This window comes from Phyllobates terribilis, unplaced genomic scaffold, assembly GCF_046119375.1.
Source record: "Phyllobates terribilis strain yellow unplaced genomic scaffold, ASM4611937v1 Scaffold_85__1_contigs__length_6476398, whole genome shotgun sequence".
Lineage (NCBI taxonomy): Eukaryota > Metazoa > Chordata > Amphibia > Anura > Dendrobatidae > Phyllobates > Phyllobates terribilis.
Genome location: NW_027362845.1, coordinates 4,654,157 through 4,782,307, shown reverse-complemented (window position 1 = coordinate 4,782,307; position 128,151 = coordinate 4,654,157). Strand labels below are relative to the sequence as shown.

General features: G+C 45.6%; 3 protein-coding genes across 3 annotated transcripts; 2 read left to right on the top strand and 1 right to left on the bottom strand.

Moving 5' to 3' along the window:
* Positions 1-13,810: 13,810 nt before the first annotated feature.
* Positions 13,811-74,332, bottom strand: LOC141197633 (uncharacterized). Its single transcript, XM_073662716.1, has 9 exons — positions 74,248-74,332; positions 74,070-74,160; positions 28,175-28,310; positions 19,282-19,431; positions 18,973-19,152; positions 18,766-18,889; positions 18,585-18,682; positions 18,297-18,387; positions 13,811-15,316 (listed from the first exon to the last, which is right to left on the bottom strand). The coding sequence occupies exons 1-9, from the start codon at positions 74,330-74,332 to the stop codon at positions 14,322-14,324; spliced, it is 1,950 nt and encodes a 649-aa protein (XP_073518817.1). The 3' UTR covers positions 13,811-14,321.
* Positions 74,333-79,233: 4,901 nt separating this feature from the next.
* LOC141197632 (gastrula zinc finger protein XlCGF66.1-like) lies at positions 79,234-95,676 on the top strand. Its single transcript, XM_073662715.1, has 5 exons — positions 79,234-79,357; positions 79,740-79,889; positions 80,019-80,198; positions 80,282-80,405; positions 95,597-95,676. The coding sequence occupies exons 2-5, from the start codon at positions 79,812-79,814 to the stop codon at positions 95,674-95,676; spliced, it is 462 nt and encodes a 153-aa protein (XP_073518816.1). The 5' UTR covers positions 79,234-79,357; positions 79,740-79,811.
* A 5,973-nt stretch (positions 95,677-101,649) lies between these two features.
* LOC141197668 (uncharacterized) lies at positions 101,650-111,868 on the top strand. The gene is made up of 8 exons (XM_073662753.1): positions 101,650-101,712; positions 102,482-102,561; positions 104,762-104,911; positions 105,041-105,220; positions 105,295-105,418; positions 105,501-105,598; positions 105,797-105,887; positions 110,676-111,868. The coding sequence occupies exons 3-8, from the start codon at positions 104,771-104,773 to the stop codon at positions 111,674-111,676; spliced, it is 1,635 nt and encodes a 544-aa protein (XP_073518854.1). The 5' UTR covers positions 101,650-101,712; positions 102,482-102,561; positions 104,762-104,770; the 3' UTR covers positions 111,677-111,868.
* Positions 111,869-128,151: the final 16,283 nt, after the last annotated feature.

Below are 128,151 nucleotides of genomic sequence, written 5' to 3'. Positions count from 1 at the left end.
GCGTGTCACAGCAGTGACATCCATGTCATCAGTGTGCATGTGTGGTAAGTTTTGTGGCCTATGTTGCGTGCAAAAAAAACATGTCTGCGTGTTTTGGCCACCGGCACACGGTCCGTGGAAACACACTGACATGTGCGCAGACCCATTCATTTGAATATGTCTGTGTGTAAGTTTACTTAGTTGGACACGGAGAAGCACAATCCTCAGCGCAAAACGTCCGTCGTCCACCTTCACTCACCTCCGCATCCCTCGTGCCAACCGCTCACATGAATTTGTAATCCAGATTAAAGAACTTCATGACCTTGTGGTGAGTGCTATCTTTTCTTGAATTTTCTGAGCAACGTTTCAGTAGAGTTATTCCCTTATACAACCCATGATTTGAAGCCCTTAAGATTCTGAATCTCCGCCAATCCTGGATTATGCCAAAAAGGGTAATATTCCGTATATCCTGATATACCCAGTAGTTTTTTACCCCGGTCCCATACCTTGAATATTGAAGCAAGCATAGTGTGTCTTACTTTATTGATTTGCAGATCTCCTATCTCCAGAAATCCTACAGGGTTTTTCCAGCTTGTGCTGGAAAAAATGGTTTATTAAAAAATGGTTTATGTATCCAGACCGGAGCATTATTTAAAAAGGTACAGAAGTTGTGGCATCAACACCATTTTAACTCCTTTACCCCCGAAGGTGGTTTGCATGTTAATGACCGGGCCAATTTTTACAATTCTGACCACTGTCACTTTATGAGGCAATGACTCTGGAATGCTTCAACGGATCCCCCTGATTCTAAGATTATTTTTTTGTGACATATTGTACTTCATGATAGTGGCAAAATTTCTTCGATATCACTTGCGTTTATTTGTGAAAAAATCTGAAATTTGGTGAAAATTTAGCAATTTTCAAAACTTGAATTTTCATGCCCTTAAATCAGAGAGATATGTCACACAAAATAGTTAATAAATAACATTTCTCACATGTCTACTTTACATCAGCACAATTTTTTTAAGTTTTAAAAGTTGACCAGCGATTTCTCATTTTTTTCAACAAAATTCACAAAACCATTTTTTTAGGAATCACATTTGAAGTGACTTTGAGGGGTCTTTATAACAGAAAATACCCAAAAGTGACACCATTCTAAAAACTGCACCCCTCAAGGTGCTCAAAACCACATGCAAGAAGTTTATTAACTTTTCACAGGAATTTTTGGAATGTGGAAGAAAAAAATTAACATTTATTTTTTTTCACAAAAATGTTACTTTAGACCCTAATGTTTTTATTTTCATAACGGCAACAGGAAAAAATGGAAAAATTTGTTGTGCAATTTCTCCTGAGCATGCCGATACCCTATATGAGGGGGAAAAAACACTGTTTGGGCACACGGAAGGGTTCGGAAGAGAAGGAGCGCCATTTGACTTTTTGAATGGAAAATTTGTTTGAATAATTAGCGGACGCCATGTTGCGTTTGGGGAGCCCCTGATGTGCCTAAGCAGTGGAAACCCCCCACAAGTGACTCCATTTTGGAAACTAGACCCCTCAGGGACCTTATTTAGATGTGTGGTGAACACCTTGAACCCCCAGATGCTTCCCAGAAGTTTATAACGTAGAGCCGTGAAAATAAAAAAATCAAACTTTTTCTACAAAAATGATCTTTTAGCCCCAAATTTTTTATTTTCGCAAGGGTAAGAGGAGAAAATGGACCCCAGAAACTGTTGTGAAGTTTCTCCTGAGTACGCCGATAATCCATATGTGGGGAAAATGCACAGAAGGTTCAGAAGGAAAGGAGCACTATCTGACCTTTTTGAACGCTGGAATCGAGAGCGGACGCCATGTCGTGTTTGAAGAGCCCCTGATGCGCCTAAACAGTGGAAACCCCCACAAGTGACCCAATTTTGGAAACTAGACTCCTCAAGGCTGTTATCAAGGGGTATAGTGAACATTTTGAATCCAGAGGTACGACACAGAATTTAATAACTTTAAGTCATCATATTGAATAAATTGTCATTAGTCTTGAGCGCCAGTGTTCTCTACTTGAGCTTGCATCAGGTACTCGGGTATGCACCATGTATTGTGGATGCTCGATGTAAAGATGTGTGGTTGTGGATTTTAATAATCACCTAGGCAGGTTATCGATGCAATTAGTTTTATTCCTTCCGACATCGGTGAACAGCAATTCCAGGTAAATGTCCAACAGGCAATTCTCTTAGTCCTCGATTTTCCAACCTGGGATCAGTAGTTCCACTGCCCCGTACCAGGTGATGCCCACTGTCCCCCAACTTTTGGTTGGCCCACAGCTTTTTGTATCTCCCGCCGGTATATTGGCAGTCATAGCATATGCTCCTTTGGATGATGGATATCACGACCGCAGCCCGTGATTCCACCCAGCTCTCAGTCCGACTAGCAATGAATCTTCTCTTTCTCCTCCACAGGGTTCAGCCCCCTGAATCGGCAGAAGAGCTCACCCCTCCCTCCCCCAGCTAATTGTGCCTTAGTGGAGATATTTTCTCAGGTGGAACCCATACCCTGGGTTTGCATGTGAGACTACCTGTGGTGACGGAGAGAACAATGGCCCAAGGTCTCGGAGATATGGTCAGTGAATGGAATAGATACCTGAGGTTGAACTGTAGAGCAAACAAATCACTAACAAAACACAGCAAGCAAATTTCTAACAAAACACAAAATTAAGATTGACGAAAAGGGGTGCTCAGTGCTGGAAAAGTATTTAGAAAGTGGCCAGGTCCTCACACTCGAGTCCCCGCCCCGCATGTTTCACAATTATTAGACACCCAAAAAAAGAAATGCGGGGATCGCTCGTGCATGGCAGGCAATCCCCGCAAGGTTTTTTTGGCTGTATAACAGCCTCAAAACATATGTGGCAGAGACTCGAGCATGTCACTCGAGCACCCATGATACTCAGTGCATACCCGAGCACCCAATTCAAACTCAAGTAGCGAGCACTTGCGCTCAACACTAGTCGCCATATCGTCATTTTTTTTCTTTACTTTTGAAAAAATGACAACCCCAACACAACCCTAACTCCAAGCACAAACCCAACCCTAGCACAACCCTAACCCTAGTGCAACCGTAACCCTAGCACAACCCTAACCCTTGCACAGAGTTTATTTTTTCCGCATTTCCTCATGCAGTATAAGTGATTAGACTACCTTATTCTTCGGGTCGGTGCGATTACCGGGATACCAGATTCATATCAGGTTTTTATGATTGACAGCTGTCACACACTAAAAAACCCTTTTTTTGCAAAGACTAGTTTTTGCATCACCATATTTTGAGAGCTATAATTTTTCCAGATTTCGGCCAACAGTCATGTGATGGCTTGTTCTTTGCGGGACAAGTTGACGTTTTTATTGGTACCATTTTCAGGCACCTGATATTTTTTAATCGCTTTCTATTCCGATTTTTGGGAGGCAGAATAAACAATAACCAACAAATCAGGAATTGTTTTTTGTTATGCCGTTCTGCCTGTGGTAAAATTGATAAGGTAGCTTTATTCTTCGGGTCAGTATGTTTACAGCGGTACCACATTTATATCTTTTTTTTTATGTTTTGGCGCTTAAACAATAGGTATTTTACAGAAAAAAAATTGTTTTGCATCGCTTTATTCTGAGAGCTATAACTTTTTTATTTTTCAGCTGATGGAACTGTATGGCGGCTTGTTTTTTGTGGGACAAGATGACGTTTTCAGCGGTACCATTTTTATTTACATTTGTCTTTTTGATCACGCTTTATCCCATTTTTTGTTTGGCAGTATGATGATAAAGCACCGTTTTTTGCTTAGTTTTTTATTTTATTTTTTTTACCGTGTTCACTAAAGGGGTTAACTAGTGGGACAGTTTTATAGGTCAGGTCGTTCCGGACGCGGCGATACCAAATATGTGTACTTTTATTGTTTTTTTTCATAATGATATTTATTTATGGGTACAGTATATTTTTATTTTTTGGGATTATTTTTTTTTATATTTTTTCAATTTTTGTTTCGTTTTTTTTTTCACTTTCTGGTACTTTTTTTTTTACTTTTACACTTTGTCCCACTATGTGACTTTCACTTTTTGCAGGCTAATCACTTGCATAGCATAGAGATGCAGGGTGTCAGCGCTGCACAGGCAAAAGTTACTTTGATCAAAGTAACTTCCTGCTGCCTGGTGACCCAGATGTCGTCATGACGACATCGGGTCACCATGGCAACTACTGGGACCCGAAACAGACAGTGCAGGACGCCGGAGAGGAGGTAAGTAAGCCAGGCTTATCTCCCCTTGCTCCCAGAATGCTCCGATGGACTTCGATCACAGCATTTCGGAGGATAATGTGCTGACAGCAGTGCTTGACCGCTCCTGGCACATTGTCACAGCTGACACCCAGTGCTATGTGCCAGAAGCTGTCAAGCACCGCTGTCGGCACATTGTCACAGCTGACACCCAGTGCTATCAGTTGAAAGTTGGCGCTTGTGTGCAGGCGCGATCGCAGCACGCATAACATTACGTACCTGGTCCAATAGGCCTGGGCCAGTGCGACGTACTATTACTAACCACGTCAGAAAGGGGTTAATCAGATTGGCACTACCAATGATGGACAGTAGAAGGCGGCACCAAGTATTAACCTTAGTTCTAAACTGGGTTAATAAAGGGCCTAGGTTAAGAGATTGGTATTCCATTGGTCTCCCCCGGAGCCACGGGAATCTGCAATTGTAGGGTTATGAACTCCAGTGGAAGAGGGTCAACTGGCATCAGAGCGGACTTTGACCAATTTATTAAAAGCCAAGACCATTTCCCGTACTCCTCCATTATATTTATGGCCAGTGTTATAGAGACCTGAAGTTTTCCTATATATAGAAGTACCGTAGGTTGTCTGCATATAGGGATACTCTCTGCTCTATGTGACCACATTAAAAGCCAGAGATTTCCCCGGAAGATCTAAGTAAGGCCGCCAGTGGCTCTATGGCTATTGCAAATAGTAACAGGGAGAGAGGACACCCCTGCTGAGTGCGTCTTCTCAGATTGAAAGGTTCAGAAATGCAGCTGTTAACTCTAATTCTTGCCCTTGGGAGAGCGTACAGCAGCTTAACCCAACCTATAAATCTAGCTCCAAGTCCCATTTTGGTCAGAACAGCCCACAGAAAGTGTCATTCCACGTCAAAGGCTTTAGTGGCATCCAGTGACAGGATTGCTCCCCCCCCAAATCCTTCAAGCTACACTGAAGACCCAAAAACAGACGTCTAATATTTATGGAAGTTGATTTATGCGGGATAAATCCCGTTTGATCTTCATGCACTACAGATCTTATCACCCGAGAGAGCCTATTTGCCAATACTTTTGCAAACAATTTGACATCAAATGGGAGGAGAGAAACAGGGCCATAGGACTCCAGGAGAGAAGGGTCTTTCCCCGGTTTTAGAATTAATACAATTATGGCTTCTCTCATGGACATAGGCAGTAATCCTTGTCTCTCTGCATCTTCAATTGCACTTAACAAATGGGGTATCAGAAGTGAGGCATACATCTTAAAAAACTCTCCTGGCAATCCATCCACTCCAGGGGCATTTTCATTTTGCATTTGACTTAACGCCTCCTCCAGTTCCTCTAATAATATATCACCATCTAAGATCTTTCAATCTTCATCATTCAGTCTAGAGAGAGGTATACTCACAAGAAACTCTGCTATCTCCTCTATCCTGTGGTTAGATTTCGGAGTGTATAGTTTAGTATAGTAATTACATTGAGCCCCATTATTTTGCTTAACCATCTCCCCACTGTCCAAAATCAGACTGGCGATTTGTGAGGTGCCCCCCTGAGCCGTAATGATTGTAGCTAAAATGTGCCCCGCACTTTCCCCCTCCACAACGAATCTCTGTTTAATAAAGAACCGTTTATTAGAGGCTATGGACATCAGATACTCTTTTAGTACTGTTTGTGCCCCCTCGAGGTCGACCTTTGCTTCTTCAGTAAGATATCAACAATTTACTCTCTGTGTCCGCAAGACTCTGCACCAAAGTGTCAGTAAGCTCCCTGGTTTTCATTTTCCTAGTACAGATTTCTCTAATATATAATCCGCAAACAAACGCCTTCATGGCATCCCAGACTACATGGTTAGGAGATGTATCATCATTTATATTAAAATATTCAAGAATATTCGCATGCAGGGAGCCTCATATCAGCTGGATCCAGAAGGGGTTCAGACGCCAGGAAGTTCTAGCAAGATGATCCAAACTGCCCAACGAAAGGAGAGGTGAATGGTCCGACACATTGCGTCATAAATAGCTAGTCGAATGTATATATTGTAACATTAATGAATTCCCAATAGCTAAATCAATCCTAGATAAGGACTGATGAAAGCTAGAGTAACATGAAAATTGACTTACTCCGGGGTTTTTATACTCCACACCACTACATAACTCATCTCTTCCATCAGTCAAGCAAGGGATGTGGGTAGGGCATTCTCGGGACTTGCGCCGGAGTGAAATTTATCCCAATAGGGGTGTAAGCAATTATTAAAATCTCCTATTATGAAAGTTGGGACTTCAGGGACAGAGCTAATAAAAGAAAATATTTTCTTAAGCGATGCACCTGAGTAGGATGGTGGAATATATATTGCAACCATATGATATAAATATTTCAAAGTATGCAAACATATTTACCATCTGGATCTATAATGGACTTAATGCATGAAAAAGGGACCATTCTGTGGACCAGAACACTCCTCTAGAATGGGTTGAGTACACCAGTACACCAAATTATATTCATAAGCAATGTGCATTTATGTGCATTAAATGAATTCTGTCCCTTACCATGTGAGTTTCAGAAATACAAAGTATAGCTGGGGGAAACCTTTTTAAATATATAAAAACCGCACATCTCGTAGTGGCGTATCCCATCCCTCGAGCATTCCATGCCACCACATCTAGCATTTGTGCCGTATTAGTATACTTGCATATACGGTATAAGGTCGTATCCTCAGTACACAGATATGTGCAAATATATTTCCATCTCTGACTGTGAGTTTAGGCAGTGGAGTAGTCAGGAAAAAAGAAGAGAAGGAACAATCGAAAGAACATTTAACAACCAACATAGCAGTCTAGCTATGCTAATAGCTAGCTAATGGCCACAACCCACATGAGGCAGAGACCAACCTGTCTCATATTTTGTATAACAAAGGTGCTTAGAAATATATTCCGCTTCATGTCCACTTTTGGGACATCCAACCAGGATAATGCAGAGGTAGGAGAGTCAAATAGATGTACATTTCCGTTAGCAACCACTCGTAATTTAGCGGAAAACATCATATAGCATGGTATTTGTAGACTCCTCAGGCGTTTTTAAATATCTTGAAATTGTGCTCTTTTTTCTGTACTTTTATAGAGAAGTCTGGAAAGATGGAGATCCTATTACCATCTATAGTGATGTCCTTAAGGTCTCTAGCCCTTGCAGGATAAAGTCTCTATCTTTAAAATGCAGCAAACGGATAATCATAGGGAATGGGGGTGCTCCAGTTGGGGGGGTCGAGTAGGGACCCTATGTGCCCTTTCAATTGTCAAGAACCAGGAGAGCACATCTTTTCCCAGGATCTTTGGCAGCCATGTTTCAAAATAAGTCACAGGATTTTTTCCCTCTGACTTCTCATGGATCGCCACCAAGCGAAGGTTGTTTCCATATGACCTATTTTCTAGGTCATCAACTTTATTTATCAGCAGAGAAATATTATGCACCGCCTTTCCAAGATCTCGAGTCAATGGCAGTTTATCCTCTGTATGGCTTACTCTTTCCTCCAGTTCCCCCACTCTCTCATTAACTTCATGCAGATCTTGCTTAATACAGGATATGCCCGTTTTCAAGTCCCCATTTGTGTGCTTAACATGGTCAGAGTGGAGTTACCTGCCTTTTACAGCAGTTAGTATGTTCCCAATTGTGGGCTTCACCATCAATGAGTTGACACCTGCAGCACTTGCCTCCACAATTCCCTCCGTAGTAACCGCAAGGAACATCCAGACTGCATGAGGTAAGCGGCAGCCATCTTACTTGTGGCGTTTTCGAGTCCTAGGCCCCGTCTCGCCCTCCAAGCCCAGACCAAAACATTCCCCATCTTCAGTATCCAGGGAGATGGGAATCGCAAGAAGGCAATTGGGAGCAGCCTCATAAATGAGACCTTAAATGAAGCCCCTATAGCCATCAACATGTCAAGGTCAAAGAGAAGTCTAATTTTTATCCAACCCACCATAAAGGGACACATCTAGAAACTTTTCAACAGATTATATTGAAAGATATCCATGTTTTTCCCCACGTAAAAAAGAAAGATAATATGATGGTTCCAGAAAGACAAGCAATTTATAGTCTTAGGAACAATAAAGAAATTATTATTAAAGGAGCCGATAAAGGTGGAAACCGTGGGTGTTACATTAAGGAAGGTATCCATCTACTTAGTGATGTTGATTACTATGAAACAGGACAATTCTGTTAACATCTTCATAGAATATAAAAAATTTATAAAGGTAGAAATTGATGAAGGGATTTTGGATAAGAAGGAAAATAAGTTTTTGAATATCCATTACTATCGGACTCCATACTGCTATTTCCCATCCAAGATCCATAAATGCACTAAAAAAAAAAACAGGTCGTCCTATTATATCGGGGATAATAACAGCGAACCTATTGCACTATGTAGATTTGTTCCTACAAATTAATGTGATCACTTTAGAATCCCATCTAAGGGACTCCACCTCCACCCATTTGATTTTTATCTTGAAAGAAATAGATCCCCAGAAGGAATTTATATTCTTTACTCTTTATGTTAGTTCCCTCTATTCAAATATAACACACAAGTTGGGAATGGAGGCAACTGAATATTACTTATCAAAGGATGAACTTGTACCAGAGAAACAAAAAAAGTTTACTCTAGATAGCATTTACTTCATACTGTGTAACAATGTATTCGCATTTGAGGGGACTACATACAGGCAGACGAGGGGTTGCGCAATGGGGACGAGATTCACCCCAAGTTATGCCAATCTTTTCATGGGTACATTTGAAGCAGCAATTTTTATTTCGGAATTAAATAACAATCCCTGGGGTTTAACATTCTCGTCCACCATTTCAAGCACTAACATTCAGTTCCTAGATGTAATAATATATAGGAATGTGGAGGGAAAAATAGTTACATCAGCGCATTTCAAGGCGGTCGATTTAAATAGCTACCTTGCATTTGACAGCAACCACCTTCCAGGTTGGTTACGCAACATCCCGTACGGCCAATACTGGAGAATTAGAAAGAACTGTAATGAGGACACAGAATTTATTAAAGAATCAAGAATCTTGAAAAAGAGATTCAAAGAGAAAGGTTATCCTGAAAAATTACTAAATGATGCGTTTAAAAAGGCTAAAATGTTATCACAGGATGGAATGAGCAAAAAAGCGGAGACCTGGCATAAAACTGTTGATAATGGTAATGGTGCTACTAATAAGAGAATAGATGGAGACTATAGCCTCATCACGACATATAGTCATTCACGAGGGGCTCTAAATAAAATGTTAAACAAATATTGGTTTATCCTGTCCAGTGACCCAGTCCTTGGTTAGTGTTTACCTGCTAAACCAAGAATTATATACAGGAGAAACCAAAATTTGAAGAATTTAGTGGCACCAAGTTCTACAGCATTAGTAAAAAATATCAAGAGAAAGGATCATATATTGGTTGGCTTTTACAGATGCGAGGCATCAAAATGCTTTTGCTGTAGCACCATAAAAAATGAAACTAAAACATTCATTTCTCATATCACAGGCGAGACCTTCCAGATAAAATGCAGATCCGACTGTCACTCTTCTTACGTTATATATCTGATAGGGAGCACATGCGGCCTACAACATGTAGGCCGTACTATACAAACCACGCATGCAAGATTAAACTAGCATCGCCAGAATATCAAAAATGGATTTTTATTGCATAGTTTGTCAAAGCACTTTCACGTAGAGCACCAAAGAGATCCGAAGCAGCTTCAGCTAACAATTATTGACTATATAGAGGATACGGTGCAGGATAGGTTAAAAAGTCTAATAGATAGAGAGAACTATTGGATTTTCAAATTGGGTACCTTATCGCCTGAAGGCCTCAATCTAAGTTTGGAGAATATTATAAACTAGCCGTATGACAAATAGATATCATGATAGGTAAATTAATATTGGCACATGTATTGAACTATTTGAATATTTAATTTATTTCATTATTTATTTATTTTGTGTTCCTTATAAGGGGTTGCAAAAATATAAAATTAAAAACTACATATTGTAAAGCTTTTTAGACTTTTAGAGTAATTTTAAGGTAGTATACTGAGTTTTTTTATGTTATAGATACATCCAATTATTAATAGGTAAATTATACCTCTTTTTAACCAAATTATACAAATGTTTAATTGTGCTATTGTCTCTGTTATCAGCCAAGTGGTATAGCGTCCATTATAAGGAATGTATGTTCAGGCATTTTCTCATAGACAATTGATAGTTAATTTGTCACCTGTTATTTAATGGTTACTAATTGTATCAATTGCTTTTTAATGGTATAAGCCTTATAAGAAATGTCTACACCATATTGTGGCTATCACCTGAGGAAGGCGGTGACCCGCCGAAACATGTTGTGAGTGCCACATTTGTCAGATAAAGAAGCATCACTAAAAGGATAACTGTGCCTGGTTGCTGGATTCATGCGCCACACTTAGGAGCCACGTTCATCCATTGTATCCCTCTGGGAGCAGCGAGAGCTGCAGCTCACAGCGCCAGAGCACAGAGAGTGAAGGACCTGCGGAGCCGTCACCCCCACAGGACCCGTCAGGCCTGAACGCCGCAGCATCGTCTGGGGTTTGACTATACACTGAAGGCCCACACTGTGGTTGTGCAACCACGAAAGGTGTTTTCACTACCTCCCTCCCCCCTCCCCCCAGAAAAAATCCCCATTAGACCACTAGGTACACACAAGGGCGCCTCTCTGTATGTTTTTATTTTAAAATTATTATTTGCTGACACCTTAGGTATAAGGATATAAATTCCTGGTTTACTGCAGAGATATGTACAAATGGTCCAGTAGAGTATTTCTGAAGCAATACTTGGGGTAATTAACCATTGTTCCCACAGGTGTATGGATTTCTTGAGAGCGTTCCATTAATATAAGCTCCACTTTCCAAGCATAGAGTGTTATTCATCCTGGATCTTAGTTCTGTTATCGTTGGGGGAGAATTGTCTATCCAATGTAGTGCCAACAACTTTCTGGCTTGGAATAATATTCTTGAGCGACCTATTGCCATATGGGAGTCTGGGTCTACGTGTTCTCCCAGGAGTCCTAGGATACAGATTTTAGGTTCCAACTGAAGTTGTATCCCAAATACAGATTGTACAAGAGCGATCACCACGTTCCATTAGTCGCCAATATTTACACATTCCCACATCATATGCATCAGGTTGGCATCAATTTGACCACATCTAGGACATGTGTATTTCAATTTTAAATAAAATACTTGGGGATCTATATACCCTATGAATGAGAAGAATTTGGGACAATCTTTGTGACTCTGACAATGAACGTTTCGGTGTCAAATCCAGTATTTCCCCTATTGAGGGCCAGTAACTGCCTATAAATAAGGGATATTAGACCGTTTGTATCCAACGATGTAGTAATGGTATCTATTGGGTGATGTCTATCAATCAGTATGGCGTTTATTCTAGTTATGTACAATACGCATGTCGTATTTGCAGATATTGACTAAACACCCTATGCAGAAGGTTAAAACCTGCCTTTATTTGTTCAAAGCTCTTGAATAATCCATCCCTCAAGAGTTGTAATACCAAACATATACCCCTATCCTCCCACTCACTAACATTTTTTAGTTTATGTAGCTCTGGTAAGTTATAGTTGTGCCATAAATGGGTATAGTTTGTGTACATTCCAATCCCCAGAATATTTTACCCCTATCCCACACTTTATATATTAATTTTAGTGTACGACATTTTAAGTCATTTTCTCGAGGAGGCCCCATATCTAGTACCGAGAATGGAAGCTTCCACTTAGTTCCTTCCATAAGTAGGTGCCCTGAAATTACACAATATTTGCAAGTACCCTTCTAGCGTTAAGCAGGTCTCCGTATACCTGGAGGGAAGCAGATCGCTTATGCTGTTTGTCAAGGAGATCAATCCACTCAAGCAAATGGGAGACTTTAGCTGTTCTCTCCTTTTTTTTAGCATTTATCTATGTTTTATTATCCCTCTGAGGACGCATGCGAGTGCTTCCAATTTAAATGGTAAGGCAGTTTCATCATGCTCATATATTTGAAGGAGTCTATAGTCTCAAGAAGGTCTGAGACACAGAGTGAGTCTTTCAGCAGATTATCATTTAGGTTCCAACATCTGAATCCTTGGTGGAGTCAGGTATAGTCAGATTACAATATACAGGAGCATGATCTGACCATACAGCAGTTCCTACCTGAGATGTAGGTTGCCATGTAGGCAACTGATGACTAATTGAGAAAAGGACTATATGGCTATGCATATTGTGTAAAGGAGAATAATAGGTATAATCCTTTACGTCTGAATGTAGTATCCTCCATACATCGACTGTTTGAGACCAAAGCACAATTAGCAAAGCTTTTGTTTGTGTTTTAGATTGGTGACTCCAGCCCCGGGACGAGTCTAAAGAAGGATCCAAGACAAGATTAAAGTCACCTCCAATGATGATAAGGTCCTCCGCAAAATATTTTAGTTTAAGTAATGACGGCATGTCTTAATTTGGTCACAATTTGGTCACAAAGTCAAAATTTTGGAGTAGATGGAGATCTTAACAAACACATCCCTCCTCTCCTGGGACGCCAAGATGAATAATATCTATTAGTAAACTGAGGTACAGTATATGATCGCCTCTAAAGTGTGACTCCTGAAGAAAGAGAAAATGTACGTGCTGTTTATGCCTATGATAAAACACTTGAGCTCCTTTCTCTGGAACATTAAGTCCTCTGACATTTAATGAGCAAGTTTTGAGTTGTGCCATATTATATGAAAAAAAGGGGGAATGGAAGAGAGAAAGGTTAAGGGAAAAGATGAAGTGTAGACGGTAGATAGTAACGTCTACCGCTCAGTGTCTAAGAAGTATAGATTATAAATATATCAAAACAGTAGGAAATTGCGAAACAAGCAGATCCCAATGCAAGTCCCTAACTGGGGGTTGTCTTTACAGGCGTAAGTCAAACGTTCAGTTCTAGGATTCCTATTAGGTGGAACCATGGAATATATAGCGAGTAAAGTAATACAGCCTGATATTACAGTAGTATCACGTGAACTCAACTTATATGCCAGTCTAAGATCTTATATGAACTTAGACATTCTATATAGTGGAAGAGTGGCACCTAATGCTCTATTTAGATATATCTAATTACATGCTTAAAGAAATAAGTAAGCATCTGCAAACTGTCTCTCATCAGGGAAGACCAGATTAATTTCAGGAGCTCATATGATTGGCAGGTTCCTTTCCCATCTGGCTGCATCACCATCAAGTTCCTGATCCATTGAACGCCTTCTGTGACGTGCTGGAACTCTCTGTGGCAATGGTGGAGCAGGTGGGCAGTCAGGTATATGGAATGTCCAGGGCATCACAAATAGTTCTCATGTTGCTTGGATCTTTGAAAATATACAGCCAGAATGGGTACCCCCAGGAGTACATCAGGCCATTTTCCCGGATGGCATCAAGTAGTGGTTTCAATACCCTTCTTTTAGCAAGTGTCATTCAGGATAGATATGTGAGCAATTATATGCGTTTCCATTTAAATCACCAGGACCCAACTCCTCTGCTTTCCTCACAATGGCCTCTTTTACATTGAAAAAATGTACAGTACAGACCAAACATTTGGACACACCTTCTCACTTAAAGATTTTTCTGTATTTTCATGACTATGAAAATTGTACATTCACACTGAAGGCATCAAAACTATGAATTAACACATGTGGAATTATATACTTAACAAAAAAGTGTGAAACAACTGAAATATGTCTTACATTCTAGGTTCTTCAAAGTAGCCAGCTTTTGCTTTGATGACTGCATTGCACAATCTTGGCATTCTCTTGATGAGCTTCAAGAGGTAGTAACGTAGTAACTCTTACACTCCTGAAAAGCAAGATGGCAGCCCCCAGTAGCTGCAAAACAAATTAATAAAAAATAAACTATAAATACTGGGCACTTGAAAATATGTTATAACATTAAGGAATTTAACATTTTAATTTATTTTACATAATGTAAAAATGCGGCACCTTCCCTTTAAGAGTTGATTTCCGTGTAAACCATTTCCCACATTAAGAACATGAAAATGGCTTCTCGTCTGTGTGAATACTTTGGTGACTAAGAAGTGATGATTTCTTCACAAAACATTTCCCACATTCTGAACAGGAAAAAGGCTTCTCCCCTGTGTGAGTTCTTTGGTGCTTAATAAAATCTGATTTATCGCTAAAACATTTCCCACATTCTAAACAGGTAAAAGGCTTCTCCCCTGTGTGAGTTCTCTTGTGCTTAACCATATCTGATTTCTGGATGAAACATTTCCCACATTCTGAACAGGAAAAAGGCTTCTCCCCTGTGTGAGTTTTCTGGTGATTAACCAAATTTGATTTCTGGTTAAAACATTTCCCACATTCTAAACAGCAAAAAGGCTTTTCCCCTGTGTGAGTTCTCTGGTGATTAACCAAATATGATTTCTGGTTAAAATATTTCCCACATTCTGAACAAGAAAAAGGCTTCTCCCCTGTGTGAATTCTCTTGTGCTTAAGCAAACCTGAGTTTCGGCTAAAATATTTCCCACATTCTGAACAGGAAAAAGGCTTCTCCCCTGTGTGAGTTCTCTGATGTCTGATTAAAATTGATTTCTCTGCAAAACATTTTCCACATTCTGAACAAGAAAAAGGCTTCTCCCCTGTGTGACTTCTCTGGTGATTAACAAGATCCGATTTCTGGTTAAAAAATTTCCCACACTTGAAACAAAAAAATCTATTCTCCGCTGTGTGAATGCTTTGATGTTTAAAAAAAGACTTTTCGAGGGAAAAACTATTTCCATATTCTGAACATGAAAATGGCTTCTTTGCTTTAGGAACAATTTGTTTTTTAATGCTTATTTTGTGACTTTGACTTTCCTTAGTAGTCTGTAATGAATCAGATGACAGATCTTTGCTGTGAAGGGATGATGGTATATTTGGAGTAATGTCATTCACTTCAATTGTATCTTGTGTGATCTCAAGATCATCTGATTTAAAAATTGAAGGTGTCAGCTGTCCCTCTGATCTCCTGGTACAGTCATCTGCCAAGAATAAAACCAATTATTAGTTATGAATAACAAAATTTATATTGTTGAACATTTTTACTTAAACTCTCCGTAAAAATGCACTTTATGTAAAGTATCATTATTTACCAAGAAAACATCACAGAAAAATCAGCCTTACCAACACCAAATCAGATAACAAATGCATTAGCATTTTAGTGTTGGTTGGGTGTACAGGGGTGTCTGTCCATGTGGGGTGCACTTATATAGTGCTAGGCAGCCCTCCTGATCTAATAGTATGGGCATCATTAGGCTAAGCCAGACACTGGGCATCACACCTACCTGTGTGACTGGCGTCCTATGCAAGCTTCATCTGTGTGCATCTTTAATACTAGGCAACCACCCCCTCCATGAATTGGTACGATTATGAGTGGTTGCTCCATCAGTATTTTGCACCTGCGCTGCCCCCCCCTTTATCGTGGGGGTCTGCGGCATCCTGCTAGTGCATTTGTTATATGATTTGATGTTAGTAAGGCTGTATCTTTTTCTGTGATTTTTTTTAAAGTTTGCCCTATGTTAGCCGTCATTATTCACCAAGACAATAACAGTTCACAGTCTACTAGAAAACCTCATAGGATGAACCAGTGGATCGTAGTGTTCAACTGTTTATTCATTCTGCCTCCCAAATATGGAATAAAAAGCCACCAAACAATGTTATGTAGGCAAAAATAATATCAATAAAAACTTCTACTCATCTCACAAAAAACAAGTCCCCACTCAGGTCCATCATCTGTCAATGGAAAACCAGAGGTTTCCACATTATTAGTGGCTCAAAGGCTCTTGAGAATCAACATGGCTTCCATAAACCAATCCAGCAATATCCGCTCTCCCAAAGTCAGATCTCCCCCTCGCTTCTGCGCCCAAACCACATTTAGCCTCCATGTATTCGGCATTACTATAGTGAGAAGAACCCACTTAATTTATGGTGTGTGTCTCCTGGAACACAATCTGGGCACTATGTGTTGGGTAATGTGTGTGCTAATTTCCGGAAAGTGCCTGTGGAGTCAAAATAGTCACTACTCCTATAGATTATTTCACTGAGGGTTATAATTTCCAAAATGGTGTCACTTTATGGGGATTTCTACTGCTCTGGCTTTCTGCAATTTGGTCACATTAGGGTTTGTGCAAATGGTGTGTCCCATCTCCTCTGGGATCTGCTCCTGCAACGTCTGCTTCTGTCACCAGGAGCCGCCTTATTCATTCTGCAGGAGGAGCTGGTGATGGAGGAGACGTCAGAACCAGAAGCTCTGGGTGGCACAGGCTCTGTCCAGCCACTAAGATTAGGGTGCCTGGGACCAGTAGTACTATCCAGTCTGGCAGTATGGGTGTGTGTGCTGTCCAGCTGGAGTAATCTGCTCTCTGCTTCAGCCAACTGGAAAGCACCGCACCCTACTAAAGCTGGAAGCATATTGCCGGAAGCTGCCAGATCCAGCCTTGTTCTCCTCTGGGTCAGTCCTCTGTGCTCAGCTCCCGGCTTGTGTATTTGTTTCCTGTTGTGACCTCGGCCCGTTTACTGACTACTCGTGTGATTTTGTATTTTCTCTGACCTCCATGTTCTGATCTGGCTACCCCACTATTCTTCTTGCCATCTCACATCACAGAATAGCAGGTAACACTGTGGCCCAAGATAAGTCCAAATCCATGTAGAGGGGTTAAAGTGTGATGAGCAAGGCAAACCCTGGGATCTGGAAAATGGAGTAGATAGCGCCAAGCCTGTTCGTGTTGGCCATCTTTTGAGCTGCCAGGTGACCACGAACAGCGCCCCCAATACATTGTGTCTGCAATCTATTAGCTAAGTGTCGCTCCTCCCCTTCTCAACCTGCCATGTGCCCAGACAGTAGTGTACAACCGTATATAGGGTATCGTCGGATTCAAGAGAAGTTGGAATATAATTTGTAAGGTCCATTTGTTTCCTATTATCCTTTGGAATTCTTCACAAAGTTATTACCGCATAAAGTGGCACATGTCAGATTTGAAAAATGGGCCCTGATAGGAACACAAAACTGGCTGCAGGAAGGGGTTAAATCAGAGTATTTTGGGAACCAACTAATGTAGTCAAAACTGTGAGTATAGACAATAACACATCAAACTCAACATTCTCCATCAGTAAGTAGTGAGTAACTAGTGGTGAAACCTCCCTGTGGTAATTAGAGTATGGGGCTCGGTGGCTCTTGGCATCTAAACTATCTTAAGGGACAATATTTTCTGTCAGATGAGTTTCAAGAAGAAATATTAGACATTCAAAGAGAACTTATTATAATAGTGCAGAGCTGAGGTGTCTTAAATTTAGCTTAGAGATATATCATGGCACAGGTGTAATGTTTTTTTTTTTGTTTAGTTTATCACAATCCTGTTTGAAGTTAATCGGTTTTAAAAGAAATTGAAAAGTCAGAATAAAGGGAAACTCTGTTGTTATTGTACAGAAATTCACACTTGGCCTCACTGCACATTTAATGTTGTAGATCATAAAAATAAAGTTTGGCCAGAAAGACTGGACCTGGTCTTGTAGGGACCATATGAGGACATTCAGCAGCACAGAAGGGAGAGAAGGTAGATTCATCCAATAAGATATCAGGGTTCTAGGAAGCCGACAGCATCATTACCCTCCGCTTTCTCTTACAGACCCATCATTATATTTTTCTTCAAGTGATTTTCTAACTTGTCAGCACATTCTACGTACGCTGTCATTAGGCTTTGTAGTTTACAGACCTGGGCAGGTCACGGTCAGCGTCTCCCAATTCCAGGGGGCAGGTGGATCCTCCAGGTTGTAAGTTATGTAGAAAAGGGCTTTCAAGGCCCAAAATCATTTGAACAGTTTTGGATGGAGAATGTTTTGGTCTAGTTGCAAAATGGTGATCACACGATTGTGATACGGCCGGACTACACCACTGATAAAGCAGCCACAGCCGGTGACTGAGAAGAATCTGTGACTTCTCTGCATTTAGTGGTCACTACTCACCTGGGTAGTCATATGCAGAAATCTCCTCTTTACACCGCTCATCACCCCTCACATATGTCTCTGTAGTATTAATATGGGTCAGATCTTCACCCTGAAACAAATATTGTAAAAGTCACAAACAGATGAGACGTTATATCTAAGATCAGATTTAATCCTGCCATCTCCACCGTTCTCATTACACAAGTATAAAACATATAATACTGGTGGATAAATCACCACCGAACACAAGACCATCACAGCAGTCTACACATCATAGGTGAGATCTCATGACATCTTCTCTCCATCTACCTGATGATCCTGAGGAACATTGGGATCTTCTTCTTTACAGTCATGTGGAAGAAGAGGACGGGGACATCTCTCTGGTGTTGTCCTCTTACTGGATATATCTGGAGGAAACACATACAGGAACAGAATTCATTCTTTACATACAGATAATTATGGGCCGTGTGTATTTAGTCCTGTCTATTACCTGGTGATGTGAGGGGTTGGGGAACCTCCAACATGACGTCCCTGTACAGATCTTTGTGTCCTTCTAAATACTCCCACTCCTCCATGGAGAAATAGACAGCGACATCCTGACACCTTATAGGAACCTGACACATACAATGATACAGTCATCCCCCCGATCCTTTCATAGTGTTACTGTATAATGTCCCAGTATTCCCAGCAGTGTCACCTCTCCAGTCAGCAGCTCGATCATCTTGTAGGCGAGTTCTAGAATCTTCTGGTCATTGATGTCCTCATGTATCAAGGGGTGAGATGGAGGCCCTGTGATTGGGCTCAGGGGTCTTTCCCATCCCTCAGACACAGGGTCCTGACAGCGCTCACTAGAGGTCTTCTTTACTAATGTGTAATCCTGGTTATGGAGAGACACATTAATAAATCTCACTACAGACATTTCCAGAGTCCTCACCTCTCCAGTTCTGGCCATCTGTTATTCCCATAGATAAGAATGATGTAATGTGACGTCATCAGAATCTCTCACCTCTCCAGTAAGCCGGAAGAGGATCTCTAGGGTGAGGTGTAATATCCTCTCCGCCATCTTGTCTCTGTCCATATCCATCTTTGATGGGTCCATAAGGAAAATTCTCTTAAATAGAAGATCTTCACTGAGAGGATCTGATATTGTAAAGACCTGAATGAGAAGATGATGAGCCAATGTAACATCATAAAAATCCTGTGTAATAATACAATTACTGGAGATAATAAGGGGAAACATATGAGGAGATTTATTATTTTACAGTATTTAGTTTTCTTCTTTACATATACTAATAAAACCTATATATTTTAAGCCACAGACAGCAAGCGGTTTCTTTCTTGGAGTCTGTAGCTGAACACATTTCTCAAAGACTCATCTTCCATAAAGCTAATTCTCGCCTCATTTACCAACATTGCAATCGGCATTAGCAATACTGCAGGAGATATTCAGTACAAGTAATATGAGAAATAACTATTTCATGATGAGGACGACATCTTCATCTTCTACTACAGCACTAGAAACATATTTAGCCAGAGTGTTTCACTGACCACATCTCCGCCTGTCGTCTATATGAATGTTTCCCGTCTTTCCCGGACTGTAATTTTCTATCACGTTAGATCTCATGTCTGATTCACACACAGAAGTTTGAGGCAGACACATGGTAAGGTTTTTATTATACATAGCAGGCCTATCCCAAATGGGTTCACCTTGCCATGGTGGGATAGCTTTCATGTTATTTTTGATCAAAAACAGTGTTGCTAAGGACCCCATTTTATTTAAATGCACTTTTGCTTTTAATTTATTTATTTACAGCAGGGTTTATGACCATTTTTCTTCTTATAGGTTTTTTTTCTGATTAATGGCCCTAGTAAACATGCATTTATGTGCTGCATGGATACCAACTAAAACCAAGCTCAAATTCTGTGTTTTTTCATGGACACCATAGTGGCCGTGTGAGCTGCTACTATGAATGGTACGCCTCTATCTATCCAACTATCATGTGTTAAAAATCTCATAGGTCCTGGATTCATTAGTATCTGCACGAAGAATGGGGCTTAGTGAGTATTTATTAAAGGGAATCCACTCTACCGACTACCCCATGGCTGATTAAAGGGAACCTGTCACCCGCTGGGACTTATCTAACCTCTAATATGGGGATACAGGTGATAGAAATGTGAATCTATACTTACCAGTATGCCTCATATTAGAGGTCTGTTTGCTGTGAAATGGCTTTTTATTCAGTGAAGATTCCGATGTTTGCGGGCCGGTGGATGGGAAGAAGTGCCCTGTGACGTGCAGTTAGCATGTCCAGGTCCCGCGCACTTCACTTTTTACGGAAGGTGCAGCTGTACTGTGTACTATGCAGTCATAGTACTGCAGGGATCTTGTGCGCAGGTGCCGGTGAGTCACGGTGAATTCCCGGCGCCTTGGCTTAAGATCTCTGCAGTACTATGGCTGCATAGTACACAGTACAAGTGGGTCACTACCGCAAAAAGCGCGCAGGCGCGGGATCTGGACATGGCGACTGAACGTCACAGGGCACTGTGACATGCAGGAAAGTGGGGAAATATTTTAATCAACACAGTAGGCGGGGATTTCTTCCCATCCCCTGGCCAGCAAGCATTGGAATCTTCACTGAATAAAAAGCCATTTTACAACAAACAGACCTCTAATATGAGGCATAGATGTATAGATTCACATTTCTATCACCTGTATGTCCATATTAGAGGTCAGATAAGTCCCAGAGGGTCCCTTTTATCAGCCGTGGGGGAAGTCATAAAACCAGATATGTATCAAGGTATTGTAAAGTGGCTAATGGTCGCGTAGTCGATGGGAGGTATGTGTCACAGAGATGTCTGGTCTCTGTGATGTAACCTGGAGTGTTTCTCTAGGACACATAAGCACTAAGATGATCGTTTGGTGCACCTGGGAGCCGGGTTACGGGTAGCTAGGATTGAATGGGTGGGTACAGCTACCCATATACCTCACCTCTGGGTGTGGTTAACAGCGTATAAAATGGAAGCTGCTGTTTGGCACATGGTCTGTGTGTTTGGAGGCAGAAGACCTCCTGTGTATGTTTGTCTTCCGACCAAACCAGGACACTGGACGCTACTCCAGCTTGTGTGCCACACAGGCCTGACTGAGCAGAGACCTGCTAAGGACATTTACTTTGTTTGCCTGATCTAAAGGCTATTTGCTTTTCTGTTTGGCTTCTGGGTTTATGAAGCAATAAACCAACATGAACTTTTATAGGAACTTGCCTCACGGTTTCCTCCTGTCACACCCAAGTGAGTAAAACCTCTACAATTGGTGTTAGACGTGCGGGCAGCATTCCCAGCAGAAATGTGTGATTGCTACAGGAAAGATTGCATGTCCTGGGTGAAGTCTGTTGCAAGCCAGCAAGCATCGCCAGATGTAGCAACAGCAGGAGACCAACAGGCTGTTGTTACAGCAGATCCAGCAGCACCAGCGGGAACAACGGCAGCAGATGCAGCTTCTGGCAACCGCCATCCAGGGCAGGAAGAATGCCCCAACCCCAGGTCCGGCTGATGACTCCCACGTCCCGAAGGCAGTAAGACGGGCTTTGCAGAAAATGACCCCTGGGGATGACATTGAAGGTCGTTGAGAGGGAGAAACTTCCGCCAGAGCAGTGGGCAGAGGTACTGGCGCCATACTTGACGGGAGAGCCCCAGAAGGTGTACTATGATTTAGCTTTGCAGGACGCCAAAGAGTATGGCAAGCTAAAAACTGAGATTCTCTTGCACTTGGGGGTGACAATGACTATCAGGGCACAGCGGGTTCAGTGCTGGGAGTATCACCGGGACAAACCACCTCGCTCCCAAATATTTGAACTGTTGCACCTGGTCCATAAGTGGCTGCAGCTGGAGTCCTCTATGCCTGAGCAGATGGTAGAGACGGGTGGTGATGGACCGGTTTGTGCACTCCCTTCCGAGGCCCATACAGACTTTGGTTGCCCAGGGTGATTCCCAGAATGCGGATGAACTGGTCAGACAGGTCGAGAGATACCAGGGAGTTGAAGATTCCTTGGGAAGGCAGCCCACTCCATACTGTGGGTCCAAAGTCCCTACGGGTGACGTTGTTTGCTGGAGGTGCCGCGGCCCAGGCCATATAGCCGCCCGTTGTCCCCTGATCCCTGAGCCGATGAATTGCAGCATAGGATGCAGTTGTTCATATTATGCTTATCTGACCTGCAGTGTAAACTGTTCACCCAGTGAGGGGCCACAAGCATATCACGTGAAGGTGAACGGACGGGAGTTAATGGCACTGCTAGATTCCGAGATTCTGGTGACCCTTAGGAGGACAACCCTTCCTCACCAAATTATCCCGGGGAAAAAAGTTGGCATACAGTGCATTCATGGTGAGGCTAAGGACTACCCCATGGCCAGAGTGGACATTGAAACAGCCCACAGTACTGAGTCCCACGAGGTCGGTGTCATTCAGAACTTATTGCACCCTATTATTATAGGCTGGGAATTTTGTTTGTTTTGGGATCTGTGGGGGAAGGGTTCCGGGCTTTCTGGCTCAGATAAGAAACCAGTTAACCTTGATGAGGTATCACCACATCCAGAGTCTGACAGGTTTCCCTTTTGTGTCCTTGTGGAGGATAAGGAGGTAGCGCCCACAGAGTCTGCCATTCTGGAGTTAGGAGTGACCAGCAGGAATTTTGGCTCTGCCCAGCATAGGGACCTAACTCTGAAGAAAGCCTTTAATAATGTCACTGTTATAAATGGGGTTGCACAGGAGCCGGGGGCTGACACAAGATTTCCCCATTTTATGATGAGTGGGGAGTTGTTGTACCGGGTCACGGAAGTGAGGGAGGAGCGTGTAGAGCAATTAATAGTGCCGGGCCCCTTTAGACGGAAGCTGTTGGACATGGCCCATTCACATGTCTTGGGGGGGGGGGGGGGACATCTGGAAGTGTAAAAAAACACAGGAATGAATCATGCAGAGGTTCTATTGTCCCGGATGTCCCCGTGAAATATTTAAGTATTGCAGGTCTAGCCCTATGTGCCAGTTAACCACCACCACCTCTCACTTTCGAAGTCACCTCGTGCCATTTGCCCATTATTGAAGTGCCATTCGAGAGAATTGATATAGACTTGGTCGGTCCCCTGGTTGAATCTGCTCGTGGGCATAAATATATATTGGTTATCCTGGACTATGCCACACGCTATCCTAAAAAGATTCCACTGAGAAACTCCTCCGCAAAGAGTATAGCCTGCAAGTTGGTCCACGTGTTGTCCCAAACAGGCTTACCAAAGGGAGATACTCACCGACCAGGTAACTCCCTTTATGAGTAAGGTGATGAGGGAGTTATGCAAAGTCCTGCAAATCTCCCAACTGAGGATTTCAGTATACCATCCTCAGATGGCCTTGTCGAACAGTTTAACAAGACTCTGAAAAGTATACTGAGGAAGGTCATAGAAAGGGATGGTAGAAACTGGGACTGTCTCCTACCATACCTGTTCTCCATCCGAGAGGTTCCACAGGCCCCTACGGGGTTCTCGCCATTCGAACTCCTGCATGGCCGACATCCGCGGGGTCTCCTGGATGTCACAAAGGAAACCTGGGACGCAGAGGTCACGCCCCACAAGAGCGTTATCGAGTACGTCGCTCTGATGTAGGAGATGATTGCGAAGGTGATGCCCATCATAAAAAAACATCTCCTCCAGGCACAAGAAGTTCATGCCAGAGTCTACAACTGGTCAGCCAAAGTGAGGCAACTCAATCCGGGAGACCAAGTCCTCGTGCTAATTCCTACGGTGGAAAGTAAGTTCTTGGCTAAGTGGCAAGGGCCATATGAGGTGTTGGAAAAAGTGGGTGAAGTGAACTACAAGGTTCATCAACAGGGATGACGTAAGCCATACCAGATATACCACATCAACCTCATCAAGCCATGGCAAGACAGAGAAGCTGTGGAAGCTCCATGCTTGCTGGGCAAGCCAGAAGGTGACGCTGGCGCAATAGTGGAAACGCTAATGAAGGCTGAGAAACAGCAGTGTCGGGAGTTGCTGCAGAAGAACCAGGATCTGTTCTCGGAATTATCGGGCTGCACAAGGTTCATAGAACACGAGATTCTGACGGAGCCACATGTGCGGGTGAACTTGAAGCCCTATTGGATACCGGAGGCGCAACGAGAGTTGATCTCCAAAAGAGGTGGCTCGTATACTGAAGCTCGGTATCATTGAAGAATCCAAGAGCGGTTGGTCGAGCCCTATCGTCTTGGTCCCAAAGCCCGATGGCGAGTGGAGATTCTGCAACGACTATCGGAAGTTGAAAGAGGGCTCCAAATTTGACGCATATCCCATGCCATGCGTCAATGAGCTGATCGAGAGGCTTGGGCCAGCAAGGTAAATAACCACCTTGGATCTGACGAAGGGATATTGGCAGATCCCCATGGCAAAGGGAGCCAAAGAGAAGACTGCGTTTTCTATGCCGGACGGATGCTTCCAGTATATCCAGATGCAGTTAGGACTGCAGGGGGTCACTGCAACCTTCCAGAGACCGATGTATCGCATCCTTGCATCCCATAAGAAATATGCCGCAGCATACCTGGACGATATTATTATCTTTAGACCAGACCTGGAGAGTCATCTGGAAGAAGTCCAGGCTGTGTTTGATGCTCTGAGGAAGGCAGGGTTTTCAATAAACCTGAAGAAATGTGCCATGGGGAAATAAGAAGCCAAGTACCTCGGATATGTAGTGGGTAGAGGCAAGATAAAACCCCAAATTACTAAAGTGGACCGCTGTAGAAAAAGCAAGTCAGACCCTTCCTGGGAATCGTGGGATACTACAGAAAATTCATCCAAAACTTCGCCATGATGGCCGCACCCCTGACTGACCTCCTTTAAAGGGACAAAATCAGCCATGGCCAAGTGGACTGCAGAGGCGGAGACGGCCTTTCAAGAAATGAAACTGGCTCTGTGTAGTCAACCGGTCCTGGTTGCCCCAGACTTCAAGAAGGAGTTTATACTCCAACAGATGCCTCAGATGTCGGTTTAGGAGCAGTCCTTTCCCAGGAGATACACAGGGAGGAGCACCCTGTCCTCTACCTGAGTAGAAAGCTGTCCTCCTGCGAGAAAAATTATTCAGTCATAGAGTAGGAGTGCTTGGCCATAAAGTGGGCAGTGGACACCTTACGGTACTATCTGTTAGGTCGAAAATTTAAATTAGTATCCAACTATGCCCCACTCAGATGGATAAGGGAAACAAAGGGAAAAATGCCAGGGTCACCCGCTGGTTTATAGCCCTACAGGACTTCCACTTCCATGTAGAACATAGAGCAGGGAAGCTACATGGTAAAGCCGATGCCCTCTCCAGAATCCCTTGTCTGGTAGTAGAAGGTCCCTAGCCCCACAGCTTAAGGCAGAGGGAGGATGTATGTAAGGTGGCTAATGGTCACCTAGTCGATGGGAGTTATCACAGAGATGGCTGGTGTCTGTGATGTAACCCGGAGTGTTTCTCTAGGGCACATAAGCACTAAGAGGATCGTTTGGTGCACCTGGGAGCGGGTTACGGGTAGCTAAAAGAGAATGGGCGGTTCCAGTTACCCACTTACCTCACCTCTGGGTGTGGTTAACAGCCTATAAAATGGAGGCTGTTGTTTGGCACATGGTCTGTGTGTTTGGAGGGAGAAGGCCTCGCGTGTATGTTTGTCTTCAGACCAAGCCAGGACACTGGACGCTACCCCAGCTTGTGTGCCACACAGGCCTGGCTGAGCAGAGACATGCTAAGGACATTTACTTTGTTTGCCTGATCTAAAGGCTATTTGCTTTTCTGTTTGGCTTCTGGGTTTATGAAGCAATAAACCCACATGAACTTTTAAAGGAACATACCTCATGTTTTCCTCCTGTCTCACCCAAGTGAGTAAAACCCCTACAATATGTATAAAGGAAAGGGTATGGGGTACTCAGAGAATGTTTCAATAATCCGCCTCAACGCGTTTCCCCAATAGGTTCATCAGGAGGCTTGATACAGTGATAATTCATGATGTTCAGCATAGTGTGCCTAATAGCCAGGTGTCCATGTTTAAATATCCCACTTCATCCAAAACCCCTCCCAGACTAGGAGGCCCATTCCCATTCCTAGAGGTGAATTGTCACAGGATATACAGAATGGAGTCTGTCTACAATAATGTACTGCACCTACGCTACTTCTCATGAACTAGAGTTCCGATAATGTCCATCACCTAGTGTGCATGTCTGGAAGTGACGTGCTTTACACTGAAATGCCAGATAAACTGATTGCCGCCGCGCCACTCATACCTGTGACTGCGAATGCCCGTAGTTATCATTCCACGACAGAGCACATCTAGGATCATTGTCCACAAATGCACATGCCTACGTTCCATGCCAGAGCGCACATGGTATTGGATTGCATTCCACCAACAGAAAAATCCTCTCTCTGAGATCAGTGTCATGGGAGACTAAAAACAAGTATTGCACATCCTCCCATCATGCAACAGGCATGTAGATCTACTTTATCACTACAAAAAATATGGGATGGTGGCCCACAGTATATTCCTAAATGGTCATATTTGACCCCTATTGCATAATTAGAGATTAACAAGTGTAGTGATCCTTGTGTATTACTAAATAGTATGTGGGATATAACTGATAAGAAATAATTCTGATATAGAAGCTCAGATATCTTGATGAAGTAAAATATGTGAACCTCATTCACAGGGAACTGAGTAGCAATGGGTAGAGTATAAAACCAAAAATGTAATCCAGAATGGGGCTGTATTCACACAAAACAGGCACAGGAAATCTGCTCATTCAGTCCCTTAGGGGTTCCTGAATCCAGTTTGGAAATCCACTCAATTTCCTTTTTGAGGATACATCTATTGAGATCACCTCCTTTCACATTGGGATTAACCACCTGAATGACACAAAAGGAGAGGTCTCCGGTTTCACCTCAGTGTACACTGTTCACGTTTCTCACTAATGGGGTGTCCTGACCATGGCGTATTTCGCCCAAATGCTCCTCCACCCGCCATATAGATTCCCTCTTGGTCGTGCATATATAATCTAGGGGGCAGGTGCATGTGGCCACATATACAAGTCCTGAAGTTTTACAATTGGAATAATCCCTCTGGAAAAAGGTTTTACCGGTGGAGGAACTCGACAAAGATTTACATGGTGTCAACCAATAACATGTACAACTTTCACACATCTAAAGAAACAAAAGACTCTTCTATCCAGCCAAGTCCCCTTGAGTGCAGGTTTTTGTAGAAACTATGCACTAAACGGTCCCTAATTGACCAACCCTTTCTGAAAGTTATTGTGGGAGTAGATCCCACAGCACCCTCAGGTCCGGGTCGGCCACAAGTACATACTAGTGTTTTCTGAGGATATTAAAGATAAGGTCACTGATTGTCACAAGTTCCTATTACTCGTGTTATTCAATCTTTTTCTTGGTGTTTTGGTTAGGTATGGAGGAGTGTCTGTCGCTCCTGTTTTTCTGCAAACAATCGTGTGGAATCCAAAATGTACTGTGGGTACCTTTTTCCTTGAATCTGGTGTTCATGTTTATTGCCTGTATATTAATATCTTTGACATTAGAGCAGTTTCTTCTCAACTGTAAACATTGGCACTTGGATATTGCTTTTTTTTTTTTTTTTAGGAAGATGGGGTGGTAACTATCCTACTTCAATAGTTTATTAGTGCTTGTAGGTTTATGGTATTGGAGTGTCCCCAGGGTCCCATCTCGTTCTTTCTTGATTGGTACATCCAGGAAAGGCAACTGGTAATAATTAAACTCCAATGTAAATCTCAGGCCCACTCTATGGATATTGAGTTCCCTAACAAATTCAAGAAATTCTTCACTCGTCTCTGACCTGATGATAAAAAAAAGTGTCAATATATCTGTACCATACCCCAATATATGGATGCCACCACTTATGATCATCCCTGAATATTGTGGTTTCCTCCCACCAGCCCAGGAATAGGTTAGCATACAAGGAGGTACAGGGGCTCTCCATCGCAGTACCCCTGAGCTGGTGGAAGAACTTCCTGTCAAAAGAAACAAGTTATGAGTAAGAATGAATTTTAGAAGATCCTCCGTGAAGTCATTATGTCTGCTACACTCTACTGATCTCGATTTCAAGAAATGTCTTACTCCTCTGATACCATCCTCATGTGGTATATTACTGTACAAAGCCTCGATGTCTAGTAAGGCCTGCTCCCCTACATGCCTGTATACATGCTCGAGGGTCTACATGTAGGGGAGCAGGCAAAGGGAAAACCACTGTCCGGAGGGATTATTCCAACTGCAGGACCTCAGTCAATACTATGGGAACATTATACTGTGTGGGGGCATCATACATCCTGCATAAGGGGCATAATGGGGGCATTGCACTGTGTGTGGGCATCATACATACTGCTTAAGGGGCATAATGGGGGCATTTCACTGTGTGGGGGCATCATACATACTGCATAAGGGGCATAACGGGGGTATTACACTGTGTGGGGGCATCATACATACTGCATAAGGGGCATAATGGGGGCATTACACTGTGTGGGGGCATCATAAATCCTGCATTAGGGGCATAATGGGGGCATTACACTGTGTAGGGGCATCATACATCCTGCATAAGGGACATAATGGGGGTATTACACTGTGTGGGGCATCATACATCCTGCATAACGGACATAATGGGGGTATTACAATGTGTGGGGGCATCATACATCCTGCATAAGGGGCATAATGGGGGCATCATACATACTGCATAAGGGGCATAATGGGGGTATTACACTGTGTGGGGGCATCATACATCCTGCATAAGGGGCATAATGGGGGCATTACACTGTGTGGGGGCATCATACATCCTGCATTAGGGGCATAATGGGGGCATTACACTGTGTGGGGGCATCATACATCCGGCATAAGGGGCATAATAGGGGCATTAAACTGTGGGGGGCATCATACATCCTGTATAAGGGGCATAATGGGGGCATTACACTGTGTGGGGCATCATACATACTGTATAAGGGGCATAATGGGGGCATTACACTGTGTGGGGGCATCATACATCCTGCATAAGGGGCATAATGGGGGCATTACACTGTGTGGGGGCATCATACATACTGTATAAGGGGCATAATGGGGGCATTACACTGTGTGGGGGCATCATACATCCTGCATAAGGGGCATAATGGGGGCATTACACTGTGTGGGGGCATCATACATACTGGATAAGGGGCATAATGGGGGCATTACACCGTCGGGGCATCATACATCCTACATAAGGGGCATAATGGGGGCATTACACTATGTGGGGGCATCATACATACTGGATAAGGGGCATAATGGGGGCATCACACATCCTGCATAAGGGACATAATGGGGGCATTACACTGTGTGGGGGCATCATACATCCTGCATAAGGGGCATAATGGGGGCATTACACTGTGTGGGGGCATCATACATACTGGATAAGGGGCATACTGGGGGCATTACACCGTCGGGGCATCATACATCCTACATAAGGGGCATAATGGGGGCATTACACTGTGTGGGGGCATCATACATACTGGATAAGGGGTATAATGGGGGCATTACACTGTGTTGGGGCATCATACATACTACATAAGGGGCATAATGGGGTATTACACTGTGTGGGGGCATAATACATCCTGCATAAGGGGCATAATGGGGGCATTACACTGTGTGGGGGCATCATATATACTGTATAAGGGGCATAATGGGGGCATTATACATCCTGCATAAGAGGCATAATGGGGGCATTACACTGTGTGGGGGCATCATACATACTGCATAAGGGGCATAATGGGGGCATTACACTGTGTGGGGGCATCATACATACTGCATAAGGGGCATAATGGGGGCATTACACTGTGTGGGGGCATCATACATCCTACATAAGGGGCATAATGGGGGCATTACACTGTGTGGGGGCATCATACATACTGGATAAGGGGTATAATGGGGGCATTACACTGTGTTGGGGCATCATACATACTACATAAGGGGCATAATGGGGTATTACACTGTGTGGGGGCATCATACATCCTGCATAAGGGGCATAATGGGGGCATTACACTGTATGGGGGCATCATACATCTTACATAAGGGGCATAATGGGGTATTACACTGTGTGGGGGCATCATACATCCTGCATAAGGGGCATAATGGGGGCATTACACTGTATGGGGGCATCATACATCTTACATAAGGGGCATAATGGGGGCATTACACTGTGTGCGGGCATCATACATACTGTATAAGGGGCATAATGGGGGCATTATACTGTATGGGGGCATCATACATCCTGCATAAGGGGCATAATGGGGGCATTACACTGTGTGGGGGCATCATACATCCTGCATAAGGGGCATAATGGGGGCATTACACTGTGGGGGGCATCATACATCCTGCATAAGGGGCATAATGGGGGCATTACACTGTGTGGGGGCATCATACATACTGCATAAGGGGCATAATGGGGGCATTACACTGTGTGGGGCCATCATACATCCTGTATAAGGGGCATAATGGGGGCATTACACTGTGTGGGGGCATCATACATCCTGCATAAGGGGCATAATGGGGGCATTACACTGTGTGGGGGCATCATACATCCTGCATAAGGGGCATAATGGGGGCATTACACTGTGTGGGGGCATCATACATACTGCATAAGGGGCATAATGGGGGCATTACACTGTGGGGGGATCATACATACTGCATAAGGGGCATAAGGGGCATAATGGGGGCATTACACTGTGGGGGCATCATACATACTGCATAAGGGGCATAATGGGGGCATTACACTGTGGGGGGGGCATCATACATCATGCATAAGGGGCATAATGGGGGCATTACACTGTGGGGGCATCATACATCCTGCATAAGGGGCATAATGGGGGCATTACACTGTGTGGGGGCATCATACATCCTGCATAAGGGGCATAATGGGGGCATTACACTGTGGGGTCAGTAAAGGGGTCCTGTACTATGAGAACAATACGTTTCCTCCCTTCCTGTCTCCATAGTTGGGTCGTATGTATCTATTACAGGAAACTGAACTAAAACCTTATGATTCTTATAAAGGGGCAACACAAGACCCCAAAAGAGCCTCCGTGCTGAAGGGGTTAATGCCCCCTGCGCCCAGTAATGAGGTCTCCACATACCTCCACCTGCAGAGCCGCCACCACATATATGGCTGCTCTGTGCGCACAGGAGCTGTGATGAGGTCACAGGAGGGGAGGAGTCAGGGGTCACATGATCAGGGGCCTCAGTGGATGCAGGACTCTGCTGTGCTGGTTGTCATGGTGCTGGATGAGCTGAAGTTTATGTGTGGGGTCAGGAGGGGTTTACAGTGTGGATGTAGCAGAGCCGCGTGTGTACGAGGTGTACGGAGCAGAGCCGCGTGTGTACGAGGTGTACGGAGCAGAGCCGCGTGTGTACGAGGTGTACGGAGCAGAGCCGCGTGTGTACGAGGTGTACGGAGCAGAGCCGCGTGTGTACGAGGTGTATGGAGCAGAGCCGTGTGTGTACGAGGTGTACGGAGCAGAGCCGCGTGTGTACGAGGTGTACGGAGCAGAGCCGCGTGTGTACGAGGTGTACGGAGCAGAGCCGCGTGTGTACGAGGCGTACGGAGCGGAGCCGCGTGTGTACGAGGTGTACGGAGCAGAGCCGGGTGTGTACGAGGTGTACGGAGCAGAGCCGCGTGTGTACGAGGTGTACGGAGCAGAGCCGCGCGTGTACGAGGTGTACGGAGCAGAGCCGCGCGTGTACGAGGTGTACGGAGCGGAGCCGCGTGTGTACGAGGCGTACGGAGCGGAGCCGCGCGTGTACGAGGCGTTCGGAGCGGAGCCGCGCATGTACGAGCCGTGCGGAGCGGAGCCGCGCGTGTACGAGGCGTGCGGAGCGGAGCCGCGCGTGTACGAGGCGTGCGGAGCGGAGCCGCGCGTGTACGAGGCGTACGGAGCGGAGCCGCGCGTGTACGAGGCGTACGGAGCGGAGCCGCGCGTGTACGAGGCGTACGGAGCGGAGCCGCGCGTGTACGAGGCGTACGGAGCGGAGCCGCGCGTGTACGAGGCGTACGGAGCGGAGTCGCGCGTGTACGAGGCGTACGGAGCGGAGTCGCGCGTGTACGAGGTGTACGGAGCAGAGCCGCGCGTGTACGAGGCGTACGGAGCTGTGTGTGTACAGAGTCGTGTGTGTACGAGGCGTACGGATCGGTGTATATATGGAGTCGTGTGTGTACGGAGCCGCGTGTGTTCGCTGTATACAGCTATATACTCCCAGGTTCGGTGGGAGACACCGCGGCTCTTTATCAGACTGTAAAAGAACTGACACTGGACACTCGGTAAAACTGCGCTCGGACGTCTCTCGTTTCTCGCACAGATATTGATGACATAAGATGGAGTCAGACGAACCCTCCTACAAAACCTGATAACAAAGTCATTACTACAGGACTGGATGAGAAAGGGATTTATTCTACAAGAAACGCTGGGGCCACAGATGAGAGAATCCGGGCCCCGTGGCTGGATACTCCGGGCCCCCGGCGTGTTAGGAGCAGACGGGGTCTTTGTCCCTGGAGCTTCTCTGCTCGGTATAATGAGACTCTGATCTTGTTCTTATAAAGAGGGTTGGAGTAGAATAGAAGCTGCCTGAATATGAGGACTTTGTCTGGTCTCTATGTCCTTGTGTACAGAGCTATGGAGATAGCGCTATGCTCTGTATAATAGATGTGATGTCGCTGGAGCCCTAATATTCCTGTACAGGGATCTCTGTAGAGATAATCTTAGCGCAGGATTATGGATTGGGAGAAGGGAAAAGGGATTGGGGGCATTTAGCTGTAATTTCCCTGTAATAAAAACTGTAATAAGATATAACGGATTAATAAAAAGTGTTTTGTTTTCCCACCATTTCGTCTGTAGGAGGTAAAGAGCCGAGGCTGAAGATGCTTTGTCTACAAAAGGCCACGGCCCCACTATCAGTATTTGATCAGTATTCGGTCAGTATCTTTTCTCAGGAGTGGGAGCCAAAACCAGGAGTGGGTGATAAATGTAGAATTGGTGACTTGTTTCTATTATACCTTTTCTCTGATTGTTCCTCACCTGGTTTTGGCTCCCACTCCTGAGAAAAATACTGACCGATTACTGACCAAACACTGATAGTGGGGCCGAGGCCAAAGAGGGAGGATTGGAAACTCCGAATGTCCTTGTCTATTTGGGGATTGGGAGTTAGGAAAAGGGGCAGGAGAACATTTTGGGTTTTGTTTTGGGGGCAAGAGATGCAATATTTGTCCATATAGTGTAAATATATGAATACAGTTCGGTCCAGAAATATTTGGACAGTGAATCTTCGTGGTGATTTCAGCTCTGCAGGCCACTAATCTGGATTTAAAATGAAACAACTGAGATGTAATTGAAGTGGAGACTTTCAGGTTTAATTAAAAGGATTAAACAAAAATCCCCTGTGAAACGTTTAGGAATTACAACCATTTTTCTACAAAGCCTCCTCATTCCAGGGGTGCAAAAGTAATTGGAGAAATTTACTTTACCATAAATAAAATTCTCATTAATACTTTGTAGAGAATCCTTTGCAGCAATGACGGCCTGAAGTCTGGAAGCCATGGACGTCACCAAACGCCGGGTTTCCTCCTTTGTGAGGCTTTGCCGCCTTTACTGCAGTGACTTCAGTTGTTGCTTGTTTGTGGGTCTTTCTGCCTTATGTTTTGTCTTCAGCCTATGAAATGCAGCTCGCTGGGGTTGAGATCTGATGACTGACGTGACCATTGCGCCATTACAGAATATTTCACTTCTTTACAGTAAAAAACTCCAGGGTTGCTTCCGCACTATGTTTTGGGTCATTGTTCATCTGTATTGTGAAGAACTTATCATGTGACTGCTGTCCATGTGATCTTCTCTGCCCAGCCACATGACCGTGACTATAATGATGTGATCGTACATCACTTCCCATTCTGCCACCACATTATTCATTATCATGTGATTTTTTTTATGTGCCGAATCCGTCAGCACCTCCAGTATTGGCGCGTCACCGGTGAGATGACTGCTTCCTCTCACGTGTTGGTCGCATCACATGAAAACAGCACCATCAATCATGCGCACAGGCACCTTGTTTTCAGAGGGTGAGCCATCTGAAGATAGCGTCTGAAGTCACTACTGCTTCTTGGATGATGTTCCATTGATTTTGTATGTGCAAGAATCCACATGCGTTACAACTTTTTTGATTGGGTCCTACATGTAAATACCCTGGTTGTTCAGTCCACCATCTCCCCATGACGAAGCCAGATGCAAAACGTGCGTCGGGTGTGTTTTTCCCTTTTGACTGGTGAGGTTACTTTATGCCACTGTGCATTTCTTACACTTTAATATTAATATAATATAATGATGGTCTGTTTCACTTCCATGAGAGCTCTTTTCCGTGTTATGGGTTAACAGCAACAGTTTCCAAATACAAATGCCACACCTGGAATCAGCTCCAGACCTTTTACCTGCTTAATTGATGATGGATTAATGAGGGAAGAGCCCATGCAGTCAATGAAAGAGCTTTTGAGATAATTGTCCAATTACTTTGGTCCCATGAAAAAGATACTGCTCCATATTAAAGAGCTGTAATTCCTAAACCCTTCAATTAGGATGTGAATACCCTCACATTAAGGCTATGGCCCCACTATCAGTTTTTGGTCAGTATTCGGTCAGTATTTTTTCTCAGGAATGGGAGCCAAAACCAGGTCACATGACCATGAATCGCCAATGGGTTGGCATGACAACCTGGGGTCTGGAGGAGACCCCTGCGGTTGTCATTGCCAGGATGCTATGAACGCCGCCTAGCGGTCGGCGCTCATAGCCAGTGAGCATTTCTGCTACACACAGTTGATCTGATGATCGCAGCTTCTACTCTCCCATAGAGACTATTGAAGGAAGTGAAAAGTAAAAAAAAATGTTTTTAAAAATATTAAAAAAATATAAAATTTTAAATCGCCCCCTTTCGCCACATTCAAAATAAAACAACAAAAAAAAGTAAATATACACATATTTGGTGTCGCTGCATTTAGAATCATCCAATCTATCAATATATGGGCAGCTGACCAGCGCTCAACGGCCAGTGGCGGCTGCCCCATAGTTAGCCCGGCTCCCGAAGTAACAAAGAGGGGTGGAAAGGTAGGGCAGCACAGTGGCTCAGTGGTTAGCACTGCAGCCTTGCAGCGCTGGGGTCCTGGGTTCAAATCCCACCAAGGATAACATCTGCAAGGAGTTTGTATGTTCTCCCCGTGTTTGTGTGGGTTTCCTCCGGGTTCTCCAGTTTCCTCCCACACTCCAAAGACATACTATAAAATAAGTAGAGGGGAGAGAACGCAGATTGTAAGTGCAGTATCAAGATTCAAATCTATATTAAATAAGTGCTGGTTGCACTCACCTTTATGATGTCATAATAAACTTGTCAATAATTCCAAAATAACCATAAGATAGAAAAATGAGCTGCACTCACCAGTCCTTAACCGCTTCTCGACCACCCACTGTACATAAACGTCCGCGCTGCCTGGGCTTTGTGCAGCGCGGAACTTTAAAAACGGTGGGTGGTCCCGCAGCGCTCAGGACCCCCAGGGTCCTGCAAGCGCTGTGGGAGCGGTGCAGAGCGATAGCTCTGACAGGGAACATCATCGGGACCTGATTGGATCAGGTCCCAGTGATGTTAACCCTTTGCTGTCTTCTATATGCCGTGATCTACATTGCTCGGGCACCTCCATTTTGGAGGAGGTGCCTTATATATGGTGAAGTCCTCCGGCCATTGGCCGGGGACTCCTTAGGACGGCGCGCGCGGCCCCTTTAAGAGGGAGGGAGAGCGCCCTAAGCACAGTGGCCGGGAAGGAGCGCGCGCTGCCAGCAGAGCGGGAGGAGGACGCCGGGCACGGAGCAGGGAGGTGAGGGGAACAGCGTCCCTGCCTAGCAGAGGGCAGGGATGCCGGCACTACAGTACCCCCCCCCTTTAGGCCCCCCCTTTTTTAGGCTAGACAGAAATTTAGCTAGGATAAGAGGGGCATGGATGTTCTCCCGGGGCTCCCACGTTCTCTCCTCAGGACCAAACCCCCTCCAATCTACTAGAAAAAAGGTCTTTCCTCTTACCCTTTTGGTGGCAAGAATGTTCTCTACCTCAAACTCGTCCTCAGCAGAAACCGGAGCAGGAGGCGTACCTGTAGACTTGGAAAAAGAGTTAAGTACCACAGGTTTGAGGAGAGATACATGGAAGGAGTTAGGGATCCGTAAGTTGGCCGGGAGTTTTAATTTACAGGCCACCGGGTTGATCTGACTGATGACCTCCAGAGGACCGATGAACCGAGGCCCTAACTTGTAAGAAGGTATCTTGAGTCGGACATATTTAGACGAGAGCCAGACTTTATCTCCAGGACGAAATTGTGGAGGATCCAGGCGTTTTTTGTCAGCGTGTCTTTTCATCCGTTCGGACGACTGAAGGAGTGCGGATCGGGTACTCTCCCAAATGGAGGAAAATTTGCTAACGAGAGATTCCGCAGCCGGGTTGTCCACAGAGGTGGAGACAGGAAAAGGAATCCGAGGATGCTGACCGAAGACTACAAAAAACGGGGATTTGGAGGAGGATTCGCTCTCGTGATTGTTATAGGAGAACTCTGCCCATGGTAGGAGATCCACCCAGTCAGAATGATGGGCATTAACGAAGTGCCGGAGGTAACTGGTCAGGTTCTGATTGATCCGCTCCATTTGACCATTGGACTGTGGGTGGTAAGCGGAAGAGAAGTCCAGGGTGACGTCTAGCAGTTTACAAGTGGCTCTCCAGAAACGTGAGGTGAACTGTACCCCACGATCCGACACGATGTGGAGGGGCAGGCCATGAAGACGGAAGATGTGGCGGATAAAGTCTTTAGCCAGCTCGGGTGCAGACGGGAGGCCAGGCAGGGGAATAAAGTGAGCCATCTTGGAAAAGCGGTCAGCGACCACCCAAATGACCGTACAACCGGCAGAGACGGGGAGATCAGTTATGAAGTCCATAGCAATATGCTGCCAGGGGGCAGCAGGCACAGGAAGCGGAAGAAGGCGACTGGCTGGCAGGTGTCTCGGGACTTTGTTGCGGGCGCAGGACACACAGGCAGAAACAAAGTCTATTACGTCCTTGTGCAGGGTAGGCCACCAGTAGTGCCGGGCAATAAGCTGGAGGGTCTTTTTCTGACCGGCGTGGCCAGCTAGTTTAGACGAGTGACCCCAGTGTAGGATCTTCTCCCGATCAGGTACTGATACGAACGTCTTACCGGGAGGGAGACGATTTAGGCTCACGGGAGCCACCTGCATTACTCTGGCGGGATCGATGATATGTTTAGGTTCTTCCTCGAGATCGGACACCAGAAAGGATCGGGACAAGGCATCTGCTTTGACGTTTTTGTCAGCCGGGCGAAAATGAAGAACAAAATCAAAGCGAGCAAAAAACAAGGACCACCGGGCTTGGCGCGGGTTAAGTCTCTGGGCATGCTGGAGGTAAGCCAAGTTCTTGTGGTCAGTGTAAATTATTACCGGGTGAAGAGCCCCCTCGAGTAGGTAACGCCACTCCTCCAATGCCAGTTTGATGGCCAATAACTCTCGGTCTCCTATGGAATAGTTGCGCTCAGAAGAGGAGAAGAGTTTGGAGAAGAAGCCACAAGTTACCATTCTCCCGGAAGATGATTTTTGAGTAAGTACCGCTCCGGCTCCAGAGGAGGAGGCGTCAACTTCCAGGAAGAACTGCTTGTTGCCGTCCGGGCGATGCAGCACCGGGGCGGAAGAGAAGGCCTGTTTTAGGGAAAGAAAGGCCTCCTCTGCTTCGGGCGGCCACTCTTTGGGATTAGTACCCTTACGGGTGAGCGCGGAAATTGGGGCAGTCCGGGAAGAGAAGTGTGGTATGAAGAGGCGGTAGTAGTTGGCGAAGCCCAGGAATCGCTGAATGGCCTTCAACCCCTCCGGTCGAGGCCAATTCTCGATGGCAGACAGTTTCTCTGGATCCATTCGTAGGCCGGTCTGAGAAATAATGTAGCCCAAAAACGGAAGCGAGGTCTGCTCAAAGAGGCACTTCTCGTATTTAGCGAAGAGGTGATTCTGCCTGAGCCTGAGCAGGACCTGACGAACGTCCCTCCGGTGAGTCTGGAGATCCGGAGAGAAGACCAAGATGTCGTCCAGGTACACCACTACGCAGGAGTAGAGAAGGTCCCGGAAGATGTCATTGACCAACTCTTGAAAGACGGCAGGAGCGTTACAGAGACCAAAGGGCATTACCAGATATTCATAGTGGCCGTCCCGGGTGTTGAATGCCGTCTTCCATTCATCCCCCTGACGGATACGAACCAGGTTGTACGCCCCACGGAGGTCCAGTTTGGTGAAGATTCTAGCCCCCCTCAGACGATCAAATAACTCTGGAATGAGCGGAAGGGGGTACTTATTCTTCACCGTGATCTGGTTAAGGCCTCTATAGTCTATACAGGGACGGAGAGAGCCGTCCTTCTTTTTGACGAAAAAGAAGCCTGCTCCCGCCGGGGAGGTAGATTTCCGGATGAATCCCCTGGCCAGATTCTCCTCAATATATTCGGACATCGACCGGGTCTCAGCAGCGGATAAAGGATAAATACGCCCACGGGGAGGAGTAGTACCAGGTAACAGGTCGATAGGGCAGTCGTATGGTCTATGAGGAGGTAGTGTCTCTGCTTCCTTTTTATTAAAGACATCAGCATAAGACCAATAAGGAATCGGAAGTCCAGGTAGATTAGCTGGGGTAGGAGAAGGACGGACGGGATGGACGGGAACCAGACAGGTCTTATGGCAGTCCTGTCCCCAGCGAAGGACTTCTCCGGTCTGCCAGTCAAGCACGGGTGCATGTCTCTGGAGCCAAGGTAGGCCTAGCAAGAGGGCGTGAGAGAGTCCAGGCAGAACATGAAAGGAGATACTCTCAGAATGCAGCATTCCCACCTGCAGAGTAATGGATTCGGTGATGAATTGGATGGGGCGTGGTAAGAGGCCCCCATCCACGGCAGCAACAGACAAGGGGTACAGCCAGAGGTTTGGTGGGGATGCGGTATTTCTCTACCAGGGACTGTGAAATAAGATTCCCGGCTGCTCCAGAGTCAAGTTGGGCTAGTTCGAAATAACGGTTCTCCCCGCAGACGATTGAGACTGACAGCAGCAGAGATGGAGAGGATTTATTCTTGTCTAGGTTGACCTCTCTGAGCGAACCTAGACACAGGCGTTTCCCGACCTCTCCGGGCAGGCACGGATCCGGTGCTCCTTACTGCCACAGTAGAAGCAGCTCCCTTCGGCACGGCGTAAGTCCTGACGGGTTTTGACCATCTTGGTCTGGTCAACCTGCATAGACTCAGGAGAGTGTACCTGGGTAGAGACGGAGGGAGTGACGGGTTTCTGAAAAGTAGGAGCTAGACATGGTAACCTCCTCTCACGGGTGACCTCTTTGGCACGCTCCTGGAACCGTAGGTCAATCCGGGTGGCAAGAGTTATTAGGTCATCGAGAGTGGTAGGAATGTCCCGACCGGCAAGTTCATCTTTAATACGGCCGGAAAGACCCTCCCAGAAGACGGATACCAGAGCGTCGTTATCCCAGGCCAGCTCCGAGGCAAGGGTACGGAACCGTATGGCATATTGGCCGACGGTGAGACTTCCCTGACGGAGGCGTAGCAGTGATGATGCGGATGAGGTCTTCCGTCCGGGTTCGTCGAAGACTTTCCGGAAAGCCGTGAGAAAAGCAGGCAAGTTGGACACCAGGGGGTCTCCTCTCTCCCATAGAGGATTTAGCCAGGCCAGGGCCTCCCCGGTGAGATGGGACATGATGAACGCAATTTTGGCCCGGTCGGAGTTAAACTGGTGGGACAATAGTTCAAAGTGCAGGGTGCACTGATTTATGAAGCCCCGAGCCTGGGCGGAGTCGCCTCCGAAGCGAGGAGGTGCAGAAAGCCGGGGTCCGGGGTAGGATACCATGGTATTAGTGGGCAGCGGAGCAGCCGGATTGCGAGACATGGCACTGGCGGAGGTTGCTGGTGGAGCAGTCAGAGTGTCCAGGCGAGTATTGACATTCCGCAGGTGACCCAGGATGGACTCCTGTTGGGACCTTTGACGGGACAGTTCATGACACAGGTCCGAGAGCGAGGGAGCTTGGGTGCCACCGGGTTCCATGGCCCGAGCAAACTGTAACGGGTCTGGGAGGCGGAACCTCTGAGCTACTATACAAGGGGGCAGTCCTTGTAAGGGAGCGGGTGGCGACCAGGGAAGACGGGCAGGAGGTCACAGCAGGTGACCGGGACAGTCTCTGAGTGAACGGGCTGGAGGTCACGGCAAGTGACCGGGGCAGTCTCTGGATGAACGGGCTGATGGTCACGGCAAGTGACCGGGGCAGTCTCTGAATGAACGGGCAGATGGTCACGGCAAGTGACCGGGGCAGTCTCTGAATGAACGGGCAGATGGTCACGGCCAGTGACCGGGGCAGTCTCTGAATGAACGGGCAGATGGTCACGGCCAGTGACCGGGGCAGTCTCTAGGTAAAGGGTTGGTACGACCTGTGGCGGCTGATGATAGACGTGAGCTCCCAGGTGAGCAGGCGAGAGTCTCTGGATGAACGTGTGGTCACAGCGTGTGACGGCGGAGCCTCCAGGAAGACCAACAGACAGGCGGCAGATGAGCGCTCCCAGGTGAGCGGGCAGAAGTCTCTGGACAGGCGGGTGGTCACAGCACGTGACGGCAGAGCCTCCAGGTAGGCTAGCAGACAGGCAGCAGATGAGCGCTCCCAGGTGAGCGAGCAGGAGTCACTGGACAGGCAGGTGGTCACAGCACGTGACGGCGGAGCCTCCAGGTAGACTAGCAGGCAGGTAGCAGGTGTGTGCTCCCAGGTGAGCGGGCAAGCTGGTCCATAGACAGACTGACAGGAGTTGGAAGGCAGACCGTCGGACCTCGGGCAAGCAGGCAGGTGGCTGATGTGCGCTCCCAGGTGAGCGGGCAGACTGGTCCTTAGACAGACTGACAGGAGTAGTAAGGCAGACCGTCGGACCTCAGACTAGCAGGCAGGTAGCAGGTAATCTGGCAGGAATCTGGCAGGTAACTGGCAGGTAACTGGCAACAGGACCTGAGGGCTGAAGCAGAGTAGTAAACAGTGCAACAACATTGCTCGGGCACCTCCATTTTGGAGGCGGTGCCTTATATATGGTGAAGTCCTCCGGCCATTGGCCGGGGACTCCTTAGGACGGCGCGCGCGGCCCCTTTAAGAGGGAGGGAGAGCGCGCGCGCCCTAAGCACAGTGGCCGGGAAGGAGCGCGCGCTGCCAGCAGAGCGGGAGGAGGACGCCGGGCACGGAGCAGGGAGGTGAGGGGAACAGCGTCCCTGCCTAGCAGAGGGCAGGGACGCCGGCGCTACATAATGTAATATATGTCTATTACATTACATGAGATCAGTGATCAGAAAAATAAAAAATATTGTCCCATACAGGGACTAAGTAAAAAAAAATGTTTTGAAACTTTAAAAAAAAAATACAAAATAAATTAAAATAAATAAATAAAATATTAAACCGATAAATCCGTATATTTATGCAAAAATAAAAAAAGTACACATATTTGGTATCGCCGTGTCCGAAACAACCCGAGCTATAAAACTATCACACTAATTAACTCCTTCTGTGCACACCGTAATAAAAATAAATAAAAAACGGAGCAAAAAACTATGCTTTTTCCTCATATCGCCAAACAAAAAGTAGAAAAAAAATGCGATCAAAAAGCAAAATGGAAATAAAAATGGTACCGCTGAAAACGTCATCTTGTTCCGCAAAAAAAAAGCCGCCATACAGCTCCATCAGCCGAAAAATAAAAAAGTTATAGCGCTCAGAATAAAGCAATGCAAAAAAAATATTTTTTCTATAAAATTGTTTTATTGTGTAAAAGCGCCAAAACATAAAAAAAATATACAGTAAGTGTAGTATCGCTGTAAACGTACCGACCCGAAGAATAACGCTGCCTGATCACTTTTACCACACGCAGAACAGCATAAAAAAACCCTCAAAAAAAAATTCCTGAATTATTGTTTTTTGTTAATTTTACCTCCCAAAAAAACGGAATAGAAAGCGATCAAAAAATGTCACGTACCCAAAAATGGTACCAATAAAAATGTCAACTCGTCCCGCAAAAAACAAGCCGTCACTCTGACTCTGTCGGCCGAAATATGGAAAAATTATAGCTCTCAAAATATGGCGATGCAAAAACTAGATTTTGCAAAAAAAAAGCGTCTCTTAGCGTGTGACAGTTGTCAGTCATAAAAACCCGATATAAATCTGGTATCTCTGTAATCGCACTGACCCGAAGAATAAAGTAATCTAATCAGTTATATCACACTAGGAACGGCGTAAAAAATAAATAAAACCAATTCTTCACCTGCTACTGATTTGTTTATTATGTCTCCCAAAGATGGCAGTAAGGCTCTGCTCACATTTATCCTGCGCTCTGCGCTGAGCGCTTACACCAGAGTTTCCGTGTGAATCTCTTAAATACGTGATTCAGACAGAACCCATGACGGAAGATTCCCTGTAATGAGGCAGATATAGGCCACTGTAGATGCCGTCTGACCTGTGATCCCACAGTCTCATTTGTTTTAGGCGTGCATAAAAGTGCGGTTGGCCACAGTTTTGTGCACTTCTGAAAAAAAGGACACCGCTAAACAGAGGCCAGACGGAGTCCAGAGTAACTCTGCTGCCTCATCACAGTGAATGGATCCCGCAGGGGTTTCATCTGAATTACATCACTTGGAAATTTAGATGGAAACCCCGATGTAAGTGCTCAGCCTAGAGCGCCGGATAAATGTTACGTAAAATGTTCCCAATAAAAGCTTCAACTCAGTCCTCAAAAAAAGCTAGTCCCCACTCAGGTCCGTTATCTGTTAAAAATATAAGGGACTTCCAAGTTACTGGTAGCAGAAAGGCTCTGGAAAAGCGAAATGGCCCTTGCCCCCCAAAAGAAATTCAGAAAATTTTGTGCTCCCAAATCCAAATGCCTATTCTACAATAATTTGTTCTCCAATTGTCAAATAGCGCTCCGTCCCCCCCAGATCTCGCCGTATGGCTGAGCGGTACGATACAGCCACATATTGGGTATTGACACTTTTAGAAGAAATTGTGTGACACATTTCGGCACCATTTTTACCCATTGCTCTGTGTGAAAATGTAAAATCTGAGGGTAAAACATTTTTTTGCGGTAAAAATATAATTATGCTTTTTTCAGTGCCCAATGGTATAAATTTAAAAATTAAAAAATACTCACTACTTCCCTAGATGAATTCCTTGAGAGGTGTAGTTTACAAAATGGGGTCACTTGTGGGGGTTTCTGTTGTTTCGGCATGTCAGCGACTCTTCAAATGTGACATGGTGTCTGCAACCTATCCCAGCCAACATAGCGCTCCTTTCTCTTCCGAACCCTGCCGTACACCAAAGCAGTGGTTTTCCCCCACATATGGGGTATCGGCGTACTCAGGAGAAATTGCACAACAAATTTCATGGTGCAATTTATCCTGTTAACCTTATGATAATGCAAAATTAGGGAATGAAAAACATTTTTTGTGGGAAAAATGTGAAAAATATTGTATTTTTATGGCTCAATATTATAAACTTCTGTGAAGCAGCTGGGGGTGCAAGGTGCTCACCACACATCTAGAAAAGTTCCCTAAGGGGTCTAGTTTCCAAAATGGTGTCACTTGTGGGGGGTTTCCACTGTTTAGGCACATTAGGGGCTCCCAGAATGTGACATGGCGTCCGCTAATTATTCAAACAAATTTTACATTCAAAAAGTCAAATGGCGCTCCTTCCCTTTCGAACCCTGCCGTGCGCCCAAAAACAGTGGTTTTCCCTCACATAGGGGTATCAGCACGCTCAAGAGAAATTGCACAAAAAATTTGGGGGTCCATTTTTTCCTGTTACCCCTGTGAAAATAAAAAAAATTGGGTCTAAAGTAACATTTTTGTGAAAAAAGTTAAATGTTCATTTTTTTCTTCCACATTCCAAAAATTCCTGTGAAGCACCTGAAGGGTTAATAAAGTTCTTGAATGTGGTTTTGAGCACCTTGAGGGGTGCAGTTTAGAATGGTATCACTTTTGGGTATTTTCTGTCATAAAGACCCCTCAAAGTGACTTCAAATATGATGTGGTCCCTAAAAAAATGTTTTTGTAAATTTTGTTGGAAAAATGAGAAATCGCTGTTCAACTTTTAACCCTTATAGCTCCCTAACAAAAAAAAATTTGGGTTCTAAAATTGTGCTGATGTAAAGTAGACATGTGGGAAATGTTATTTATTAACTATTTTGTGTGACATATCTCTCTGATTTAAGGGCATGAAAATTCAAAGTTTGAAAATTGCAAAATTTTCAAAATTTTCGCCAAATTTCCGACTTTTTCACAAATAAACTCAAGTGATATCGAAGAAATTTTACCACTATCCTGAAGTACAATATGTCACGGAAAAAACAATCTCAGAATCAGGGGAATCCGTTGAAGCGTTCCAGAGTAATTACTTCATAAAGTGACAGTGGTCAGAATTGAAAAAAATTGGCCCGGTCACGAAGGCAAAAACAGGCTCTGGTGCGAAGTGGTTAAAAGCAGTATCTTTATTCCATGAGGATAAAAAGTCCGGCGAGCAGGGAGAGCGGGGAAGAAAAAAGCCGACAACAGCTGTTTCCCGTGAAGACGCTTCTACAGGTCTGTGTTACACAACATGACACATCCTTTATATGCAAATACGCCGTATGCCACACACACACTGTATATATCGTATGCACCACACACACACTGTATATGCCGTATGCACCACCACACACACTGTATACGCCGTATGCACCACCACACACACTGTATACGCCGTACGCACCACACACACTGTATACGCCGTATGCACCACCACACACACTGTATACGCCGTATGCACCACACACACACTGTATACGCCGTATGCACCACCACACACACAGTATACGCCGTATGCACCACACACACACTGTATACGCCGTATGCACCACAGCACACACTGTATACGCCGTATGCACCACCACACACACTGTATACGCTGTACGCACCACACACACACTGTATACGCCGTATGCCACACACACTGTATACGCCGTACACACCACACACACACTGTATACACCGTACGCACCACACACACTGTATACGCCGTATGCACCACCACACACACACTGTATACGCCGTATGCACCACGCACACACTGTATACACCGTATGCCACACACACTGTATATGCCATACGCACCACGCACACACTGTATACGCCGTATGCACCACCACACACACACACTGTATACGTTGTACGCACCTCGCACACACTGTATACGCAGTACGCACCACACACACACACACTGTATACGCCGTATGCCACACACACACTGTATACGCCGTACGCACCTCGCACACACTGTATATGCCGTACGCACCACACACACTGTATACGCCGTATGCCACACACACACACACACTGTATATGCCGTATGCCACACACACACACTGTATACGCCATATGCACCACACACACACTGTATACGTCGTACGCACCACGCACACACTGTATATGCCGTACGCACCACGCACACACGCTGTATACGTCGTACGCACCACGCACACACTCAATACGCACCACACTGTATACGTACCACACACACTCTGTATAGGCCGTACGCACCACACACACTGTATACGCCGTATGCACCACACACACACTGTATAGGCCGTACGCACCACACACACACACACTGTATACGCCATACGCACCACACACACACTGTATACGCCGTACGCACCACACACACACACACTGTACACGCCATACGCACCACACACTGTATACGCCGTATGCACCACCACACACACTGTATACGCCGTATGCACCACCACACACACTGTATACGCTGTACGCACCACCACACACACTGTATACGCCGTATGCCACACACACTGTATACGCCGTACACACCACACACACACTGTATACACCGTACGCACCACACACACACTGTATACGCCGTATGCACCACACACACACTGTATAGGCCATACGCACCACACACACACACTGTATACGCCGTACGCACCACACACACACACACTGTATACGCCGTATGCACCACACACTGTACACGCCATACGCACCACACACTGTATACGCCGTATGCACCACACACACACACTGTATACGCCGTATGCCACACACACTGTATACGCCATATGCACCACACACACACACACTGTATACGTCGTACGCACCACGCACACACTGTATATGCCGTACGCATCACGCACACACGCTGTATACGTCGTACGCACCAAGCACACACTCTATACGCACCACACTGTATACGTACCACACACACATTGTATACGCCGTATGCACCACACACACACTGTATAGGCCGTACGCACCACACACACACACTGTATACGCCGTACGCACCACACACACACTGTATACGCCGTACGCACCACACACACACACTGTACACGCCATATGCACCACACACTGTATACGCCGTACGCACCACACACACACTGTATACGCCGTATGCACCACCATACACACTGTATACGCCGTATGCACCACCACCCACACTGTACGCGCTGTATGCCACACACACACTGTATACGCCGTATGCCACACACACACTGTATACGCCGTACGCACCTCGCACACACTGTATACGCCGTACGCACCACACACACTGTATACGCCGTATGCCACACACACACACACTCACACACTGTATATGCCGTATGCCACACACACACTGTATATGCCGTATGCCACACACACACTGTATACGCCGTATGCACCACACACACTGTATACGCCGTATGCCACACACACACACTGTATACGCCATATGCACCACACACACACACTGTATACGTCGTACGCACCACGCACACACTGTATATGCCGTACGCACCACGCACACACGCTGTATACGTCGTACGCACCACGCACACACTCTATACGCACCACACTGTATACGTACCACACACACTCTGTATAGGCCGTACGCACCACACACACACACTGTATACGCCGTACACACCACACACACACTGTATACACCGTACGCACCACACACACACACACACTGTATACGCCGTATGCACCACCACACACACTGTATACGCCGTATGCACCACGCACACACTGTATACGCCGTATGCCACACACACTGTATATGCCATACGCACCACGCACACACTGTATACGCCGTATGCACCACCACACACACACTGTATACGTCGTACGCACCTCACACACACTGTATACGCCGTATGCACCACACACACACTGTATACGCCGTACGCACCTCGCACACACTGTATACGCAGTACGCACCACACACACACTGTATACGCCGTACGCACCTCGCACACACTGTATACGCCGTATGCCACACACACACACACACACTGTATACGCCTTACGCACCTCGCACACACTGTATATACCGTACGCACCACACACACACACACTGTATACGCCGTATGCCCCACGCACACACACTGTACGCGCCGTATGCCACACACACACTGTATACGCCGTATGCCACACACACACTGTATACGCCGTACGCACCTCGCACACACTGTATATGCCGTACGCACCACACACACTGTATATGCCGTATGCCACACATACACTGTATATGCCGTATGCCACACACACACTGTATATGCCGTATGCCACACACACACTGTATACGCCGTATGCACCACACACACACACACTGTATACGCCGTATGCCACACACACTGTATACGCCATATCACCACACACACACTGTATACGTCGTACGCACCACGCACACACTGTATATGCCGTACGCACCACGCACACACGCTGTATACGTCGTTCGCACCACGCACACTGTATAGGCCGTACGCACCACACACACTCTGTATAGGCCGTACGCACCACACACACACTGTATACGCACCACACACACACACACTGTATACGCCGTACGCACCACACACACTGTATAGGCCGTACGCACCACACACACTGTATAGGCCGTACGCACCACACACACACTGTATACGCCGTACGCACCACACACACACACACACTGTACACGCCGCACGCACCACATACACACTGTATACGCCGTACGCACCACAAAAACACACTGTATACGCCGTACGCACCACACACACACACTGTATAAGGCGTACGCACCACACACACATTGTATACGCAGTACGCACCACACACACACACACTGTATACGCCGTAAGCACCACACACACACACTGTATACGCCGTAAGCACCACACAGACACTGTATACACCGTACACACCACACACACACTGTATACGCCGTACGCACCACACACACACACTGTATACGCCGTACACACCACACACACACTATATACGCCGTACGCACCACACACACACACTGTATACGCCGTACGCACCACACACACACACACTGTATACGCAGTACGCACCACACACACTGTATACGCCGTACGCACCACACACACACACTGTATACGCCGTATGCCACACACACCCACACTGTATACGCAACACACACACACACACTGTACACGCCGTACGCACCACCACACACACTCTGTATACGCCGTATGCACCACACACACTGTATACGCCGTACGCACCAGACACACACTCTATACGCACCACACTGTATATGCACCACACACACTGTATACGCCGTACGCAACACACACAAACTGTATACGCCGTATGCACCACACACACACACACAATGTATACGCAGTACGCACCACACACACACACACTGTATACGGCGTATGCACCACACACACACACTGTATACGCCGTACACACCACACACACTATATACGCCGTACGCACCACACACACACACTCTGTATACGCCGTACGCACCACCACACACACTCTGTATACGCCGTACGCACCACACACACACTGTATACGCTGTACGCATCAGACACACACACACACACACACACACACTGTATACGCCGTATGCACCACACACACTGTATACGCCGCACGCACCACACACACACTGTATACGTCGTACGCACCACCACACACACTGTATACGTCGTACGCACCACACACACTCTGTATACGTCGTACGCACCACACACACAAACTGTATATGCCGTACGCACCACACACACACACACTGTATACGTCGTACGCACCACACACACACTGTATATGCCGTAATCACCACACACACTATATACGCCGTACGCACCACACACACAAACTGTATATGCCGTACGCACCACACACACACAAACACACTGTATACGTCGTACGCACCACACACACACACTGTATATGCCGTAATCACCACACACACACTATATACGCTGTACGCACCACACACACACACACACTGTATACGCACCACACACACTGTATATGCACCACACACACACTGTATATGCCGTACGCACCACACACACACTGTATACGCCGTACGCACCACCACACACACACAATGTATACGCCGTACGCACCACCACACACACTGTATACGCCATATGCACCACACACACTGTATACGCCGTACGCACCACACACACTGTATACGCCGTACGCACCACACACACACACACACTCTGTATACGCCGTACGCACCACACACACACACTGTATACGTCGTACGCACCACACACACACTGTATACGCTGTACTTTTACCCCTTAAGGACCCTGGGATTTTCTGTTTTTGCATTTTCATTTTTTGCTCCCCTTGTTCCCAGAGTCATAGCGTTTTTATTTTTTGGTCAATATGGCCGTGTGAGGGATTATTTTTTGCGGGATGAGTTGTACTTTTGAACAACATTACTGGTTTTACCATATCATGTACGGAAAATGGGAAAAAAAATCCAAGTACGGTGAAATTGCAAAAAAAGTGCAATACCACAGATGTTTTTTTTTTTTCTTTCCACTTTCACTGGATGCTAAAACTGACCTGCCATTATTATTCTCCAGGTCATTATGAGGTTGTAGATACCAAACATGTACAGGTTCTTTTTTATTTAAGTGGTGAAAAAAAAATCTAAAAGTTTGCTAAAAAAAAAAAATTAAATGGCGCCATTTTACAAGACCCGTAGCGTCTCCATTTTTCGGGATCTGGGGCCGGCTTTATTTTTTATACGCCGAGCTGAAGTTTTCATTGATACCATTTTGGGGTAGATCCGATGTTTTAATCGCTCATTATTGCATTTTATTTCAATGTTGCGGCAACCAAAAAACGTAATTCTGGCGTTTAGAATTTTTTTCTCGTTACGCTGTTTACCGATCGGTTTAATTCTTTTTTTTATATTGATAGATCGGGCGATTCTGAACACGGCGATACCAAATATGTGTGTGTGGGTGGTATTTTTAGAATTTTATTTTGAATGGGGCGAAAGGGGGGTGATTTACATTTTTTTTTTTTTTTTTTGTACACTTTTTGCTTGCTTCTATAGTCTCATTAGGAGGCTAGAAGCAGCAACTGTCCAATCACCTCTGCTACATAGAGGGAATGAGCAGATCAACTCTATGTATCAGAAATGCTCCTGTGCTATGAGCGCCGACCACTAGGTGGCGCTCATAGCATCAGTACATGACAATCACTGTAGTCTGCTGCAGACCCAGGGTTGTCATGCCCACCCGTCAGTGACCCGCGATTACGTGGCGGGGTCACCGATGGGCGGGGTAAGTGACGCGCTTCCGGCGCAGCGCTGTTAAATGCCGCTGTCAGAGATTGACAGCGGCATTTAACATGTTAACAGCCGGGGGTGGATCGCGATTCCACCCGCGGCTGTTGGGGGCACATGTCAGCTGTATAAATCAGCTGACATGTGCCCGGTTCAGTGCGGGCTCAGCGCCGGAGACCTCACTGAACCGGGGGTGATAGTACGCACTAGGCTATTATGCCCCATGCTTTAAAGGGGTTAAATGGAGTATAATATTTGACAGCTCCAAAAAATTTCAGGATGTTTACGGCAGTGATATGGGATCACGTCTGATGACCACGGTTTTAGGCACTGCCCTTGTACTGTGGTATTGGTCTGCGACCAAGTGTGAATAGGTTCAACAAAACACAGCTGGCAGACTTTAAATGAAGGGTAATATTTGGCATGCTCCACAAAATGTCACGATTATTAGGTAAGGTGTGTATAGGAAAATGTTATTTAAGGAAATAAAATGTACATTTTATTTGGGATTCCACCGCAGTCAGTGATTTTAGTCCAGTGTTTTCCTGTAACTCACATAGCAGTAGAAGACAAAGACAGAAACACAATACACAAATCCCCTGCAGTAAATAAACCGCAATAGTGCATGAAAATAACAAAGGGGACTTAGTTAACAGAATTTTGATCAAAATAATGTGAAAGCCATCCCGCCTCATCACGGCGACCCTTATGGGACAGTCCTAACTCTAATATTTAACACCTTACCGTTTGTCAAGTGGACACAGAGACATGGGGCACAAGATGCTTTCTGTGAGCTGGAAAGCTTATTCATCTTGCTCCCCATGTCTCCGTGTCCACTGTTTTGGTTCAGTCTCCCTTCCCTTATCCACATGTATGTCACTTGACAAACCGTAAAGTTTTAAATATTAGAGTTAGGACTGTCCCATAAGGGTCGCCGTGACGAGGCGGGATGGCTTTCGCATTATTTCAATCAAAATTATGCTAACTAAGTACGCTTTATTATTTTCATTCACTATTGCGATTTATTTATTTACTGCAGGGTGTTTGTGTATTGTATTTCTGTCTTAGTTTTTTTTCTGGCTAGTGGCCATGTGTGAACATGCTCTTACATGCTGCATGCACGACAATTTAAATTCCAGTTCAGATCTCGAGTTTTTTTTCATATAGCAGTAGGTTATATGGATTAAAATAAAGGTTCATTTAAATAGCTGTCATGAATTATAACATGGGGCTGTGGGATATTTGCAGTCTGTGACTTTTTTGTTTAGTAATTTATTTCCTGAAGTGTAAACTTGATACATAAACAGCAGTGTCCGTTATGATGACATCACAAAGCACATGACAGCACCGAGAACTTGACATCATAGACCTCACATGACATCATAACTGCTACAGAATGTACAAAGTTCTATTCCTGAGCCATCTTGTGTCACAGCTTGAAGAGGACCAGTCCAGGTAAGTAGCTCATCACTGAACGCTGGGGATCGGGTCACATTGGAAAGGGAGGAGGACTGGCTGCACAGCATTGTGTCACAGCACAAACAGCAGAGCAGGATCAGGAAGAGATCTGCAGTGTGTGCTGTATGGACTGTGTCCTCATCCCCATGATATTTCCAGATGATTATTAGCTGCATTGTTTTCTTTCTTCCTGACCTTCCTCAAGGCGGTTCTGAGATCTGTGGAGTAACTATCATACGTCCGGCAATTATCAAGTGAGTAGACTTTTTGGGATTCAGCAAGAAGGTAGGTGTGCGTGCATGTGACTGTGTGTGTAGGCACAGCATTTAAGGTTTGTGTGACCCCAGATCTAAAGGGAAGTGTGTCTGTGACCCCAGCACTAAAAAGATGTGTGTCTGTGACCCCACCAATAAAGGGATATGTGCCTGTGACCCCACCAATAAAGGCATGTGTGTCTGTGACCCCACCAATAAAGGGATGTGCGTCTGTGACCCCAGCACTAAAAGGATGTGTGTCTGTGATCCCACCAATAAAGGGATGTGTGTCTGTGACCCCACCAATAAAGGGATGTGTGCCTGTGACCCCACCAATAAAGGGATGTGTGCCTGTGACCCCACCAATAAAGGGATGTGTGCCTGTGACCCCACCAATAAAGGGGTGTGTGCCTGTGACCCCACCAATAAAGGGGTGGCTGTGTGATGGTTTGTGTGTCCCTGCACTAATGGGGTGTGTGTTTGTGTCCTCAACACTGCAGCACTGAAGGGGTGTGTGCACGTGTGTTTGGCACATGTGTACATGTCCCTGAAATGCAGCACTGAAGGGATGTGTGTGTGGCCCCAGCACTGAAGGTGTGTGTCTGTGTCCGTTTGTGTGATCTCAGCACCAAAGGGATGTGTGTCTGTGACCCCAGCAATAAAGATGTGTGTCTCTATGGCCCCATCAATAACGGGGAGGCTGTGTGATGGTTTGCGTGTCCCTGCACTAATGGGGTGTATGCTTGTTTCCTCAACACTGCAGCACTGAAGGGGTGTGAGCACGTGTGTTTGGCATGTGTTTTCCCCTGAAATGCAGCACTGAAGGGCTGTGTGGGTGGCCCCAGCACTGAAGGTGTGTGTCTGTTTGTGTGACCTCAGCACCAAAGGGATGTGTGTCTGTGACCCCAGCAATGAAGGGGTTGTGTCTCTATGGCCCCATCAATAAAGGGGTGGCTGTGTGATGGTTTGTGTGTCCCTGCACTAATGGGGTGTTTGTTTTTGTGTCCTCAACACTGCAGCACTGAAGGGGTGTGTGCACATGTGTTTGGCACATGTGTACATCTCCCCTGAAATGCAGCACTGAAGGGCTGTGTGTATGGCCCAGCACTGAAGGTGTGTGTCTGTGTCTGTTTGTTTGATCTCAGCACCAAAGGGATGTGTGTCTGTGACCCCAGCAATAAAGATGTGTGTCTCTATGGCCCCATCAATAACGGGGAGGCTGTGTGATGGTTTGCGTGTTCCTGCACTAATGGGGTGTGTGCTTGTTTCCTCAACACTGCAACACTGAAGGGGTGTGTGCACGTGTGTTTGGCACATGTGTATATCTCCCCTGAAATGCAGCACTGAAGGGCTGTGTGGGTGGCTCCAGCACTGAAGGTGTGTGTCTGTGTCTGTTTGTGTGACCTCAGCACCAAAGGGATGTGTGTCTGTGACCCCAGCAATGAAGGGCTGTGTCTCTATGGCCCCATCAATAAAGGGGTGGCTGTGTGATGGTTTGTGTGTCCCTGCACTAATGGGGTGTGTGTTTGTGTCCTCAACACTGCAGCACTGAAGGGGTGTGTGCACGTATGTTTGGCACACATGAACATGTCTACAGAAATGCAGCACTGAAGGGCTGTGTGTGTGGCCCCACCACTGAAAGTGAGTGTCTGTGTCTGTTTGTGCGACCTCAGCACCAAAGGGATGTCTGTCTGTGACCCCAGAAATGAAGGGGTTGTGTCTCTATGGCCCCATCAATAACGGGGAGGCTGTGTGATGGTTTGTGTGTCCCTGCACTAATGGGGTGTGTGCTTGTTTCCTCATCACTGCAACACTGAAGGGGTGTGTGCACGCGTGTTTGGCACACGTGTACATGTCCCCTGAAATGCAGTACTGAAGGCCAGTGTGTGTGGCTCCAGCACTGAAGGTGTGTGTCTGTTTGTGTGACCTCAGCACTAAAGGGATGTGTGTCTGTGATCCCAGAAATGAAGGGGTGTCTCTGTGGCCCCATCAATAAAGGGGTGGATGTGTGATGGTTTGTGTGTCCCTGCACTAATGGGGTGTGTGTTTGTGTCCTCAACACTGCAGCCCTGAAGGGGTGTGTGCACGGATGTTTGGCACATGTGTACATGTCTCCAGAAATGCAGCACTGAAGGGCTGTGTGTGTGGCCCCAGCACTGAAGGCGTGCGTCTGATTGTGTGACCTCAGCACCAAAGGGATGTGTGTCTGTGACCCCAGCAATAAAGATGTGTGTCTCTATGGCCCCATCAATAACGGGGAGGCTGTGTGATGGTTTGCGTGTCCCTGCACTAATGGGGTGTGTGCTTGTTTCCTCAACACTGCAGCACTGAAGGGGTGTGTGCACGTGAGTTTGGCACACGTGTACATGTCCCCTGAAATGCAGCACTGTAGGGCTGTGTGGGTGGCCCCAGCACTGAAGGTGTGTCTGTTTGTGTGACCTCAGCACCAAAGGGATGTGTGTCTGTGACCCGAGCAATAAAGATGTGTGTCTCTATGGCCCCATCAATAACGGGGAGGCTGTGTGATGGTTTGCGTGTCCCTGCACTAATGGGGTGTGTGCTTGTTTCCTCATCACTGCAACACTGAAGGGGTGTGTGCACGTGTGTTTGGCACACGTGTACATGTCCCCTGAAATGCAGCACTGAAGGCTAGTGTGTGTGGCTCCAGCACTGAAGGTGTGTGTCTGTGTCTGTTTGTGTGACCTCAGCACCAAAGGGATGTGTGTCTGTGACCCCAGCAATGAAGGGGTTGTGTCTCTATGGCCCCATCAATAAAGGGGTGGCTGTGTGATGGTTTGTGTGTGCCTGCACTAATGGGGTGTGTGTTTCTGTCCTCAACACTGCAGCACTGAAGGGGTGTGTGCACGTGTGTTTGGCACATGTGTACATGTCCCCTGAAATGCAGCACTGAAGGGCTGTGTGTGTGGCCCCAGCACTGAAGGTGTGTGTCTGTGTCTGTTTGTGTGACCTCAGCACCAAAGGGATGTGTGTCTGTGACCCCAGAAATGAAGGGGTGTCTCTATGGCCCCATCAATAAAGGGGTGGCTGTGTGATGGTTTGTGTGTCCCTGCACTAATGGGGTGTGTGTTTCTGTCCTCAACACTGCAGCACTGAAGGGGTGTGTGCACATGTGTTTGGCACACGTGTACATGTCCCCTGAAATACAGCACTGAAGGGCTGTGTGTGTGGCCCCAGCACTGAAGGTGTGAGTCTGTGTCTGTGTCACCTCAGCACCAAAGGGATGTGTGTCTGTGACCCCAGCAATAAAGATGTGTGTCTCTATGGCCCCATCAATAATGGGGAGGCTGTGTGATGGTTTGCGTGTCCCTGCACTAATGGGGTGTGTGCTTGTTTCCTCAACACTGCAGCACTGAAGGGGTGTGTGCACGTGTGTTTGGCACACGTGTACATGTCCCCTGAAATGCAGCACTGAAGGGCTGTGTGGGTGGCCCCAGCACTGAAGGTGTGTGTCTGTTTGTGTGACCTCAGCACCAAAGGGATTTGTGCCTGTGACCCCAGCACTGAAGATGTGTGTGTCTGGGATCCCATCAATAACGGAGTGGCTGTGTGATGGTTTGCGTGTCCCTGCACTAATGGGGTGTGTGCTTGTTTCCTCAACACTGCAGCACTGAAGGGGTGTGTGCACGTGTGTTTGGCACACGTGTACATGTCCCCTGAAATGCAGCACTGAAGGGCTGTGTGGGTGGCCCCAGCACTGAAGGTGTGTGTCTGTTTGTGTGACCTCAGCACCAAAGGGATGTGTGTCTGTGACCCCAGCAATGAAGGGCTGTGTCTCTATGGCCCCATTAATAAAGGGGTGGCTGTGTGATGGTTTGTGTGTCCCTGCACTAATGGGGTGTGTGTTTCTGTCCTCAACACTGCAGCACTGAAGGAGTGTGTGCACATGTGTTTGGCACATGTGTACATGTCCCCTGAAATGCAGCACTGAAGGGCTGTGTCTGTGGCCCCAGCACTTAAGGTGTGTGTCTGTTTGTGTGACCTCAGCACCAAAGGGATGTGTGTCTGTGACCCCAGAAATGAAGGGGTGTGTCTCTATGGCCCCATCAATAAAGGGGTGGCTGTGTGATGCTTTGTGTGTCCCTACTCTAATGGGGAGAGTGTTTGTGTCTTCAACACTGCAGAACTGAAGGGGTGTGTGCACATGTGTTTGGCACATGTGTACATGTCCCCTGAAATGCAGCACTGAAGGGCTGTGTGTGTGGCTCCAGCACTGAAGGTGTGTGTCGGTGTCTGTTTGTGTGACCTCAGTACCAAAGGGGTGTGTGTCTGTGACCCCAGCACTGAAGGGGTGTGTATCTGTGACCCCTTCAATAAAGGGGTGGCTGTGTGATGGTTTGTGTGTCCCTGGACTAACGGTCTGTGTGTTTGTGTACTGAGCACTGCAGCACTGAAAGGGTGTGTGCACGTGTGTTTATTGTATGTGTATAGAGGTGTGTATTTGTGTCTGTGTGTGTATGTATGTGTGTGTTGAGGTGAGTGTGTATGTGTGTGAATGTTCATGTATGTATTAAAGGTAACCCATCACTTCATTTTAGGCCCCTAAACCACCACCATTGTGAAATACCACTGTGTAATGAGTTTATAAAGATGCCCCTGTATAAATCATTCATTTCTGCATTGTGTAGACAATGAGCTTATAATGAACCAACAGTTTATGCTGTTATGCACACGCCCGGACTGACTGGCGTGTGCGTGTTTATGTAGTGATTCCACTGTGCCATGAACCGGAGAGTGCCTGGAGGGGCGTAACTAAGTATCTGCCCGATCCGACCAAGGTGGCACGACGGCATACGACGCCAGTGCACCAAGGAGGAACCGAGCAGAGGGACCAGGTGCTACTCCAGGACAGACCCCGGACACGGCTGTTGACCCACACAGGGGAATACAGGAACAGACTGGTAGGCTGGCACACAGACTGGTGGGTATAGGCAGGCACGACTGGTATGCAGGCAGGCGGGTATGCAGGCAGGGGGGTACAGGCAAGCACAGCTAGAGTGCAGACAGGGAGGCACTAGCAGGTAGGAACACAGGCGGGATAGGACCCAGTACACACTGGGACTCAGGAACAATACAGGCAGAGGGGTACAGGCAAGCACAGCTAGAGTGCAGACAGGGAGGCACTAGCAGGTAGGGACACTGGCGGGATAGGACCCAGTACACACTGGGACTCAGGAACAGAACCACAGATGTGGCGGACAAACACAGCAGAGTGAGGCCGCCCAGAGAGGTGAGCGAGAACAGGGCAGGACAAAGCCGCCTGGAGCGGTGAGCAAGAGTAGAGCAGGACAAGGCCGCCAGGAGCGGTGAGCAAAGGGTCAGAGCTGAGCGAGACTGCCGGAGCAGTGAGCAAGAGTGGAGCAAGACGAGACCGCCTGGAGCGGTGAGCAAGAGTGGAGCAAGACTGCCGGAGCAGTGAGCAAAAGGATAAGAGCGGAGCAAGACTGCCGGAGCAGTGAGCAAAAGGGTCAGAGCGGAGCAAGGCTGCCGGAGCAGCGAGCAAAGGAGTCAGAGCAGGCTAGAACCGCCGGAGCGGTAAGCAAAGGAGTAAGAGCAGGCTAGAACCGCCGGAGCGGTGAGCAAAGGAGTCAGAGCAGGCAAGGCTGAGCAGGGGGGACAGGGCTCTGTTCACACGGAACAGACAGGAAGGGAAAGGCAGAGCCAGATACCCACAGGGTACTTGCAGTGAAGTAGCGAGTGGACCACAAACTCACAAACGGGAGTACAGAGACAACAAGCAGGAGTTAGGTACGAGTTCAGACTCTGCAGAAAAAGGAAGGGAACGGACATAGAGGCAAAACAGGTAAAGGATAGGAGAGAGTTCAGACTGGAACTGAGTGTATGGAGGAGACCGACACTGCAGCGGAATACAGGAGCGGGTCTGGGAATACGGCCCCCAGAGAGGCAGGATGAACAGGCAAGGAGCGTGTTCAGACAGGACAGACAAGATACAGGAGCAGGTCTAGGTAATCGGCCCCTAGAAGGCAGGAGGAACAGGCTAGGAGCGTGTTCAGACAGGACAGACAAGATACCGGAGCGGGTCTAGGTAATCGGCCCCTAGAAGGCGGGAGGAACAGGCTAGGAGCGTGTTCAGACAGGACAGACAAGATACCGGAGCGGGTCTAGATAATCGGCCCCTAGAAGGCGGGAGGAACAGGCTAGGAGCGTGTTCAGACAGGCCTGGAAATACAGCCTCCAGGATAGGCAGACAAGAGAACACAGACAGGACTCAGTTCAGACACGGGAACTGAAACCGCAAGGCAGGAGACAGACAGGACCTGGCACCTTCAGAGTGCAAGCACACACTGAAAGAAACACTATGCTCAGGCAGGGATAGATGGGAGCAGCTGAGCTATATACCAGGTGACAGACAGCAATAGGCTGAGGACGCACAAGGGGTGTGACCCACAGCAGGTACAAAAAGCAGGAAGTGATCGGGCGCCGCCCTTAAGCAGCAGAAGCAGACACAAACAGACAGCATGGAGGGAAGCCAGAGAGACATTCTGGACTGGAGATCAAGTGCGCGCTCTTGCACAGTGGGAGATGGACCACCATGCAAGGAGGCCGCCAGGTATGTTACATATACAAGGACATATTTATTATTCTGTTGGTGCCTTGGTGGTGATTTCATTCCCAGTCCCCTTAAAGGGTTATTTGGGACTTAAGAATTGATGACCTATCTGTAAGATAGCTAATCAGTATGAGATCGGAGGGTCTGACACCTGGCACCCCCACGATCAGCTGAAAATTGCTCCGGCAGGTGCCAGACACATGATAAGCATACTTGATAGGACGCTGCTTCTGGTCTATAGGACGCACACAATACTGAGCAAGATTTTTTGTTGTTAAAAAGTGCGTCATATAGTCTAGAAAATACAGTTGATGACGGTCACTCTTTACCTAAGAAATGCATCTTAACTTATGAAGGACTATATCCGTCATAATTCTGCTCCCCGCATTTCTTGCAGGCTCACACGCCGAGTCTGCATCTTTCTCGGCAGATGATGGCTGTGTTATTCAGCAATCATATGCCTCTAACAGTCGCAGGTTGAGCGGAGCTCTGCCCACGACAGTTAGCCTATTAAATCTTGCTATCAGTGTGTGACAGCGGCATTTAATGTGCGCCAGCAGGGGGTGCACCATTCCATCTCTTCATTGGCGCACCCGTGACTTGATCACTGAAGATCCCTGTGTCTGTCATCACTGGATTCCTGTGACAGCCAGCCTGTTGCTAGTGTTCATAGGAGACCGTGATTTCTGCTATATATAGCAATGCTGTATATAGCACAAGCAATCAGATGATTGCAGGTTCAAGCCCCCTAAAGAGACGAACAAATACAGTGAAAAGTAAAAAAAAAAAGAAAAAAGTATAAAAGTTCAAATCATCCCAGTTTTCCCCCCATTAAAAATTAAGAAATATAAAACATTTAAAAAAATACACATATTTGGTATCGCTGCGTTTGTAAAAGTCAGATCCATCAAAATATAAAATAAATTAATCCATTTAGTAAACGGCGTAACTAGAAAATTACATAAAATGCCCGAATTACAGATTTTCAGTCGTTGCAACAAGAAAAAAATATATAATAACAGACAATCAAAACATTGTATATACCCCAAAATGATATCAATATAACCATCAGTCTGTGGTGCAAAAAACTAGCCCTCACGCAGCCCCATTCCCGAAACATGAAAACGCCGCGGCTTTCAGATCTCGGAAAGTGGCGACACAAGCAAATTATTTTTACAAATTTCTGAATTTTTTTTTCATCACTTAAATATAAATCCTATAAATCGTCACTTAAGTAGAACAGATGAAGCTTTACTACCTCCTGCTCCAGCTCCAGCACTTCACCGCTGCCGCTGATCTTTAGTCACTGGCTTCAAGGGTGACATCATGACTGCAGCTCTGCAGCCAATCACTTGGCTCAGTGGGCCATGCTGACAGAGCTTCTAAGCTCAGTGATTGGCTGCAGCAATGATGTGTGCTGAAGTTGAGCCATCACCCCTGCAGCCAGTCACAATAGAGCACAGGAAGCGCTGAAGATCCAGAGCTGGAGCAGCAGGAGAAAGTAAAGCTCTGTGTGTTTTCTCTACCACTGGGAACCTCCTATATATTACATAAAAACATTCCTGAAAACCCCTTTAATCTGACTTTATAGAAAAAGTCTATATCCGGCTACTGTCCTCCCCTCATGAATCACAAAATATGCCAAGTGTGAACAACTCCTGTCCCCAAATGAGGACTTGCAGGCGATCAGTTGATAGTCGGGGGTCCGGCAGTGAACACCCTCAGCAATCAGCTGTGTTTTGCTGGACGTAGTGGCCTCTCCAGGACACATGTGGTATTACATGGTTCGCTTTCAGAATAATATGTAATATGTAATACATGATATCTTGAAGTCTTCCAGAAGAAGATATTGGCAGACAAGTAATGACTTATTACCTACCAGCCATTGTCTCCTTTATCACTCGCTAGTTCTTATACACATTTGGATGATGTCACATCTTCGTTGGAAGCCGTATTAGGAACCTCCATCGCAGATTTTATCATACAGGACGAGTTCTCAGCCATCAGCTATTTGGCCATTGTTCACATGACGTAAGCCTATGTTATATACAGCAATATGCAGCAGGATACACGAGATCCAGGGAAATATCCGATCGCCAGAAATGGGGTCAGGAAGGAATTTTTTTCCCCCCTGAATCAGAATTCTTTTGGGGGGGTTTCTTTGCCTTCTTCTGGATCTTTGGGTCCCAATGACTCTCAGGTGGTCCCCAATGACCGCAGCTCGTTTTGTGGTCTCCACCGGGGCCAATCTGAGAGTGACTGTGACCATAGTTTAATTTCTTAAAGGACCAGTAATATTTTCATTACAATGTTGCTTATTGCTATTTCAATAAAAAAATTAATTTTATATATATATACCGTGTTTCCCCGAAAGTAAGACCCCCCCGAAAGTAAGGCAGGGTGGGGGGTTTCGGGGGGGTCCGCCAATGTAGGGCACCCCCCGATTGTAAGGCAGGGTAGCGGGGGGGGGGCCGGGGAATGTAAGGCTGATTCGTCACAGGCTCCCTAGCCGGCTCGCAGCTGATTGGCCGATCAGCCTGTTCGTCACAGGCTCCCTAGCCGGCTCGCAGCTGATTGGCCGATCAGCCTGTTCGTCACAGGCTCCCTAGCCGGCTCGCAGCTGATTGGCCGATCAGCCTGTTCGTCACAGGCTCCCTAGCCGGCTCGCAGCTGATTGGCCGATCAGCCTGTTCGTCACAGGCTCCCTAGCCGGCTCGCAGCTGATTGGCCGATCAGCCTGTTCGTCACAGGCTCCCTAGTCCCTGCTGGCCATCAGCTCGAGTGTGATTGGCCAGTCAGCCGGCTCGCAGCTGATTGGCCGAATCAGCTGCGACGTCACCGCCTGCAGGCTCGCTCCGATTGGTCCAGCTTCCCCGGCATCCAAATCGTCAGCCCGGCACCGCAGAGGAGATCGAAACAGAAGGAAAGTAACGGTAAGTTCCGAAACTCTCTCTGTGTGTGTGTGTGTGTGTGTGTGTGTGTGTGTGTGTGTGTGTGTATACGATATGTGTACGGTATGTGTATGGGTGCCGTATGGGGCTGTGTGTGTGTGTGTATACGATATGTGTACGGTATGTGTATGGGTGCCGTATGGGGCTGTGTGTGTGTGTGTATACGATATGTGTACGGTATGTGTATGGGTGCCGTATGGGGCTGTGTGTGTGTGTGTATACGATATGTGTACGGTATGTGTATGGGTGCCGTATGGGGCTGTGTGTGTGTGTGTGTGTGGTGGCAGAGTGGGGGGCAGAACCACTGTATGGGGAGGCTGCATACTGTTCAGCCTGTTTTTTTTCCCAATGTAAGGCCTCCCCCGAAAGTAAGGCAGGGTGGGACTTTTGGGGGTAAAATTAATGTAAGACAGGGCCTTACTTTCGGGGAAACACGGTATATTGTTTTGTGTGTTTTTTTCCTGGATTTCACCTTACACAGTGAGAATGATAAGAGTAATCACAATATATGGGGGCTCCATACACAGAGAGAACTCTGGTACCAAATTCCATAACAATTGTTCTGGGGTTCAGTCTGTGATGGAGCAGTAACATTGTATCCAGGACGTCGTACACACCATGCTACAGAAAGAAGACTGAAGAACGGGACGCAGCCGCAGAATACAGGAGACACAGGGTCTTGTGTAACAGTAAAAAACAGGAAAAATGTCCAACAAGTGGCCGGGGGGCTCCAGAACCAAACCAGGAGGGAGGCCTCAGTCATCAGTGGCCAATATTCCCATGAAGTGGCCACATTTACCAACCGTTCTGCAGCCACTCGTTTACCTTTGTCCAGCACCTCCGTCGGTCCTTGCAGTTATTAGGCCACCTCTGAAATTCTTTTCTGGCTACACACAGACACGTACATAGAAACCGTGCATGCCGCCATCACCGTCCACAACCAGAGTCCTGCTCCAGACCAGTGGCCTTTCCAATTCAAGTCTACTTGGGTTTAAACAAGGTACTGTCTCTAAGAGAACCATGTGCTTGCCACTTGGAACAGCAGTAATACAGTAACACCAGGTTAATATTCTTCGGGCACAGAGATGCACAGACAGTGAACCCTCTTAAAAAGAAGAATTGGACTGACATTCCCTAAGCAATAAGTACCCACACAATTGGAGGGACAGATTGCTAGCCCTTGCTGCACCATGGTGTATGCCCAGTGGTGGCCACTCTTAGTCTAAGTTGGCTCTTCAGATTGCATGGTGATAAAGAACCTGAGGGCCATATACCTTCAAGAAAAAGATCTCATAAGGACACGTCGCCTTGAATTGTGAAGAACACAATAATGTTTTCCATACAATTCTATTGTGTTCTATTCAGGATAAATTTAAAAAAAGTCTGGTCCTTAGAAGTTATAAAATGAGGTCAATACAACCTCAGGTGAAGAACAACACATCACAAATTACACCAGGTCATCGAATATTTACCAAAAAATAGACTGAAATGCAGAAACAGTGTGTGAAAAATTAAAGGGGTTGTCCAATGAAAACAAGCTCCAATCTACAAGAACCCTCATCCCCTTTAGATTGGAACGGTGGTCCGCATGCTAAAATGCTGCTCCATTCATTCTATATGAGGCGGCCATGAAGTGCGCCCGACTTTTTTGGACAGATGAGACAGAGTGGCCTTACAGAGAAGGGTCCTTGGATTGGACGCCGAGTTACGGACCCCAAAGCAGCACTGAATATGATGTACTAGTGGGAGTCACCAGTGCAAGGGTTCAAGGGCGCCAGTAGTGGAAGACATAGTGCGCGAAACCGAAGAACAAGTAAGCAGACCTGCTGATCAGCACTGCAGTGCTGAGGCCGAGTTATGGCGAAACAGGGAGCGACAGTGCGCCTCACCAGTCCTGGAGTATATTACAGAGGAAGGATACTGTGTGGAAAATGCTTCATACTGTAAAGGAAACCTCCAGAACACTTTGTGCCCCCCGATATCCCTTGTATGCCGGGACGTTGCTAGGGTCCTAAAAGATCAGGGGCCAAAGCCCCAAAGTAGGTGTTTCCCCATACAACCTCCCCACCACTTAAAAGAGGACCTATACATATATAATTACAGTACACCATTGATGCTAACCTAAAATACACAACTGAAAGACCAATATTCCCAAAATTACTTCTATACAAGGCAATAATAATCCCGCTACACAATGCCCTCTACCATCAACACTACACAGTGAGTACATAGTATTATGATATGACCATTGCCTCTACATAAAAAACACACTGTACAAAGACCATCTGACTTCTCACATTTCCAGCACCGTCCCCATCTATTCCCACCCTGCACAACCTCCCCATGCTGCCTGCTCCTCCGACGTGGAATAGGAACCTCAATACTTCAAAAATTATGTCATTACTATGATTACCCTCCACCAATTAATGCTACAAAGACTGTGTGCCAGATAGAGGGGACCTATAAAAATAATAGCATCCCATAGAAAGTAGTAAAGACCCCACTGTGCTGCCTAGCAAGTAATTATGCCAGATATGCTCTTATGAAAGTTTCAATATCTGAAGTGTTCCCTCCAAGCAACAAATACCGTTGAGTATCCCCTTTAAGTAATAATGCCCCCTTAAAGACACAATCAAACTACACCCAACTACAAAGTTCTTCTTCAAGTCTATAGACGATGATTTCGGGGTGGGAAAAGAATAAATTTCTGATGATGCACTCATTTAAAAGAAATAATGTCCTGAGTGCCCCCATAGCACCCGGTATATTGTATGATAGTCCCACAGCTCACTACACACTGTATGATGGTCCCCACAGCTCCCTATGCACTGTATGATGGTCCCCACAGATCCCTACACACTGTATGATGGTCCCCACAGCTCCCTACGCACTGCATGATGATCCCCACAGCTCCCTACGCACTGTATAATGATCCCCATGACTCCCTATACCCTGTATGATGGTCCCCACAGCTCCGTATGCACTGGTATCATGGTCCCCACAGCTCCCTATGCCCTGTATGATGGTACCCACAGTTCCATATGCACTGTATCATGGTCCCCACAGCTCCCTACGCTCTGTATGATGGTACCCACAGCTCCATATGCACTGATATCATGGTCCCCACAGCTCCCTACACTCTGTATGATGGTCCCCACAGCTCCCTATACACTGTAGGATGGTCCCCACAGCTCCCTACACACTGTATGATGGTCCCCACAGCTCCTTAGATACTGCACGATGGTCCCCACAGATCCCTAGACACTGTATGATGGTCCCCACAGTTCCCCCATGCACTGTATGATGGTCCCCACAGCTCCCTATACACTGTATGATGGTACCCACAGCTCCATATGCACTGATATCATGGTCCCCACAGCTCCCTATGCCCTGTATGATGGTCCCCACATCTCCCTATGCACTGCATAATGGTCCCCACAGCTCCCTATGCACTGCATAATGGTCCCCACAGCTCCCTATGCACTGTATGATGGTCTACACAGCTCCCTATGCACTATATGATGGTCTACACAGCTCCCTATGCATTGTCTGATGGTCCCCACAGCTCCCTATGCACTGTATGATGGTATCTACAACTCCTTATAACTGGCATGATGGTCCCTACAATAACCTATATCCTGTATAATGGCCCTCACAGCCCCATATATACAGTACTGTATGATGGCCCCCGCAGCCCAATATATACTGTATGATGGCCCCCACACCCACTTGTACACTATATTATGGCCCCTACAGCTCCCTTTATACTGTATGATGGCACCCACTCCCCATTTTATATAATATGATGGCCCCACTGCCCCTTATATATAGCATGATGACTCCCATAGCCCCTTATAGTATAATGGCACCCACACCCCTTATATATACAGGTGCATCTCACTAAATTAGAATATCATCAAAAAGTTTATTTATTTTAGTTCTTCAATGCTGAAAATGAAACTCATATATTATATAAAGTCATTACAATCAAAGTGATCTATTTCACGTGTTTATTTCTGTTAATGTTGATGATTATGGCCAGGGGCGCACATAGAAATCATGAGACCCCATAGCAGAAGTTCTAATTGGACCCCCCACCAAAAAAATAAATAAGTATTTGTCTATGTCACAGAAGAGCCGATCTCACAACTTTCCAGCCTTTACTTCATTTTTCTAATTTTCCTCCAACTGAAGTCCTAGATCCCTCTTTCATTGCCCCCATGAAGTATGATGCCAATAAAAGTGCCCCCAAACACAGTATGATACCCCCATGGTGCATTCCTCCACATTAGCCTCTACATGAACAGTATAATGACCTTATTGTACCCCACTTCAACTCCCAAGGCAAAGTATGGTGACCCTAATACAGTATGATTCCCCCAACTGTGACTCCCACACAGCCCTCCATACAGTATAATGGCCTACATACAGTATAATGGCCCACACTAGCCCTCCAAACAGTATAATGGCCCCACACAGCCCTCCAAACAGTATGATGGACCCCACACAAACCTTCACACCGTATAATTGCTTTCATACAGTATAACGGCCCCCCACATAGCCCTCAAAATATCATAATGGCCCCACATAGACTTCCATATAGTATAATATGCCACCCATAATCCTCCATATAGTATAATGCACCCTCCAAAATCCTCCATATAGTATAATGCACCCCCCACAATCCTCCATATAGTATAATGAACTTCCCATGGTCCTCGATAGAATATAATGCACTCCCCATAGTCCTCCATACAGTATATTTCACACCCCAAAGGGTAAAATGCAGCCCCCATATAGTATAATGCACCACACAGTCCTGCAGTATTATGGGCACCACGTACTCACTGATTTTAAAATACCGTATGTTTTAAATAAGACGACCCGAGTATAAGCCGAGGCCCCTAATTTTACCACAAAAAAACTGGGAAAACGTATTGAGTTGAGTATAAGCCTAGGGTGGGAAATGCAGCAGCTACTGGAAAATTTCACCATCCTGGTATGTATGGCACCCCTCATCCCCCAGTCCTGGTACATATGGCACCCCTCATCCCCCAATCCTGGTATGCATGGCCCCCTCATCCCCCAATCCTGGTATGTATGGCCTCCTCATCCACAAATCTTGGTATCTGTGGCCTCCTCATCCCCCAATCTTGGTATGTGTGGCCTCCTCATCCCCCAATCCTGGTATGTGTGGCCTCCTCATCCCCCAATCCTGGTATGTATGGCCTCCTCATCCCCCAATCCTGGTATGTGTGGCCTCCTCATCCCCCAATCCTGGTATGTGTGGCCTTCTCATTCCCCAATCCCCTGGTATGTGTGGCCCCCTCATCCCCCCAATCCTGGTATGTATGGCCTCCTCATCCACCAATATTGGTATCTGTGGCCTCCTCATCCCCCAATCTTGGTATGTGTGGCCTCCTCATCCCCCAATCCTGGTATGTGGGGCCTCCTCACCCCCCCAATCCTGGTATGTGTGGCCCCATCACTGCACACTGTATGTCATCACTGTATTCCTGTGACAGCCAGACTGTTGCTAGTGTTCATAGCAGACCGTGATCTCTGCTATATATAGCAATGCTGTATATAGCACAAGCAATCAGATGTTTGCAGGTTCAAGCCCCCTAAAGAGACGAACAAATACAGTGAAAAGTAAGAAAAAAATTGAAAAAAGTATAAAAGTTCAAATCATCCCAGTTTTCCCCCCATTAAAAATTAAGAAATATAAAACATTTAAAAAATACACATATTTGGTATCGCTGCGTTTGTAAAAGTCAGATCCATCAAAATATAAAATAAATTAATCCATTTAGTAAACGGCGTAACTAGAAAATTACATAAAATGCCAGAATTACAGATTTTCAGTCGTTGCAACAAGAAAAAAATATATAATAACAGACAATCAAAACATTGTATATACCCCAAAATGATATCAATATAACCATCACTTTGTGGTGCAAAAAACTAGCCCTCACGCAGCCCCATTCCCGAAAAATGAAAACGCCGCGGCTTTCGGATCTCGGAAAGTGGCGGCACAAGCAAATTATTTTTATTATTTTTTTTTACAAATTTCTGAATTTTTTTTTCATCACTTAAATATAAATCCTATAAATCGTCACTTAAGTAGAACAGATGAAGCTTTACTACCTCCTGCTCCAGGTCCAGCACTTCACCGCTGCCGCTGATCTTTAGTCACTGGCTTCAAGGGTGACATCATGACTGCAGCTCTGCAGCCAATCACTTGGCTCAGTGGCCCACGCTGACAGAGCTTCTAAGCTCAGTGATTGACTGCAGCAATGATGTATGCTGAAGTTGAGCCATCACCCCTGCAGCCTGTCACAATAGAGCACAGGAAGCGCTGAAGATCCAGAGCTGGAGCAGCAGGAGAAAGTAAAGCTCTGTGTGTTTTCTCTACCACTGGGAACCTCCTATATATTACATAAGAACATTCCTGAAAACCCCTTTAATCTGACTTTATAGAAAAAGTCTATATCCGGCTACTGTCCTCCCCTCATGAATCACAAAATATGCCAAGTGTGAACAACTCCTGTCCCCAAATGAGGACTTGCAGGCGATCAGTTGATAGTCGGGGGTCTGGCAGTGAACCCCCTCAGCAATCAGCTGTGTTTTGCTGGACGTAGTGGCCTCTCCAGGACACATGTGGTATTACATGGTTCGCTTTCAGAATAATATGTAATATGTAATACATGATATCTTGAAGTCTTCCAGAAGAAGATATTGGCAGACAGGTAATGACTTATTACCTACCAGCCATTGTCTCCTTTATCACTCGCTAGTTCTTATACACATTTGGATGATTTCACATCATTGGAAGCCGTATTAGGAACCTCCATCGCAGATTTTATCATACAGGACGAGTTCTCAGCCATCAGCTATTTGGCCATTGTTCACATGACGTAAGCCTATGTTATATACAGCGATATGCAGCAGGATACACGAGATCCAGGGAAATATCCAATCGCCAGAAATGGGGTCAGGAATGGTATGTGTGGCCTTCTCATCCCCCAATCCTGGTATGTGTGGCCCCCTCATCCCCCAATCCTGGTATGCATGGCCCCCTCATCCCCCAATCCTGGTATGTGTGGCCTCCTCACCCCCCAATCCTGGTATGTGTGGCTCCATCACTGCACACACAAAAAATAAACACTTATACTCACCTTTCTTCCTCACCTCTGCTCCAGAGCTGCTGTGTTCTGTCTGCCAGCAGCTCATGTTGGTATCTGAGCAGCGCGCGCTCTCAGTTGTCGAGGTGAGCTGCTGCTGCTGCCGGCATATTCACTTCTCTCCACGCCGGGACTATGAGCGTTGACAAGCGTGAATATGCATTCTCTTTAGTAGCGGGCACTGTAAGCAGGAGCCACGGCTCAGCGCTCCTCCGTGCCCGCTACTAAAGAGAATGAATATTCCCTCTTCTCCACGCCCATGGAAGTGGAGAAGAGGGAATATTCATGTCCCTTTAGCAGCGGGCACACGTGGTAGCTACAGCAGCCGCTACTGCGTGTACCCGCTCCTCCGCCGCCGCAGCCTGCCACCCCCCCCCCCCCAATACTCACCTATCCTCCTCGCTCCCCCGAGGCTCACGGGCCCCATAGCAGTGGTGTGGCCTGCCACCATTGGCGGTACGTCACTGATTATGGCTTACAGCCAATGAAATCACAAAAGTCATTATCTCAGTAAATTAGAATACTTTATAACATCAGCCTGAAAAATGTTTTTAAAATCCGAAATGTTGGCCTACTGAAATGTATGTTCAGTAAATGCGCTCAATACTTGGTCAGGGCTCCTTTTGCATCAATTACTGCATCAATGCGGCGTGGCATGGAGGCGATCAGCCTGTGGCACTGCTGAGGTGTTATGGAAGCCCAGGTGGCTTTGATAGCAGCCTTCAGCTCGTCTGCTTTGTTGGGTTTGGTGTCTCTTATCTTCCTCTTGACAATACCCCATAGATTCTCTATAATAGATTCTCTATGGGGTTAAGGTCATTTGAGTTTGCTGACCAATTAAGCACAGTGATACTGTTGTGTGTAAACCAGGTATTGGTACTTTTGGCAGTGTGGACAGGTGCCAAGTCCTGCTGGAGAATGAAATTTCCATCTCCAAAAAGCTTCTCGGCAGAGGGAAGCATGAAGTGCTGTAAAATTTCCTGGTAGACGGCTGCGCTGACTTAGGTGTTGATAAAACACAGTGGACCTCCACCAGCAGATGACATGGCTCTCCAAGCCATCACTAATTGTGGAAACTTCACACTAGACCTCCAGCAGCTTGGATTGTGGCCTCTCCACTCTTCCTCCAGACTCTGGGACCTTGATTTCCAAAGGAAAATTGGAACTCTGGGACCTTGTGGATGGTGTCAATGACTGCCTTCTTGGCATTTGTCAAGTCAGCAGTCTTCCCCATGATTGTGGAGCCTACTGAAACAGACTATGGGACATTTTTAAACACTTAGGAAGCCGTTGCAGGTGTTTTTTGTTCATTATTCTAATTTACTGAGATAATGACTTTTGTGTTTTCATTGGCTGTAAGCCATAATCGTCAACATTAACAGAAATAAACACTTGAAATAGATCTCTCTGTGTGTAATGACTCTATATAATATATGAGTTTCACTTTTTGTATTGAAGAACTGAAATAAATTAACTTTTTGATGATATTGTAATTTAGTGAGATGCACCTGCATATGATGACTGTTGCCCCCAGTGGAATATATGCGGTGTCTATTTTGGGATATTTTAGTATACCCATGATGATACTATAGACAGCCATTATACCTGGAATGGCCCCTTCCTTGCGTGCCTTGCTTTTTTTGCTTACATGTCTAACAATCACATATGTGCTGTGTCCCTTCCCCCATCATCCTATTTTTCTATTGCTGAATAAATATGATAGATTTTATACTCCCTGGACTCCTTTGATGGTCTTTTACCCTGCGGGGTTTTCTTTCATATATGGACTCGCTGTGTGGTGGTGATGGTAGAGGACATTGTGTAGCAGGATCATTTTGGCCTTGTATAGTAGTAATTTTGGGAATATTGGTCTTTGTATAGTGTATTTTAGATTAGTAACAGTGGTATACTGTAATTATATATGTATAAATCCTCTTTTAAGTGGCAGGGAGGTTATATGGGGAAACATGTACTTTGGGGCTGGGGTCCCTGATCTCTTAGGACCCCAGCAACGCTCCTGCACTCGGGAAAAGCAGGGTCTGGAGACCACTTTAATATGATCATTTTACGGATATGACGCCAAAGAAACTAATGAAGAGCTTTGCAAAGTGCCATAATTTTCACAATTCTGAAAATAAATTGTAAGTTTAGTTCCACTATAAGTGATGTTAATTCTGTTATGAGAGCTAACCTTCTGAGACAATTTATCACTGCGGTGTGTGAATTATCACATTAAGCTTTGCTACATCTATACATAGTGAAGTTCAGGATCAGAATGCTGCAGGTCCCATCTCTTCTACAGAACAATCCCATGGAAATAAAGCCGATCATTTTATCAGATGGGATCATTAGACCTTACCTGGTTGGATCCTTTGTTTCTGGTGGTTTCTTTCCCAGGTCGTCATTAAGGCCCTTTACAATAAGCTCCAAAAACTCATCGGACTTTCTGAATCTTTCAAGCGTTTTCTCCATCACAGAAAGGACAGAAAGGAGGCGCTTATCCTGGCAGAAGAGAATCACAGATATATTGTTCTACATCTCCCAGATGTTTGGATTTATCTACAGACTAATGATTAATCTCGCATGAAGAATGATAATATTATAACAGATCACAATTTTGGGGTAAAATTATTCAATTTTAAAAATATATATATATAGCAATTACATTATTCTGACAAGAGCAATTTTTTGTTTTTTTCCTCCCTTTTTCCCAAAAAATATAACTTTGTTTTTTCATTAACAGATGGAGGGCTTGTGTTTTGTGGGACTAGTTGTTCTTTGGAATGAGAACATTCAATTTAGCACATAAAGTATTGAAAAATGGGGGAAAAAATCAAAGTAAGGTTATTATTTTTGTTTTCGTTACAGCATTGACCCGACGTGTAATAGATTTATATGTAATGAAAGATTGTACTTATGTCAATGCAGCAGAAACAAATATTGTTTTACGCTTTTTCTTTTTTATAGTTGGCCAGAAAACCGCAGAACCTTCAGCAGAAAATGACATGAATGAGAACATCGGCCCGGCTTGTACCGGATCCGGGGGTGTTACGTACAAGGCGAAGGTCCCAGAATAAGGATTTGCTTCATTTGGAGCAGAGTTTCTAGTAGTTTCTGGTTACTACTGTTACAGGCAGATGCCGTCTGCATAATACAGCCAGCACCGCCTCAACCCCCTCCATGCATGTGGACCCCGGCACAAACACTCAGGCACATCCTTTTATGCTAAGACATTAGTAATTCTACAATTATCACACACAACTTATATACAGAAACCTCCCAACCGTCCCCGATCCAATGGGACTGTCCGGCTGTCGCTGGAGGTCGGGGCTATGTCCTGACGAGCTGTGTTCTGTCAGGACAGTCTGTGTAGTACAAGAACGTCTCATGCCGAGCTGCTGTGATCGCTCCTGGAGAGGGGCAGCATCCGCTCCGTACACCTCGTACACGCCCGGCTCTGCTCCATACACCTCGCACACGCGCGGCTCCGCTCCGCACACCTCGTACACGCCCGGCTCCGCTCCATACACCTCGTACACACGCGGCTCCGCTCCGCACGCCTCGTACACTCCCGGCTCCGCTCCGCAGGCCTCGTACACGCCCGGCTCCGCTCCGTACACCTCGTACACACACGGCTCCGCTCCGTACGCCGCGTACACGCCCGGCTCCGCTCCGTACACCTCATACACGCGCTGCTCTGCTCCGCACGCCTCGTACACGCCCGGCTCCGCTCCGCACACCTCGTACACGCGCTGCTCCGCTCCGCACGCCTCGTACACACCAGGCTCCGCTCCGTACGCCTCGTACACACCAGGCTCCGCTCTGTACACCTCGTACACACGCGGCTCCGCTCCGCACGCCTCGTACACACACGGCTCCGCTCCGTACACCTCGTACACACGCGGCTCTGCTCCGTACACCTCGTACACACGCGGCTCTGCTCCGTACACCTCGTACACACGCGGCTCTGCTCCGTACACCTCGTACACAGGCGGCTCCGCTCCGTACACCTCGTACACACGCGGCTCTGCTCCGTACACCTCGTACACACGCGGCTCTGCTACATCCACACTGTAAACCCCTCCTGACCCCACACATAAACTTCAGCTCATCCAGCACCATGACAACCAGCACAGCAGAGTCCTGCATCCACTGAGGCCCCTGATCATGTGACCCCTGACTCCTCCCCTCCTGTGACCTCATCACAGCTCCTGTGCGCACAGAGCAGCCATATATGTGGTGGCGGCTCTGCAGGTGGAGGTATGTGGAGACCACCATTACTGGGCGCAGGGGGCATTAACCCCTTCAGCACGGAGACTCTTTTGGGGTCTCTGTGTGGTGTGAACACTTGCACAGGTGTAGCTAGGTGTTCAGCTCCGGGGGGCGCAGTATCTGAGTGGTCCCTTACTGGTAACCCATGATCATACTATGCTGGTGCAGCCTATTACTGGGTGTAGGAGAACCTCAGCAGATGACCGCGCTGTAACTGAAAGAAAAATCTCCACAAAGTCCCACACTATTCCCGCCATACAGTGACATCTAGTGGTAGATACCGGTCCTGCAGGACTTATAGACTATACAGCACAGTTACAGATAATCACAGCTGATGTTCTTTCTGATGGAGTCGTTCACTTTTCCATCTTTCTCAGAAAGACATTGTGACTTCTCCAGCCAGGACTCGTCTGCGGAGATTACAGCACAGACACATCTGACTCCTCACCACCGTCCCCATCTATTCCCAACCTGAACAATCTCCGCATCCTACTCGCCTCTCCCCCGCTCCCCTGCAGGGCATCGTCGTCTTCTGAAGACTGTAGCTGACTTCAGTGTCCAAGCAACGGGGGTGAACGACATCACTGCGATGCGCCCAGTCACATGCACGCCACCGTCACTGCTGGCCCTTGATTGGCCGGCAGCGTGTATTGTGGCACATGGACCCGGCAAGTTTGTGCTCTGTAATACCCTCCGGTGTCATTGTATTGAAGACACTGTGTCTGTGAATTCGCACACTCAATATCTTCAATAAAGCGGCGCCGTAATGCGGCATGCACATGCGCTGACTCTGGAAACAAATAGTGCAGGCTTCGGACAGAAGGACACAATCACCATTATATATATGTTACCAGTCTTATATACACATGTATACAGCCGTTTCCTTTATTCATATGCACACACCAGTGCTACAAGCGTTTCTCACTAAATTAGAATATCATCAAAAAGTTAGTTTATTTCAGTTCTTCAATACAAAAAGTGAAACTCCTATATTATATAGAGTCATTACACACAGAGTGATCTATTATATAGAGTCATTACACAGAGGGATCTATTATATAGAGTCATTACACGCAGAGGGATCTATTATATAGAGTCATTACATACAGAGTGATCTATTATATAGAGTCATTACACACAGGGATCTATTATATAGAGTCATTACACACAGAGGGGTCTATTATATAGAGTCATTACACACAGAGGGGTCTATTATATAGAGTCATTACACGCAGAGGGATCTATTATATAGAGTCATTACACACAGAGGGATCTATTATATAGAGTCATTACACACAGAGTGATCTATTATATAGAGTCATTACACACTGAGGGATCTATTATATAGAGTCATTACACACAGAGGGATCTATTATATAAAGTCATTACACACAGGGATCTATTATATAGAGTCATTACACACAGAGGGATCTAGTATATAGAGTCATTACACACAGAGGGATCTATTATATAGAGTCATTACACACAGAGGGATCTATTATATAGAGTCATTACACGCAGAGATCTATTATATAGAGTCATTACACACAGAGGGATTTATTATATAGAGTCATTACACACAGAGGGATTTATTATATAGAGTCATTACACACAGAGTGATCTATTATATAGAGTCATTACACACAGAGGGATCTATTATATAGAGTCATTACACACAGAGAGATCTATTATATAGAGTCATTACACACCGAGGGGTCTATTATATAGAGTCATTACACACAGAGGGATCTATTATATAGAGTCATTACACACAGAGGGATCTATTATATAGAGGCATTCCAGACAGAGAGATCTATTATATAGAGTCATTACACACAGAGGGATCTATTATATAGAGTCATTATACACAGAGGGATCTATTATATAGAGTCATTACACACAGAGGGATCTATTATATAGAGTCATTACACACAGAGGGATCTATTATATAGAGTCATTACACACAGAGGGATCTATTATATAAAGTCATTACACACAGGGATCTATTATATAGAGTCATTACACACAGAGGGATCTATTATATAGAGTCATTACACACAGAGGGATCTATTATAGAGCCTCATTACACACAGAGGGATCTATTATATAGAGTTATTACACACAGAGGGATTTATTATATAGAGTCATTACACACAGAGTGATCTATTATATAGAGTCATTACACACAGAGGGATCTATTATATAGAGTCATTACACACAGAGAGATCTATTATATAGAGTCATTACACACCGAGGGGTCTATTATATAGAGTCATTACACACAGAGGGATCTATTATATAGAGTCATTACACACAGAGGGATCTATTATATAGAGTCATTACAGACAGAGAGATCTATTATATAGAGTCATTACACACAGAGGGATCTATTATATAGAGTCATTACACACAGAGGGATCTATTATATAGAGTCATTACACACAGGGATCTATTATATAGAGTCATTACACACAGAGGGATCTATTATATAGAGTCATTACAGACAGAGAGATCTATTATATAGAGTCATTACACACAGAGGGATCTATTAGATAGAGTCATTACACACAGAGGGATCTATTATATAGAGTCATTACACACAGAGGGATCTATTAGATAGAGTCATTACACACAGAGGGATCTATTATATAGAGTCATTACACACAGAGGGATCTATTATATAAAGTCATTACACACAGGGATCTATTATATAGAGTCATTACACACAGAGGGATCTATTATATAGAGTCATTACACACAGAGGGATCTATTATAGAGCCTCATTACACACAGAGGGATCTATTATATAGAGTCATTACACACAGAGGGATTTATTATATAGTCATTACACACAGAGTGATCTATTATATAGAGTCATTACACACAGAGGGATCTATTATATAGAGTCATTACACACAGAGAGATCTATTATATAGAGTCATTACACACCGAGGGGTCTATTATATAGAGTCATTACACACAGAGGGATCTATTATATAGAGTCATTACACACAGAGGGATCTATTATATAGAGTCATTACACACAGAGGGATCTATTATATAGAGTCATTACAGAGAGATCTATTATACACTGTCTATTTGCATGGTAAATTACATAGCCAAACTAAATTGGGAGGCACTAATTTACTGCATATATATTTCCAAGTGACTTTATATTTGCATAATTTCTTAAAGGGGTCTAGTGATAAAATTTCTTTATTGTAAATTTTTATTTCCATCCACCAAAGAACTGGCTACAAACTCCCAATTTACTTTGGCTATGTAATTTACCATGCAAATAGACAGCGTGTCTGAAACTGTTAACACATCAGGATGACAATCTGAGTGTCAGATATTAAAAGTAAAACACCCCTGTAGTTTGTGTGCGAAATAGCCATAGTAATAATAATAAAAAAAAAATCTTATTCCTATCAGGATTTGAAATCTAACACTGCAGCTTTAGAGACTGGTGCCTTACTATTGCGCTATCCAGTCAAGTGATACTAACTGATACCTTTTCTTGTCTTATGAGATCAACCATGAAAATACTCAGGATGGCTAAAAGTCATTATGATTCTGAAGTTTGAAGTAAGTCACACATCAGACTCACACATCAGAATTAAATATCATTTGAATTTGGCTTGCTTTCAGTCTGTGCATAAGTCCCAATGAGTTTTAGACAAGTGTGCACTGAAAATAATGTAACCAAATAGAACTCCTATATTTTTACAGCTGAGTTTATAGTTCAGTGGTTAGTGCACTGGCTTTGGGACACAGAATTTTGGGGTCAAGTCCCAACAGCGAACAGTTAATTTTTTTTTATTATTATTATTACAGTTGTCAAAGTCACTTGTCAGAATCACTCGTCAAAATCACTTGTCAGAATCACTCGTCAAAATCACTTGTCAGAATCACTCATCAAAATCACTTGTCAGAATCACTCGTCAAAATCACTTGTCAGAATCATTTGTCAAAATCACTTGTCAGAATCACTCGTCAAAATCACTTGTCAGAATCACTCATCAAAATCACTTGTCAGAATCACTCATCAAAATCACTTGTCAGAATCACTCATCAAAATCACTTGTCAGAATCACTCGTCAAAATCACTTGTCAGAATCATTTGTCAAAATCACTTGTCAGAATCACTCATCAAAATCACTTGTCAGAATCACTCGTCAAAATCACTTGTCAGAATCATTTGTCAAAATCACTTGTCAGAATCACTCGTCAAAATCACTTGTCAGAATCACTTGTCAAAATCACTTGTCAGAATCACTCGTTAAAATCACTTGTCAGAATCACTCATCAAAATCACTTGTCAAAATCACTTGTCAGAATCATTTGTCAAAATCACTTGTCAGAATCACTCGTCAAAATCACTTGTCAGAATCACTCATCAAAATCACTTGTCAGAATCACTCATCAAAATCACTTGTCAGAATCACTCATCAAAATCACTTGTCAGAATCACTCATCAAAATCACTTGTCAGAATCACTCGTCAAAATCACTTGTCAGAATCACTCGTCAAAATCACTTGTCAGAATCACTCGTCAAAATCACTTGTCAGAATCATTTGTCAAAATCACTTGTCAGAATCACTCGTCAAAATCACTTGTCAGAATCACTCGTCAAAATCACTTGTCAGAATCACTCGTCAAAATCACTTGTCAGAATCACTCGTCAAAATCACTTGTCAGAATCACTCGTTAAAATCACTTGTCAGAATCACTCATCAAAATCACTTGTCAGAATCACTCATCAAAATCACTTGTCATGTTGGAACGTCCAAGTACGTCCCATGCGCAGCTTCCGTGCTGATGAGTGCAAATTTGCCTCCAGTATTTGCTGATAACGTGCTGCATTCATCTTTCCTTCAACTTTTACCAAGTTTCCTGTGCCTTTGTAGCTCGCACAATCCCAAAACATAAGCGATCCACCTCCGTGCTTTACAGTAGGAATGGTGTTCCTTTCATCATAGGCCTTGTTGACCTCTATCTAAATGTAATGTTTATGGTTGTGGCCAAAAAGTTCAATTTTGGTCTCATCACTCCAAATTACCTTGTTCCAGAAGTTTTGAGGCTTGTCTCTGTGCTGTTTGGCGTATTGTAGGCGAGATGCTTTGTGGCATTTGCACAGTAATGGCTTTCTCCTGGCGACCATGCACCCATTTTTCTTTAATTGCCTCCTTATTGTGCATCTTGAAACAGCCACCCCGCTAGTTTTCATAGAGTCATGAATTACAGCTGATGTTATTTGTGGGTTTTTCTTTGAATCCCAAACAATTTTCCTGGCAGTTGTGGCTGAAATTTTTGTTGGTCTACCTGACCATGGTTTGGTTTTTACAGAGCCCCTTATTTTCCATTTGTTATTCATAGTTTGAATGCTGCTGACTGGCATTATCAATTCCTTGGCTATTTTTTTTTGTATCCCTTTCTTGTGTTATATAGTTCAACTACCTTTTCTCGTAGATCCGTTGACAACTCTTTTCACTCACAATCCAGAAACGTCAGTGGCTGGATGAAAGATGCAAGAGTCTGTCTGGATCCCAGAAACTCACTCAGCTTTTATGCACACACACTGATTACAAGCACACAGGTTACAGGTGAGGATGTTACCTTTAGTTGCCATTCAAACCCATTTGTGTCAAATTCTGTGCATGTTATCAGGCCAAAATCACCAGGGTATGTGAACTTTTGATCAGGGTTATTTGGATGTTTTGGGTTGTCATAAAGATTTAAATGAGACGCGAATTAGCGTTATGGAAGATGAGTCTATGAGAAACATATTCAGCTACAGACTCCAAGGAAGAAACTGCTTGTGGTCTGTGGTCTAAAATATATAGGTTTTATTACTAGATGTAAAGAAGAAAACTAGATACTGTAAAATAATATATCTCCTCATATGTTTCCCTTATTATCTCCAGTAATTGTATTATCACACAGGATTTTTATAATGTTACATCGTCTCATCTTCTTCTCATTCAGGTCTCTACAATATCGGACCCTCTCAGTGAATATCTTCTATATAAGAGAATTTTCCTGATTTACCCATCAAGGATGGTTATGGACAGAGACAAGATGGTGGAGAGGATATTACACCTCACCCTAGAGATCCTCTTCCGGCTTACTGGAGAGGTGAGAGATTCTGATGACGTCACATTACATCATTCTTATCTATGGGAATAACAGATGGACAGAACTGGAGAGGTGAGGACTCTGGAAATGTCTGTAGTGAGATTTATTAATGTGTCTCTCCATTACCAGGATTATACAGTAGTGAAGAAGACCTCTAGTGAGCGCTGTCAGGCACCTGTGTCTGAGGGATGGGGAAGACCCCTGAGCCCAATCACTGGGCCTCCACCTCACCCCCTGATACATGATGACATCAATGACCAGAAGATCCTAGAACTCACCTACAAGATGATTGAGCTGCTGACTGGAGAGGTGACACTGCTGGGAATGCTGGGACATTATACAGTAGTGCTATGGAGGGATCGGGGGGATGACGGTATCATTATATGTGTCAGGTTCCTATAAGGTGTCAGGATGTCGCCGTCTATTTCTCCATGGAGGAGTGGGAGTATTTAGAAGGACACAAAGATCTGTACAAGGACGTCATGATGGAGGTTCCCCAGCCCCTCACATCACCAGGTAATAGACAGGACTAAATACACACGGCCTATAATTATCTGTATGTAAAGAATGAATTCAGTCCCTGTATGTGTTTCCTACAGATTTATCCAGTAAGAGAACAACACCAGAGAGATGTCCCCGTCCTCTTCTTCCACAGGACTGTAAACAAGAAGACCCCAATGTTCCTCAGGATCATCAGGTAGATGGAGAGAAGGTGTCATGAGATCTCCCCTATGATGTGTAGACGGCTGTGAAGGTCTTGTGCTCAGTCTTGTTTTATCCACCAGTATTATATGTTTTATACTTGTGTAATGAGATCGTAGGAGATGGCAGGATTAGAGCTGATCATAGATGGGACTTCTTATCTGTTTGTGACTTTTACAATATTTGTTTCAGGGTGAAGATCTGACCCATATTAATACTACAGAGACATATGTGAGGGGTGATGAGTGGTGTAAAGAGGAGATTCCTACATATGACTACCCAGGTGAGTAGTAACCACTAAATGTAGAAAAGTCACAGATTCTTCTCAGTCACCGGCTGTGGCTGCTTTATAGGTCGTGTGATCACCATTTTTCCATTAAAGTACAACATTCTCTTCCACCGAAAACTGTTCAAATGACTTTGTGAATTATGAAAGCCCTTTTCTATAGAACTTACATCCTGGAGGATCCACCTCCCCCCTGGGATTAGGAGATGCTGACCTTTAACTGCCCAGATCTGTAAATCCATTCACTGCTCTGACAAATTATTATATATCTCCAAAACTTATATTTCCAAATTTCACAGACTAATCCAATTGGAGTAAATGGTAAAAATTAACTTTTATTTTTTCACGATTAAAACTAGAAATATAGTAGCAAAATGTAAAAATTATTGACTCAATGGTCCCAGAACTGAAAGTCAGCTAGGATATTAGTAGTAAAGAGTTTGTCACTCAAGATTATTGCAATATATATCAATTATGTTTGTTTAATCAGGATAATAGATCTTCCTACCGTTTCTATGTAACAGAACAATTTATTCAGGAGAACTGTGAATAAATTCACTGTGGTAAGCTTTAAAATTCATGAAGCCGACACATTGGCAGTTTCTCTTATCTTGTGCTTATAGCAGCAGTTATAGGATATTGAGAGATTCTCTTGCTTTATCCCTAATCTTTTCAGCAATCATATAGTACAATAGACAGTCTCCTAGATAATGCCAATCATTAGAGCCTGTTAGCTGAACTTCTCATATTATAGCATTAGCGATGAGGATGAAGCTATCGTGATGGACGTCCATAGCTGCTGCTACTGTGGGGAAAATAAGTATTTGATACACTGCTGATTTTGCAAGTTTATCGTAGGTACACTTCACCTGTGAGAGACAGAATCTTAAAAAAAATCCAGAAAATCACATTGTATGATTTTTAAATAATTAAACTGTATTTTATTGCATTAAATAAGTATTTGATCACCTACCAACCAGCAAGAATTCTGTTCTCTCACAGACCTGTTAGTTTTTCTTTAAGAAGCCCTCCTACTCTGCACTCATTACCTGTATTAATTGTACCTGTTTGAACTCGTTACCTGTATAAAAGACACCTGTCCACACACTCAATCAATCAATCACACTCCAATCTCTCCCCCATGGCCAAGACCAAAGAGATGTCTAAGGACACCTGTAGACCTGCACAAGGCTGGGATTGGCTACAGGACAATAGGCAAGCAGCTTGGTGAGTAGTGATGAGCGAATTTATTCGAAATCCAATCTTACAACCTAAGGTTATGTGCCCTCAATGCAGAAACGAAGCGGAAAATTTCCGCTTCATTTCTGCATCTCCTTGCCAGAAAAAACGCGTGCGGAATCTAACACTTGTTTTTGACATGCGGAATTGCCATGCGTTTTTCTAATGCATTGAGTAGGCAATTCCGCATGCATAAACGCAAAAATAATGGAGATGCTGCGGATTTTCCCGCACATAAAATCCCCTGCGGAAAATTAAGCAGCATAGGCACAGAACATGCGGATTGTCATTGGGGACCATGGGGCACGTATTACCAAGCGTTTTTCAAGCGTTTCCACAGCAAAAACGCTTGAAAAACGCATTGTGGGCACGCAGCCTCAATTTGATACGAATATGGCACATTCGGATTCATGATCGGAAATGCCAGCAAAATTTCTTAAAATTGGAAAAAATCGGCAAAGTTCGGGGAATAAATGCGGGAACGTGATTGCGGGGCAACTACAGCGTTTTGAACAGTTTGGCTAGCATAGTGCTTGTTTATGATGAGCGGGGGGATGTGGCAGATGAGTGGGGTGATAGATCAGTGGTGCGCTTGTAATTTTTTTATTTATTTATTTTGTCCTGTAGCCGGTAACTTTAAGTCAGGAATGCGTGGCTAGCCAGTCAGAGCGCAGGAAGCATCCACAGTGTCCAGATACAAGGGCTTCTGCAATTGGCTGCTGAAATCACATTTCCTCTCGATATAAAAACCGGCCATGTTCCCTCAGCGCCATTTTATCCATGTTACTGAAGGACACAGACGCTGCTGAGTGTGCGCCCTTGTACTGAAAGATATTAGCCAGATACATGGGTTCTTGTTTGGAAGTCAGATAGTGTAACATAGTAACGTAGATTGGATAAAGACCTAGGTCCATCAAGTTCAACCTTTCTCCCCCAATTGTACTCCCCATACCAACACTACACTAACTTACTGGAACTAGGCCTCACAAATGGATTACCATTTTTATTATTACTGCACTATTACAATTACAAATAACCATAAATAATTTTTAATTAGTTTTATTTTTTGTATTACTGTTATTGTATTACTAAAATCCCTGTACCTAAATCTTTTGATCCAGAAGAAGGCAAAAAACCAAGGATACATTCAGCCAATTTGCATCATGGGGAAAAATTCCTTCTTGACCCCGAGAAAGGCGATCAGTACAGGAACCCTGGATCAAATGTACTACTATAGGTGTAACATTTTGTCTAATTTAACTCTAGGACACCATATTACCTGTAGCGAGGAAATCATCCAGCCCTTTTTTGAAAGCTGTTATAGTGTCGGCCATTACTACCTCCTGTAGTAGGGCATTCCACAGTCCCACTGCTCTGACTGTAAACAACCCTTTACTGTTTAGGTGCCGGAATCGCCTTTCTTCCACCAGTAATGATTGCCCCCTGGTCCTTAGTCTTTGGAAGGAATAAGTCATGTGCTACACCTTTGTACTGACCACACATATATTTATACATGTCAGTGAGATCCGTCATTTTTCTAAGCTAAACAAGCTCAACTTTTCCAACCTCTCATCATATGAGAAGCCTACATCCCTTGTAATAATCTAGTTGCCACCTTTGAACTGACTCTAACTTCTGAATATCCATTTTGAAATGTGGAGCCCAAAACTGGATTCCATATTCCAGATGTGGCCTCACCAGTGATTTATAAAGGGGTAACAATATGTTGGGATCGCAGGATTTTATTTCTCTTTTTATACACCCTAAAATGTTGTTTGCTTTTGCGGCAGCTGCTTGACATTGAGTACTTGTAACCAGAATACCCAAATCCTTCTCCTGTTCTGTAGTCCTGAGTATACTCCCATTTAATGTATATGTAGCCATAGGATTACTCCATCCTGTGTGCATTACACTACATTTATCTACATTAAACCTCATCTGCCAAGTGTTTGTCCATTCAGTCATCTTATCCAGATCATTCTGCAATATCGTAATGTCAAGATCAGATTTCAATATCCTACATAGTTTGATATCGTCAGCAAAAACTGACGTTTTACTCACAATCCCATCCCCCAGGTCATTAATAGAGGTTAAAGAGAATTGGTCCTAGCACAGATCCCTGCGGCCCCCCACTGCTGACTATGTCCCATTTAGAGAATGTGCCATTTATGACAACCCTTTGTTTCCTATCATTTAGCCAATTCCTTACCCATCTAAGTCCTTTCTTCTGTAGCTTCAGTATAAGGCTGTTATGTGATACAGTATCGAATGCCTTTGCAAAGTCCAAAGTATTTCCTTAAACATGCCCCATTTACGTTTGGTATCTATCCCCAGTTACCATGACATGGTCCCAGTCTACACAATTAAGCTCTTCCCTTAATTTGTTGAAATCAGCTTTCCTAAAGTTTCAGGTTTTTGCATTTCCTTTTTGAAATGTTTTATTGAATATTACATTGAAACTTATCATATTATGGTCGCTGTTTCCCAAATGCTCCCGGACCTCTAGATCTGAAATTGTATCTGGTCTATATGACAGCACCAGATCCAGCAGATTACCTCCCCTGGTTGATTCATCTACCAGCTGAGAGAGGTCATTGTCCTGAACTGTGGATAAGAATTTGTAGCTTTTAGCACAACTGGAAGATTCTGTGTCCCATTGAAAATCTGGATAGTTAAAATCCCCCATAATAAGGACCCTATTATTATTTGCTGCATTTTTAATTTGTTCCATCATTTTGTCCTCTACCAGTTCAGCTATATTAGGAGGCTTGTAACAAACTCCTCTTAGCAGCTTTCCATTATGACCATCCCCATGTATATTTACCCAAACTGACTCTACATTGTCGCAGCTTCTCCCAATGTTATCATTGAACACGTTTTAAGTTGGATCTTACGAAAATACACATCCCTCCACCTTTTTTGTCTTTCCTATCCTTTCTAAATGTAATCCCTCCATGTTTGTCACCCAGTCATGGCTTCAGTCATGGCTTTTTCCAGCCAGGTTTCCGTAATACCTACCACATCATATTTCATGACCGACATAAGAGCCTCCAGTTCAGCCATTTTGTTTGCAAGACTTCTTGCATTTGCCAGCAGACATTTAATACAATTAGCACATTTGCTACTCCTACTCAGCTCCCTACATTCCTTGCATATCCTAGCCCCACCCTAGATGCTCTATTGCCCCTGCTGTCCCACTCTCTCTGTCTAGTCCAGGGGTCTCAAACACTGTTGCCCCTCCGGCTGCTTCTTGCGGCCCGCAGGCACATAGACCCCGTAACGATCATGGCTCTCTCCAGCAGCCGCCGACATCAGCGCAGTAGTGCAGTGTATTGCCGCGCAGAGACCGGCCCTCTGCACAGCAATACCAGTATCAGCCGCCGGCCTATCAGAGGCCATGGGGGACCATGTCTGCAATATGGGGGACCTGGATGGGGGACCATGTCTGCAATATAGGGGATCTGGATGGGAGACCATGTCTGCAAGGGGACCTGGATGGGAGACCATGCCTGCTATATTGGGACCACCTCTGCAATATGGGGGACCTGGATGGGAGACCACGTCTGCAATATGGGGGACCTGGATGGGAGACCACGTCTGCAATATGGGGGACCTGGATGGGAGATCACGTCTGCAATATGGGGGACCTGGATGAGAGACCATGTCTGCAATATGGGGGACCTGGATGGGAGACCATGTCTGCAATATGGGGAACCTGGATGGGAGACCATGTCTGCAATATGGGGAACCTGGATGGGAGACCATGTCTGCAAGATGAGGACCAATTCAAAAGGTGTATAAAAAATAAAATGGTATCACTAAAAATGTCACTTTGTCATGCAAATAATGCGGACCCCCCAAATTAAATGTTTTTCCGTGTGCGGCCCATATGCCCAGCTGAGTTTGAGATCCCTGGTCTAGTCTATCTATCCCCTTATAAGCACGCATACCCTCCCTCCCCCCAGATCCTAGTTTAAAAGCTCCTCCATCCGTCTGACCATTTTCCCCCCAGCATAGCTGCTCCCTCCCCATTGAGATGCGGCCCTTCCCTACAGTAGAATAAATCCTACAAAACAGAAGGAGTTTCTCAGAGTTACCAAGAAAATAAATTCACAATATCTAAACACAAGATCAATAGACCAACAAAACAATATTCACTGGACAAAAAAGTCATATAAAAATATTTTTTATTTTATAGCAATTAATGTAATAAAAATTCAAAAGGGCACAGACATAGACAAATTAAAAAACATACAACAATACAAATAAGATAAAAATGAAGCTCAAATGAGGGAATCAGGGGGTAACGCATACAGAGGAGTATGTATGATGTATTACTTATTAGCCATAATGGGATATAGTAAAGGGAATATGTATATAATTATATAAATATAAAGTGCAAGTGATATATATCTATCAGAATTAACATATACAGGATGTGCAGATATGTCACTAAAATATTTAGTAACTAATGAATGATTGGTCTGATGATTACATATAGTTCATAGTCCCTTTAAGTATCCCCTTTTGAACATGATTATTTCATATGATTAAAAATGACTATGAATTATATATAATCAAAACATCACCTCTTTTTCAAAATAACATGATTCCATTACATCCAGGAGTCAATTACATTAAATTTAATTAATTCAAAAAGGTCCTTTGTACAGGAATAAATATTGAGTAAAAACTAGGGCAAAAATCTAATTGTAAAAGAGATTATTACTGAAGTCAGCCAGCATCCACCTGCTCCCTGTCACCGGACTGGTGAGAAGGTCGGCCTTGGTCTCCATGAACCCAAACCCTTCTTTCCTGCACCAATGTCTAAGCTACTTGTTTATCTCCCTAAGCTCCCGCTGTCTATCTAGTGACGCATGTGGCACCGACAGTATTTCTTGGAGGTCCTGGCCTTCAGCTTCTCTCCTAGTTCCCCGTAATAATTTTTAAGGACCTTCCACCTCCCTCTAACTTTGTCATTAGTACCAATGTGTACCATGACTGCTGAGTTTTGCCCAAACCCACCCAGCAATCTGTGTATCCGATCCGCTATATGTTGAACCCGAGCAACCAGCAGACAACACACTGTTCGGCATTCACGGTCTCGGCGGCAGATGACTCCGTCTGTCCGCCTATTTATAGAGTCTCCTACCACCATCTGTCTGGTCTTTGCTGCACTCCTATTACCCTCCTTCCTACAACAGTCATCTTCCTGGTTGCTAGGAGCGTCCTGCTTTAGTGATCCCAGTCCTGGGATAGCAATCCTAATATCAGCCAAACAGGCATATTTACTAGGTTGTGCCAGATCAGGACTGGGCTCCCTGGCACTTTTCCCCCTACCCCTTCTTGTAACATTTACCCAGCTACATTCTTCTCTATTCTGGTCTTCCCCACCTCCACCCGCCTCCATATCACTGGCCCTAACCAGCACAATCTCAGTGAGCTCTAAACTCCTGTCCAGGTTTCCAATGCTCCTGAGTGTCGCTAGCTGCACGTTTAGATCCGGTATCTGGGCTTCCAAATATGTAACTCGTTGACATCGAGCGCAGACTTTTTCACCCTCAAACGGCTGTTCAAAGCATGCATACATCTCACAAGACACACACACCTGGTAGCATTGCCCATGGAGCACATACTATATGGTGATAAACAATACAAGTAAAAGCAGAAAAACAAATAGAAGGTTAGTAAGGAAAACACCAAACTATGCTCTGGTGTTAAACTATGTACTTTACTGCCGCCTTTGTACTTAGCTGCAGCCTCTGGGACGCTCAATCCAGCCTCTTCACGCTCGGCAGCCTCGCTTTTTGTTTTTTGACTTGTAGTGCTTGCAATCAGCCCAGCACAGGATATGGATAATTTAAGTAGAAATGTTCAAAAATATAAAATTTAACCCTTTTTTATTCAAAAATAATAATTGGTTTTATTCTTGGCAGATGACTGTACCAGGAGATCAGAGGGACAGCTGACATCTTCAATTTTCAAATCGGATGATCTTGAGATCCCACAGGATACAATTGAAGTGAATGCCATTACTCCAGATTTACCATCATCCCTTCACAGCAAAGATCTGTCATCTGATCTTTTGAAACAGGTCCTGTCTTCTGATTCATTACCGACTACTAAGGAAAATCAAAGTCACAAAATAAGCATTAAAAAACGAACTGCTCCTAAAACAAAGAAGCCATTTTCACGTTCAAAATATGGAAATAGTTTTCCCCTCCAAAAGTCTTTTCTAAAACATCAACAATTTCACACAGCGGAGAATATATTTTCTTGTTCCAAGTGTGAGAAATGTTTTAAAGAGAAATCAGACCTTGTTAGTCACCAGAGAACTCACAAAGGGGAAAAGCCATTTTCATGTTCAGAATGTGGTAAATGTTTTGTTTGGAATTCATATCTTGTTACTCACCAGAGAACTCACACAGGGGAGAAGCCGTTTTCATGTTCCGAATGTGGGAAATGTTTTAACCAGAAAGCGCATCTTCTTGGCCATCAGAAAATTCACACAGGGGAGAAGAGTTTTTCATGTTCAGAATGTGGGAAATGCTTTGTAGATAAATCAAGTCTGATCAAACATCAGAGAATTCACACAGGGGAGAAGCCTTTTTCATGTTCAGAATGTGGGAAATGTTTTACAGAGAAACCAAGTCTTACCAGACATCAGAGAACTCACACAGGGGAGAAGCGTTTTTCATGTTCAGAATGTGGGAAATGTTTTACAGAGAAATTATGTCTTATTCAACATCAGAGAACTCACACTGGTGAGAAGCCTTTTTCATGCTCAGAATGTGGGAAATCTTTTACACAGAAATCAAGTTTTGTTAGGCACCAGAGAACTCACACAGGGTAAAAGTCTTTCTCCAGTTCAGAATGTGGAAAATGTTTTGTGAATAAATCTCTTCTTAGTCACCAGAGACGTCACACAGGGTAAAAACCATTTTTATTTTCTTAATTTGAGAAATTTTTTACTTGGGGAAACAATTCTTAATAAACTTCAGAGAAGTCACACAGGGGAGAATATTTTTTAATGTTCAGAATGTTGGAATGTTTTAACTGAAAATTGTATCTTCTTAAAGGGGTTGTCCACTACTACCACAACCCCTTGTCATTCCTCATGTTTGCCTTGATTAAATAAAAGCACTAATACTCAGATCCCGTGGCCTATAAGATACATTTTTAGCAAGAAACAAATCTTGCTAATAAGTGATTGGGTGTTATAGACTGGAGGCAGCTTCCTGTGACAGAGGAGAACGCTGAGACACTGCCCTTTCTGATCACTGAGAGAACTGCTCTCTCTCCTCTAGCCCCACACTTATGTAACTGATTGGTGCAGTGCAGGAAAGGAAGGAACCGGGACCATCAGAGGTTGCCTGTCCTGAGTGAGCAGCTGAAGGACCTTCCACCCGACTAGCTCAAGGATCTTTCAGATCATGTAACATTGTTTTACATATTTTCAAAAGTTGTCAGGTTTAGTTATGAAATGAGCCATTTCTTAATGATTTTGACTTTCTGAATTAAAATTTGACAGTGAGGGGGGCATGACTTGGAAGCTGAAGAAGATTGCCCCTTGACTGCAGTGCACTGGCAGCCCGTGCCCTTATTTAGCACTGTCCCATTACCCAGGTATGATAACCAGACTGCTCCAGCCATGATATGATTATTGACAAAGCCTTAGGGTCCCGTGCCCTAAACACCTTCCAGTGACTGCTCCACGGGATGTCCTAACCAGAATCCACTTCTTTCATGTTAAAGAGTACCTGCTCTTCTGCTCAAGAAGGAAAGGGTAACTCCCCAAAACCTTCAACCAAGTGAAGATTTTCTCTGATGTGTCCTCTACTAGCCTTCGCTTTTGCAGGAATCTGTCCCCATTACCTTTAGTCTCCGGGAGAACTCGATCATTTACAGATGGGGCTTCCCCTTATATCTCCTCATTAACCACAGCAATGCCTGGCACTCCATCACGACATACGAAGAGGGTAGAGACCTACTGAGACGAAGGGACCTCAACATCCCAGATCATCCTCAAGAGGAAAATTTGAACCCACGAGGCAGGGAGAATGACTGGCAAACCGTCCCTTCCAGAAAAAAGGAAAAGACGGCTGAGGTGACCTAGGCATGTATTTGGCCTATCTCGGCATCGACAAAATACTCTCCACTGAGATCCTGTTTTCTGCCTCTCAGGTTGAGTAGGTCACATAATTGACCTCTTATTTGTCTTCCTTGTCTTTAAGGTTGTTTTTTCTTTTTTGTTTAGTCTATCTGTGGTTTTAGTTAGTGTAACTGATATTCTTCTTTTTTTGTTAGTGTCTAAGTCTATCTCAGATGGTTCTTAACCCTTTACGACCTTGGATGTATCCATACGTTCAGGTCGGTAGGTACTGTGCGCGCATGATCGCCGCCGGGTGTCAACTAATTCTGACAGCTGACACCCGGCACTCAGTGACAAGAGCAGTGCCCACACCACTCCCAGTACTTTAACCCCTAAATGCTGCGATCAAGAAAAAGTGGATTAAAACGCCATTAAAAAGACGAATGTAAAGAAAAATGGTATCGCTGAAAACATCATCTTGTCTGGCAAAATAAGCCGTGATACAGCTCCCTTAGCCTAAAAATAAAAAAGTTACAGCTCTCAGGATAAAGTGATGCAAAAATAATTATTTTATCTATAAAATAGTTTGTATCATTGGGTAAAAGCGTCAAAGCAAAAAAAAAGATGGTATCATAAATGTGGTATCACTGTAATCGTACCGACCCGAAGAAAAAGCTGCCTTATTAATTTTACCACACTCTGAATGGCTTAAAAAAAACAACTCCTGAATTGCTGTTTTTCGTTCATTCTGCCACCCAAAAATCGGAATAGAAAGTGATCAAAAATGTCATGTGTACGAAAATGGTACCAATAAATACGTCAGTTTGTCCCGCAAAAAACAAGCCCTTACATTACTCTGCTAGCAGAAATATGGAAAAATTATAGTTCTCAAAATATGGCGATAAAAAAACTAGTTTTTACAATAAATAGCGTCTTTTAGTGTGTGACAGTACACTGCTGCTGCTGATTTGTTCATTCTGCCTCCCAAAGATCTCAGTAAGGCTCCGTACACATCTATCCTGCACTCTGTGCTGAGCACGCAGAGTTACACCCAGGGTTTCTGTGTAGATCTCTGAAATACGTGATTCAAACAGAACCCCATGCAGAAGATTCCCTACAATGAGGCAGAAGGAGGCACTGTGGACACCGTTCGGCCTGTGATCCGGCGGTGTCCGTCTTTTTAGGTGTGCATAAAAGCGAAGTCTGCCACAGTTTTGTGCACTTCTGAAAAAAAGGACACCACTGAACTGAGGCCAGACTGAGTTCAGAGTAACTCTGCTGCCTCCTTTTAGTTAATGGGTCCCTCTGGGTTTCATTTGAATCATGTCTCTCGGAGATTTACATGGAAACCCCAATATAAGGGCTCAGCGTAGAGCGCAGGATAAATGTGATCCCAAATGTTATGTAAAATGTTCCCAAAAAATGCTTCAAATCAATCCATAAAAAAGCGAGTCCCTACTCAGGTCCGTCATCTGTCAATGGAAATATAGGAGGCTTCCACGTTATTGGTAGTACAAAGGCTCTGGAAGAGCGCTATGGCTCCTCGCCCCCCCAAAGGAAATTCAGTAAATTCTGCGCTCCCAAATCCAAGTACTCACCTCCCTTCTGAGCCCCAGTGTGCCTAAACCACATTTAGCATCTATACAGTTATATGAATAAGTTTGGGCACCCCTATTAATCTTAAGCTTAATGTTTTATAAAAATTGGTGCTTTTGCAACAGCTATTTCAGTTTGATATATGTAATAACTGTTGGACACAGTAATGTTTCTGCCTTGAAATGAGGTTTATTGTACTAACAGAAAATGTGCAATCTGCATTCAAACAAAATTTGACAGGTGCATAAGTATGGGCACCTCACCAGAAAAGTGACATTAATATTTAGTAGATCCTCCTTTTGCAAAAATAACAGCCTCTAGTCGCTTCCTGCAGCTTTTAATGATTTCCTGGATCCTGGATGAAGGTATTTTTGACCATTCCTCTTTACAAAACAATTCCAGTTCAGTTAAGTTTGATGGTCGCCGAGCATGGACAGCCCTCTTCAAATGATCCCACAGATGTTCAATGATATTCAGGTCCGGGGACTGGGATGGCCATTCCAGAACATTGTAATTGTTCCTCTGCATGAATGCCTGAGTAGATTTGGAGCGGTGTTTTGGATCATTGTCTTGCTGAAAGATCCATCCCCTGCGTAACTTCAACTTTGTCACTGATTCTTGAACATTATTGTCAAGAATCTGCTGATACTGAGTGGAATCCATGCGTCCCTCAACTTTAACAAGATTCCCGGTGCCGGCATTGGCCACACAGCCCCAAAGCATGATGGAACCTCCACCAAATTTTACTGTGGGTAGCAAGTGTTTTTCTTGGAATGCTGTGTCTTTTTGCCGCCATGCATAACACCTTTTTGTATGACCAAACAACTCAATCTTGGTTTCATCAGTCAACAGGACCTTCTTCCAAAAAGAAATTGGCTTCTCCAAATGTGCTTTTGCATACCTCAGCCGACTCTGTTTGTGGCGTGCTTGCAGAAAAGGCTTCTTTCGCATCACTCTCCCATACAGCTTCTCCTTGTGCAAAGTGCGTTGTATAGTTGACCGATGCACAGTGAAACCATCTGGAGCTAGTTGATGCTGCAGCTCTCTGGAGGTGGTCTGAGGATTGTCCTTGACTGATCTCACCATTCTTCTTTTCTGCCTTTCTGATGTTTTTCTTGGCCTGCCACTTCTGGCCTTAACAAGAACTATCCCTGTGTTCTTCCATTTCCTTACTATGTTCCTCACAGTGGAAACTGACAGGTTAAATCTCTGAGACAGCTTTTTGTATCCTTCCCCTGAACAACTATGTTGAATAATCTTTGTTTTCAGATCATTTGACAGAACCTATGATGCCACTCTTCAGAGGAGATTCAAACAGGAGAACAACTTGCAAGTGGCCACTTTAAGTAGCTTTTCTCATGATTGCATACACCTGGCTATGAAGTTCAAAGCTCAATGAGGTTACAAAACCAAAAAAAGTGCTTTAGTAAGTCAGTAAAAAGTAGGTAGGAGTATTTAAAACAAGAAAATGATAAGGGTGCCCATACTTATGCACCTGTCAAATTTTGTTTGAATGCAGATTGCACATTTTCTGTTAGTACAATAAACCTCATTTCAAGGCAGAAACATTACTGTGTCCAACAGTTATTACATATATCAAACTGAAATAGCTGTTGCAAAAACACCAATTTTTATAAAACATTAAGCTTAAGATTAATAGGGGTGCCCAAACTTTTTCATATAACTGTATGTTTGTCATTTCTGTAGTGATGACAACCCGCCTAATTTAAGGGTGCATGTCTCCAGAAGCACGAGCTGGGCACAATGTATGGGCGCTACACCGTACTGGGGAATACAATGGCAGTTTGCAGTTTTCATTCAGCAACATCCACTGCTGCTTGTTTCTGGAAAACACCCATTGAGTCAAAATCGTCACTACACCTGTAGATAAATTCCCAAAAGGGGTTATCATTTCCAAAATAGGGTAATTTGAGAGGGGATTCTGCTTTTCTAGCAGTAAGGGGCTCTGTATATGGAGTCCGCAAACTATTCTAGGAAAATCTGTGCTCCAGTAGGAAAATAGCGATCCGCCCCTCCCGAGTCTCGGTATGGCTAAGCAGTACTGTACAGCCACATATGGGGTATTTCTACATTCAGCAGAAATTGTGGGACAAATTTTGGTGCCATTTTTGCCATTTCCCCTTGTGAAAATGTAAAATCTGGGGCTAACACTAAATTTTGGTGGTAAAAATGTAATTTTTTTTTTTTCACTGCCCAATGGTATAAATTCTGTGACCCACCTGTGGTGTCAATTTGATCATTGCACCCCTAGAGGAATTCATTAATAAGTTTAGTTTGTAAAATGGGGTCTCTTATGGGGATGGGTCTGCTGTTCTGGCACTTCACCGGCTCTGCCAAAGTGACATGGTACCCTCAAACCAGTACAACAAAATCTGAACTTCAATATGGTGCTTCTTCCCTTCTGACCTTTGCACTGTACCTAAAAGGTACCATATTTTTTGGACTATAAGACACACTTTTTTCCTCCAACGTTTTGGAGGAAAGTGGGGGGTGTATCTTATAGCTCGGATAATACATTTTGACTGTGGAGGGGGGGACGGCGGCGGAGGAGCGGGGCACAGGCAGTAGCTGTAGCTGGCTGCTGCTGCTCGTTGAACACGTGTGCCTGCTACTAAAGAGAATGAATATTCACTCTTCTCCACCTATGGGAATGGAGTTATGAACAGTTATGATTGATTCAGGCTTTTCTTGAGAAAGGGAATTTTAGCTTTAATCGCTTGGGTTTTTACTCTATTGGCTAATAGCGTTCCAGCCTTAGTATCCTGTGAGTAATAAAGAGACTTAGTTTTTTGTAGTTTTTTTTCGTATTTATATATAATAAGCAATCTCCATATAGTGCCCTCCCAATAGATGGAAAATATAGAGAACTGTGTCATATCTTGCTGAGTGTGGAGGTACTTTGCTCCAGGAAAAAAAAATGACCAGGGAAAGCCACAGAAAGACTGCAGGAGAAGCGGCTCTCAGCTCCAAGATGACACCACGGTTGTCACGCTGGAGACAGATTGAGCAGGGGAGACAAGGAGGAGGATAGTGGTGGTCAGGCTGGAGTGATTTGCCTGCACAGAAACACAGGTCTCAGCAGGTGACGGTGACCTTCTTATAGCAGCTACCCCGTAGTTGTCCATAGGCTCTGGAGCAGAGGAGTGGGGTGAAGAGGAGATGGGAGAAGCAGCTGCATTACTGAAGGGGTGAAAAGTCAGCGAAACTGCATGTGGCACAGTACTCACTGCCCCACAGCCTAATCTTCACCAAGATGACATACATGTAAATCCTCTCTGTTTTGAATGTACAGTTTGGTGGTCTTAAAGATGAGATAGCAGATATACGTCGCAAACTGCAGAGAATACAAAACAGCAGGGGCAGTGGAAGGCAGAGTCAGCGCCCCTGAGGATCAGATAGCCGATATGAGCAAGGAAAACAGGCTTGTAGAACAGCAAATATCTGCACTGCTGGCAAAGCAGATGACCCTGAAAATAGATCAAGATGCAATAATATACCACTTATTGATGTGCCTGAAAAAAAATAGAAGGCTCCTCTCCTATTGAATTCTTTGAAAACTGGAGGAAATTAAAAATTGGGCCTGAAACCTTAACCCCCTATAGGCTGTAGAATGAGCTCATAGGGCGCCAACCCGTCCTCTTCCTCCTGGGCTTCCACAAAGACCTGTGCTGGCTAAAACATTACACTATCAGAACAGAGATATTATCCTGCGGCAGGCAAGGGATCACCCAGATCTAATAATTAATGGATCCAAAATCTCAATCTTTCCAGATTACTCTATAGAAGTACAGAAACAAAGAGCCAGATTACTTGATATCAAAAAACATCTGAGAGATCTGCACGTTCTATAGTCAATGATATTCCCTGCCAAATTAAGGGTGGGCTTTATTCAAAAGAAGTCCTTCACTGGGTTGATATGAATGAGAGGCAAATACACCGGGATCAAATTCGGGATGTTACAAGTTGAAGATCCTGTGGTACAAACCCCAATTCTTCAGAAACACGATGATCTGTGAGTATATGGGAAGAAGTGTGTTGCTGCTTGTTGGACAGTTCTTTACAAATGTTGTTTTCTTCAGGTTCTATTATGATTATATCACTGTTTTATGTCTAAGTGGGGTTGAATCATCCTCCAAGGAGACTTAAGTTGTAGGTGGGATTCTCCCATACATTCAACAGTGACTGAGCCTTCGTTTATCTATTTGATTATATATGGCGGGGTCCGTGGCAATAGCGGGAATGTAAGGGGTCTTTCTTCTAGTTTTAAAAGACAGGTGATCTTTCAGTATCTTCAGATGGAAAAACTTGCTTTGATTTTCCTGCAAGAAGCACATCTTACCTCTTCAAAAACTTCACCTACTAAACGAGAAGTGGTTACAGGCGACTATCACTCCACGCGCTCTCCATACTCTCGGGGAGTCAGTATATTAGTACACCCTAGTGCACAATGTGAGGGTCTTATAGTGAAAAATAGATACAGAGGGTCAGTACGGATGTTTGTTCTGTAAGTTATTACTAAGTCTCTATTACTAATCTCTATCTACATACCACCACCATATTCCAGTAGAATCATACACAAAATTCTCTCTATTATTGATGGTTTCTCGCACACCCCCTATATTATAATAGGGGACATTAATAATATACCGGACTCTCTCTGGGATAGAGGGAGACATGAAGCTAAGAGGGTAAAAGGCAATTGTACTCCTTTTGGTCACTTACTTAAGGAGACAGCTGTAATTGATCTTTGGAGAGCCGGTCGTCCTAATGTATACCAACACTCCTGCTTCTCGTCCACATTCTCCTCTTTGTGGAGAATGGATTTGTCTCTTGGAAATGAACGGATGCCGGGCCTTATATCTGACATCAGCTCCTGCCCAGAGCGCTATCCCATCATTCTCCTCTGTGTCTCCCTAAGCTTAATCTCCCAATGCAGTACAGACCCACAGGGAAATTAACCCCTTTTGGTTGCAAGTTATAGACCTTAAGGGGAAAATTGATGGGAAACTAAAGGAGAATCTTGTGATTAATAAAAATACAACTTCTATTTTCTATGTATGGGAAGCCATGAAGGCCGACCTTAGAGGAATATATATAACAGAAATCTCAGCAGCTGAATCCCGGACTAAGCAGCAGGATCATTTGGTGTTTCAGGAATTGGGAGATAGAGATTGCGATGATTACAGATCCAACGCCGGCTGCTCAAAACAGGCTGAAACCAGCTCAGGACCTGCTGAATCAGGGAACATTGCCGCTGCAGGAAGGAAGAAGATGTTTCCCAGGACGCAATATTGTGAAGAGGGAGATAAAGCAGGTCACTTATAATGTGATCAAGCAATAGCGTAATCAGTTTGTAAAGGTAGAAAACAGAAAAGGTACTTTCCCAGATGAATATAATATAGGTTTATACAAAGGATATAAATTAGAAGATAGCATTTGATTTAATTCATTAAAATATCAGAATTAAAATAGAGACACAAACAAGATATATATATATATATATATATATAGATAGATAGATAGATAGATAGATAGATAGATAGATAGATAGATAGATATAGATATAAACCACAGGTGGGCAGGTGTGAATGTCACAGCACAGAGAGGTATTACATATACATTAACAAATCTCAAGCAATGCCTCTGAACACAATGGGTAGATATACCGATCCAAACAACATGTCCCACATGCCCTCATATACGTGAGAAAAAAGGAAAGGTCTCCCCCCAATTCTAGTAGTTAATTCTCAGGCATCAGATCCTTTTCAGATCCACATGAATGGGAGCAAAGACAAATGTCTAACTATCATCCTGTTAAGGAACCAGGTAAGGGTGTCCTTATTTTCATGAAACTTTTCTTCCCTGTGTGGGATTCACCAGGGAATTAAGCCATTCAGTTATGTAGGTCTTCAAGTCTCCTCCTGTGTAATAGTGACCTGTTTCCCGGTCCCCCTTAAATAATTCAAAAGTACCAAGCAAAACCCTTCATTTCTGAACACCACAACGTCATTTCCTCTTATTGGAACGCATTATTCTGCAACGTGACATCGCGACGCGTCATTTCCGGTGCATCAATGATCGGCATACTGCCGGAACGCATGACTCAAAATAACAGCACGCACACGAGCAAGTCCTTCTATAAAAAAAAGTCCTTCATATTCCAAACCACAGACACATGTGGCTTTATAGATGACCCCTTTACTTCTGCAATTTATGAATGATCTGATGACATATTTTTCTTCCATGTCTTTGTTATAGAAGGACTTGCCTACATTAATGGCCTTACACGCCCCACACCCACATCCTTTATTCTTTCCAAATCTACCAATAACTTGCTTGAGGTAGATAGCAGCAAGGTGAGAACAATAATAAAACATAACTTTTGATTAAAGTGTATAAAAACGACTACAGTAGTATAAAAATAAGAACACCTGTTTCTCATAAATATAGATTTAAATGAACAGAGCGCTATAGTGGTGGACAATATATCTGTAAATGGAGATAGACCTGTACGAAAAACGTCATACAAATGCCTGAAAATGACAGTGGTCACATATAATACATACGAAGTATAGGAGGAAATGTCAATGTTAAATACTAATTACGGATATTCATTTTATTCTGAATTCTGCACCATACATTGCATAAGATTGAATCAGCCATCGTGCTAGGGTTTCTAGATGACATGCGCTATTTGTGTATTTTTAGTTCAGTGCCATATACAGAAGAACAGGTGCTATGGGGGGGCCTATAAAAGCCTATGTTAGAGACAGGGGGGTGCTGGCCATTCCACAGGACACTGAACGAGGGTCTGTGTGTGAAACAGCTGCTGATGTAGGTCCAACGGACACATGGTGTCATACTGACACACGTGCTGGACACAGACAGACAATCTACCATTCAGGATCCCAGGGAAAGATGGGTGAATCTCAACTATTAAGCTAATTATGGGCAAATGGACAATCACTCTGTAACCATTTAACTATTATATATAATTACTGCAATCATTCTTTTTAATGGACAATCCAAGAATAAATCTATACATTTTTTTCATAAGAATATAGTCTTTGATTAATCACATCTGATAAGAAGTCCTCGATAGGAAAAACTACAGAAAGAAGTATTTTTTTACAGTCAACAAATCAGGGTGGAAAATAAAATTGGAAATCTCTCACCCAAAATTCAGATCCACTGAGTGAATAGGAAGTTCCTCCTCATCCAAGGCAAACAAAGGACAGAATCCTCTTCAGGTCTGGGAAGGGTAGAGACCGGAGAAATTAGCTCTATTCTGCCATATAGGTCAGTACCGTAACCCTACATGCCCCATGACTCCTGCCCTTACAAGAGCAGTCCACAGCTTTCCTGGAGTGTCCACAACTTTCCCGGAGCATCCACAACTTTCCTGAAGGGAAACGCGGCTCCGCTCGGTACGCCTCGTACACGCGCGGCTCCGCTCACCTCTTACACGCGCGGCTCCGCTCCATACGCCTCGTACACACACGGCTCCTCTCCGTACGCCTCGTACACGCGCGGCTCCTCTCCGTACTCCTCGTACACGCGCGGCTCCGCTCCGTACGCCTCGTACACGCGCGGCTCCGCTCCGTACGCCTCGTACACGCGCGGTTCCTCTCCGTACGCCTCGTACACGCGCGGCTCCGCTTCGTACGCCTCGTACACGCGCGGCTCCGCTCCGTACGCCTCGTACACGCGCGGCTCCTCTCCGTACGCCTCGTAGACGGGCAGCTCCGCTCCGTACGCCTCATACAAGGGCGGCTCCGCTCCGTACGCCTCGTACACGCGCGGCTCCGCTCCGTACGCTTCGTACACGCGCGGCTCCGCTCCGTATGCTTCGTACACGCGCGGCTCCGCTCCGTACGCCTCGTACACATGCGGCTCCGCTCCGTACGCCTCGTACACACGCGGCTCCGCTCCGTACGCCTCGTACACACGAGGTTCCGCTCCGTACGCCTCGTACACGCGCGGCTCCTCTCCGTACGCCTCGTACACGGGCGGCTCCGCTCCGTACGCCTCGTACACGGGCGGCTCCGCTCCGTACGCCTCGTACACGCGCGGCTCCGCTCCGTACGCTTCGTACACGCGCGGCTCCGCTCCGTACGCCTCGTACACGCGCGGCTCCGCTCCGTACGCTTCGTACACGCGCGGCTCCGCTCCGTACGCCTCGTACACGCGCGGCTCCGCTCCGTACGCCTCGTACACGCGCGGCTCCGCTCCGTACGCCTCGTACACACGCGGCTCCGCTCCGTACGCCTCGTACACACGAGGTTCCGCTCCGTACACCTCGTACACACGCGGCTCCACTCCGTACACCTCGTACACGAGGTTCTGCTCCGTACACCTCGTACACACGAGGCTCCGCTCCGTACGCCTCGTACACGGGCGGCTCCGCTCCGTACGCCTCGTACACGCGCAGCTCCGCTCCGTACGCCTCGTACACGCGCGGCTCCGCTCCGTACGCCTCGTACACGCGCGGCTCCGCTCCGTACGCCTTGTACACATGCGGCTCCGCTCCGTACGCCTCGTACACACGCGGCTCCGCTCCGTACACCTCGTACACACGAGGTCCCGCTCTGTACACACGCGGCTCCGCTCCGTACACCTCGTACACGCGCGGCTCTGCTCCGTACACCTCGTACACACGCGGCTCTGCTCCGTACACCTCGTACACACACGGCTCTGCTCCGTACACCTCGTACACACACGGCTCCGCTCCGTACACCTCGTACACACGCGGCTCCGCTCCGTACACCTCGTACACGCGCGGCTCCGCTCCGTACACCTCGTACACACGCGGCTCCGCTCCGTACACCTCGTACACGCGCGGCTCCGCTCCGTACACCTCGTACACACACGGCTCAACTCAGTACACCTCGTACACAAGCGGTTCCGCTCCGTACGCCTCGTACACGCGCGGCTCCGCTCCGTACGCCTCGTACACGCGCGGCTCCACTCCGTACACCTCGTACACACGCGGCTCCGCTCCATACACCTCGTACACACTCGGCTCTGCTCCGTACACCTCGTACACACGCGGCTCCGCTCCGTACACCTCGTACACACGCGGCTCCGCTCCGTACACCTCGTACACACTCGGCTCTGCTCCGTACACCTCGTACACACGCGGCTCCGCTCCGTACACCTCGTACACACACGGCTCTGCTCCGTACACCTCATACACACGCGGCTCTGCTCCGTACACCTCGTACACACTCGGCTCTGCTCCGTACACCTCGTACACACACGGCTCTGCTCCGTACACCTCGTACACACGCGGCTCCGCTCCGTACACCTCGTACACACTCGGCTCTGCTCCGTACACCTCGTACACACGCGGCTCCGCTCCGTACACCTCGTACACACACGGCTCTGCTCCGTACACCTCATACACACGCGGCTCTGCTCCGTACACCTCGTACACACTCGGCTCTGCTCCGTACACCTCGTACACACGCGGCTCTGCTCCGTACACCTCGTACACACGCGGCTCTGCTCCGTACACCTCGTACACACGCGGCTCTGCTCCGTACACCTCGTACACACGCGGCTCTGCTCCGTACACCTCGTACACACTCGGCTCCGCTCCGTACACCTCGTACACACGCGGCTCTGCTCCGTACACCTCGTACACACACGACTCTGCTCCGTACACCTCGTACACACGCGGCTCTGCTACATCCACACTGTAAACCCCTCCTGACCCCACACATAAACTTCAGCTCATCCAGCACCATGACAACCAGCACAGCAGAGTCCTGCATCCACTGAGGCCCCTGATCATGTGACCCCTGACTCCTCCCCTCCTGTGACCTCATCACAGCTCCTGTGCGCACAGAGCAGCCATATATGTGGTGGCGGCTCTGCAGGTGGAGGTATGTGGAGACCCCATTACTGGAGCATTAATACTAGATATATATTGCACAGGGGATATCGCAGCCGATTCCCTCTAGAATAATCCTGGAATCGCAGCATTAGATGATTATTTCTCTGCAGTTTCTATAGGACATAATACATTACACTCCCTTTGGTTGGGTCATTATCGGGGCGCCTTTCTTTATAGTGAGTCTATGCGGTGACATCCAGGAGGCTCCACACAATTCAGGAACCCCAATGGGGACATTACGGCTTGTTCACCATCCATGACTGAATCAGTGGACATGTATGTGGTCTCTGGACCAGGCCGTCTCTTCTGTATTTGTAGGTTTATGGAGCTGACACTATAGTTTTATAGGATTACGCGTTCACAAAGCGACTGATGATTGTTAAAATTGTGACAAATATCAGGAAAAACTTGGTTAATAACCTCCAGTACTGAGGACGTCATTTTGCAAAAGTCTTCCGGGAAGGAGATTAAGCCGGTAGTGGAATCTGTAGGGAACCTGTCGTTTCTGAGGCAAAGTACGTGGGGTGTAAATTCGTCTGCAGTAGAATTTTCCATCAAGTGAACCCACATATTAGTAGTCAGAGAAGCTTCTGAATATGTCTCCATCCTGAAAAGGGTCACCTTGCCATGGTGGGATGTCTGTTATGCTTTTTTGATCAAAAACTGTGTTCACTAAGGACCCTATGTTATTTAAATGCACTTTTGCTTTTTTACTTATTTAGTTACAGCAGGGTTTATGATCACTTTGTTCCTTGTAGGTTTTGCATATGTCTCCATAGATGAGAAGATATTAAACAGGCATTCAGCTCGTCTGCTGGCGTTGCTCCCTTAAGAACAGGTAACGTTTGGCAGAAGTCACCTGTAAAAAGTACAATTTCCCCCATTAAGCGATTGGATCCCTGCAGATCTTTCAAGGTGCGATCGAGGGCCTCAACAGCTTTCTTGTGCGCCATGGTACATTCCTCCCAGACAATTAATTTGCAAATCTGTAATTCTTTAGCTTTCCCTGAGCCTTTAGTGATATTACAGCCAAGAGTTTCCAACAGCACTAGATTCAAGGGCAATCCTAGTACTGAATGAGCCGTGCGCCCTCCATCTTTAAGAGTGGCCGCAATTCCAGATGAAGCATCGGCCAGAGCAATGTTATTATTTGAGCGAATTTCTGTGAGCAGGAAATTAATTAAGAATATTTTACCGATACCTCCTGGTCCATCAAGGAAAAACAGTCTCCCATTTCCACTTGAAATCGGATCTGTAATTGCCAAATACGCCGATCTTTGGTCATCAACCAAATGAGGCTTATTCAATGTGACAAATTCTTTCAACCTTTCCAAATCATAGCTTTTGTTTTGCAGAATATCACAGCCCATAACATCAAAGGATGGTCGAACTGGTGCTGGTAAACCAAATTGTATTAGAGTTTTACTATTGATACACTTGCACCTTTCTTCTGGCGTCAAGAGGACTTTGGTGAATATGTCGGCAGTGAAATTTAAGCCTAAATCCGGATTAACTCTCCTGTGCACTCTCAGAATATCTTCGCTAAGATATTCTTTGTGTTTTTCCCAAAGAGCTCGGGGATTGAAAGGTGCACAGGTTGTAATTATTATAGCGAACAGGTTTCGAAGTTGAGGTGGAAAGTGAGTGAGGGACATTTTCTGCAATGTCATGTCCCAGTGTTGATAATCTTCGATCAGACCACGCTTTTGGCATGCCTCCCTGTAAGATTGACACAGCTCACCACCAACTGTTTTTAAATCTGTGAAAGTCTCTGGCCCGCGGACAGTGTGACGCAGTAAATGTAGGTGGTAACACTCTGCGTTGTTTGGATGAAGTGTATACACGAGTCCAAGAGCATCACTGCAACTTCCGTCCCATCCTTGGACCCTTGCACCTTGTTTCCTTTTGCAAAATACTTTTCTCAACTTATTCCATGTATAATATTTTTGGAACTTCTGAATATAATAAAGTTCTCGCAAATGGATCTGCTTGACACGGGAGAAAGAAAGCTGTTAATGTTGTATTAGGTGGTCGAGCCGCTCTTTCTTTTAAATTATTGGTAGTGAAATAAACTTGTCCATTTTCAAGATGGACTCTGAGATAAACTACAGTCGGATGTTTTTCATAGATGGCAAAATTGAGTAATCACCACATGGATTCGTTACTACTTATATACCTCCCCATTTTTGTTTGTGTAACGGAAACACTGCCATATCACTGCCTTTGTTAGCTGATTTGCAAGTATATTTGACTCCAAAGAATTGCAATATTTCACGTTAATGTGCGCGTCAAACATTTTTCAAAGATACAACCCACTGATTATTTCATTATCTGTGTACTGATTAACCCTTTGAAATCTGATTGTTGCAGTATATCCTCGCTGTTCACGTTTCCGTCTTCTGTAAAGAGTGACTCTTTGATTGCTGTCGCTCTAATTCTTTAAAATCCTTTGGGCAAAAACTGTAGTTTTGCATTCAACAGACAGACACCCATTTTCTCCTTTATACCTTTCCAGCCTAAATTCAGAGGGCCAAATCCCATGAAAGGGGGAAATTTTGAGTTTTAGTGTTTGCAATATTTTTAGTCTGGTGTTAAAGACGGGCCGTGCAAAATTTCACTTAAACCTTGTGAAAAATGTGGTTTTGTATTTAACGGGCTCAACACACAGATTTACTGATTTATATATATATATATAGACGTAAAGAGGAAAGCAAAATGCCATAAAATAATATATCTCCTCATATGAATTCCCTTATTGTGTCCAGTACTTGTATTATTAAAATATCAGTAAATGATTCCAGAATTAGCTTTATGGAAGATGAGTCTATGAGAAGAGTCTTCAGCTGCAGACTCCGAGGAAGAAACTGCTTGTTGTCTGTGGCCTAAAATATAAAGGTTTTATTACTAGATGTAAAGAAGAAAACTAAATACTGTAAAATAATATGTCTCCTCATGGGTTTCCCCTTATTATCTCCAGTAATTGTATTATTACACAGGATTTTTATGATGTTACATCGGCTCATCATCTTCTCATTCAGGTCCGCACAATGTCAGATCCTCTCAGTGAAGATCTTCTATATAAGAGAATTTTCCTTATGGACCCATCAAAGATGGATATGGACAGAGACAAGATGGTGGAGAGGATATTACACCTCACCCTAGAGATCCTCTTCCGTCTTACTGGAGAGGTGAGAGATTCTGATGACGTCACATTACATCATTCTTATCTATGGGAATAACAGATGGACAGAACTGGAGAGTTGAGGACTCTGGAAATGTCTGTAGTGAGATTTATTAATGTGTCTCTCCATAACCAGGATTACACAGTAGTGAAGAAGACCTCTAGTGAGCGCTGTCAGGACCCTGTGTCTGAGGGATGGGGAAGACCCCTGAGCCCAATCACAGGGCCTACACCTCACCCCCTGATGCATGATGACATGAATGACCAGAAGATCCTAGAACTCACCTACAAGATGATTGAGCTGCTGACTGGAGAGGTGACACTGCTGGGACATTATACAGTGACGCTATGAAGGGATCGGGGGGGTGACGGTATCATTGTATGTGTCAGGTTCCTATAAGGTGTCAGGATGTCGCCGTCTATTTCTCCATGGAGGAGTGGGAATATTTAGAAGGACACAAAGATCTGTATAAAGACGTCATGATGGAGGTTCCCCAGCCCCTCACATCACCAGGTAATGGACAGGACTAAATACACATGGCCTATATTATCTGTATGTAAAGAATGAATTCAGTCCCTGTATGTGTTTCCTCCAGATCTATCCAGTAAGAGGACAACACTAGAGAGATGTCCCCGTCCTCTTCTTCCACAGGACTGTAAACAAGAAGATCCCAATGTTCCTCAGGATCATCAGGTAGATGGAGAGAAGGTGTCATGAGATCTCCCCTATGATGTGTAGACGGCTGTGAAGGTCTTGTGCTCAGTCTTGTTTTATCCACCATTATTATATGCTTTCTACTTGTGTAATGAGAACGGTGAAGATGGCCGGATTAGGGCTGATCATAGATGTGACTTCTCCATGTGTCTGTGACTTTTACAATACTGGTTTCAGGGTGAAGATGTGACCCATATTAATACTACAGAGACATATGTGAGGGGTGATGAGTGGTGTAAAGAGGAGATTCCTACATATGACAACCCAGGTGAGTAGTGACCACTAAATGCAGAGAAGTCATGGATTCTTCTCAGTCACCGGCTGTGGCTGCTTTATCGGTGGTGTAGTCCGGCCGTATCACAATCGTGTGACCACCATTTTGCTACCAACCCATAACATTCTCATCCACCAAAAAATTGTTCAAATGACTTTGGGTATTGAAAGCCCTTTTTTATAGAATTTACAATCTGGAGGATCCACCTACCCCCTGGGATTAGAAGATGCTGACCCTTACCTCCTTACCTGCCCAGATCTGTAAACTAAAAAGCCAAATTACAGCGTATGTAGAATGTGTTGACAAGTTAAAAAATCACTTGAAGAAAAATATTATGATGGGCCTGTAAGAGAAAGCGGAGGGTAATGATGGTGTTGGCTTCCTAGATCCCGGATATCTTATTGGATGAATCTACCTTCTCTCCCATCTGTGCTGCTGAATGTGCTCATATGGTCCCTACAAGACCAGGTCCAGTCTTTCTGACCAAACTTTGCTTTTATGATCGACAACATTAAATGTGCAGTGAGGCCAAGTGTGAATTTCTGTACAATAACAACAGAGTTTCCCTTTATCCTGACTTTTCAATTTCTTTTAAAACCAACTAACTTCAAACATAATTGAGATAAACTATACAGAAAACATTACACCTGTGCCATGATATATCTCTAAGCTGTGCGTGGCTGATGGCTGTAATATACATTTATTCACGCCTGCAGGAGATGTGTTGGCATGGCTCGAGCCCTGGTTTCATGGATTCACTCCACATCATAAATTCCATTATGTTTTCAATCCTAAGGAATTCAGATTACTGCACAATCTCTCCTGAAATGGGGGTGCTAATACTTTCTCTACTCTTCTGATCAGGACTCATAGTAGCTCCAATGGTCCACCATAAATGAGTGCGACTCCGGTTTAGTGTTGGATTTCTCCCCTCATACATACTTTGTTGTTGGGGATGTAACATTTTTTATTCTATCTCTTTTTTTACAACTTCATTCTGCATGATAGTTTGATTGTGGTGGGATCGGCCTGCCTCACTTATGTGAATATATAACTCCTTGGTGGTCTTTAAAATAATGCCTTTTCCAAATCCCAGAGGTCCAAATTTAAGACACCTCAGCTCTGCACTATTATAAAAAGTTCTCTTCTTGAAACTCATCTGACAGAAAATATTGTTCCTTACGATAGTTTAGATTCCCAAGAGCCACCGAGCCCCATACTCTAATTACCCCAGAGAGGTTTCACCACTAGTTACTCACTACTTACTGATGAAGTGCTGAGTTTGATCATTTCAGTAGATGTGTTATGGTCTATACTCACAGTTTTGACTACAGTAGTTAGTGCCCAAAATACTCTGATTTAATCCCTTCCTGCAGCCAGTTTTGTGTTCCTATCTGGGCCCATTTTTCAAATCTGACGTGTGTCACTTTATATGGTGATATCCTTTGTGAATAATTCCAAACTTAATAGGAAACAAATGGACCTTACAAATTATTTTCCAACTTCTCTTGAATCCGGCAATACTCTGTATGCAATTGTACACTACTGTCTGGGCACATGGCAGGTTAAGAAGGGAAGGAGCGACATTTAGCTATTTGAATGCAGATCTTGCTGGAATAGTTTGCAGACAATGGTCACCTGGCAGCTCAAATGATGGCTACCACAAACAGGCTTGGTGCTATCTACTCCATTTTCGAGATACCAGGGATTACTTTATCACCCTTTAACCCCTCTACATGGATCTGTTCTTACACCGAGACCTCTAGGCTTGGGCCACGGTGTTAAAACGAAAAGTTGACAGAGTCCTATGATCTGAAATGTATAGTCAGTTCAAGAAACCCCCCAGAAAAGTAGTAATGTAATAAAAGTATCTAGAGGTTCTTAATGATTATTAAAGTCAGATAGAAGAGGCCAGAGGACTCTTATCAGAAAAAAACTGTGGGATCAGTTTAATTATACATATAACAAATTTTTATTGAGAATATATATTCATATAAGTAGAAAACCCATGAAAGGTGAGACAGAATAAATTGCTAGGATTATTTAAAGCAATAGTGTGCAGATAAAAACCCATAAGAACACATTGGATCCCCAACCCTAATCACTTGGGATTATAGGATAGGCAGCAAAGGAACATGTTCTCCTTCAGGGATAGGTGCAGTGCAGAATATTATACAGATAACTTGTGCGCAATTGCACACAAGCACCTAATGGGTTATCAGAGCATTGCAAACATTAAATATGAAGTGCTATACCTGAAGACATGCTGGCGTGTCCTAGAGCGGGTAGGAGGTCCAAGTAAGCGCCTCGACGCGCGTTTCTCCTTCCGGCTTTGTCAGGAGGCGTGGGGAGAATTTAAAAAGGGGCACTATATAAATGAGTATGTCCGGGTGGCTGGCGAATCGGCGCACCGCTCGTCATGTTGTTACTCCCCTCAGGGCGCGGCCGGCCAGCGCATGCCGGAAACAATGGGAGGGAGGACAACGTCATCACTCCCGTCGTCCCGGCAACGAATCCAGCCCGCGGCGCCACAGGGGACAAACAGCACATGTGCGAGGTGTGTCTGCACCACTAAGGTAAAGCTACAGATGATTCCAAATATTTAAGAATTAAAGATTAGGTTTAATAAATAATTCTGGTAGATTTATAATGGCTTAGAGGGATAGAGATGAGGGCGTATATCCTATTAAGTATACCACTGCCAGAAGGTACATGGCTGAGTCATTAATGGTAAATATTCCAAACTTGCTATATCTAATACCGACAGCATGATCATAGGAGATGGCAGATAGTAGATCCCTCCTGAAGAATAATAAAATATCGATATGGGAGGGACATATATATAACCACTCATACTCAAAAAGTATTGCCATGCAGATGCTTACAAAGATAGGTTACAGCAAAAATACAAAAAAGGGCACATATGTAGCCCTCCATGTTCGAAACATACTTCCCTTACAAATATCTACAAAATTATGTGGCAACGATCCATATCGTCACATAACACGAGAATTTATATATATCAATATGGGAAGGGCATATATGTGACCTTCAATTTTCAAAAATTATTCCCCCAAAGACATTTGTAAAATCGCATAGCAGCAATCTGTATTGTCACCTAAGGAGAATACATATAGAGCTTACCGCCTTTCAAAGATACTTCCCAAATAATATTTATAAAATCGCATAGCGATAGTCCACATGTCAGCATGCTGTTTCGATGGTAAGTATCTTGGCGATCTTCCTTAGTGACACTTGCAGAGTCGCATGGCGATAGTCCATATGTGAGCATACTGCTTCAATGATGAGTATCATAACAATCTTCCTTAGTGATACTCGCAGAATCGCATAGCGATAATCCATATATCGACATGCTGCCTCAATGGTAGAAATCTTAGCAACATTTATGCACAAACCTAAAATAAAGTTATTTTTATATAATATATAACAGTAAAGCAACTAATGTTGATATATAACTAAAACCAATGTCCTCAGGTTTGATGCTGAATGGATGCTTGCGTTCCGTAGTTCTTTGGGCCACGGTGTTACCTGCTGTTCTGTGGAGTGAGATGGGAAGAAGAATAGTCAGGTAGCCGGGTCAGAACCAGGAGGGCAGAGAACATACAACATCAGAAGACACAAGAGTAGTCAGTAAACGGGCCGGGATCACAACAGGAAACAAATACACAAGCCGGGAGCTGAGCACAGAGGACTGAACCAGAGGAGAACAAGGCTGTATCTGGCAGCTTCTGGCAATATGCTTCCAGCTTTAGTAGGGTGCGGTGCTTTCCAAATGGCTGAAGCAGGGAGCAGATTACTCCAGCTGGACAGCACACAACCCATACTGCCAGACTGGATAGTACTAATGGTCCCAGGCACCATAATCTTAGTGGCTGGACAGAGCCTGTGCCTCCCAGAGCTTCTGGTTCTGACGTCTCCTCCATCACCAGCGCCACCTGCAGGATGAATAAGGCGGCTCCTGCTGAGAGAAGCAGACGTCACAGGAGCAGGTCCCAGAGGAGATGGGACACACCATTTACAGAAGCCCTAATATGATAAAATATCAGAAAACCAGAGCAGTGGAAATCCCCATAAAGTGAATACATTTTATAACCCTCAGTGAAATAATCTATAGGAGTAGTGACTATTTTTACTCCCCAGGCTCTTTCCGGAAATTAGCACGCAGTGGATGATGGAGAGTGAAAATTACAAATATATAGTTTCATTACCCAACACATAGTGCCCAGATTGTGCCCCAGGAGACACACACCATCAATTAAGTGGGTTCTTCTCACTATAGTAATGTCAAATACATGGAGGCTAAATGTGGTTTGGGCGCACTGCAAGGCTCAGAAGTGAGGGGGAGATCTGACTTTGGGAGAGCGGATATTGCTGGATTGGTTTATGGAAGCCATGTTGCTTTTCAAAAGCCTTTGAGCCACTAATAATATGGAAACCTATTTTTCCAATGACAGATAATGGATCTTAGTGGGGGATTGTTTTTTGCAGGATGAGTAGTTGTTGTATTGGTATTATGTTCGCCTATATAACACAGTTTGGTGCCTTTATATTTGGGAGGCAGAATGAACAAACAGTTGAACACCACGCTCCACTGGGTCATCCTATGAGGTTTTCTATTAGACTGTGAACTGTCATTGTCTTGGTGAATAATTCAATATGTTTACATAACTTGCCTTTTCTACAGACCGTTTAAATAGAAATGTTAATAAATATAAATTTCAATTTTTTTTTATTAAAAATAATTTATTTTCTTCTTGGCAGATGACTGTACCAGGAGATCAGAGGAACAGCTGACATCTTCAATTTTGAAATCAGACGATCTTGAGATCCCCCAAAATGCAATTGAAGTGAATGCCATTACTCCAGATATCCCATCATCCCTTCACAGCAAAGATCTGTCATCTGATCCTTTGAAGCAGGTCCTGTCTTCTGATTCATTACCGACTACTAAGGAAAATCAAAGTTACAAAATAAGCATTATTAAACAAATTGCTCCTGAAGCAAAGAAGCCATTTTCATGTTCAGAATATGGAAAGAGTTTTCCCCTCGAAAAGTCTTTTCTTAAACGTCAAAACATTCACACATCGGAGAATAGATTTTTTTGTTCCAAGTGTGGGAAATGTTTTAACTACAAATCAAATCTTGTTACTCACCAGAGAATTCACACAGGGGAGAAGCCATTTTCATGTTCAGAATGTGGGAAATGTTGTAACCAGAAATCACACCTTATTAGTCACCAGAGAACTCACACAGGGGAGAAGCCATTTTCATGTTCAGAATGTGGGAAATGTTTTAGAGTGAAACCAAGCCTTATCAAGCATCAGATAATTCACACAGGGGCGAATCCTTTTTCCTGTTCAGAATGTGGAAAATGTTTTAACCAGAAATGGAATCTTGTTAAGCATCAAAAAACTCACACAGGGGAGAAGCCATTTTCATGTTCAGAATGTGAGAAATGCTTTGCAGGGAAACCAAGTCTTATTGCCCATCAGAGAACTCACACAGGGGAGAAGCCTTTTTCATGTTCAGAATGCGGGAAAGGTTTTAATCGGAAAGAGCAACTTGTTATACACCAAAGAACCCACACAGGGGAGTACCCTTTTTCCTGTTCAGTATGTGGAAAAAAATTTGCAGAAAAATCAAAGCTTACCAGACACCGGAGAACCCACACAGGGGAGAAGCCTTTTTCATGTTTAGAATGTGGAAAATGTTTTCTGTGGAAATCATCTCTTCTTAGTCACCAGAGCAGTCACACAGGGTAGAAGCCTTTTTTAGATTCTTAATGTGGGAAATGTTTTACTTGTAAATCAACTGTTAATGAACATCAGAGAAGTCACACAGGGGAGAAGTCGCTTTCATGTTTAGAATGTTGAAAATATTTTATCCAGAAATTGTATCTTTTTAAAGGGAACCTGTCAATGTCATCAGTAACACTCTTTTTTTCATTAAAATTGGCGCTAATATCATGAGTATATAGCACTTTATATAGTTATATCAGACCTGCTCGTTTAGTCATAGGGGTGTGATCCTTGCATTCAATCAGGGCTGGTGCCACTCACGCATTTGAATTCTGCTCCCAGCTCGCGCTGAAGTAAGTATGTTGCACTTGCGCAGTATAACATAGCCAGCCAGCAAAGCTTACTGTGCTGTGAGCCATGCATGCACTGTGATGAGCGGCTCCCCGCCCATGCGCAGTGAGGCTGTGTAGTGGCGGCTGGGGATGGCCACCGCCATGAGGTTGCGAAAAGCTTTCGTCTCCACAAGCCTAAACGGCAACATTTCCAGGGCAAGCAGTATGGAAATGTGGCCATTTAGTATTGTGGCTTATGGGTGAGCGGCTGTGTATTTACTCTTGCGTTCCAAGGACTGGGGTAGGTACAATTGAACGCTGCGCTGGGACAAGGACATGGAAATGGATGCTGACGGTGTTTGCAAGTGTGCAATGACAGGTGCAGGGTGGGAGGCATCTTCACCAACATCATGGACAGGGTATTAGTGTACATGTTCAACAGGGGAAGAGGCAATGATGTCACCCGCAGACACAGCTTTTGGCCCCTGGCGTTCGGCCCAAAGTAGTCTGGTGCATCGCTTGGATGAGCCTGAGCATGCTGGTGGTGGTCAGGCTGGTACTTGTGCTGGCCCTGCTGATGCTGGCATGGTAGATGTTCTAAATTGCCTTTTTTGGGTTAACTGGACTGTCTTCAAAAAAGCGCCAGACTTGGGAAGACCTAACTCTTGGCTTGTCAACTTCACCCTTGTTGATACTCTGGGGAACAGTTGCCCACCTTGTGTCTCTGTCCACTCAACTGCATCTTCCTGGCTGTTGTGGTGCTGCAGCTCCCTTCCCCTGTGCACTGCTGTCCTCACTCTGCATGTCACCTTCCCAGGTTGGGTCAGTCAGCATCATCCACCATCTTGTCTTCCACTTCTGCACCCTGGTCCTCCTCTTGACTTGCTGACATTGAAACGCCATGTGTTGGCAATTGTGTCTCATCATCATCCACCTCTTGCGATAGTAATTGCATTTTTTCCACCATTGTCTTCTTGCGAGTGTGGCTGCTCAAATATTTATGCATCGCTACCTGCGAACTCCTCATGTCCCGCTTGAAATGGACAGAGCGAGAGGCCAGAATCTATAAATGGACATGTGAACAGCTCTTTGGAGTGTCCAAGCGCAGACACTCTGTCTCTAGGCACTCTGCATGGTGGGAGAAAGGAGGATCATGGTCAGAATTATGAGGTCCAAAATCACAGCTACTGAGACTGGACCGTGTGGAAGACAGGGTGGCGCTGGCAAAGTGATTGGAAGCATTATCTGTTCTCAATCTAACAACCTTTTCACTCTGGTTTGGCATGAAAAGAGTGGTGTTCCACGCCACACCCACGTACAAAGAGATGAAGCTAGATTGACATGATAAGTGTGTTAGTTGTGCTCCCACAGCAGCCACAGTTTCACCTTGCCCATGACTTCGGCCTTTTCTCTCACCATCAGCATCATGTCCACTACCCCGTCCCTTACCCCGCACCCTGCCCATTTTAAATTACGTATGATATACCCCTGTTGAGAAAACGTTGCAGTATTATAATGGCAGGAAAACAATTTATTTTTGTGTTTGAGCCACAACTGCAGCACAATAAATACCATAAAAAATTTCACTGGTGAAAAAAATGCATTGTATTACAATGGCAGGAAAATTTACCCACTTCAGATGGACTGGTTTCACTGTAGGAGCAATATAGCGATCATATTGAGATCCAACCAAGTCTGGCTGTATGCTTTTGACACACAACTTCCTTAGTTAAAATGGTGTATAATAATTTCCTGCTCAGAAAAATTTGCAGGATTAAGAGCAAAAATATTATTATTATGCCTGAGAATTATGCCTATTATGCCTGAGAAGGGCTTTTCGTATCAGTTGAAGCATATAGGACGTACAATTCACCCTATCTTGTCCTACACGATCCCTTCAGCACAATCTCTCCTGAGGCACTGCTAACAGCAGTATTAATCTTGATTATAATTAGCCCTGTAGTTCAAAGAAATAGAAATGTGGTTTTATCCCTGACTTTATGCAGCTACAGTTCTGTCCCTCTCTCATCTTCAGCTCTCCTTACTCTGCCTGTTTCCGGGATACAGTGTCTTATATAGACCTGATGACACTATGCGGCCAGTCAATCACAGTAACGCCACAACCAGGGTGGCTACGGCATTACAGTGACTGGTAGGAAATCCCCACATGATTTTTGGCTGTCTAAAAAGTGACAAACATGCGGGGCGTACCACATGTGTAAAGCCACTGCCAAGGCTACAGCAAAGAAACTAATCTTAGAACTTATCAGCAGATACGGGGTGCCCGAGGCCATAGACGGTGACAGAGGCGCCACTTTTCCGGAGAAGTAATGCAGGAAATAATGTCCGCCCTGGGAGTGGAAAAGGCCTTTCATACTATGTACCATCCACAGAGTAGAGGTAGTGTAGAGACATTGAATTCGGCCCTGAAACTCAAAATCTAGAAAGCCATGGCTGAAACGGGCAGACCATGGACAGAATGCTTGCCCCTTGCACTCTTTTTAATCAGGTACACTCCCAACAAAAAAAACAGGCCTCTGCCTATATGAGGTGTTTATTGGGTCAGCCCCTAGGCTAGGGTTGTATTTTCCATAGCAGCTCCAGATGCAACATGATAGGCTGTCTTCTTATGATATTTCACTTACAAAATGCTTGTCTAGCATACAGTTATATGAAAAAGTTTGGGCACCCCTATTAATCTTAAGCTTAATGTTTTATAAAAATTGGCGTTTTTGCAACAGCTATTTCAGTTTGATATATGTAATAACTGTTGGACACAGTAATGTTTCTGCCTTGAAATGAGGTTCATTGTACTAACAGAAAATGTGCAATCTGCATTCAAACAAAATTTGACAGGTGCATAAGTATGGGCACCCTTATCATTTTCTTGTTTTAAATACTCCTACCTACTTTTTACTAACTTACTAAAGCACTTTTTTTGGTTTTATAACCTCATTGAGCTTTGAACTTCATAGCCAGGTGTATGCAATCATGAGAAAAGCTACTTAAAGTGGCCACTTGCAAGTTGTTCTCCTGTTTGAATCTCCTGTGAAGAGTGGCATCATGGGCTCCTCAAAACAACTGTCAAATGATCTGAAAACAAAGATTATTCAACATAGTTGTTCAGGGGAAGGATACAAAAAGCTGTCTCAGAGATTTAACCTGTCAGTTTCCACTGTGAGAGACATAGTAAGGAAATGGAAGAACACAGGGACAGTTCTTGTTAAGGCCAGATGTGGCAGGCCAAGAAAAACATCAGAAAGGCAGAGAAGAAGAATGGTGAGATCAGTCAAGGATAATCCTCAGACCACCTCCAGAGAGCTGCAGCATCAACTTGCTGCAGATGGTGTCACTGTGCATCGGTCAACTATACAACGCACTTTGCACAAGGAGAAGCTGTATGGGAGAGTGATGCGAAAGAAGCCGTTTCTGCAAGCACGCCACAAACAGAGTCGGCTGAGGTATGCAAAAGCACATTTGGAGAAGCCAATTTCTTTTTGGAAGAAGGTCCTGTGGACTGATGAAACCAAGATTGAGTTGTTTGGTCATACAAAAAGGTGTTATGCATGGCGGCAAAAAAACACAGCATTCCAAGAAAAACACTTGCTACCCACAGTAAAATTTGGTGGAGGTTCCATCATGCTTTGGGGCTGTGTGGCCAATGCCGGCACCGGGAATCTTGTTAAAGTTGAGGGACGCATGGATTCCACTCCGTATCAGCAGATTCTTGACAATAATGTTCAAGAATCAGTGACAAAGTTGAAGTTACGCAGGGGATGGATCTTTCAGCAAGACAATGATCCAAAACACCGCTCCAAATCTACTCAGGCATTCATGCAGAGGAACAATTACAATGTTCTGGAATGGCCATCCCAGTCCCAGACCTGAATATCATTGAACATCTGTGGGATCATTTGAAGAGGGCTGTCCATGCTCGGCGACCATCAAACTTAACTGAACTGGAATTGTTTTGTAAAGAGGAATGGTGAAAAATACCTTCATCCAGGATCCAGGAAATCATTAAAATCTACAGGAAGCGACTAGAGGCTGTTATTTTTGCAAAAGGAGGATCTACTAAATATTAATGTCACTTTTCTGGTGAGGTGCCCATACTTATGCACCTGTCAAATTTTATTTGAATGCAGATTGCACATTTTCTGTTAGTACAATAAATCTCATTTCAAGGCAGAAACATTACTGTGTCCAACAGTTATTACATATATCAAACTGAAATAGCTGTTGCAAAAACACCAATTTTTATAAAACATTAAGCTTAAGATTAATATGGGTGCCCAAACTTTTTCATATAACTGTATACTCTCGAGTTTACTCTTCCTTTCTAGATCCAGATTCTGTGGAAGGGAGCCACCCCTTGCAGCCCGAAGACTGGGTGGTGGTCAAAAGACACATCAGAAGAGCCATTGAGCCTCAATTTGATGGATCCTTCCAAGGTCTGATGACAACTGAGACGGCTGTTCGAGAGAAAGCCCAATTGGATCCATGACTCACACTGCAGGATGACAGCTGACCCAAGAAAGCCACTGATTGATGTGGATGTACAGTACACCTTGTGCCTTATCCTTTAACTTTGATAAATGGGGGCTCATCGAAGACTATGTCCCAAGATATAAAGAATGGGGAGCTGTGATGAAAGCCGGCCGGTGGGTGCAGCTCTCTGGCGCCCCCTTACCTCTCAGGTCAGTCAAGGTACTGCACCTAGAGAAAGTAGTGCCAGGAAGCTGCAACCAGCGCAGGGAACACGGTAGTGTGTTATCCCTTCAACGTCACTAAACCGTAACGTCACTACACAGCACAACTCGCTAGCGCCCTCTTAGCCTCAGGTCAGTCAAGGAACTGCACCTAGGATAAGCGGTCGCCAGGGAGACTGTCCTGTAACCTACTGGGTATCGGGGCCCTCTGTAGTGAGGGCGGTATATATATCTTCCTTGGCCGCGCCAGGAATATATATATCTGAACCTCCGACCGTCACTACCAGCCTTCCCCAATCCCCAGTTGGTATGCTGCCACCAGTCCCTATTTTAGATATACGCCCAGTCCGTGAATGGGCCTATATCGGGTCAGGAACCAACCCTGGGTAGCGTTTTTGGCTTGAGCCGAGCTCACACGGACGTGCGTTCGTTATGCAGAATAAAAGGCAGGCCCACAATTACTTGAGGTAATTGATTATAATAATACACTAGATACACGATATACAACTAAATATACACAGGTATAAGGTCAGGCTAAACTATACAACAATGGAATACAACACACAGAATCACCACAGCATATCAGTTACCGGTTTCTTGATTTTCTTGTGACGCAGGGAGAGGATTCTGCGATCGCAGGCACGGTTCTTTGTTACAGGCTGAGGCCTACCACCGCATGGTCAAACTGCTCCTCCCCTTGGTGGCCTCAGCTGGTGCTCAGATGTTCAGCACACCACTCTTGGGTCAAAAACTGACTTGTCTCTTGTCTGTCCTGCTATCTTACCTGCCCCGTCCCGCCCACTGCTGGTGAGGTCAGCTGGCTCAGTCTCCACCCTCAGGTCTAACTTCGATCAGAAGCCCAAATTCTAAGGAACCCAATAACTTCTTCTGGGATGGTCTCAGGATACCCACAGGGGTTCCCACGGATTCGGGCCGCCGTAACCGACCTTTTGATATCAATTATGATACCATACGGTCCTCAGGAATGGCTCAGCGCTATATCTTGGCTTCCAGAGCACGTACAAACGTCTACCGCGGAGGCTTGTGTGCGCAATGGCTCCGGGACGCCGTGATATTTTTTTATTGGCCCATCCCACGCAACATGCGTGTACTTTTCATGTTTCTATATCTTATGCCTCCATGCTTGTGACAGACAAAGAAACTAGTCCTATGGGACAAATGGTCAGTTACAGATGGACGAAGCACCCCCCCCTGCTGGCTGTGTTTCCTCTCGAAGTCTTTGAAGCTCCTAGCATTCAAGTGTTAAGTAGGCTTCTTATCTTACAGGAGCCTGGATGGGGGGAAACTATCTAGTTGACGTTTTAACAGAAGGTCCCAAGGGTGGGGGCTGCTGAAGTGTGGCCATCCCTGGATATGATTTATCATTACCAAGATGGCGGCTACAGGTTCATCACACCTCCCCCTATACGAGGGCGCGAGGGGGTAGCACATTCCTGTGTTCCCCCGTGCGTCCTTCTGCACCCTCCCCTTGCCGGGATAACCCGTCAGCGTTACCGTGGTCACGGCCTCTTCTGTGGCGAATGGAGAAGTGGTACTGCTGGAGAGCGAGGCTCCAGCGTAGCAACCTGCCATTCGACCCAGAGACCGTGTGTAACCAGCTGAGGGGGTTGTGGTCCGTCTCCACGGTGAAATGGCTCCCGTACAAGTAGGGCTGCAGACGCTGCAGGGCCCATACAATTGCCAGGCATTCTTTTTCCACCGTGGAGTAAGCCACCTCCCGGGGCAGTAGCTTCCTGCTCAGGTACAAGACAGGATGTTCCTGGCCTGTCGTGTTGACCTGACTTAGCACAGCACCGAGGCCAAAGTCACTGGCGTCGGTCTGTACCACAAACGGCCGGTCGAAGTCGGCAGCTTGCAGTACAGGGGAGCTACTTAGGGCGGCCTTGAGTGCCCCGAAAGCTGTCTCGCAGGCGACTGTCCAGTCGACTGCGACGGGCAGCTTCTTCTTGGTGAGGTCCGTCAGGGGCTTGGCCAGGGTGCTATAGTGTGGGACGAACCTCCTATAGTACCCGGCGGTCCCCAAGAAGGACATCACCTGCTTTTTGGTCCTAGGAGTGGGCCAGGATGCGATGGCATCCACTTTCCCCGGTTCTGGCTTCAGAACCCCCCCGCCTACCCGGTGACCCAGGTAGAGGACCTCACTCATGCCCAGCTGGCACTTTTCCGGCTTGATGGTCAAGCCTGCCCGGTGGATCCGACCGAGCACCTGCCGCAGGTGCTCTAGGTGATCCTCCCAAGTGGGACTGAAGACTGCAATATCGTCCAAGTACGCAGCCGCGTACCCTTCAAGTCCCTCAAGCAGCGTATTGACCATCCGCTGAAAAGTGGCAGGGGCATTCTTCATGCCGAATGGCATCACTGTGGACTCGTACAGTCCAAAAGGGGTGATAAAGGCAGAGCGTTCCCTTGCCGCGGGGGTCAGAGGAATCTGCCAGTACCCCCGGCTCAGATCCATGATGGTCAGGTACTTAGCCCCGGCCATCCGATCGAGCAGGTCATCGATGCGTGGTATGGGGAACGCATCGGTGGCCGTTACAGCGTTGAGCCCCCGGTAGTCCACGCAGAACCGTGTAGTTCGGTCCTTCTTTGGTACGAGGACTACAGGCGAGGCCCACGCGCTGCTGGATGCCTGGATCACCCCCAGCTTCAGCATCTCGTCTATCTCTTGGCGCATGTTTCCCTGCACCTCGAAAGAGACCCGATATGCTGAACGCCGGATCGGCGGGTGATCGCCAGTGTCCACGTCGTGGACAGCCATCTCAGTCCTTCCGGGCAGGCTGCTGAACAGCCCCCGGAAGGGGTGCAGGGTGGTCCCCAGCTGGGACCGTTGGTCCTCCGTGAGCTGGTGGCCAACCCCCACATCCTCGATGGACCCACCCGCCTTGGCTTGGGTGAGCAGATCCAGGAGGGTTTCTACCTCTCCTTCCTCGGGAAGGTTGCACACTGGGTGGGCAGTCGCTTCCCGCTCATGATGAGCCTTCATCATGTTCACGTGGAAGGCCTTCCTCCTTCCACGGGCGTGATCCAGGGTGACCAGATAGGTGACGGCATTGAGTTTCTGGTGCACGAAGTAGGGACCTTCCCAGGCTGCCTGAAGCTTGTTCTGTGGTACGGGGACCAGTACCCACACCTTTTGACCCACCTGGTAGGTCCTCTCACAAGCATTCTGGTCGTACCACCGCTTCTGGTCGGCCTGGGCCTGGGCCATATTGTCCTGCACCAGCTTTGCCAAGGCCATCATCCTGTCCCGGTGGCGCACGACATACTCGATGACCGACACCTCGGGGGTGGCCAAATCCCCTTCCCATGCTTCCTTCACCAGAGCCAGGGGGCCCCGTACCCGTCGCCCGTACAGGAGCTCAAAGGGGGAGAACCCCGTTGAGGCCTGCGGAACCTCCCGGTAAGCAAATAGGAGGTGTGGGAGGTAACGCTCCCAGTCTCTCCCGTGGGAGTCGACCAACATCTTAAGCATCTGCTTTAAGGTGCCATTGAACCGCTCACACAGGCCATTAGTCTGTGGGTGATACGGGCTGGCCACCAGATGTTGCACCTGCATTTGCTTACAGAGGGACTCCATCAGCCGCGACATGAACTGGGTCCCTCGGTCGGTGAGCATTTCTTGGGGGAAACCCACTCTGGAGAAGATCTCCAGTAAGGCGGTAGCCACCTTGTCGGCCCGAATGGACGACAAAGCTACCGCTTCCGGGTACCGGGTGGCATAGTCCACTACCGTGAGTATGAAGCATTTCCCGGAGTGGCTGGGAGTGGACAGAGGTCCAATAAGATCCACAGCGACCCTCGAGAAAGGCTCTTCGATGATTGGCAGAGTTACCAGTGGGGCTTTGGGGCGCGGCCCCGCCTTCCCCACCCTCTGACAGGTGTCACACGAACGGCAGTAGGCACCCACCGCGGCTCCCATCCCAGGCCAGTAGAAATGCTGAGCTATCCTGGCCTTGGTTTTAGCGATCCCTAGGTGTCCGGCCATCGGAATCTCGTGTGCGATCCGCAACAATTCCGCCCTGAACGGATAGGGTACCACTAACTGTCGGTCCCTGGGCCACGCCTCCGGTGAACCCTGCTGGACCGTTACCCGGTACAGCCGTCCCTGGTCCCAGACCACACGCTCGCAGTCTGACTCCATGGGAGGCTGTGCCGCCTGTTCCTTGAGAGCTTTCAGGCTGTCGTCTGCTTCCAACGCAGCCTGAAATTCCTGACTTGATGTGGCCAGAATCGACGAAACTGCCACATCCTCCGTCAGCCCCTCCGGGCATGTCACCTGGCCGCTGTCTGACCCGGCAGACACTTGGTCAGAAGTGGGGAAGCCGTCGGACCTCTGCAAGGCTCCTTGGGCTCCGACGCTCCCACTCCTGGTGACAGCGGCTATGACCGCTGTGACCGTGGGTAGTGCCTGCTTCCCCTCTGTTTCTGACCAAGCCGCCCGATCAGGCAGGCTTCCTAGGCCTTTGGACATCTCGGATGTGGGGAACTCCTGCCCTGGGGTCTTACCTGGCGGCTCCTCTCTTGGGACACCCCCACCTCCCATGGCCTGTTCCTCCCCCTGCAGTGGGCCTATACTCAGCAGCCTGGATACCCCTGGGAGCCCTACACTGCCGGTAGCTGCCCCCCTCTCCATCCCTGAGCTTCCCTCTACAGAATCCTGCCCGCCCCCTCCCTCACCGGAGGACAAGAGGTCACGGCACGCCGGCTGAGCACCTCTGCGGGCATCCCCACACTCCCCACCTGCTTTCACTAACCCTGTTTGTGTTGTGTCTGTGCAGGTGTTACCCTCAGGTTTCACTCCCTCCTCCTCAGCAGGACACACACTACATACAACATGGTTGGCATTAGCAGCAGACAAATCAATACACTCTTGGGGGGCCGAACTTGGGGGTTCAGAGGGTACATACTGCGATACTAGACGCCCCAAGTCGGTCCCTAATAAAACATTTGCGGGAATATTTGGCGTTACTCCCACCTCCCGCATCCCCCTTCCGGCACCCCAGTCCAAATACACCATGGCAACGGGAAGTGCCGGCTCCACGCCTCCAACCCCGGAGACGGAAAGAGTCTTTCCTGGTACCAAGTCCTGGGGGGACACCACCTCAGGCCGTACCAGTGTTCGTTCAGCGCCCGTGTCCCGCAGTCCCATGACCGCAGAACGGCCTATGGTGACGGGTTGGATGTTGTCCAGGGACCTACCACCACCCCCTCCCACACACAAAACATTGGGCGCTCTCTGGGACTGGGATGGGGTCTTTTGGCGCTGGGGACACTCAGCCCTAAAGTGTCCTGGTTTGTTGCATAGATGACAACGTCTTACGTCTGGTCCTTGCCTGGAGAGGGCAACAGGGGGATACACCCCTTGTGTTCTAGGGGCCGGGGAAACAGGGGCATGACTGGGCTTACCCCCTCTCCAGGTGCTGCTGGCAGACTTCTTCAGCTCAGGCGCCCTGTTATTGGCATACTCGTCTGCCAGGGCGGCTGTAGCAGAAGCCCCTGTTGGTTTTCGGTCACGGAGGAACTGTCGGAGGTCCTCTGGGCAGTTCCACAAGAACTGCTCCGTGACGAACAGTTCCTGGACCTCCTGGCGGGTAGTAAGCGCTAGACCCGAGGTCCAGTGCTCTGCGGCTCTCAACAGCGCCCGCATATGATCGGTCCAGGTGTCCTTGGGGCCACGCAGCAGGCTCCGGAACTTCTGGCGGTACGACTCGGGAGTGAGGTTGTACTGCCGGATCAGGGCCCGCTTGATGCAGTCGTAGTTCTGTACCTCCCCGGCAGGTAAGTCCCCCAAGGCATCCAGGGACTTACCCCTCAAACGGGGGGTCAGGTATCTGGCCCACTGATCCCGGGCCAGATGGTGCTGAAGACAGGTCCGTTCAAATGCCACCAGAAAGGAGTCCAGGTCCCCATCCTTCTCCAGTAGAGGGAAGTCCTCAGCTCGGACTTTGGACGACTTGGTCTCCTGATGGGTTGGTTGCTCTAGCGGAAGCCCCCGCTGGGCCAGGTCCAGTTGGTGCTGGCGCTCCGCAGCTCGCTCTGCACGCTCCGCAACCTCCCGGCGCTCTGCAGCTTCACGCTCCGCAGCCTCCCGGCGCTCTGCAGCTTCACGCTCCGCAGCCCGCTCCGCAGCCCGCTCCGCAGCCCGCTCTGCACGCTCCTCCTCCGCTGCCTTCTCTGATGCTGCCAGGAGGGTTTTGTAGACGGCATCGCCATGAGACTGGAGACTTGCCATAGCCGCTTGTAAAAGGGCTTGTGATCTGGACAGGCTGGGCTGGGTAGGTGATGGGCAGCCCACTGCGGGACCGTATACTGGGGACTGGCTCCCTGAGGTGCCCGGGCTGGACTCCTCCTCGCCATGAGTAACAATGTCCTCCCCTCCTGCCACACGGACCGTAGCATTAGCCTCTTGCAGGGTCTTGCTCCTGGTGCCGTCTGCCATCTTGGTAACCGACACCGCTGCAACCCTGAGTTTGCACACACCTTGTTATACTTTTAGCCTGACCGTCTAACGTTGGGCTGACCTTAAGACTCCAGCAGTGGAAGTTACCACTGGCAGTCTTTAGTGCCTGGGAGTAGGGGTCCCACAACACTATTATTCTGCAATCCCACCGCTCTGCCACCAATGTGATGAAAGCCGGCCGGTGGGTGCAGCTCTCTGGCGCCCCCTTACCTCTCAGGTCAGTCAAGGTACTGCACCTAGAGAAAGTAGTGCCAGGAAGCTGCAACCAGCGCAGGGAACACGGTAGTGTGTTATCCCTTCAACGTCACTAAACCGTAACGTCACTACACAGCACAACTCGCTAGCGCCCTCTTAGCCTCAGGTCAGTCAAGGAACTGCACCTAGGATAAGCGGTCGCCAGGGAGACTGTCCTGTAACCTACTGGGTATCGGGGCCCTCTGTAGTGAGGGCGGTATATATATCTTCCTTGGCCGCGCCAGGAATATATATATCTGAACCTCCGACCGTCACTACCAGCCTTCCCCAATCCCCAGTTGGTATGCTGCCACCAGTCCCTATTTTAGATATACGCCCAGTCCGTGAATGGGCCTATATCGGGTCAGGAACCAACCCTGGGTAGCGTTTTTGGCTTGAGCCGAGCTCACACGGACGTGCGTTCGTTATGCAGAATAAAAGGCAGGCCCACAATTACTTGAGGTAATTGATTATAATAATACACTAGATACACGATATACAACTAAATATACACAGGTATAAGGTCAGGCTAAACTATACAACAATGGAATACAACACACAGAATCACCACAGCATATCAGTTACCGGTTTCTTGATTTTCTTGTGACGCAGGGAGAGGATTCTGCGATCGCAGGCACGGTTCTTTGTTACAGGCTGAGGCCTACCACCGCATGGTCAAACTGCTCCTCCCCTTGGTGGCCTCAGCTGGTGCTCAGATGTTCAGCACACCACTCTTGGGTCAAAAACTGACTTGTCTCTTGTCTGTCCTGCTATCTTACCTGCCCCGTCCCGCCCACTGCTGGTGAGGTCAGCTGGCTCAGTCTCCACCCTCAGGTCTAACTTCGATCAGAAGCCCAAATTCTAAGGAACCCAATAACTTCTTCTGGGATGGTCTCAGGATACCCACAGGGGTTCCCACGGATTCGGGCCGCCGTAACCGACCTTTTGATATCAATTATGATACCATACGGTCCTCAGGAATGGCTCAGCGCTATATCTTGGCTTCCAGAGCACGTACAAACGTCTACCGCGGAGGCTTGTGTGCGCAATGGCTCCGGGACGCCGTGATATTTTTTTATTGGCCCATCCCACGCAACATGCGTGTACTTTTCATGTTTCTATATCTTATGCCTCCATGCTTGTGACAGACAAAGAAACTAGTCCTATGGGACAAATGGTCAGTTACAGATGGACGAAGCACCCCCCCCTGCTGGCTGTGTTTCCTCTCGAAGTCTTTGAAGCTCCTAGCATTCAAGTGTTAAGTAGGCTTCTTATCTTACAGGAGCCTGGATGGGGGGAAACTATCTAGTTGACGTTTTAACAGAAGGTCCCAAGGGTGGGGGCTGCTGAAGTGTGGCCATCCCTGGATATGATTTATCATTACCAAGATGGCGGCTACAGGTTCATCACAGGAGCTAGTTAGCACTTTCTGGTTTAATACCTCAGACCATGTAATCAGTTACAAATTTGACCTGTGTAACATGGTCTGCTGCCCTAGGGTGGAGTGGCAGCGTGGGGACATCTGTAGACTCACCCAAAAGTATATATGTGTCACCAATGCCAACACTGGCTATGGGTCTGATTGTGAGTTCTGGACTATGGTAGGCTGGAACATTGGGAAAGACAACCCTTCTGTAGCCCGCAAAAAGACAGACAGCATGGGTAGAAGCCTCCTTACTACAGTCATGGCCAAAAGTATTGAGAATGAGACAAATAGTAATTTTTCCAAAGTTTACTGCTTCATTTTTTGTAATGGCAATTTGCATATACCCCTGATTGTCAAAGAGTGATCAGCTTAACAGCAATTACTGTACTTGCAAAGTCAATATTTGCCCAGAAAATGAACTTTAACCCCCAAAACACATTTCAACATCATTGCCGTCCTGCCTTAAAAGGAGCAGCTAACATCGTTTTAGTGATTGATCCATTAACACAGGTGTGGGTGTTGATGAGGACAGGGCTGGCAATCAATCAGTCATGATTAAGTAAGAATGACATCACTGGACACTTTAAAAGGAGGCTGGTTCTTGGTATCATTGTTTCTCTTCAGTTAACCATGGTTATCTCTAAAGAAACACGTGCAGCCATCATTGCACTGCACAAAAATGGCCTAACAGGGAAGAGTATGGCAGCTACAAAGATTGCACCTCAGTCAACAATCTATCGCATCATCAAGAACTTCAAGGAGAGAGCTTCCATTGTTGTCAAAAAGGCTCCAGGGCGCCCAAGAAAGACCAGCAAGCGCCAGGACCGTATCTTAAAACTGTTTCAGCTGCGGGATCGGACTACCAGCAGTGCCAAGCTTGCTCAGGAATGGCAGCAGGCTGGTGTGAGTGCTTCTGCACGCACTGTGAGGCGGAGACTCTTTGAGCAAGGGCTGGTTTCAAGGAGGGCAGCAAAGAAGCCACTTCTCTCCAGAAAAAACATCAGGGACCGACTGATATTCTGCAAAAGGTACAGGGAGTGGACTGCTGAGGACTGGGGCAAAGTCATTTTCTCTGATGAATCCCCTTTTTGATTGTTTGGTACATCTGGAAAACAGCTTATTCGGAGAAGAAGAGGTGAGCGCTACCACCAGTCTTGTCTCATGCCAACTGTAAAGCATCCTGAAACCATTCATGTGTGGGGTTGCTTCTCAGCCAAGGGAATCGGCTCACTCACAGTCTTGCCTAAAAACACAGCCATGAATAAAGAATGGTACCAGAATGTCCTCCAAGAGCAACTTCTCCCAACCGTCCAAGAGCAGTTTGGCGCCCAACAATGCCTTTTCCAGCATGATGGAGCACCTTGCCATAAAGCAAAGGTGATAACTAAATGGCTCATGGAACAAAACATAGAGATTTTGGGTCCATGGCCTGGAAACTCCCCAGATCTTAATCCCATTGAGAACTTGTGGTCAATCATCAAGAGACGGGTGGACAAACAAAAACCAACAAATTCTGGCAAAATGCAAGCATTGATTATGCAAGAATGGACTGCTATCAGTCAGGATTTGGTCCAAAAGTTGATTGAGAGCATGCCAGGGAGAATTACAGAGGTCTTGAAGAAGAAGGGGCAACACTGCAAATATTGACTTGCTGCATTAACTCATTCTGTCAATATAACCTATTGGTACTCATAATATGATTGCAATTATATTTCTGTATGTGATATAAACATCAGACAAACACTAATAAAAACCAGAGGCCAGCAGATCATGTGAAAATATAATTTTGGTGTCATTCTCAAAACTTTTGGCCATGACTGTAGAATGACTCAGCTACAACCAGAATACATGTCCAAACATTGTACAGTAAGTCTGACAACTGTCTTCCCCTATGCTTGACAATAGAGAACCGCTCTGTTACAGATGCAGAACTATAGATGTGATGGGCATAAATATCCCGGGGGACACTGACCATTTAGGACATTTATCTTAAGGATATCAGGGACTGACCTATTCTAAATAAGACTGAAACCCTGCAACCTAAGCTTCCAAGACTTATCGCTGGTGTACTTCCCTATAAGCGACTAGACAAACCTCATTTATTTCTCCTGCCTAATTCAGGTATTTTCTGCTGTAGAAGGAGAAAATACTTCGAAGTGTAATCTGCAACAGCAGTTTTATCCCCTTCTAGACCCTAAAAACATAAAGGCTAATGGAGTTAGACCCTATCCGAGGAATAACACGTGTTTCCCGATTTTAATAGGTAACATTGACCTAAAGCAATTAAGTTCCTTGTACCGCAGTCCCACCACCGCCACTAACTTGGTACAAGTCTATGTCCTCCTGAATCAGATGGTAGCTAAGGCTGACTTGTGATGGGTGTGTGGAAATGGTGACTTTTATCCAATACTGCTAGTGGGATGGAATGGCACATGTGCTATTGTTAATTTCCTGTTACCATTCCAGATGGTGACTCCGAATATAGACAAGCTCCATGAATATGCAATGGGAAACCAGAGACACAATCGTGACACCAGCACTCCTACTTCTTTCGACATTCACGTGTCCATCCACGCTATTGGAGTCCCAAGAGGAGTGCCAGACGAATTCAAAGCCAGAGATCAAGTAGCAGTGGCATTTGAATTCGCTATTCCCCATCGTTACAGCAAATAAAAATGTGGACTAGAAAAATTATATCTACTACGACCAACTGTTGGGTGCTAACTCTGACATGAATGTGGCACCCGTATAGTTCCCTTGCTTGTTGTGTCTTGTGTGTGTCCATCCGATGGTGTGACAGGCAAACCGATCTGGAGAATCTGGTGAAGCGGTGTAGAAGACCGGCTTCTTCTATTAGGGGTGGGGGAATGTATCTGGGGAAGTCTGTAGACGGGCACTTTGTCTGGAACAGCCACCCACTGCCACAAGAGAAGGGAATTGTGAGAGCATGAGTTATTTTATCTATCCTGACTTGATTTTGATTTTAGTATGTGTATCTCCTGCTTTCCAAGATAGAGTTTGAGCCAGTATGTGTGTTTTGTCATAAGGGGTCCCTTACAAATGTCTTTGTTTAACGGACTTAGAGAAGACATAATTGAGAAACAAAACCTAAGTGAGAGACACACCTAGACTGTTCAGCAGGATGTAGACAGAATTACCTTTAGCCATTGAGATGTATGTATGCTAATGCCAGCTCACATGTAGAGATAGGAAAAATAATTATGGTGAGTCCCAAAAATAATCCTCAATTTATTGCAAAATAATTAAAAGATCATACAGGTTGGGAATACATCTCAACGCGTTTCTGGCAAAAAGCC

Excerpts from the sequence above, each read along its gene's own strand:
- LOC141197633 (XM_073662716.1), bottom strand. The coding sequence starts at position 74,332 with ATGTCGTTCACCCCCGTTGCTTGGACACTGAAGTCAGCTACAGTCTTC. Across the intron at positions 28,311-74,069 it reads AACATCAGCTGTGATTATCT|GAAGTTCTTCCACCAGCTCA; the intron begins GTAACTGTGCTG and ends TTCTTTTGACAG. Across the intron at positions 19,432-28,174 it reads GGTGGCATCCATATATTGGG|GTCTTTACAATATCAGATCC; the intron begins GTATGGTACAGA and ends CTTCTCATTCAG.
- LOC141197632 (XM_073662715.1), top strand. The coding sequence starts at position 79,812 with ATGGTTATGGACAGAGACAAGATGGTGGAGAGGATATTACACCTCACC. Across the intron at positions 79,890-80,018 it reads TCTTCCGGCTTACTGGAGAG|GATTATACAGTAGTGAAGAA; the intron begins GTGAGAGATTCT and ends CTCCATTACCAG. Across the intron at positions 80,199-80,281 it reads TTGAGCTGCTGACTGGAGAG|GTTCCTATAAGGTGTCAGGA; the intron begins GTGACACTGCTG and ends TATATGTGTCAG.
- LOC141197668 (XM_073662753.1), top strand. The coding sequence starts at position 104,771 with ATGTCAGATCCTCTCAGTGAAGATCTTCTATATAAGAGAATTTTCCTT. Across the intron at positions 104,912-105,040 it reads TCTTCCGTCTTACTGGAGAG|GATTACACAGTAGTGAAGAA; the intron begins GTGAGAGATTCT and ends CTCCATAACCAG. Across the intron at positions 105,599-105,796 it reads ATGTTCCTCAGGATCATCAG|GGTGAAGATGTGACCCATAT; the intron begins GTAGATGGAGAG and ends TACTGGTTTCAG.